We start from the raw sequence: 144,179 nt of genomic DNA on the forward strand, positions 1-144,179 counted from the left end.
CCAAAGAGTCAAGCTTCCCCTTTCTACACAGTTTTATCTACCAAACTCAGACATAGAAATGAACATGGGTTCAGAGATAAGAAGGCATTCTTGACCATTCTTGGCATAAGCCTCAATACACAGGAGCGCTAAGAGCCTTCATGATATCTCAGAATAATCTTGATAGAGCTCTGGGAAGTTAGGCACTTTGTTTCAGAACACAAACTTGACAGTTGTTTCTTGACCTTCTGGCTAAGAATAAGTGTTTTGTATTTTGGTTGGTTAATGGATTTTTCAGACTGCACCTTGTCAAATTAATTAAAGAAGCTAGCTGTAGTTTTTTGTGTACATGACATCGAGAGAAATGAAAAGAGTAAATAACATGAAAAGGTCAATATTCCTGTTTGCAAGAGCAGAAGCACAGTTACACATCCATCTGTAAGCCACATAAAATGTGTGCAGTATGATTAAAAGGATGACAGCCAAAATACCTCTACCTTCCTGGTCTTAGTCTACTCAAAAAACAATTGCTTCTTTAGCTCTTTGCTCAATCTAGCAGAAAAAATAAACATGCATTATAAAAAATGATATCAGTAGTCTTCTATGCTTAAATATGAATAAACTAAGTAGTATTATATCTATGTACACACATATACACATGTAAACAGACACACAAACACCACAGACACATAGACACACACACACACACACACACACACACACACAAGCCCTGTCTTGGAGTGGGGGCTATTGGGGTTCAGGAATCACCACTCAAACCAAACACATATGAACTCAGTCAAGCAAGAAAAGTTTATTGAATGCACACCAAAAAACTGGACGTCCAGGCCTGGGAGCCTAATTACAGACCTAGTCATCCCTCAGAGTAAACATTTTATAGGAAAAACCAGGTTCAAAAGTTCAAAGTGCAAGGAGAGGAGCAGTTGGCTTACAAGGCAAAGTATCATCCTGTAACCTTGAAGCTAATTGGTCTTCAGTAAGGTGTGGGGGTGGAGTGGATGGGTGGGGAACCGGAATTTCAGAACGTTGAGATAACAGAGCATGAGTAGTGTAATCATAATGTTTTGGCTTTTTATTAGTGTTCTTTAGTGTCAGCCACAAAAAATGCAGTGAGCTTATATGTAGGTGCAGGAAGGGTTGCCCAGTGGCCGTCTCTGACTCAAGCTGTTTTAAACATAACAGTTTATATTAACATTTGATTCGATGAGTCCTATGTAAAGCTTCGTGGAATTTCTTAAGATGAGCAAACCTCATACAAAACACTCAGAATATAGAGAACAAAACAGGGTATGTGGTCTGCATGTTCTTGAGCCCCGTCACTTTTCTGTGTCAGTGACTGACAGGCATGTTACAGCAATGATACGAGCATGGAACAAAATGGCTACAGCTATTCTGGGGTTAGGAGGTCCAGACTATGACAGGGATGGGATGGGCAAAGATTTCCTACCCTAAATCTGGATCATTTGAGACCAGAAGACCCATCCTAAATCTGGGTCATGTGCTCTGGTGATTCTTTGGCTGTTTTGGAGAACAGTCATGGTAGATCCCTTTCTATGAATGCCCCATAGCTTCAGTAATAGTGTCAAGTCTTGGGGCCTCCCCTTGAGCTGAATCCCACTTCGGGTCTGTCACTGGACCTTCTTTTCCTTAGGCTCTTCTCCATTTCCATCCCTGTATTTCTTTCTGACAGGAAGAATTATGGTTCAGAGCTTGACTGTGAGATAGCAACCCCATCCCTCACATGATGCCCTGCCTTTCTGCTGGAGGTGGATTCAATAAGTTCCCTCTCCCCACTGTAGGGCCTTTCATCTAGCCCTCCAGCCTTGATTCCTGAGAGTCTCTCACTTCCCAGGTCTCTGGTACATTCCAGAGGGTCCTCCCAAACTCCTTCCTCTTGAGGTCCCCTGTTTCCATTCTTTTGCTGGCCCTCAGGGCTTCAGTGCTTTTTCTCCACCCAGTACCAGATCATGTTCCCCTCTCCCCGCCACACCCCCATCCGTCCTCTGTCCCTCCCTCTCTCCCTCCCTCCCCCTTGTGGTTGCTTTCTTCTCCCTCCCAATTGGGACCGAGGAGTCCTCACTTGGGCCCTTCAGCTTGTTGACCTTTTGGAGTTCTGTGGACCGTATCTTGGGTATTCTGTTTTTTGTTTGTTTGTTTGCTTGCTTGCTTGCTTGCTTGCTTGTTATTTTGGCTAATATCCACTTATTAGTGAAAATATGCCATGCATGTCCTTTTCAGTCTGAGTTACCTCACTCTGGATGACATTTTCTAGTTCCATCCATTTGCCTGCAAAACTCATGATGTCCTCATTCTCAATAGCTGAGTACTATTCCATTGTGTAAATGAACCACATTTTCTGTATCCATCCTTCTGTTGTGGGACATCTGGGTTTCCAGCTTCTGACTCACAAATAAGGGTGCTATAAACATAGTGGAACATGTGCCCTGTGGCATGGTGGAGCATCTTTGGGGTATATTCCCAAGAGTAGTATTTCTGTGCCTTTAGGTAGGTCTATTTCCAATTTTCTAAGGAAACTCCAAATTGATTTCCAGAGTGATTGTACCAGTTTGCACTCCTACTAACAATGGAGGAGTGTTCCTCTTTCTCTACATCCTCGCCAGCATCTGTTGTCACCTGAGGTTTTGATCTTAGCCATTCTGACTGGTATAAAGTGGAATCTCAGGGTCATTTTGATTTTCATTTCTCTGATCACTAAGGACTTTGGACATTTCTTTATGTGCTTCTCAGCCATTTGATATTCCTCTGTTGTGAATTCTCAGTTTAGTTCTAGACCCCGTTTTTTAATTGGGTTGTTTGGTTTTTTGGTGGTAAGCAATAGTGATAAAAACTGCATGGTGTTGGTACAGAGACAGACAGGTTGATCAATGGAATAGAACTGTGAATAAAAGCACACACTTACAAACACTTGATCTTTAACAAAGAAGCCAAAAGTATACAATGGAAAAAGGAAAGCATCTTCAATAAATGGTGCTGGTCTAACTGGATGTTTGTATGTAGAAAAGTAAAAATAGACCCATATTTATCACCATGCACAAAGCTCTTGTGTTCTTGAGTTCTTTGTATATTTTGGATATTAGCCCTCTATCAGATATGGGGTTAGTGAAGATTTTTTCCCAATCTTTAGGTGGCTGATTTATATTATGGACAGTGTCCTTTGCCTTACAGAAGCTTTCAGTTTCATGAGGTCCCATTTATCCATTCTTGATCTTAGAACGTAAGCCATTGGAGTTTTGTTTAGGAAATTTCTGCTTGTACCAATAAGTTCAAGGCTCATTCCCACTTTCTTTTCTATTAGATTCAGTGTATCTGGTTTGATGTTGAGGTCCTTGATGCACTTGGACTTGAGCTTTGTGCATGGTGATAAATATGGGTCTATTTTTACTTTTCTACATACAAACATCCAGTTAGACCAGCACCATTTATTGAAGATGCTTTCCTTTTTCCATTGTATACTTTTGGCTTCTTTGTTAAAGATCAAGTGTTTGTAAGTGTGTGCTTTTATTCACAGTTCTATTCCATTGATCAACCTGTCTGTCTCTGTACCAACACCATTCAGTTTTTATCACTATTGCTCTGTAGTAGAGCTTGAGGTCAGGGATGGTGATTCCCCCAGCTGCTCTTTTATTGTTAAGAATTGTTTTCACAATTCTGGGTTTTTTTCCTTTCCAGATGAATTTGAGAATTTCTCTTTTCATGTCTTGAAGAATTGTGTTGGGATTTTGATGAGGATTGCATTGAATCTGTAGGTCGTCTTGGTAGGATGGCTTTTACTATGTTAATTCTGTCAATCCATGAGCATGTGAGATCTCCCCATTTTCTGAGATCTTCTTCGATTTCTTTCTTGAGAGACGTGAAGTTATTATCATAAAGATCTTTCACTTGTTTGGTTAGAGTTGCTCCAAGATATTTTATATCATCTGTGGCTATTGTGAAGTGAATTGTTTCCCTAATTTGTTTCTCAGCCTGTCTATCATTTGGAAGACTACTGATTTATTTGAGTTAATTTTATATCCTGTCACTTTGCTGAAGTTATTTATCAGCTGGAGAGGTTCTCTGGTAGAATTTTTGGGGTCATTTATGTATACTATTATATCATCTGTGATACCTTTAATTCTTCTTTGGCAATTTGTATCCCCTTGATCTCTTTTTGTTGTCTCATTTTTCTAGCAAACACTTTGAGTACTATATTGAATAGATATGGGGAGAGTGGGCATCCTTGTCTTGTCCCAGATTATAGTGGGATTGCTTCAAGTATCTCTCCATTTAATTTGATATTAGCTGTTGGTTTACAGTAAATTGCTTTTATTATGTTTAGGTATGGGCCTTGAATTCCTGATCTCTCCAATACTTTTAACATGAGTGGGTGTTGTATTTTGTCAAATGCTTTTTCTGCATCTAAGGAGATGATCATGTGATTTTTTTTTCTTTGTGTTTGTTTACATGGTGGATTACATTAATGGATTTTCTTTCAATTATTTTTCTAAGATTGACTTTAAATGTGTGCGTGTGTGTGTGTGTGTGTGTGTGTGTGTGTGTGTGTTTGTCTCTTTGTCTGTCAGTGCATATGTGCATTTAAATGCAAGTACTTGATATAGCCAGAGATATAAGCCCCCAGTTCTGAGGTAACAATCTGTTGTGAGCCATCCAGAGTGCTCACAGAAGCAATCATACTCTTAATGCTGAGATGTTTCTCCAGCATAATTTTGATAATTTAATTTAAAAATAATTAAAGAATCTTCTCTCTTCATCTTCTCCCACCAACGTCTACCATCTCTCTCCATATCCTTCTCCAATTTATAGTCTTTTTCATATATATCTATATGTTTGTGTATATGTATATACACATAAACACATGTTGGGGTTGAGAAATCACCTCACAAACCACAGGAACAATGGTCTCTGTCAGATAGGGATAGTTTATTGAGCATCCAGGACTGAGCAACCAGGGCCATGGTCCAGATTCGGGAACTGAACCATGATCCCAAGGTCAGGTCCTACAGGGCTTCTTAATCCTGAGATCTACAAACATCTGTGCCAAGTTGATTGACCAATAAAAAGTTAAGAATAGGGGGATTTCCTTAGGAACGTGTCTTTGTGGTACACTTACCCTGCTCCCTTTTGTTGCAGTATTCAACTGTGACAGGGGGCTTGCCTTATCTAACATTCATGTCTTAACTTGTTTACCAGGATGGGACATGTCTAACATTTATGTCTTAACTTGCCGAACAGGATGTCAATTTCCCACATATATGTTTGATTGTTTTTGTTTCTTCCAAGAGGAATCTCAATTCCCATGAAATCTTGGGAACTTAAACGTTATTTGACCATTACTCAAAATATAAGTCTTATTCCAAATAGTGTTTTTATATTGGCGCAGGTGTCTTTCTTATGTTGGGATGCATCCCAATGGCAGCTTATAAAGGCAAATAATACCTTAAAAGTTTGTACACCAGTGCTGGACATGATGCTAGGTTGTTGGTTCAGGTCCAAGCCTATTGAGGGTAACTGTACAAAACAGTTCTACTGATTTCTATTGAGACTGGTTTCCAAGGGCACAAATCATAACAAAATGTGTAATCAACTCAGCATTAGAAAACTTCCTAGTAACAGCAAAAACATATGAGAAAATGTCCTTATAAGGGCAGGCTAGCCAGGTAACAGTTACCTAGGCCTTAACACTTTACCTAAGCCTTAATATTTTACCTAGGCCTTAATATACGTGTGTGTGTGTGTGTGTGTGTGTGTGTGTGTGTGTGTGTGTGTGTGTGTGTTCATTTGTATGTATGTACATCACATATCTGTAAAAAGTCCTGCACTCATTGATAAGTGGCTATTATCCCAAATGCTTGAATTACCCTAGATGCCTAGAACAAATGAAACGCAAGATGGATGATCACAATGTGAATGCTTCACTCCTTCTTTAAAAGGGGAATAAGAATACCCTTGGCAGGGAAGGGAGAGGCAAAGATTAAAACAGAGACTGAAGGAACACCCATTCAGAGCCTGCCCCACATGTGGCCCATACATATACAGCCACCCAGTTAGACAAGATGGATGAAGCAAAGAAGTGCAGACCGACAGGAGCCGGATGTAGATCGCTCCTGAGAGACACAGCCAGAATACAGCAAATACAGAGGCGAATGCCAGCAGCAAACCACTGAACTGAGAATAGGACCCCCGTTGAAGGAATCAGAGAAAGAACTGGAAGAGCTTGAAGGGGCTCGAGACCCCATATGTACAACAATGCCAAGCAACCAGAGCTTCCAGGGACTAAGCCACTACCTAAAGACTATACATGGACTGACCCTGGACTCTGACCTCATAGGTAGCAATGAATATCCTAGTAAGAGCACCAGTGGAAGGGGAAGCCCTGGGTCCTGCTAAGACTGAACCCCCAGTGAACTAGACTGTTGGGGGGAGGGCGGCAATGGGGGGAGGGTTGGGAAGGGAACACCCATAAGGAAAGGGAAGGGGGAGGGGGGAGGGGGATGTTTGCCCAGAAACCGGGAAAGGGAATAACACTCGAAATGAATATAAGAAATACTCAAGTTAATTTAAAAAAAAAAAAAAAAGCAAAACCAACAACTGAAAAAAAAACGTCCTTTGGTGTTGCTTATATGTATATGTCTTTATGCTTGATCACTTGGCAGTAGTTAACCACTGAAGGGGCTCATCCCTGGGGAAGACTAACTTTCCCTCTCTAGCAGTTGTAAATTGTTTGTAATTCCTTACCTCAGAGTAGAGCCCTATGAGATTTCCCAACTCCACATTGGTATGCCACCAGGTATTGCCATTTCCAGGTGTTGGTCAAGCATCCACTGTGGAATTTTCATGGGTACAGCTTCCCTGCCATACATAGAAAACTCTATTTCACTGCAGGCTTCTCATCTTCTGCCTCTTACAACACTTCTGCACTCTATTTTCCAATGTTCCCCTAGCCTCATATAGTAGAGTTAGTGTTATAAACATAGTAATTGTGGCTAGGTCCTACACGGTCAGTTTTTCTCTGTTTGTTTTGACCAGTTGTGTTTTCGGTAATGTTCTCCTGTTGTAAAATAAATGCTTCTTTGATTAGGGATAAGATCTATACTTAACCTCTGGGTATAAAGATTATAATGTACTTAGGCATTCCAATGGTTAAGGAAAGTATCAGGAAGTAAATTCCATACTTTACTAGCCACATATAGCTAGCTAAGTTTACAGTACCAAGTATCATTTGTCTCCTGTCAACCAAACCTTAAGTCCAATTACATGGTTACTGCCAAGATGTAGGTGACACTATTGTACCTTTAGGAACATCTTGCCATGCTGATGGTTGCTGAGGTTCATAGGCATCAAAGCTGGTAGAACTATTTAATGGCTTCCTCCTTTGGCAACTTGTATAGCACCTCCCAGTACTATTTAAAGCTGGTTCTCATGAAGAAGACTTTGGATCAGACTCAGCTGAAATGTTCCACATCCCATGTCTGCACTACATCGGAACTTACCTTCACATTCTGGGAGCCAACCGAGGGCAAAAGAAATAACCTATATTGTCGTGGAAGTCTTTGAACTACCTGGACCAACAACTCAAAAGGAGGTTTCTCAGGCCTAAAGTTGCTATTTTTTTAGATAGTCTACAATTCTTAGGGTAAGCATTATCATCCGAATTAATATACTAAATATATGTGTGTGTGCACATATAACATATATATATAACCATATATATTATAACATCTATAAAACCATAATGTGATATAACATATAACATGATATGTGTGTGTGTATATATATATATATATCATACATATGGTATAATATATATACATATGTGTGTATATATTTAACTTTAGATAAATATAAAATAATGGTTCCTTTTGTCTTTCACAAAGTACTATTAGAAGTACTATGAGAAGGGAGAAATAAATAGTTCCTTTAAACAGAGGTAAATACTAGCAATAAAGATAACAATAATGAAAAAGAAAGGTTGAACAAAGGCATGTAGACATCCATTACATGATCCCTTGGTAATGTGTTTGTTTAGCGAATGTGCCAAAAGCAAGAAATAGGAGCCAGATTTTCTAATTTGTAGATTACGAAAAGAAATGTCAGAGTCTGTGCCTCTCCCAGCTTTTTTATGAAATTATAAAACTTTTAAAGATGTAATCCATGTAAGTGATCCAAGAAGTCTCGTTAAAATTGACAAAAAGGATTAATTATTTTCTTAAGTATTAATGCTACTATTTCTTAAGCAACTGAGAGTATGGTAATATTTATATTAGTTAAAAAGTCATCTACATAAATGGATAAAGAAAAGATGCTATGTGTACATGATAGAATTTTATTTAGATGAAAGAAAGAAAAGAAGGAAGGGAAGGAAGAAAGGAAAGAAAGAAAGAAAGAAAGAAAGAAAGAGAAAGAAAGAAAGAGAGAAAGAAAGGAAGAAAGAGAGAAAGAAAGAGAGAAAGAAAAAAAGAGGGGGTACAAAATACTAATCTTTGCTGGAAACTCAATAGAACTGGAAACATTTGAAGTATTTGTTTTATTCTTAGTTGAGATATGTGTGTTTGTCTATGTGTGCACCACATGTGTGTGGGTGCCCATAGAGGTCAGAAGAGGGCATCCTTGGATTCCCTGGAGTTGTGGTAGGCATGACTAAGTACATCCTGAGAAAGAAACTTGAATTATTGAAAAAACAAGAAAAATCCTTAAGCTGTGGGTCCTTTTTTCAGCTGTGCAATGGAGAATTTAAATGAAATGAGTAAGAGAGAGAATAATAAATTTTACATGTTTTCTCTTGTTTGTGGGTCATATAATTCATTATACACAAAAGACACACACACACACACACACACACACACACACACACACAATTTGCCCTGAATCCAAAAGAGAGACTAAAAGAAGTAGGCTAGTGAGGCAATCAAAAGAGGAAAGCATGTTTAGAAAGCATATGGTCAAGGTATGCTTTAAAAATGTCTATAAATAGCCCAGCAGTAAGAATGATGCCAAAACCCAATACTCCTCCTGGATAGCTGGCTTCCTGTCTCACCTTCTGACCTATCTGAAGCACTTGGCTCTTGTAATTTCCTCTGCCATGAGGACTTCCGCCGGAATTAGAAGATGCGTTCAATGTAAGCCTAGCTTCCCAAATGGAAGGAAGAGAAGTGGAAGGACCAGGAGACAAGATGAAGTGCTATGACTGATGATGGGATTCCGGTGCCACCGAAAAGCCTCCAGGGACACAGGCACAAGGCCACTCTTCTGCCTGCCAGGCCACAGACATGCAAAAGGAGCCATTAGTAGTCTGGACTACTAATGAATGCATAAAGCAACTGTCTCATCAAATTAATATGAAAACAGCATAGAAGATCTCATGTGTTTGCAATAGTACCACAGAGAGGGGGAAAGCATGCCTTAGTGAACCGTGGTGTGTTTAAAGAAGCAAAGGCCAAGGAAGGTTTGAAAACAAAATGGAAGGAGATAACATGACATTTTGAAACACTATCCTGGCCACAATGGTTGGGAAATGTAGAACAAGGCCAAAGTTGAGCAGGCAGTGGACTGCTGATGTCCTCATCTAGGATTTGATGTAAGGCTGAGGCAGCTTCTCTGAAGACCAGTGGTTCCAGCACCATTGTGACAACTGCCATGAGACAGACCTCTCTTTTCAGAACTTCAATTCTTTTTTACCTGTTAATTGTTGAAAGAGGTTGACAGCACTTGACTTTATTTGACCCTGACCATATTCCCATTTCTTTCAGATTTTTTAATGAAGTAAAAAGCAAAAACAAACAAACAAAAAGAATGTTTGTTTCTTAAGAAGAATGTTAAGAGAAATATCAGTGAATTGGGGACCAAGACTTGGGGGAGCCTCACATGGTCCTGCATTGAAAATTAAAACCCAGAAAAGTGAAGGTACACGTATAAATAGGTAATAGGTCAGCTGCCCTCTCAAAAAGTCCTCAAGAGTCGACAAGCACTAGATAGCCCTGGAAGGGGAGAGAAGACAAAGCCTCTTTACAAGTAGGATTTCAGGACTGTAGACATTAGGCTCAACTGTTACATTTATAAGCTTCCTCTGTAAACCTTCAAGGCAGATATTTTCTTAGTACAGTGCTGAACCTCACAGACACCCTGTTATCCGTGCCCCTTTTCTGCCACTTGCGGAGTCCCAGGGCAGCTCCTGGAGCATCAGTAGTAAATCAATAGCCATCCCAGCTCCAAAGGAGATGCTTAGACAAATCACGGAATCAAGGTCAAACGTAGGAACACAGACCTGGTTCCCTGACAAGCACGTAGATCCTTCTGTGGCTACAGCAAGAGCTGGTTACCCAATGGCCTGGCAAGAATGAATTGACTAACAACCCAGACTATTCCATCAGCTATCATTTTTCACGTTCCTCTTTTTGTTTTCCCCCCTCTCCCCTCTCCCCTTTCCCTGTCTCCATGAGGATGCTCCTACTCCCACCTACCCACTCCAATGCTCTAACATTACCCTACATTGGGGAAATGAGTCTCTTCACAGGACCAAGGGCTTTTCCTCCTATTGATGCTGGACTTGAATGCCATAGTTCAGATGGCTTGTGGTTTAGACCCATCGACCCAAGCAACCTCGGTTTTTACACCCATCAGTTTGTTCTGGACCTTTAGAATGTATTGTAATCTATCTGGTAACACTCTCAACAAAGGAGAGTTATTTAAAACATGTAATCACCCTTCAGAGGAGTTGAAAGTTGGGACACTTCACATCTGGTACATTCCAGTGACACACCTTTGTCCTTCAAAACCAGACATTTCTGGCTCCTCAGCCTACTGACAGAGCCACCCCCATTCTTGGGGGTATTACTGCCTTCTGGGCCTTGTAGTCCTCATTCTTGGCAGCACTAGTGCTTTGTGGGACTTGTAGTCTACCACTCCATTCAGTAACTCCGTTTTGTTCACCACTAGTCCAGGAAATGTGACATCGAGTACTGATTGGCCTAAGGCCACTGAAAATTCTCCCTCATCTGACTCATCTTCCTTGTAAATCTGTCATGGGGCAGACCTGCAACCCCTTGTAGATATGGAGTATCACAACTTGAAGAAGAGAGCCTTGCATGGGTTTCTTTTGTACTTCCCTTATGAAAGTGAAAATCGGGGAGGGAGGCAGTCTTGAGATGTATTTTAATCTTGTTTCCTGCTCCCTGACTGCCATATCTTTGCAAACCAAATTCACACAGGAAAGGTCTGTAAAGATTTTTTTTTTTTAGATATTGTTTTGTAACTAACATCACACAGCATTTGGACTTATGCTTTCAGAGAAACAGCTGGACTCAGCTACAAATTCTAGCTTGATCTGACTGGCAAGCACTGTTTCACATTGCCACGAAGCATCTCCTGCCATGTTCCCCTCTCTCTCTCTCTCTCTCTCTCTCTCTCTCTCTCTCTCTCTCTCTCTCTCTGCATGTTGCCATTAAAATTAAGAAATTAATTCCTATCATTCAGAACTTTTGACCTGTAACATTTTTATTAAATTATCAAGCCTGGTTGTTAACTTCAAAAATATTTTGAGGGCCCTATGCTCTAAATACAGATATTTTGAAAGACTGAAGTTGTCGAATATTAAACACAGATTGCAGAAATGGTCACTGTTGTTGTCACCAGGGCATCTCTCAATAAGACTACGAAGCCCACTAGGTTGGTAAAAAGCAAAGTTGAACCACTCTGGAGAAGGTTAGGGAACCAGTGTCTGCCTTATTTCATGCAAGCAGCCATTTATAGAGGGGAAACCTATCAGTGATGATTGGTTCGGACGCTCCCTCAGATTGGACAGTGAGCTCTCTCACCATCAGGGTTTCTGTGCAGAAGAAGCACAAGTAAAGAGCCAGGAAGAGTACAGACAGGCCAGTTACAGATTACTCATGCCACCTCTGAATTCAGTGTTCTGACATCTAGGAATTCTCAAGATCATGGTGCACCATGTTTCTAATTTAGAAGCACAGTATGCCAGATAGGCCGACAGCCAGTCATGCTCGCATTTTATCCTTCAGTTAACAGACCTTGGAATACTCAGTAACTAGAAAAGCATTCAGTTAAGATAAGTATTTTCTGTTCCTCTTGAAATACACTTTTTACACTTTTTAAATGTGAGCCGAAATGCACCTAGCCAAGTCTTAAAACAGAAGTGTTTCTAAATAAATACAACATTGTGCTTTACTTTGAAATAATTTCTTTCAAAAATAAACATTTAGTCCATCAGAGTCGAGAATATTCATATCCATTACAAAAAAGGATATGATAGGAACCAAATGTACAAACCATGTTATTGTCTTATAGTATAATTGAAATACATTTTATAAAGTGAATACCAAGAATAAAGTATCACAGATAAAAACACATAGGCCATAGTTGTAAAAAGTTATATTCTGAGAAAATATTCTGCTAGGTGGAGAGGTAAAACCCATTTCTGCTTTCAAAATGATACAAATTTCATAATTCTGCAATTATGAAATTACAGAACAAAAACAGGTCTGCACAAACCTGTAGTCATATGTTAGGTAAAGCCTCTGTGTCTGGCTTGAGTAAATGTTTCAGTGAAGCCTTGCTATATTTGGGTGACTCGGGAGAGGATGAGAAATCGTTTTTACATTGTTTAAACCTTGCAGAAATGTCTCCCGGAAAAGTCTACACTTGCTACTACACGAGAGCTTGCAATGGGACAAACGTCGATTGTTGGGGGGAGGGCGGCAATGGGGGAGGGTGGGGAGGGGAACACCCATAAAGAAGGGGATGGGGAGGGATTAGGGGGATGTTGGCCCATAAACCGGGAAAGGGAATAACACTCGAAATGTAAATAAGAAATACTCAAGTTAAAAAAAAAAAAAAAAAAGAAACAGGGCAGAGAGACCTGGGAAGGTTTTTCATGTTTAAGAGTGATCTAAGGTTCATTCAGAACAAAAACAGCAGGTCAGGAGCTCAGCCCCTAAAATCTAGAGCCAACATGACTATGGCACAATGAGCTAGCAGGAAAGAGAACTCTGCGTGGCATCTTCAGTGCCGAGAGAAATCAAGAATGAAGTTGGGATCGTAGTTTCTGTGAAAATTGCACATGGAAAACCTATTTAGGCTGTTGTGAAGGAGAACAGGTGGAGATATATACCTGGGAGGGAGATGTCTAGGAAGAAACAAAACAGGAAAACCCAACGCTCTGATTGATGGGACCTGAGGGTGTGTGTGCGTGGTGTATATGTATGTGGTGTGTAGATGTGTATGCTATATATGTCCTGTGGGTATGTGTATTTATGGGTGTACGTGTATGCTATCTGTGCATTGCTATGCATGCATGTGTGTGTGGTATGTTATACAAGTGGTGTGTACATGTGTGGTGTGTGTGCTGTGTGTGTGTTATATACATGTGTTTGTGCTATACCTATGGGGTGTGTGCGTGTGTGTGTGTGTGTGTGATATGTGTGATATGTATGTGTGTGTATCTATTCATTCACTGCTGAAACCTAATTTTAATGAAACCACTAACCTTTCCTCTTAAAAGCACAGCTATTAAAGAATCACTATTTACACAGGGGTGTTTCAAATAATAACAAGTCAGTGTTTTGGTATATGCACACAAATAATGCCAAGCGAACACCATGAGTTTTTAATGATAATGGAAGTAAAACAATATTCAGCCAAATGCTTTTAAATTAAAATTTAATAAAGAAAAGATTAAAAGATGAAAAAAAAAGATACTCCTGTCACACTTCCAGTTCTTACTTTTGATTGTGGTTGGCCACAGGAGAACTGAAATTTGTGTGGGGTGTCTACCCTTTTGGGCAGCAAGGGCAAGAGAACTTGGTAGATGGAAACTTTCCAGCCCCAATTAATTTTATGTAATGATTGAATAAAAGTAACTGGAATGAGCTAGTTGGGGCTAGGACCAATGTCAACCAATATAAACTCCTTTGAAAGGCACATCACTTACTGTTTTAGGTCTAGTCACAGCCTTCAGAGAAAGCCAACATGTAAATCTCTGTTGAGCAGGGTAATTCAATCACCCAAACAGCAAATGGGGGTTGAAGCTGGGGCTGAGGAAGTATGTAAAAGTCACCACCCAGTTGCTGGGGCAAAGGCTCAGTCAGAAAAGAGCTCGTTATGAAAGCAAGTAGACTTCGATTCAGATCATTGGTAGCCACATAAAAAGCCAGATGCCTGAGTACATACCTGTCATCCCAGTGTCAGACTGACTTACAAAATAAAGAGGAGAACACTTTAGGACCAGACCTTGGGCCCCTATGTAATTTGCACGCGCACACACACACACACACACACACACACACACACACACACATTAATATACAATCATTATGTGTACTGGCTGGTTTTGTGCATCTACTTGACACAAACTAGAGTTATCACAGAGAAAGCAGCCTCCCTTGAGGAAATGCCTCCATGAGATCCAGTTGTAAGGCATTTTCTCAATTAGTAATCAAGGGTGGGATGGCCCATCGTGGGTGATGCTATCCCTGGGCTGGTAGTCCTGGGTTCTATAAGAGAGCAAGGTGAACAAGCCAGGGGAAGCAAGTCAGTAAGCAGCATCCCTCCATGGCCTCTGCATCAGCTCCTGCTTCCTGACCTGCTTGAGTTCCAGTCCTGACTTCCTTTTGTGATGAACAGCAATGTGGAAGTGTAAGCTGAATAAACCCTTTCCTCCCCAACTTGCTTCTTGGTTGTGGTTTTTTGTGCAGGAATAGAAACTCTGACTGAAACAAATTGGTAAGACAATAGTGGGGTATTCCTGTGACAACCTGACCATGTTTTGGGGAAGACTGTGGAAGGACTTTGGAACTTTGGCTAGGAGAGCCATTAGATGTTAAGAGCTCTGTTTAATGATCTGCAGGAGCTTGGAAGATAATGTTGAAAACAATGCAGAAGATGGAGGCCTGGATTGTGAAACTTCAGAGGGAAGAATAAAGACTCTATCAGGGCCATTGCTGTTTCAGTTGTGAAGATTCTGTGGTTTTGGTTAGCTGGGGCTGACGAATCAGCTGTGATTAAGAAGATACCAGAACTAACCTTTGCATTGCTGGGACTATTGATGCTGGTCAGCTGGAGCTAAGAAATTAGTGATAATTAAGAAGAGAACAGCATCATGGAGGTGAAATCTTCTGGGAAGTGTTTTCTGACTAAGACACTATGTATGATTCAGATACTGGTTGCAATATTTCACACATTTCTACATAATTGCAAAAACATAACCAGAATTTGCAGATCTATTGTCTAAAAATGGAGGGACACCGTGACCTCCAAGTCAAAGAATCAAAATCATAATATTAAAGTTTCAAATTTAATTTCAATACTCAAACAACATCTGTCTTTTTGAATACATGCAGCCTGACTTGCTTTACCATGACAGAGTTTCCATTTCAAAGCTTCTCTCATTTTCATTCATTCTCACATTAGCATTTCCATTCTTTTCATGTCCATAAAATACACCAAGAAGCTAATTGTGGAAAATACCATGTTCTATAATGTGTGTACACATTCAGTTTCTGCTCTCACCCACCTGAACTAGCCTGAGCTAGATCTAGGCAGGCTCCTATACAGAACTGGGTTTATTGTCTTTCTTTTGTGTTTTTGATTTGTCCCCACCCAACACAGGACACTGTGTTACATATAGTTCATTTCCATAAGGAATTGTTGTTTTTATGTTTTTGTTTTTTTGGTTTTGGGTTTTTTTTTTTTTTTGCTTCTTTATTTTTATTTTGGTTTTGTTTCGTTATTTGTTGTTGTAAAACAAATGAAAAATTAAGTAAATATTTAGTGAAGTTCTCTATAAAATATCTAGCATTTTAAAAGAAGGTGTGTCAATCTTTGTAAAAGGAAAAAAAAGCTTTTTTTCTTAAGTAAAAGTTAAAAGTAAAAAGCTAAAGTTTAAAAACAAAAAAAAAAAAACCCAAACAACAAGAAAAAACAAGAAAAACAAAAACAAAAAAAAAAAAAAAAGAAGCAAAGTTTAGAACAGAGACTGAAAGGACGCCCGCCCATTCAGAGCCTGCTCCACAAGTGGCCCATACATTTACAGCCACCAAACTAGATAAGATGGATGAAGCAAAGAAGTGCAGGCCGACAGGAACTGGATGTAGATCGCTCCTGAGAGACACAGCCAGAATACAGCAAATACAGAGGCGAATGCCAGCAGCAAACCACTGAACTGAGAATAGGACCCCCGTTGAAGGAATCAGAGAAAGAACTGGAAGAGCTTGAAGGGGCTCGAGACCCCATATGTACAACAATGCCAAGCAACCAGAGCTTCCAGGAACTAAGCCACTACCTAAAGACTATACATGGACTGACCCTGGACTCTGACCTCATAGATAGCAATGAATAGCCTAGTAAGAGCACCAGTGGAAGGGGAAGCCCTTGGTCCTGCCAAGACTGATCCCCCAGTGAATGTGATTGTTGGGGGGAGGGCGGTAATGGGGGGAGGATGGTGAGGGGAACACCCAAATAGAAGGGGAGGGGAAGGAGTTAGGGGGATGTTGGCCCGGTAACCGGGAAAGGGAATAATATTTGAAATGTAAATAAGAAATACCCAATTTAATAAAGATAAAACAACAACAACAACAAAAAGAACCCTTTTACTTAACTAAAAGTTCCAGGGAACATTTGGAAACCAAAGATTTGCTGAGAGGAACGGAGGAAAAAGTCTATGACTAAGAGGTATCTGTGGTACTGTGTACGTCAGTGGCCCTGTTTCCTGTGGGTGACATAATCTACACTTATAAACTATAATCTTGCCCTAAAGCTGAGGACATCTGGGAAGGAATAACTAATAGGAATAAAGAGTCTGTGTTCTCTGAAGAATCAGTATCAGAGGAACAGAGGAGATTAGCTTGTCCATCCAGGAAGCCTGTTTATTTTGTTTTGTTTTGTTTTGTTTTGTTTTTTTATTGAACCAGAGGTGTGGGTCAGGGGAAGCAGAAGTGGGAGAAGAAGGGGAGGAGTGGAGGAAAGAGGGAGGAGAAGGAGAAACTGCAGTTAAGATCTAGAAGAACTTTTTAAAAAAATCAGTAACAATTTCCATCACCAGCGAAGCAAATGCAAGCTTTGTTCTGAGTCATTTGGATGTCTCAGTGCAGTGACCTATAAATCTGACTGACACAGTGGTTGTAAACTCCTCTTAGGACTCCCCTGAAGATTCAGTAAGCCCCAAATAGTTCTGTGCTTAGAGTACATAAAAGAATGTAATGAAATCTGTGAAGACGCCAGCCTCTCCTTTCCTTACCCTTCTGCAGTGGGCAAGCAGTGATAGGAAAACAGGCAGCATTTCCTCTATAAGAGAAAGCATGGTGATGATTAGAATTCTCTTCCCTCTTAAGAATAAAATAGTTTAACTCTCAACTTAGAAGCTTACAGGGAATATTCTAATCCTGGGAAGAAGTCAAGCTGGACATGCTTCCAGGTAACAAGCAGGGACCGTGACCTCAGAATGAGAAAGCATGGCAGAATGCTAGCAGCTCCTGTGGAATGTTGTGTCACTCTTGGTGGGGAGGAGCAGTGCTTATCTGCTTCCTGTGTGGAAAGGTTGGAATTACTCACACACCTATCGTCATGTCATTAGTTTGAGGCCTATGTGTGCCTGATGGAATTTATGATCCTTGCTCTACAACACTAAAGTGCTGAGAGCTGAGTGCTAAAGATGAGGGTTCAAAGGTCACTGAGATCTGGGAACTGAGAGCTGGGGGCTGGGAGCTAAGGGCTGGGGCCTGGAGACTGGGAGCTAGGGGCTGGGGAGCAGCCACAGGAAGACTCAGGCTCTCTCAAACACAGCTTATTTCATAAGGGTGTCTTATGAAATACCTGGATAGTAGAGATTAAACTGAGGCAGGGAGTAACTAGGATACATTGTGAAAGCCGTAACAGCCCCAACCTGCCTGAAATGTTCTAAACATTTGGAGCAGAAAGGCAGCATCTGCAGTAAACGAACGATGTTATTGCTTAGGAAAATCTACCAAGAGTGGTTTAGGGAAAACTATGTGCTTTATTTTCTGTTGTATACACTTACCTTAGTAAGGTGGAGAAGGTGGCTGGAGAGATGGCTCAGTGGTTAAGAGCACTGGCTGCTAGTCCAGAGGACCTCGGTTCAATTCCTAGCCCCCACTTGGCAGATCACAGCTGCCTGTAACTCCAGTTCTAGAGCTTCAGACGCCCTCACACAGACACACACACGGGCAAACATCAATGCACGTGAAATACAGGTAAATAACATTTGGGAAAGAAGGAAAAAAAATCTGTGGAGAATTTGCTGAATGGCACAGACACGCCAGCATTCTACTATGAAGAGAAGAAGGCCAGTGTCACTGGTGACGTTTAGATCCTCAAGCCCACTTATGTTACTCTAAGTGTAATGTCTCAGAGTAATCAGTTTTCAGTACATGGAATTAAGGGGACTATTTACGGTGAATTAAAAACAAATCACTCTGGATAACTAAACCATAAAATGATGTACAGAAGGTAGGTTTCCAGTTTGGGGATGGAGGCTAATGAGAGGGAGGGGAGTAGAGGAATGCAGTCTGAGCCCTCTTGGTTTGCTCCTGGGAACAAATACGGTGCTAAGAAGATAGGTGGAAAAGAAGAAATCAGGATTTCATAAAAAGTGTTTGAGAATGTGGTAGATTTCCTGAAAAATGAAAGTACTCCTGTAAATTATTCTGATCTTCTTTCATATTTTTGATTTATCAACTCGAGGTAAGCCATGTATTAGAAATAATTACATGAAGAGGAAAATGTGAGCATAAACTCGGAAAGTAAAATGTAAAGGCAGAAGATAGAGAGGGCAAATAAGAGAGCTGAGTGGTGGTGCGTTGGCCTTCAATCCCAGCACTTGGGAGGCAGATGCAGGCAGCTCTCCGGGTCTGTGCTCAGCAGGGTCTGCAAAGCCTCTGAGACGTAGTACTGAGTAACTCACCATTTCTAGTTCTTTCTGAACTCTAGCTGGCTGATTCAACTTGGCTGCTCTGGCTCAAACGCCTCCCCCAGCTGACTTGAACAGCTAGCTTTTCTCTTGGCGTCTGAATTGCTCTGCTTGGCCTTAAACTAACTCTAGCAGTCTTTTCTAATCTCCTGGCACATTGCCATTCTCTTGTTAATTCTGTCTTTATCTGTGTCTAGCTTGTCTCTTCAACTTGTCTCTGTACAACTATCCTGGTAAAACTGCCTCCTTCTCCCTCTCTGTGCTGCTCTATGCTCCCTCTTAACTCTACTGCACCGTTCTCCACAAACACTACTGTATTCCTACACTGTACCCTCTTCTTCCCGTATTGTCTTTCTCTCCGTTAAGTAGCTTCCCTTTCTTCTCATGAGAGTAGAGCATATCCCATTCTGTCAAATCTTTCTCTGATTCATCACTTTTTTTCTGTCACTCAACTAGACATCGCTTTTAAACTAACTTTACTTTGACTGTTTGAGATTAAAGGTGTGTGGTAAGAGCTGAAACACACTCTAACTAGAAGCAGGTCGAAACATCCTGTAACAAATTGATACCAGCATAGTGGGGTATTGCTGTCACAGACCTAGCAATGCATTTTGGGAGGATTATGGGTGGACTTTGGAACTTTGATTAGAGAAGCCATTGAGGGTTATGAACTCTGTGGGATGTTCTGCGAGAAGTTGGAAGATTAGAATGTAGAGAGCAATGCTGAGTATGGAGGCCTGGCTTGTGAAATTGCAGAGGGAAGTTTAAAGATGCTATTAGGGCTGTTTACTATTTCATTTAAGATTCTGTGGCTCTGGCTAGCAGGGGCTAATGTATCAGTTGTGATTAACAAGAATACCAGAAGCCCTAACCCAAAACCTTTGTGTCACTGGGACAATTGGTACTGATTAGCTGGAACTAAGAAATTAGTGGAGATTAAGAAAAAGAAGGAGAGAGGTTTAGGGAAGGGGAAGACCCTTATAAAAGAAGGGGGAATGGGGATAGAATAGTGTACTCATTATGGACAGGAAACCAGGAAAGGGAATAACATTTGAAATGTAAATAAAAAATATCAAATAAAAAGTGCTGCCCTATTCAAAGTGAGAGAGAGAAGAAGAAGAAGAAGAAGAAGAAGAAGAAGAAGAAGAAGAAGAAGAAGAAGAAGAAGAAGAAGAAGAAGAAGAAGAAGAAGAAGAAGAGGAAGAGGAAGAAGAGGAAGAGGAAGAAGAGGAAGAAGAGGAAGAGGAAGAAGAGGAAGAGGAAGAAGAGGAAGAAGAGGAAGAGGAAGAGGAAGAAGGAGGAGGAGGAGAGAGGGAGGAAGAAGGGAGAAGGAGAACATCACTTAGGTGAAATCTGAAATCTTCTGGAAAGTGTTTCCTGAGAACACAGAGAAGTTGTGTTCCAAAGGCAGCCATGGCTGTACCTCATGTTGGCAGCTGGACTAATTAAAATATGAGCCATTTTACAAAAGGCAGTGGTACTGGCTTTGAAAGGGTGAAGGAGTCGTGGAGAGCATCTGAAGTTTGACATTGCAAGAGAGGACTATGACATTGTGTCATTGGTAAACATACAGCCTCAGTGGCAGTTGAAGGCCCAGGGCTGAAGGGTTCATGCAGCAAAGTTGAGAAAGAGAACCTATGAGAGGCTATTGGTGAAAGTGAAGCCCAGTTGCAGCAAGGGACAAGCAGTTTTGAAGATGCCAGTTCCATGGAAGGACCACCAAGAACAGCAGCAGCAAATACAGCCAGCCAGAGTCTAGAAGATAAGCCGTGTGTGCTAGAGAGGGCAGATCTGGAGAAGTAACCCAAGCCCTTTGGAAGAGCCCAGAAGATAATGTGTGGATCCCAGACATTGGATGTTGAACTATGTATACTCTTGCCGTTTAGTTTTGTTTGACTTAGATTGTGACTGTGCCCTGGTTCTTCCCTAAAGAAGAAGGTATTTAAGTTAACTTTGATTTTTACAGGAGCCCACAGCTGAAGGACCTTGAACTTCTAAAAGAGATTTGGGATTTCGAACTTTGAAAGGAGACTGATATTTTAAAGAGACTGAGATTTTAATGTGTTTTAACTTGTAAAGACTGTGGGACTTTTAAGGTTATTTACATTTTTAATGTGAAGTCTTGGGGATGAATATGAAAGTAAGGGTTGAGGCTTAATATTGATGTGCTCATATGTCAAGTTCACAAGGGGTCACTTGTACTGCCTGGATTTGTATGGCAATTTGATACCAGTTACAGTCATCAGAGAGGAGCTTCATTTGAGGAAATGGCACCATGAGATGGAGCTGTAAGGCATTTTCTCAATTAGTGATCAATGGGGGATGGTCAAGCCCACTGCCGTTGGTGTCATCCCTGGCCTGATGGTCCTGGGTTCTATAAGGAAGTAGGCTGAGCCAGCCAGGGGAAGCAATCCAGTGAGCAGCGCCCTCCATGGCCTCTGCATCAGCTCCTCTAGGTTCCAGCCCTGCTTGAGTTCCTGTCCTGACTTCCTCCAATGACAGACTATGATCTGGAAGTGTAAGCTCAATAAAACCTTTCTCCCCCAACTTCCTTTTGGGTCAGGGTGTTTTTGTCATAGCAATAGAAACCCTAAGACACTGTTTGAGAAGTTTCTTTATGAAAATAACGTGTTTCCATCAAATCCATGCCCACTCTACTCCCTTAAACTTTCCCCATACTCCCTTACCACTTTCTTCTCCCAACTTTATATGCTTGGCTTTTTTTCCAGCTACTGAGCTCACTCTGTGTTGTCAGTATATACATGGTTATAGACCATCCTGTGGGCCATAAGGAAATGACCAAGGGTTGCATCCCTGAAGAAAATCCACTCTTACTTCTCCAATAGTCATCAGCTACCTCTAGTTCCTCTGCTAGAGATATGTAGCTATGTGATCACTCCCTGATCCATGCCGGAATGTTGCCTGACTTGATACCGTCCAGGTCTTGTGTATGCAATGAAACTCTCTGTCCATTCATGTGTGCTACACTGCTGTGGAACCCAGAAAACACTGCTTCACAGCCGTTCTCCACTATTTCTTGCCCTTACAATCTTCCTGCCCCATCTTCTCTGATGATCTTTGAGGTATTATACAGATTGTACAACCCAGTCTCTTTCTTTCTTCCCTTGGACTAGATATGAATCTCTGCGTTGGGTGTCATTGTGATGGTTTGTATATGCTTAGCTGAAGGAGTCACAAGATTAGAAGGTGTGGCCCTGTTGAAGTAAGGTGTGCCACTATGAGTGTAGGTTATAAGATTCTTATTCTTGCCTAAAAGTCAGCATTCTGCTAGCAGCCTTCAGATGAAGATGTAGAACTCTCAGCTCTGTCTGCACCATGCCTGTCTAGATGCTGCCATGCTCCCACCTTGATGATAATTGACTGAAACTCTGAATCTGTAAGGCAGCTCCAATTAAATGTTGTCCTTTGTAAGACTTCCCTTGGTCATGGCATCTATTCACAGCAGTAAAACCCTAAGACAGTCATCTACTCTGAAATAAAGCTTCTCTGAGGAGGGTTGAGATATGCCCTAATCTGTAGGTGTGAAGATAAGTAAGGAGTAATTTCATCTATGTCAATTTAGCAAAGTAATGGTCGTAGGTTCTCCCTTGGGTCAAGACTAGCCAGTCATGAGTTCTTAGCCCATTTAACAGTGCCAAGCATGAGTTCTGTTTTATGGAACAGGCTTTAAATTTAATCAGAAAGTAGCTGCTTATTCCTGTAATGTTCCTGTCATTATTGAACCAATGGACACATATTACCAGGATAGTTATTGTAGCTCACAGAAATCACAGCTGTATGAGAATGTTGGTGATTTTTTATCAGAGAAAAGTAGTCTTTTATTCCTGAGATAACAACAAGCATTTTGAAATTTCAGTGACAAAATATCCCACTTAAAAGTTACCACAAACACTCTAAAATTATATATATACGTATATACATATATATATTTTAAATGTACAAGAGGTAAGCCTTAAAAATATGAAAAAGATCATTTAAAAATGTGTGGCTACATGTAGACTGTGCAAGGTATTTTGAACTTTGTATTCTAATTATAATATTCATCTTGATGAATTATATGGGAAAGACGTAACTTAAAACAAAAGTGAGGGGTATTAAGAAGGCTTAGGAATACAAGGCACATAATGCTTTGAAGAATACTCAAGTTCAATTTCTAGAACCCCAATGAGGAAGCTCACAACCACCTGTATCTTTAGCTCCAGAGAATCTGACGACCTCTTTTGGCTTCCACAGACAACCCCACTCACGCGCACGTATCCCTGACAGACATACACACATATACATACTTAAAAATAAAAGGTGAATACTGTAAAAGTGAATACTATAAAGTTAAATAATTAAAATACAGACGTATGAAGCTTACACTTGTGTTATTACCTTAAGCCAATGAAGAATAATTAGTAAGAACCATTAGACCTGTAACTGAATATAGAAACAAAGAATTAGGACCCTCCTGTATATACAAGTAAAATATTCTACAAAATGAAAAATAAACTGTGAAGACACAAAGTTAGAAAAAATGGAAAGGAATATATACATTCTTGGGTTTATCGAAACTATTAGAAAAAAACAGAAAAGATAGATATGTGTGTGTTTATGGAAACTATCATTGAAAAACTTGGGAAACACTGGCCATAGATCAACAGCCTAAAAGTTTATGCTTTTTTATATTTGTAGGATAATAAAGCCTTAAAATAAAATTAGAAGATGCCAAAGAAATTATTATTGCTTTTTTTAAAACTGTGTTTAAGAAATCACGAAATGTTTCAGTGTGATCAGAATAAATAGTGGCTGCTCTGTGAATAAATGGACCTTAGATGTCAACAAATGTTACAGTCATAATGATTAAAAATTTTACCTTCTTAGTTAACAGACTACTTCTACTGTGATAGAGGTGCCTGCTGATGCACAGTTGGGAGGGGAGGAACATACAAGGTTTTGATAATAACCTCTATGCAACCCCAACTCCCATATCCAACCCAATATGAAGCAAGATCCTAGACAGGAAGCCACCAAAGAGAACTCTTAAAATGGAACTCAGATGCTGAAGAGTAGTTCTTCACAGATGTGAAGAACACAGTTGCTTCTCGCGTAGGTGTGGGAGGGGAAGAAACAATTATATTTAAGGAGCAGGTCCCTGAGAGTTTGACCATACTCTCACCAGTGAGTATACAGATGACACCAAGTGTCTTTCCCTCTCCCTCTCCTTCTCCCTCCCCCCCCCTCTTTTTTTTTAACATTTTTAGGGACTGCATCACAAGGCTGAGGGGCAGACATGGAATGAGTGGGAAGTTAGTGTGATCCAGATGTATGAGGGGAAACTTCCAAAGAATCAATTAACAGTTTTAGGTAGTGAAAGAAAAGAAGTTTACTTTCTCATGAAGAAATAAAAACATGTTAAAATGTTGCCTTTAACATGGCTTAGCAGTAGAAGCCTTACATGTTATGCTTCTTCAAGTGCCTTAGCTGTCTGATTTTAATAAAGTGTATTAAAATCAGTTTATGAAAGTCTATGAAAAGCTGGATGGTTTGAACATTTAACTCAACTGTGTTTATGCCATGCCATACCTCTAAGTATAGTTTCAAAAGCTCTGATATTAAAGAGAAACAGACAAAAAAAAACTTTTCTGCAGTTTTTGAAAGTAAGAGTTGAAAATGGGAACATGCAAGTGTGTGTGTGTAAGTGAAACCAACCTAAAGAAGTAGATTTAAAAAGCTGTGGTCCCTGCCACTAGCCTGGGCCCTGCTCTAGAGCCTCTGCCCGCCTTGAATTACCAGCACAGGGCCTTCACAAAGCCTAACAACCTTTATCCATTTGTGCCCAGCACAGTTCTGTGATACAACAGAAAAGCCGTAATCAGTGTTTGGTTAGTGAAAGTCGATCTTAACTTCCTCAGAACACATATGCCAACAGTCTCTTTATCTTAGCCCCAATAAAAGTAAATGAAAACCTCTCACACATACATTGATCTGAATGACTCACCGGTGAGCATTATGGATAAAATTGCCCTGTGATTCTGGACATCAGGAAGTAAATACTGGGAGGAGAAATGAATATGACCAAAATACATGATCTGCATGCACAAAATGCTCAATAATAAAAGAAATATTATGGGGCTGGAGAGATGGCTCAGTGGTTAAGAGCACTGACTTCTCTCCCAGAGGTCCTGAGTTCAATTCCCAGCAACTACATGGTGGCTCACAACCATCTGTAATGGGATCTGATGCCCTCTTCTGGTGTGTCTGAAAACAGCTACAGTGTACTCTTACGCATAAAATAAATAAATCTTAAAAAAAAGAAATATTCCATTTTGAAAGTCAAAAAATAGCAAATTAGAAAGAAAGGAAGGAAGGAAGGATGGATGGAAAGAAGGAAGGAAGGAAGGAAGAAGAAAGAAAGAAAGAAAGAAAGAAAGAAAGAAAGAAAGAAAGAAAGAAAGAAATGTTCCACACAAAAGATGATTCTCTTGGGCTACAATGAGTCTCAAGTCACCCACAGCCCACCCATATGCCTGACCTAACATCCTATAACTCCCAAAATCTTAAACTGTATTACTAGGAGACCACTAGCTTTTACTGATACATCTAAAAAGTTTCCTCTGAAACTAGTAGAAACTTCCCCCACTTTTCCATAAGCCCTAACCTGTGGCTTCTACCAACATATTCAGTGAACACTGACTCTTTACTCTCCTGGATCTGTAACTAATAAAACATCTGACAAGACACGGGTGAAGATATAAAAAATAAAAATGTCTGCATGGCTTTAAAATATGTGTAATTTCTGAACAGATTTTCAGGTCTTTCTTTGTATACTTTTTCTACAATTAAGTTAGCTCTTAATGTGTTTGTTAGATTTCCTAGGCAGTTTTTACGAGAAATTTCTAACCACATTCACAGGGGAACATGATATTTGGGGAAACTTAATCTGTGTACCCGGAGAGTAAATAGAAGGGAACTCTGTATTGTGTCAACACAAGCATGTGGGGACTCAAGTTGACGGAGCGCATGTTACTGACGGGATCACGGTTCCTCTTTAAAACTGAATGCAGTTATGTTAGCAGAGCAGGAAGCAAGATATTATCACTTTAAGAGCACTGGCCCTGAGAAGAGTAAAAAAAAGCTTCACCTCCTTCAGCTGGGTTCACATCTTCAACTCTGTGCAAAATGTACATCTGCCCTAAAATTGGAATAAAACACTCACCTAAAGCACATAGAATTCTATTGCGTGGCATGAACTTTTAGAGCAAGGAATCTCTCATAAATACTGCCTAAGGATCGAACAAACATGGAAAGAGGTAACGTAATGTAGGAAAAAAATAGAAACCAGAAGAGACGCAAAACTTCATTTCTAAAGTAAGGCAAACACATTTTATTTCCATATGTTCATCCTGCCTTGCGTCCCGGCATTAACCTCTCGAGTCTCTCTGTCCACACAGGACTGTAGCAACACAAGAAAGTGTCTAATTACACTCTAGCAGTAACCCTTAGCACCTGGGCTCCCACTGTGGTTGAGGAAGATATTCACATTTAATGCTCTAGGTGTTTACATTTAACAGATTCTTTAGGTCCCACTCACCTAACTTTTAAACCGAATTTATAATGATCGAATTAAAACATGAGGTGGACAACGTGATGAGTCAGTGCTCAGGGCCGTCCCGAGGGAGCAGCTGCTGAGATGATGATGCTATCAGTGCTCTGAAGGAGACAGAAGCTTAGGCAACGGACACATGGCTAACAGTGTTCAGATTAAACTCTTAAAATGAATGCACTCAAGCTGGCCTATTTCTTATAATGTTTTAGAAACTTCAGAAGTAAATACACAATAGATCAATTTTTATTTAATAAAGTAGCACCAGTTTATGATATTCTAAACACTTTTCACTAATAACAAAACAAATGAACAAATGAGCTGTGGCCTTAGCTCAGTGGAGGAGAGCCTTCCTAACATTCACAGGTACTGTGAAAGAATGCATGTGAGAGAGAAATGCTAGGCCCTGGAGATTTTCAACATTCAAATAATATCCTAGATATTCTCAAAGAAGATTTGACTCCAATACCACAGTGTCTACATTTTAGAATTAAAAACACAAATAGCTCACATATTACTCAATGTAAAATGGGATTGGATAATATTATGAATATGAATCTTACATTTAAAGTAATCTTAAGTATACAACATTTTGATCTAATAGAGAATGAAGTATGTATTTATTTATGTGGAAGCACTAAACTATGTTAATTTATTATTTTATTGAGATGACTCTTTTCTACCAAGTGAGTAGCAAGGCGTCATTCAGTGAGTTATTTTATCAAAAAGAATTGAATTGAACCATTACTTAGGAGGACACGTCCTAGCTTTGCCAGCTCTAGTAAGGATATTAACATGACTATAGTCACTGAGGCATCCTTTTCTGCTCAGCAATTAATATTTCCAGAGACAAAAGCAGACAAAATCTCCAGTATATTCTAGTTTTATGTAAACTCTTCCAATCTGACATCACACTGGAGCCTCCGTTCCAGATTTCTCTGTGGTTTGATTAATTCTGAATTCTGGTGCTGTATATTATACCTGACAGATATGGGGTCCCTAATGTTCTTACAGGTTACCCTTATGCTCCTCCATCAATGTCTTTGCTTGGAATTTCTAAGATGGACGTGTTTTCCCTAGCTCAATTCTGATGTGTTCAAGCCATGGACACTGGAGGAGTTGAGGAGTCATTTAACTGGGCTGCTCAGTTCCAAGTCCAGGAAGTGAGGAATGAAACTGGGTTTAGGCCATCTTAATTCAACCTATTATCAATTTGCTGAGCTGTTTAAGGAGGGATAATTGTACCCAGCTCAAGATTTTTACCAAAGTGGGGCAAAAGTGAACGTTAGTCTGAACAGAACACACAGACACACAGACACACAGACACACAGACACACAGACACACACACACACACACACACACACACACACACACACACACACACCAGTCACTATCCAGGTTAACTGTGGTTTCTACCCCTCCACCCCTGGGTTCTCAGGCTTTTGGACTCCTCCTAGAGCCCATGATGTTGACTCAGTGGATTCTTCAGGCTTAAGTCTTTTTTTTGTTGTTGTTATTTTATTTATTTACATTTCAAATGATATCCTCCTGCCCAGTTTCCCCTCTACAAGTCCTCTATCCTCTGCTCCCTTCCCCCTGCCTCTATGAGGGTACTCCCCCACCTGCTCACCCACTCCTACCTCAGAGGACTAGTGTTCCTCTATTCTGGGTCATCAAATCTCCACAGGACCAAGGGGCTCCCTTCCCAGTGATGCCAAATAGGGCAGTCCTCTGCTACATACCCAACTGGAGCCTTGTGCACCCCTTGTATACTCTTGGTTGGTGGTTTAGTCCCTGGGAGCATTGGGGGTCTGACTGGTTGATATTGTTGGTTTTCCTATGGGATTGCAAACCCCTTCAGCTTCTATACTCTTTGCCCTAACTTCTCCATTGGGGTTTGGCTGTGTACATCCACATCTGTATTCCTTCAGCTCTGACAGAGCCTCTCAGGGGACAGCTATACCGGGTTCCTCTTAGTAAGCACTTCTTGGCATCAGCAATAGTGTCTGGGTTTGGTGTCTGCAGACAGGATGGATCCCCAGATGAACCAGTCTCTGGATGGCCTTTCCTTCAGTTGCTGCTCCACTCTTTGTCCCTGCATTTCCTTTTGACAGGAGGAATTCTGGATTAATATTTTTTCAAGGGTTAAGTCTTTGAATAGAAGTAACCCATTGGTTTTCCAGTGGGGCTTCCCGACTACAGTGAGCAGAGTATGAAACATCTTAATGTCACATAATCACAGGTGACAATCACTTGGATTGGCTCCTCCCTGTAGAAAAGCATACATATACCCTGGTGAGTAGGACTTTCTAGAGAATCCTGATACACACATCTGACATCTAAACATTACATTCTGCAGCTAAAAGACCTCAAATTGCCCAACCTATTATCAGTTTGCTGAACTGTTTAAGGAGGGAGAATTACCCAGCTCAAGATTTTTACCAAAGTAATAAAAGTGTCTAAAGTATGGGTTTGAGAGAGATGGCTAAGAGATTAGGAGCAGGTACTACCCTTGTAGATGACCTAAGCGTGGTGCCCGGCACCCACACCAAGCAGTTTACAATCATGTCATTCCAGTTCCATGGGAGCCATCCGCTACTTACCCTGTCTCTGTCTCTCTGTCTCTTTCTGTCTCTCTTTCTGTCTTTGTCTCTCTCTCTCTTTCTCTTACACACACACAAACAAATCATACATAAAATTAATAAATATTTTTAAAATGTTTAGTTTCACGGACATATTGAAGTGTTCTTCCTTTTAGAAGGTTTGAAATATAATTCTGGTTAATAGCCTGGAAAACATTTATTATTGCCTTTAAGTAAACTTGATTAACAGCAACAGTGTTTGCATTAATTGTCTACAATTCACCTTTTCCTCTTTTATTCTCTAAATGAGTAAGATACAGAGTCCATCTCAGCATCTCATATTTAAAATCCTCTGGCAGCTGTTAAATCACTAACAGAAGGTTGAGGAAAATACCACGCTTGTTCATTTTTAGAACTTCTGACCTTCCTCCAAAGCCTATGATAATTATATTTTATAGCCACTTGGCCATTGTTCTTTTGTAAACAAGTGGGAGACTTCAGGCCTTAAATTCATTGCGTTTGGTGTTACTGATTTGTGTTTTGAGTGAACACAAAGTAAACACTTAAACAAGCTCTGCTCTCAGGCAATGTGTGATAAAATCACAACAGGCACAGAAATGTAACCCCTGCATCTCCTACAGCAAGCAAACACGTGAAGCAAAGCACCACTGATGACCAGAAGGAATGCTCTGCATGGAGGAAATAGAAAAGGGAAAAGGAGCGCTGAGCCCCTGAGGTAGAAACCCCGTGGAGCGGTTCTACCTTCTTTCACACTCTGTGACAGTCAGTCAACAAGGGATTGATTATGGCTCTAGAATTGCATAGTGTGACTTCTGATTCTTCCTCTTCCCCCTCTGCAACTAGAGAAGGTAGAGGACAAAATAAACTAGACATTGTGGTCAACACTGGGCTATGTGTGAGCTCTTTCATTGCTATTAGGTGTCGCTTGGGTAACTAGGTACTATGATTACCTTAGGAGTAAGGCTGGGTCACCTCAGTCAGACTCATTCTTTTTGATTCTCTCAAATGTGCAGCGTCACCGTCATCGGAGAGCCCTTTCTCATTAAGAGTATCATAAAAACAAGCTTTTCTCCTTTCCACACCCCTCTTTGTTACACCTTTCCTCTTACAGGAAGAAGTAAAGGATCCATAGTCTTTAAACTTGAGTGTGTCCCTTGTGTCAACACCTGACCTGACCAGGGGACCTGCTCTATCAGTTCAGAGTATTGATTAGTCTCTTTGATGGGTTCAGTGTCTATGTCAAATTTTGGGCCCTCAGGACTCACTCATGCTTAAAAAACAAGAATCCCCCCCTTCTCTCTCCCTCCCTCCCTCCATCCCTACCCCTCTCTCTAATTAATTTATTTAATTTACATCCTGTTAGAAGCCTTCCCTCTGTCCTCCTGCTCCCCTCCCCTCCCCACCTCCTCCAATCCTCTTTTTCTCCTCAGAAAATGGAGTGGATATTAATCCGCCTTTGTATATCAAGATGCACTAGAACTAGGCACCTTTTCTATTGTGGTTCGTCGAAGCAGTCCAGTTAGGGGACAGGAATCCAAAGGCAGGTAACAGAGTCAAACACAGCCCTTCCTCCTGCTCTTAGGAAGTCCACATGAAGGTGCACAATTATTACCCGTGTGCAAGGGGCCTAGGTCTGTCCCATGTGTGCTCTCTGTTTGGTGGTCCACTTTCTCCAAGTTGGTTGATACTCTAGGTTTTTTTTGTGGTGTCCTTCACTTCTTTGGCTCCTTCAATCCTTCCTCCTCCTCTTCCACAGGACTCCCTAAGCTCTGCCTATGCTTGGATGTGGTCGCTGCATCTGTTTACATCAGGTGCTAGGTGAAGCCTCTCAGATGACAGTTATGCTAGGCACCTGACTTCAAGTTGCTGCAGGGTTCTCTTCCCCCACACCAACCCTCTCTGTGTGTTTGTGTGTGTGTGTGTGTGTGTGTGTGTGTGTGTGTGTGTGTGTGTGTGTGTGTGTAGCCCTGGCTGTCCTGAACTCAGTCTGTTGAACAAGCTGGCATTGAGCTCCGAGATTAGACTGTTTCTATTTCCCAAATGCTGGAATTAATGGCGAATGCCACCACTACTCTGCTCAAACAGGCTCTCTATAACATTTAGATTAATTAATCAATCTGTTAAATGGATTCAGTTTCTCCACCAAGTGCTAGCTCCTCACTCAAAAAAAAAAAAAAAAAGTGGCCAGGACTATATCTTAATAAAGTTGTCTTCACTTTGACATCTTACAAGATTGCAAACTAGGTCAATCTAGCTCTTCTTCAGATCTCCTTTATAATGTTTTCTGAATTTGAGCATGGTCCATTTTTCAAGGTAGGAACATCCTGTGACAATTCTCTTTCCTCTCTAAAACTATTTAGTTACTAAAGACTGCTTATTCCTCTTCATCAGGGTATATTAATTATACAAGGTGACTTTTCATTCTGACATTTTCATACATCACATAATGTGCTTTGATTATATTCGCTCTTGCCCACTCCTCTTTTTTTATTACTAAATACTGACTCAGTATCTCAATATCACATCAAACGGTTTACGATGTCAATAAAATAATCTCCCCTGTACTTGTTTCTCTTGTCCTACAAATCTTACCTCGTCTTTACAAACAAGAACCTAATAGTGTCTTTCCTGTACTTATAATTAGATAACACCCTCTTCTACCTTCCACAATAAAATGGAATGTCTTCATTACAAGCCCTTGGACTCAATAGCCCCATTTCAACCTCTCCAGGTTAGATTATATAATGCTAGCGGCTGAACACAGTTTCCCTATACTTGGTTATCAAGATGAACTTTCTCTGATTGAAGAACAGATCTTAGCACTTAGAAGAGAATTTGAGACAGTATTTTAGAACTGAGAGATCATTCTGCTTTAATCTAACGTGAGGTCTTACCATCTACAATAAAGTACTGGAAGGACAGTGGGACAATGAAAGCACATCTAATCTTTAGATTCCTGTCTTAGAAGTAACAGCCTTGTTTCTTCGATGACACTGGTACTATTTCAATCACACCTGGAAACAAGGAAATACATTCTAGGGCAAACAACCACTGCTCAGTTTCAATTATTTCCATTGGAAAAAGGAACACAAGTTTTGGTTTTAAAAGTAACTTTTAGTCTCCTGTAATTATCGCTTTGGAGGCCCTTTGCCTCAGTCAGCTAGCCTAGGCCTAGGCCTGGAATTTTCTAGCCTCTGTACAGTCTTATTTAAGTCTAGACTATTTTCAGCCTCTGGGACTTACTGCTGAATTCGCCCTTCTGGTTCTTTCTTAACTAACTCTGGCTGTCTGGTTCAACTCAGCTGCTCTAGCTCAAACTTCTCTCCAAGTTGACTGAATCAATCTGGCTTCTCTCAGTGTCTGACTGAGTTGCTCTTCTTCACCTCCTACTGACTCTGGCAATCTGTTCTAATCTCCTGGCTCCTTCTCATTTTCTGACTTGGTCTGTCTCTGCCTGTGTCTGGATGATTCCATCCGTAACTTGTCTCTGTAACTCTCCTGGTAACACTGCCTCCCTCTCTGTCTCTTCACGGCCCCTCAAGAACCTTCCCCTTTCTTTATCTTGTCATGAGAGTTGGGTATATCCTATTTTGTCAGATCTTTCTCTGATTCATCACTTTGTCTGCCACTCAATTAGACATCATGTTCAAACTTGGGCGGTTTGTTCTATAAATTAATTTTACCTTTATTGCTTGGGATTAAAGGTGTGTACTAAGGGTGTTTCTGGATGCTAGCCAGAGAGATTAAAGGTGTGTGTTGCAGCTGAGCCACAGGACAACTAGAATCAGGTTTTTTGGTGAACACAATCTCAGGGTTCACTGTGTGATCAACCATCCTGCAATATTTGGTCTCTGTTGCAAACGTAGGAGTCTCTGTGGTTCCATCCATACCTTTCTGCTGAAACTATGCATGTTTGTATCCTTGAAGTACCTGACCACCTCTCTTTACATTAGTTCTGCCTTCTACTCATGGCTGCTTCCTACTTTTTCCTTTAAAACTTAGTGGAACCATGTGTCATAGAAAGCTATCATCACTGTTCTTTCTTTCCGAATAACTTCTTTGTGTAATCTATACGATTTTGTAGCCATAAATTCTGGATAACCTTGATGAGCTTCTTCTATACACTATTATTTTAAAATGTCAACTTTCCACTTCGTCAAGGGACCTGAAAAGCTTTGGATTAAATATATGACATATTTGGAGTTATTTATTTATTTTTCTTATAAACGTAAGGAAATAGTTCTTTTAAGTAAAAAGATCTAGATTTGCTTAAAGACTTGGTTGCTCATTTATTTAAGAGGAGCTCTTGTTTTAATTTTAGTGGAAACTCCCTAATGATAGTACTTTTTTTTTCCTCAATAGGAAATTCCATTCTTTCTCTTTCTGGGAAGGCTCCACCCTGCATTTCCAATCCTGTCGGGAAAGTTGTGTGTCTTTTTAACCTAATCCAGACTACAGGAGGTGAATAGAAGTGATAGGTGTTATCAGCTCATTCCCTGGCTCCTGGGACCACCCTTCGTGGCTAAGCCCTTTCTCTTCCTTTGCTTATGGACCATATGTTAAAGCCTCGAACTACCTGGAAAGACGTATACTAAAGATTACACAGCCTGGGGCTTAGTATACTTCTAGGAAGCACACACACACACACACACACACACACACACACACACACATACACACCCACACAGACACACACACACACACAGAGAGACACAGACACACACACACACACACACACCACACCACAAACACACACACACACCATACCACACCACACATATCACACACCATACACACCACACCACACACACACACACACACACCATAACACCACACCACACATCACACACACCACACCACACACACACACACACCACACCACACACACCATACCCCACACACACACACACACACCACACCATACCACACACACACACACACACACACACACACCCCACATCACACAGCCACCAAACAGGAACATGTCCATTCAGTTGTTACCTGTTTAATACTTTAGGACATTAAAGTTTGGAAGGTGGGAAGACGCAAACATTACCTAAAATAACTCGACCTCCTGTTAGTAATAAGGAATCAGCATAGTCATTCAACATTTAAATCGTTTGCTAAGGATAGTTTTTCTAAGTAGAAAACTTAGAAAAAAGTTTCTAAGAAGAGTGGGCCTGAGGTACGAAGACATTAGGCAGGGAAGCAAACACAAAGTGAGCCACCAGCTGTCAGCGGCTGCCCATGAAGCTCCACCTCATGGATTCCCCTGTGGCCAAGAGTCTCGGAGCTGCTGGTAACAACGGTTAGCCTAGGAGACACAACAGAGGGGAAAGCAGTAGGAAGACTCTTACTTAGACAGACTGCCCTAATGCTGAAAAGCTCTTCAAGGTATTACCTATAAATAAACGTCAACTGCTTACGTTAAAACAAACAAAAGGACTAGCGAATAGCTATAACTATACTATAACATTCAAATGAAATGAGCCCATTTATGCAAAGAGAGGGTAGTGAAGATCCTTGTTTGGTCTGAGTAGAAAATCGGGTTAAGAGTGACGATAAATACGAGTTCCTACCAGCAAGCCAGTTGAGGTTACAAACCACCTTGAGCTATGTTGAGTTCAGGGTTCATTTCTCAGCATCAGAGTGCCACGCTCTCAGACTCCTTTTGTAGAGGTTCACTTTTCCATGGAAGAACAATATACTGAGTGCACACAGGTACTTATGTGTGTCCAGAAATACATACACAATAAAAGTAGTGAGCTCTTCCCAAGACGCTCCCCAGATTTTTAGTTGAATATACTTAGAAATGCACCAATCACTGGGAAAGAAGAGTGAGTTCACTAATCAAAATTCACCTGTAACCCTTTCATCATCCTTTCATAACCTCCCCTCCCCCAAGAATATCAAATGATTCATAAAATGCAGGCAGGAAAAAATACCTTCCGTGTCATAGGGAAATTTCTTAGAAATGTCCACACCTGGCATAGTAAGTCAGAAACTTTGAAGGTATGACCTTCAAATGCAGTTTTAGCTGGGTGTTTCTTCTCCGGCTGTAATTTGAGAAGCACCATTTTACTACACAAAGCAGATGCTGATTTTTGGTGATCGAGCAGTAGTTCAAACCAAACCTGAATGTTTTCTAGTTAAGGGTGGTACTTTCCCACAATCTGTAGTAAAAAGAAAGTAAAGACTGCTAACAGCAAAAGACTTCAGACGGTTATATAAAAGCCGTGAGACTTTTAAAAAGAGGAGTAAAATGCTGCTAGGAAAAGAATTCAACAAACTTGAAAGTGCAAACAGGGCGGATGGAACAGATGTGGTAATTGATGTTACCACTTAGGAAAGTGTGAAAAGCAGTTAAGTAATTTTGAGGAAACTGAACCCAAATAGGTTGAGTAGTTGAGATGGGGCAATGTAAAGAAAGTTCCCAGTAGAGGCCACTCCCCAGGTGATGAGTAGCCTTCCCTTCCAAGGCCATCAAAATCCCACTTCCTTTTGCGTAGCCCATGGGCGGGGCAGGCAAGGTGGACTGTCGCCTGGCCCCTTGGGCGCAGTTGGAGGATTCTGGAGTGCTGGCTCGCGTCATCCAGAGTGAGTCCCTCTGAGAGGCTTTAGGGAGAGCTGTGCGACAGCTGCACCACTAGCAAGGGGTTGGGACTCACGACTGCCAGGAGCCAGCTGTCCACCTTGCAGACCTCAGAGCAGAAGGAGCCTCAGGTGAGTCCACATTCCATGCTGTCCCGGACTGAGCTCGCGATCTGTGCGCGCACCGGAGCTGGGCACGGTGATGGGGCGTGGGGCTGGCAGGGGTTTACTGGGGGGCGGGAGGAGCAAGCAGGAGCAAGGACTGGGGGCGGTTTGCTCATACGGCAGAGGTTATGGTCTGGAGCCTAGGAGAAATGGCCGAAAGACTTGGGCTCAGTGACCCCGGAAGTGGGAAGGGAACTCAGCCAGAAGCCCTGCTGTCCTGCCCGCTGCTCGGAATCCACACTCTTGTCACCTCTTTGCTAGTTCCTACCGGATCGTTTTCAGTTTAGCACACTGCTTCACACACTAGAGCGGCTCTGTGATAGCGCTCTTTTCAAATGCGCAGAGCCCAAGCTGGAGTCCCATTGCAGGAAAAGGAAAGGGAAAAAAAGAAGAGAAATTGTTCAAAGAGCCTGCTAGCTCTTTAACAAGGGTGTTCTTTGGGATTGTGGCTAGAACTCAAACTATGCATAGCATTCTAAATATAAAAGTAGGGAATGTACGGGGTTAAAGGTCAGGGTGGGTAGGACCAGGAGGCGCAGATTCAGTCTTCCGTTACATACCTTGCATTCTGACAGGGTTTCTTCAGGTGCATTCATCGCTTTCCTGAAATTGTTAACAGTAAAAGACTTAAAGATTGTAGCCACTTTAAAAAAAAAAATCCCTTGGGAGGAAGAGGCATACATATTTCTGAGTTCGAGGCTAACCTTGTCTGTAGACCAAGTTCCAGGACTGCCATGGCTACGCAAGAGAAACCCTGTCTGGAGAAAAACAAAACAGAGGAAAACCAACCAAAACAACAACAAAAAGAGTCGTTACTTTTGCATCAGTTAATATAAACTGAATAAAGAACCAAGTGGAAAACTAGCGTTTATTCGATTAAATACTTGACACAGCTCCCACGCCTACAACTCTCCCCGCTGGTTCCTGTGTGGCTTGATTTCTGTAATCTTATTCCTGGAAGTTGGGTATGGCCACCTCCCCTGTTCCAAGACAAACAATTACACTTTCTTCCGGCTTACCAGTTGGAACTAAGTAGTAGGTGCCAGTGAAGCTTAACAAAAAGCACCAGGCACTTGAGGGTGGGAGAGTGTGGTTCCTTGAGTTTTGCTAACAACAGAGCTTTCTACCTGGATTCTTACAAAAATTGTGCCCCTTTGAATAATGAACAAACATAAAGAAATAGACTGTTGCTAAACCAAAGAGAGTCCCTGCTTCTGGACAGAGCAACGTGACCTCTCCTTTCTCTGCTGTGTAACTCAGAGTTTGTTCATTCCCCCTGCATGAGGTGAGGTTTTAGCTTCAGGGCCTCGACCTGAGCAACATCACCTGTGTGTAGCGCTCGCTGAACACTGTCGTGTAGACTTAGAGAATTTTGCTGTCTCTGTACACATTGTAAACAGTGTATACACTGTGTAGAGAGTGTAGATAGAATAAACTCTGGTATCCATGAATACCCCCTTGGAAACACAGGTGAATATTTCCTCAGGAAATATTTATACAAGCATATATGCCTGTGTGTGCACAACATACTATTGTAGTAGAACAGTATGAAATAAATAGAGCTTGTTGAAACTATGTATTTAGTTAAGTGTTTTAACAAGTCTTTGTATTTTTCAAATTAAAATTTTGGGTGGGGGGAACTTACCTAGTCACTAAAAGATTGACACCAAAAGTAAACTGGAACCCTAGGCTTTGCTATCTTACAAAAAACGAGTGCCCTTTTAAAATACTTGCTAACAAATTTCACTTGGTAGAAGGTTGGGAGCCTTTTTCTTTCTTTCTTTCTTTTTTTTTTCATTAAACCAGAGATAATGATAGGAAGATATGGAAATGAGCTGCTTTAATTCATCTAGTTAGTGAACTGAGCAGCAGTAAACAACCTTGGCTCAGTGAACTCAGGGGCTTCATTTATAAGTAAGCCAAAAAAAAACTCACCTCAAATTAATGTAAAATTTTTTGGCTTCCCAGAAGGTATTTTGCAATCATGTAGGAACCCCAGTAAGAATAACTGGATTTTGAGATGTGTTTTTGCTTCTTTAAATTTACATCTTATTTTTGTAGAACACTTGACGACTGTGTGTTCAGTGGATTCTAGTTGGCATATAATCTATTTTCATTCAAAGCTTGCCCATGTCTCCTTCAGAGTTTAAGCTTGTTTGCTTTTTGTGACCATGAAATAGTGAGGTGGATTTTGAGAAGGAAGCATTCTCTTTCAAAGGATATTGCATTTGTAAGCAATGTACTTCTGGTATAAGTGCACAATCAGGGGTTCTGTTTCCCCAAACGCTCACCAATGCCTTGAAGCATTGTGGAAATGCATTGAACCATTTGGGGAAATATATTTTCATACTCATCTGCCTCGGTTTGACAATCGCTGAAGCCACAATTTGACAGATGGAATGTTTCCTTCTAAGTATTTACTAAACCTTTCCAAAACTACAAAACCTACCTAAAAAAGTGGAGCTAAAATGTACCTAAAAATTATTTGATTTGTGACCCAAACACAACTAAAAGAACCTGGAAAGTATTTGATATGTGACTTCACTGTCACAATTTTGCTTTACCACCTTTTCTATCACAGCTTTTTTTTTTCTTTCCCCTTTACCCACCACGAAGTCTCTCACTCAACTGGTCAGCTCTTCGGGATTCTAATGATGGTTTAAAAGCAGTAGAGTGTTGCTGGGTTGCACAGAGCCATGTGTTGACATTTGGGCTGTGAAGAGAAACGTGAGTTTAACTTGTCCACTGGGTGGTTTACAGGCAGGCGTGTGTTCTCATGTATGCACTAACAGGTAAATTCTGGTTAAATAGCCTCAAGCTACTTATTTTCTGAATTGTGGAGACATGATGTGAATCCCTCGTACTATCTCCCAGTCTCAGATGGGAATGTTTTACAATTCGGAGAAAACTCAGAAAAGAACTGAGGAGATGGCTCAGTAGATAAAGAACGTGTTATGCAAGCATGGAGGTTGGAGGTGGGAATTACCAGAATCTACATAGAAGCCAGACAGTTGCGGCCACTGCCTGAAATCCCAGCTGACAGGAAACAGAGGCTGTGACCAGAGTAATAGTCAAGCTCACTAGATAGATGAGCTAGAACTGGCTAGAACTGGCCAGCGTCAGTAAAGACGGTGAAGTGAAATTGAGGAAGATGCCGGGTGTCCGCTGCGGCTCTCTAAACCTCAGTCCATATCAGCACACACGCAAACACATATAGACAAATGCTTGCATGCCTCATACACACTTAAAAGCAAGCACTTCTTAATTAAAAATTTTAATTAAAAAAACTAGAAATGAAATGGAAACTTGAGGTTGTAATAATAAAAAAACCCAGAAATTACATAATTGTATTATATAGACTTTCATTAATATGTATAGGGTGCCACAATTTTCCATAAATGTGTCACATAATATAGTAACCAAGAAGATAATAGTAATCAGGAGGTATTTCTTGAAGTTTCTCATTTGTTCTGGGTAATTGCATATCATTGGTGCAGTTTATATATTTATTAGAGACATCACAAATATCATTTTCTTTTTCATAGAAACCTCCTGAAACAAAAAAAAAATTAAGAGCAGAAAACGTTATTTAAAAATCATCAGGATAAAATGTGGGTGACATGCTGCAACTGGGGACACAGTTTCAAGTTATTTTTAAAGCTGGGTGACATTTGGGCTGACAAGGCTCCAGTAAGGTTAAAGAAGGCAGAGGGGTCATTTCTACAGCTAAGGAGAGCAGTCTGGGTAGGCAGCTGTGCGTTTAATGCCTTCATTCATTACACATATGGGTCTCTATTCTAAGTGGCACATGCAAAGGCTTAGTGGCCACCTAACATTCTGCTCTAGATTCCACACACAGCATTTTAAATCCTGGGCTGTTCTAAACCCTCCCCTGGGAATGAGATCCCACATTTTATTCCACAGCAGTTTTTCTAATGGGCGCTTCTCCTCACAAACATAGATCAAGCCTCAAAATTATGAATTAGAGTATTAAGAAAACATCCAGGATTGACAAATGAGCACAGTTTGGGGATTTCTGTGCAAGGAGGAAATTGTCCTTTAGCCCCAAGACAAACAAACCCAGTGGCTTCTCAGTGGGTTATGTTATACAGACAGAATCTTATTACACCACCACATTCTTAAGGTCCACCTGACATGGCTTTGGAATTCCCCTCTTTCCACATCCTAAGAAGAAATATTTGTCAACAAAGATTTTCACAGTCAAGCTGTCTAGATAGACTAGCAGGAATTGGCAAACTGTAGGTTCAGTGGGAGTCCTGCCCCAACACATAAGGTAAATTACAACTGAGGAAGATACCAGGGTCAATTTCGGCTCTCTAAACTGTAGCCCAGGTCTACACATGCAAACATACACTATCTGCATTAAACATATGTACACATTTTACTTTTCACTCTGTGTGGTATGCATACATGTGTACAGGTATGTTTACATGTAGGTATTATATGTTTGCTTGTGTCCCACCATGAGAAGAAAAGGTGTTTTTAATTAAAGTATTTTCAAAGATTGAACTGTTGAGCTGGTTCATCTTGAACATTGGATGAGTTAGGGAGAGGGAACTGCTCGCATTTTATAATTGGAATTCAATAACTATGACAGGATTTTTTTTTTCAAGTTAAGAGCTTTGTTTACCAAATGTAAGAAATATGAAGTTGTTTGACTGGATGGAAGATGAAAATAACAGAAAGCTGCAACCCTTTAAAGTTCTTGTTGAGTTGAGGCCATAGATCTCTGTAAGCTAAGTGCGTTAAACAGCGGCATAAGAAATAAGGAGCATGGGAGTGGTGAGATGGCTCAGTGGTCCTTGCAGATCTTGCAGAGGACCAACCTCTGGGTCCCAGCACCCACACGATAGGATGCTGCTGTTGTAAAAATATAAAAAGAGAACAGTCTTTTTATCCGCTCTAGGTCCAGAACTGTAGTGCCCCAAGATATCTGCTAGATATCTTCCCAGAAGCACACATTCCAATTCCGTGGCGGCCCAGACTAGCCGCCCCACACTCCCTTACACTTAAATCTGCACACGAAAGAGCACACGACACAATAACCTCTGATCCAGTTGATAAGATATAATTGCCCACCTAAACTGCAAAGCCCAGTACACATCCATCCCTTAAGAACATTCACAACAACCTGTACATGGAACCTTAATGCCAGCCTCCATATTGTCCCACCACAGCTTCTCTCCTTCCTCTCCTCTTCGGTTCCCATCTCCTCCTCCTCTTTCAAACTTTTCTCCCGCCCATCCGTCCTTCTCGTCCAATGACAGGCCTCATTCTATCTTGTACCTGTGACATCATCCCACAGGATACCTTCCAACCCTTGGTACGTTCAGTGCCAGAGCCTCCAGAGCCCTCTACTGGCCTCCTCATGCAGTAGGCTCACACTGCATGTACATACATGCATACATACATGCAAGTAAAGCCACTCAAACACATACAAAAAAATAAATGATTCTTAAAAGTAGAAATGGTGCGGGTAAAAATTTGGTCATTTAACACAAATATTAAAGATGGGATGCCACCTCTCGCTAGACCAAGATTTGTTTACCTTTCAATTTGATACATCTGTTAAGGTACTGTTAGCATGCTTAATGAAAACTGATATTCTTTTCAGTGCATAAGCTTTTATAATAGAAATTTGATGTTGAGAAAATATGTGTGAACTTTTTATGTGTGTGTATATATGTGTGTATCATATATATATATATATATATAATGAATTCTGAAGGATTAATATAGCCCTATACAACCTTTAAGTCTACTGTGATTACATATGCCTATTAATTCATTATTATCCCTATGGGTTAGTTGGCGCAAAACATAAATATTTATATTTTTGGTCAGTTAATGCATACTCATGTACTTATTGTTTGAAGTAAATACAGAAATTTAAATGAACAACACAAGTTTTTTTAGATTTATTCTAGAGTACAGTAAACCTATTGGAGCTGTAATAAACCGCTGTTGAACTTCTTGCTTATAAAGTACATATAAATGGGATTATACTACTTAGAAATCTTAGGTATTTCATTAAGATATGAAATTTTAAACTTAATTGTCTGTGCTAAAGAAAAAAATTATGAAATGGTACAGAAGGTGGCAATTGTTTCTTGAGAACACTGGAATTAATTATCTATGTAGACACATTGATGAATGTTTTGTCACTCGGAAGTGCACAGTAGAAGGAGTAAAAGGACAGCCAGCAACACCGGAATGTGCCAGAGAAGATGTGGGGTCAACTACATTCATGAGAGTCCAGGATAAAAGTTTTGAGTAACAGAATTTCTGCCTCATATGCTTCGGTTGTAGTCAGTAGACATGGAATGAGTTGCCATTTACAGTTCAGAATATGGTACCTGGATAGAGCAGAGAAAGCAAAAATGGGGTTCAACTATGGGGAATGGAGCAGTATTGAGTAAAAATTTTGCACGCTGCTGCAGAAATAGTCAGGCACAGAATCACTTGGATTGTCAGATAGCTGGTCTCTTAGAACCATAAGTAGATTCACTTTGTGAAGAGCAACTTTTAATCTACAGAGCAGAATACCAGACTTTCTCAAATTTGTGGCTTGGGTTAGGCAGGACAGTCCACACAGACCCTAGATTCCAGACTCCAGTCCAATACCCTGGAAATTTACTTCTCCTCTGTTGCTGGACCATTCCTACAGCCAAACTCAGAGGCTCATACATGGGCTCCATGCTTCTTTTAGAAGTGCATGTTCTGAAGACTAATTTCTGCCTCTGGTTGTGTGGAGGGTCTTTCACAGTGGTCCTCCTTGGATCCTCTTTCCAAAGACTCTTAGGAATGTGACTACCAATTAGGGCCACTAAAAAGACTCCCACAGTCCTACTGAGCACAGGAGTATAGAGACGAGGTTCAAACCCAACCATTTGAGTAAGCAGATCAGCCTAGACTACAGGAATCAGGAGGATGAGCCAGCCGGGCGCCTGAATAGTTTGTGGATACATTGAACAGTCACATCTCTCCTGTAAATTGGTAGATGATGAGCTAACACCAGATATCCTTTCTTTTCCAGAACAGTTTAAATCATGGAGAAGCACGGTAAGTAGTTTACGACAAATATTTACTTTTCTTCTTTATCATATCATCCGTTAAGGCATTCCTTGATTGTAATGCTTCCTTCAGTTACTGAGATTGATTTCTGACTCATTGTTATGCTATTGTCCTCAGTTTCCTACTTAGTATTCCAACGTGGAGAAGGTAGATACAAATGCCCACGGTGCCGTTTAGTTAATAACAGGAAAGCCACAGAGGGAGAAATATATGTTAGGTTTACAGATAAGTACATTGTGTGGAGCATACTAGATCGTATCCAAAGAACTTTCCTGGGCTTTTGGGCACCTTTTAAATGTATCGATTATTCTAGTCATACTAATTAAAGAAAAACATTTTCAATATCAGTTCTTTCTGAAAAAAAAAATGTTCAGATGGCTTGCTTTGATGACGCGTTTTACAACATCTCAGGAAAGTTCTAAAATAGCATTTATCACGTCTACAGTAAAAGAGTTTGCCTTACTGTGTTTTAGATACTGAGAGGAAAATTATTACAAATCTTTGGAAATAATATTAGTCAAATAATTTTCTCTGTAATGTTTTTTCTTTCTCTTTCATCTATGTGGAGATGATAAAAATATATATATCTCACCAGAATCGACATATTCTACAACCTTCAGGCCAGACCATTCTTTTCTTAATGACTTATGCAGCAACCTAAGTTTTCATAAAACAAATAAAGCCATTGAAATGAAATTTTGTGAAGACTTGAGCTATTTTACATGCTAGCAATTTGTTCAGGTTAGAGAAATTCATTTGACTACTGCGGCAAAATCACTTTTTTGCTCATTATATTCATATAGTTACATATACCTGTGTATACATAAAAGCAAAATAAAATATCTTCGAGTGATAGTTTAATGATAGGGCAGTGCTTTTTCTAAGCTACGCATGCTAAATTTCAAAAACATAAAATACATAAATTCAACTGTATGACTCAATTTTCACAGTATGTTTAAAGGTCCCCTTCATATTAGCTTTCTCTACAAGCTGAACTCATGTGTTGAGCCTACTTTGCCTGTCTCAGTTCAACATCACACGTTTTCTCGTTACTGTGCCTTCCTCTTCCTGAAACACTCTCATCAAATACCTTTTCCTGAATTACAGGCAAGCAAACCGAGTCTCCCTACCCGGGACCATATTTGCCAGCTATCCAAGGTAAAATATGTGCTGCAGAAGAAAAATAACACTTATCAACTGACAATTGGAAGGGAGAGAAAGAAAGGGAGTGGGGGCACACGTGCCTTTATTTTAGTAATTCTTCTTCAAGAAATTGCATTAAAGGAATATTGTCAGCTTCACTTATGTTAAATATTTAAAAATGCCTGAACCTTTAATCCCGGTGCTAGCTCCTGCACAAGTAGGGACACATGGCACTGTGGGGTATTTTTATCTGAGAGGCTCCACGTTGCTTCCAAGTACTCTGTGACCCAGGTGGTCCGTGGGCTGTTCCAGCATGGCACCTTGCTTCTCTGGTCCCTGGAGTTCATTCTGGTACATGTGAGGCCATGTGGAACTAACCATAGTTTATCTCTGGTTAGTATCTTTCCCAGTGGCTCTCTGCTAGCCCCAACCTCTCTGGTTCCAGCTACCAGAGCTCTAGAAAAGAGCTATAGAATCAGGGCTCTAGAAGTCCAGCATGGGCTGGCCTATCACGGCTCCCTATCAATGGACTCTGCTCACACTCCCAACAACTGCCCCCTGGTAATTGAAGTATAAATTCCCAACTAGCCTGTGAAATCAGGACTAAATAAACTATAACTTATCAATCAGATTTATATATTAAATTCTCAGTCCAATACATCCACACAATAAACTCACGACAAATTGATAAAGACAAAAACCACCCACCTAGATAAGATAATTTGACCTATAGAAATCCATCCCTTAAGAAATATTCATAACAACCTGTATCTGTAGAGATACGTGGTGAGAGTCATTTACATCTGCCTCCATGTTGTCTCTCCCTTCTCTTCTTCTCCCTCTCCTTTTAAAACCTCTCTTCTCGCCTCCCTTCTTATCCAATGACAGGCCTTGTGTCTGCCTTCACCTGCATAAAGGCATCAACCCACATTCACTCTTTTTGGTTTTCTTTTGTTCCATGTTTTCCATAGGAGTATTTTTTTAATGTATTTATTTTCATTTTATACGTGTTAGTGTCTTGCTTGTATGTCTGTGTGAAAGTGCCAGATCTTGGAGTTACAGACAGTTGTGAGCTGCCATGCGGGTGCTGGGAATTGAACCTGGAAGGGCAGTTGGTACTCTTAACCACTGAGCCATCTCCCCAGCTCTCATAGAAGTACTTTTTATAGAGGGCAGAAGAAGTTGTAAAGAACTATAAAATGAACAGTATGTTTATTTCAAGCAACAATGTTTCACTTAAAATACACAACCAAGAGTTCATTTTGTCAACTGCTCATGGGCTGTGAAGACTGAGATCAAGTATTGAGAATTTGAAGTTTTCATGGGTGTTTGTGAGTCCTGGGGGACTGGGAATTAATTGTAAAGTAACAGACAAATGAAAAGACTGCTTAGCACAGGAAGTGACCTAGGGTTCTTGTTTCCACTTTGTGGCATATGTGATAGTCTTATTCTTAGCCAAGCCTAGAGATGTGGGTCTATAAGCCCAGAACCATAGTAAACTGAAACAAGAAGGTGGTAAGTTCAAGGCCAAGCAAACATTTAGCAAAAGCCTGACTCAACATAAGAAACACAGACAAAGCTTGGATGAAGCAAATTTGTACAATGCTTGCCCTGCGCGGGTGAGAACACAAATTCCCTCCTCATAGCTCAAAAAAGGAAAAAAAAAATCAAAAACCTTTTATGCTGTAATTATGACGATTCTTGTTTTCTGTGTCTCAGAAAAATACTCATCATATCATTATATACCGGGGACACAGATTTTGTCTTATTTCGAACCAATGCATAAAATAATCGAAAGATTCTTCAGGAGGCAAATGCAATTGTCAGCATTGCCTTAAATGCCCATGTAGATAGTTTACCCAGATTTCCCAGTAGCAGGCTATCCACATCTTCAGAAAGCAGGCTGGGGATTAGCATCAACGCGTCCTGATTAGGTAGAAGGGCAGTATGCATTCTGTTCTGTTTGCTGAGCAAACAGATTGTCTTAGAAACTGCTGTGTGGATCCCAGATCTAATCCAGATGTTTATGATAAGAATATGTTCTGGCTGAGCCCCAAGACTCTAACTTGTAGGTGTCAGCCATCTTCACTTCAGAGTAACTTCCAGGGACTTAGGTAGCAACAGGAAGTAAGCCACATGAAGTAGCCAACTTCTTTGCTGCCATCTTGCTCCGTCACATCAGTGCAAATGGTTGTAAATGCACCAAAACCTGACTGTAGCCCCTTGAGTCAGTTCTCCTGCTTCAGCCCCTGAGTTCTGAGAGCCTTCTTTTATTTATCCTCAATAGCCCTTTGCTAGGACAGAAACTATGAAGACAATTAAAGATCTTTCTGAGCTGTAGTAATTTTTCTAAACCTTGTTGAGGCTGAGAGGCATGAATTTTGTCAGAAGTCTTCTATTTATCAATTGAGGGTTCTAAGTATTAACCTTTGCACGTCTCAATGTGGAATCATCGATGCCCATAGTGCATGATCAATACATTGAATATATATTCCATTTCTATATTGTAACTACTCTGTCGATACAGTGAGTGAGGATCACTGTAATCATTCCTTTGTAGAGAATATGAAACAGGTATTAATTCCCTCCTGTTTTCAAGAAGTTAAGTGTTTAACAGTTTCCACAGGGCTGGAGAGTTGGCTTAGTGGTTAAGAGCACTGGCTGCCCTTGCAGAGGACTGGGGTATGACTCATAGCATCCACATTGTGGCTCACACTGGTCTCTAAGGCCAACTCAGGGGATCCAATGCCCTCTTCTGAGTGTCAGAGGCACCATGCATGTACATGGTAAGCATGTATATATGTCTGTAGTAAAAAAAACCCATATACATAAAATGATATCAATGATATAAAATGAAGGAGCCAGAGAATGTGGTTCAGAGCATGGCCCGGTTCAGTCCAGGGTAGACACGATAGAAAATAGAATTTAATAAATGATGACTTGGGATTATCAGCAGGAAATTGATTAACCACATGGAGGCCCAGCTATTTCACTCTTTAAGACATTTTAAAATATAAGAATGTGTGTGTGTGTGTGTGTGTGTGTGTGTGTGTGTGTGTGTGTGTGTGTGTGTGTGTGTTTTCAGGAACCCAAAACTTTGGGGCAGGAAGCAAGAACTTGTGACTGGGGCTTATTTAATAATTTTAATACCAAAAAAGACTACAAAATGATAATGAAAAAATTTGCTTCATAATTTTTACATTCTTTGGTTAATCAACTGTATTTTCTAGGAGCTTCTATGGAGCTAAATTGTAAAATTTCAATCTCTAACCTTAAGAAAATGCAGGTGATTATCCGTTACTTTTGTAATGGACAAAACTGCATAGGAATATACGAGATTAAAACTCTTGGCAAACAAGTGTACTAGAAAGAATAATTTGTCTTTAATTATATACCAGGATTTCTCAGCAGTGGCCTGATAATATTTACATTAAACAATTCTTTCCTGGAACCTATTGTCCTTTCTGGGTAATGTGTAATTACACCCCTTCACCCAAGGGACCACAGCACCTCCTCAGCTCAAGCAGATAAACAACAGTCCATATATTCCCAGTTCTCCCTCGGGGAGACAGAAAAAGCGATCTCTGTCCCCGGTCTTTCTGAAATTCTAGAATTGTGGTCTCTATTTGGGGTGCTTTGCTCAGAGCCTTCCTTTTGAGTGTTCTAGCAGCAAACATCAGGGGGTTTATGTCTTTCCTCTAGGACAGAGCTTGTTTTTGTCCCCACTCTCAGTTATTAGAGCTTACTTTCTGGCATATAAGAAGCTACAGCATCGTACAGATCTTGTATCTGTAGGATTTCTGGGATGAGAACTCAGTGTGTAGATCGTTGAGATACAGCGAACGAACTGCCACTGTCACTTATTTCATTTGCTTTTATTCCAGGACCACCAGAACATGCTGCTTACCCCATTCCTCAGGCTGACTACCAAGGGTCCCAGGGTCCCTATCCAGGACCGCAGGGTCCATATCCAGGGCCCCAGGGTCCCTATGCAGGGCCTCAAGGTCCCTATCCAGGGCCCCAGGGTCCCTATGCAGGGCCCCAAGGTCCCTATCCAGGGCCCCAACCTGGCTACCCAGTTCCACCAGGCAGTTATGCAGGTGGTGACCCAAGTGGCTTTCCTGTCCAACATCAGCCGGCGTATAATCACCCAGGTGGACCTGGGGGCACCCCATGGATGCAAGCACCACCTCCACCCCTGGACTGTCCGCCTGGGCTGGAATACTTAACGCAGGCAAGTATCAATGCCCGAACCACTCATGGGCAGAAAACGAAAACCAATAAACGAAAAACAAATGGGTGTTTCAAGTTTTTAGGGTGGAGTATCAGACCAAAAGTCCCAAAAAACTGAAATGAAATAACATTTCTATCAGAAGATAACTCTTGAGTCCTCTAGGTTAGGTTCACCTTTTAAGAAAAATATTAATGTGCAAAGTAATCATGGTTTTCCTAATTTTGAATCGACCTAGGCAGTAATAGTTGTTAACAGTATTTTCAATTCCGGTCCTTGATTGGTTCTTGTATTACCTCACTTAAGCACTATAGAAAATTCTCTGACATGCAGTGCAGGTATTATAAAATGTGTTTCTCAGAAGAAACAACTACTTTACAAAAAAGAATAATATGTATTTTTTCACAGTAGTGGGCCTGGCTTTCTAATCTGGCCTTTGGTACTAAACTCAGTGTTTTGCATATTGACCCCAATTCACGCCCTCAAAATATATCTTCTCTTTTTAGCACCAATAAAGCTCATATTTATGCTGTTGCTTTTATTGTTCGAATGATGCAGTTTTCTAAAATCCTACGAATAGAGGAAAAAGGCCAAGAATATACCGCACTATGTGGTAATGAGTGGCAGACTTTAACATTTATGAAGGGCATTAGGGGAACCAGGGACAGGAAATATATTCAATTTATGAACTCATAAACAAATAGGCTGCGATAACCACCCAGTGGTCAATCAGTCCAGCATCCTGGTGGATACTCTGCGGGAACTTAATTTTCCACATGGCACTCAAAAGTGTAGGGCAGGAAAAGTTTATGAGCAACTCTTTGATCATGAAATAACTTCAAAATAGGTTTTAATAAAATTAGCATCCTTTACATACCAGAAAAGGCTGTATCCGTATTACAATTCGTATCAGTCCCTCGTGATGTCTTTCAATCTTGCAGGACAAAAGCTTTAATGAATCAATTGAAGTATCGTGAATTCCTTGGGAAGCTTTTCTTCTAAGAGAGAATGTTGCTTTATACACAGATGAACTTGTTACACATTGATCTTATTTGACCAAAATGTTATCTTGGAGGAGATACTTTCCACAAATGCTTTGCAATTTTTTTTAAAAAAAAATATTATCTTTTAAATGAAAAACACATCAAATGTGAAAGGTTGGTAACGGATTTCCTCTTTTTGTCTGTAACAGATAGATCAGATTCTGGTTCATCAGCAGATTGAACTTCTGGAAGGTGTGTACGCATCGTGTTGACGGTATTTGTAGAAGCAGAAACAATTCATTCAGATAAAGGCCTGTCAGCTGCCCTTCCTACAGCGGTCTGTGAAAGGTTCAGCCAGGTCACAGATGTCTCTACTGCAGTGGCTCCCAACCTTCCTAAGCTGCCAGTCCTTTACTATAACTCCTCTTAGATTTATAGGCTTTAAGATACTGTAGCACTTGTGTTGGGGATTTAGCTCAGTGGTAGATCGCTTGGCAAGTGCAAGGCCCTGGGTTCCATCCTCAGCTCCTGGGGGGGAAAAAAAAGAAAAAAAAAGATACTGTAGCATTACATATAAATCATGAAATATGAGTAGTTCTAAAGTGCACTATTTTTAAACATTTAGTATTCTTTTAAAACAAGATGTCCTTAATTTACTTTTATTTTACAAAAATAATTTTTAATTTACTTTTTTATAGTATGTGTAGCACAAAGATAATGAAATTATTCAGGTTTTGCATTTTGGATGTCTATCAGTTCTTAGGGAGTTTCCCGTATTCAAATCTCAATATACAGGAAAGATAGACATCTAAAATTATTTTGGTGGTTTCAGATTTTATTTACTAATTTATTAGCAATCACAAGGAAACTTTGAGACCAAAACTGTTTTTAATTTTCATGAATAAAGGTCAAATTTCTGAGGTTAAGATATTAAAACAGCAATGGATTAAAAAATCAGCTGAGCGACAGCCAAGTGCTGAAAGGAGGGAAGTTCCCAGGAAAGCAGAGCTCAGACGGTCTCAGCCCCACCAGAGGCTTCACTGCAGAGAACATCTGCAGACGACCAGAAGGCCTGGCCTGCAGATGGCATGGGGCACTTTGAACTTCTGCAAATTTTAAATAATTCCTCATAATTTCATGCAGTCCTCTGATGAACCATAACTCTTGTGTCAGAGGGCTATGGACTAGATCTCCCATAGGGACTTCGTTCCTTCTTACCTGAATGTTCTTCCGCCTTTCCCACTGCCATTTCCCGAGTCCATATCATCTCTCCACTGCCCGTCTCCCCTTTCTACTGTTCCTCGTAGGCTCGGGCACACCATCCCCCTGCTACCTTAGGAGAGAATCACTATTCCTCACAAAGCAGTGAGGGTGATTTTTTTCCTGTATGTTTTCAGTCTTAACAGGCTTTGAAACAAATAACAAATATGAAATCAAGAACAGCCTTGGGCAGAGGGTTTACTTTGCGGTGGAAGATACGGACTGCTGCACTCGAAACTGCTGTGGGGCGTCTAGACCGTTCACCTTGAGGATCCTGGATAACATGGGCCGAGAAGTCATGACTCTGGAGAGACCCCTGAGATGCAGTAGCTGCTGCTTCCCCTGCTGCCTCCAGGAGGTCAGTGTGAAGTTCCCATAACAGCCAGGGGTTTCAATTATGGATTCAACCCGGACGACATGGCCACGGTTACATTAAATATCCACTCTTGCTCTTGTAGATAGAAATCCAGGCTCCTCCTGGGGTGCCAGTAGGTTATGTAATTCAGACCTGGCACCCATGTCTGCCAAAGTTCACTCTCCAAAATGAGAAGAGGCAGGACGTTCTAAAGGTCGTTGGTCCGTGTGTTGTGTGTAGCTGCTGTTCAGACATTGACTTTGAGGTAAGAAATATAATGACTACGACAGGATGCATTTTCCTGACATGAAAGGAATATATCCCAATAGGGTATTATTATTGCATTACCTAAAAAGTGTGAATGGATGTGTTCATCTGATTAATGATTACTCTGATTTAAGGTCAGTGTAGATAAAAAGCAGGGTTTGTAATGTGGGAAAAGGAGAAGGAAAGAATATTTTTAAAATTTCAGCTTAAAGTCTGTTTGGGTAAGGAGACAGCTCAGTTTACAAAGTGCTCACTGTACAGGTAAACTACATTTGAAACCCCAGCATCCATGAAAAAGCCTGGCACAGAAGCAAATGCCCATCTGTCTTCTAGTACTGGGGAAATGTGGAAAAAAGACTGCCAGGGAAAAAAAATGGGTCAGCAAGTGAGAGATCCTGTTTCAAAAATAAGACCTCAGCAGTAAAACAAAACAAAACAAAACAAAAAAAGCAAAACACTAAAGACTTTCAGTCCACACTAAGGCATGCTGAGATGCTCATCCATAAACACCTACACACCTACGATGCACACACAAGCAGAGTAACTTCTGGGTGTTTACCCTTTGTGTTGGGCGTTTTTAATTGACGAGTTACCAAACCACTGAAGTGGGCTTCCTTGGCTTGCTCTTGTTTTTTTCTCTTGTTCTGCATTACCAGCTCCCACTATGTTGAGGAAAGTATGCACTTTCAGTTTCTAGAGTGTTGACTAAAACCCCAGTGTATACTTTCACTAGAAGAGGTGGAACACAGACATTTATTTATATGACATCTTATTTATATGAATCCAAATGCAGACAGATTATTATATTTCATTAATGACAGTTTCACTGTGATTAGTTTGAAAGTCTCATCTTTTCCAGGATTTACTTTTCACAGCTTTCATTACCCATAGTAAACAATGGCTTGAAAATACGTAATAGAAGGTTCCAGACATAATACTTCATGGGATGTAAATTACGTCTCATTTCCAGTAGTATGGGCTAACCTCATCCTGCGTGGGTGTGAGTCATCTTCTTGCACACCCTTCACAATGTCTATCACGGGTGCCCTGTTATTAGGGGTCAGTCACGGAAGTGTGACCTTGTGCTCTCTCACTGCAGTGATCCAGCAGGGATCACGTACCCTAAAACAGTCACATGACCTGGGCAGCCTTTTTCTCAGTTCATCTCAGGACCGGTCACTGTTCAAACTCATTTCATAATGGGAAGGATCAGTAGACACTAAGATCTTTTGAAAGGTCTACCCATTCCTGAAACTTTCCTCATAGATTATCATACTTTTCTACCAATGTCTTTTAAAAAACATTTTAGTTTTCCTGATTTATAAAACAAGTGCCACATCAGGAATGTAACAGTGGTAAACCACTTGGCAATTTGCTCAGTACTGTTTGCATCTCCTGTCCTCTATAAGTCTTGACTCAAGTGGCCCTTGATGACCAACTGTAAAAGCTTAAATGACAGCTACTGCACCTAAGACATTCAGATATTTCAAGAGAGGATATGTTTTAGAGCACTTATCTTAACATCTGAAACAACTGTAAAGGTTCATGCCTTCAAACAAACAGCAACGTGTTCCCATTATGATCATTAGGTCAGTCAAGTTTTGGGGCATTGATGAAGCTCGTATAGATGGCTCTAACTTGGACCATGCAGTGACCTCCCATCCTAGGACTGGGACCACAGCATCTTGTTGTGTGATACTGCTCACTGGATGCATATACAGGCTAAGCCAGTTGGCCATGGTAAATACCCAAGTTCTCAGTCACACCCTAGACACCCAACCTAACCTGACCCTAAAGGAACAGAAAGCGTGCTGTGCCTAGCCTGGGTGTGGAATGCAAGGACTGCTCTATGAGCAGTAACCTAAGACTTTGTTTATGGTAGTGGTAGACCTCAGCACGTTGAAGTGCCATCCTCCTCCAGCCACATCAGTCGTGACTACCTCAAATGTCCCTTGTCTCCTTGGTGGATCCTGCCTGAGGCAAGGGCTTTGAAGGAGGCTATTCCCACCTTTGGTGACCTTTGCAGGTTTGGAGAGGATACACCTTCTCCTTGAACACAAGCCTATGTGTTCCTACCTTGGGGAACATCCACGTGCCCTCTACGGAGTGTCTAGCTTGGACCCATTCTGTTCTACTGTTCTACTACCTGGTTTTTCCTCTCACAGAGCCCCCTAAATCAGAATCTTTTCACATTGGCTTCACATGCCTCTCTTCTTGTATTCTTTATACCCTACTAATGTTATTCCTTAGTTTCCCATCCCTACCTCCTTTCTTCCCTGGCACCCTCCTCTGAAGCTTCCTGTTGTACTGGTCCACTAACTAGCTAGTCTCTAGGTCTTTCTGGGCTTTTGCATTTCAGGAAACCCCATGGGTGGCAGTGAGCCTCTGCTAAGCTTCTTGAAGAGTATTTGAACAGTAGTTGCATTTATCATTTTCCCAATGGTTCAAGACAATGTATCAGTAAAACATTTAATTTTTCTTCTATTAAATTTGTGTTGCATTGAGAGTCAGAATTTATATTATCTGTCTTAACAGGAGCCAGAGAACTTGAGTTTTGTTTGCACAGAATGAATAGCTCAATCTGCTGATGCTTACCACTTTATATAATTTAAGGCAAATATTTGTTTTCTCAAATTGTGACTCTGAAAGCTATGTTTGCCATTTAGATTTTGGAAATGTTTATGACTTTACTTTTGCTACGCAGCTCAAATCTCTAGATGAGGAATCCGTTGTTGGCAAAATTTCCAAGCAGTGGTCTGGTTTTGTGAGAGAGGCCTTCACGGATGCAGATAACTTCGGGATCCAGTTCCCGCTGGACCTGGATGTGAAGATGAAAGCTGTGATGCTTGGCGCTTGTTTCCTCATAGTGAGTCTGTCCGTCCCTGCTAATGTTCCAATCAGTGTCTTCATAGAGTCACTCTGAACCCATTCCCCAAATTGTGTGTTCCAAGATGATGCCCTGTGAAAGGAACAGCAATTTATATTAGTATGTACCATTCAACCAGATCTGAAATTCCATTTAACATGACACTCAGGACACAGTCTAGTACACTTGATTGCCAACACTGTGTATGCCCACAAGCCAAAAGAGGTTTTGTGACTTGGAGTGTTTCTAAGTCAGGAAATTGTTGTTCTGGCAGAAGTTGGCAGCTTTTTAGGCCACAGACCAGGTCATTAGAACTTTAGTTAACTTACTCATTTAAAATTAGGCAGAATTGTTGGAAGTCCAAGTTTACAAAGATAAATCCTGGTGACTCTGTGATAATTGGGTTGAAAGTTGGTAGCACTGGGATTGTTCAAATGATTAGCAAATGGGATAGAAGGGAAAGAGGAAAAACAGAGATCAAAGAAATACAATGTGTAAGTAAATTGCTGACCTGTTCAGAAGAGAATTGCTGACCCAGGTCCCTCTAGGTATAAATTATTTTGCAACTTACTTTCAATAAGTGTTCAACCTCTCCTCTAACTACCTTGCCCAGCTCTGGTGGTGGAAGAGAAAAGTTACTAGGAATTGGGGGAAGCAGACTTGTTCAGCAATAGTTCTTTGGGGTGGAGCTCAATTTTCTTTGGCAGCAGTTCAGTCTGTAGAAAACACCAAATACAACTCAGCAACTGCAGACCAGTGCTCTAGGCAGGCAAACACCAGGCACAAATCAGCAGCCGTAGTTCAATCCTAATGAAACTGCCCCAAGGTGATGCTGCAGAAATCTCAGGGCTGTTCTTGGGCAAGATTCTTATGATGGTGGCATTACCACAAGTTGAGCTCAACAAGGCTATATATAGCAAACTAATACATGCTGCAAGGATAGCGAGGTGGAACAAACCAAGCCAATGCTCAGTGCCTGTTTCCCACTGTCTGTGGGATTATATTTACACCCCTTTATTAAAGGTCCTTTCAAGTGCTTGCTATATCAAAACATCCTTTTACCTGTGTCTGCTTCAGCAAAACATCCTTTCACCTGTGTGCCCCAGCAAAATATCTTTTGACATAACTGACTTTCAAAACAGACCCGAAGTCAGCTTCCCTGTCAAGGTTGCCAACTGAGAAGGCTCCACCAGCCCCAAGTCGAAAGCTGAATCTGGAACTCCTGTAACTAGAAACATTAAATTACTAGAAAAAGGGCTAGCAAAAGTTCAGGAAGCAAGATTTCAAGGGACATGAGAAAAAAGGAGTATCCAGAGAATTTGTCAGGGGTTAATCTGACTGGTGCAGAACAGAAGGAAGGGATTTAATTGGTTGCTCTTAAAATGCAAAGAGAAAAGCAGAGCTTACATAGCTATGGCTTCCCGTTGTTCTTGGGGCACTTAGTTTTTATAAGTTCCCTTTGTATCTGGGATTTGCTCTCTGTTTTGTGGTCGAAAACTCTTTTCTTTCTTTCTTTTATTCAGGATTTCATGTTTTTTGAAAGAACTGGAAATGAGGAACAAAGGTCAGGAGTATGGTAGTAGTTTCCCAAGATTCCTCGGCTGTAAGGACTGCATGCCGATAGACGCTGAGAGGAGATCAAGGAATCAAAGGAACGCACCATGGCTTCTTTTCCTTTACTGAAATAACTTTATATCAATTAACCTGTGATGGCTGTAGGCCCTTTTGTACAATTGTGCTCTCAAATTAGAGTTTATTTTCTGTAACTCTGTCATGTATTTGTTTTTATACATTCTTAAGGTTGTCACTGTGAATTTGTGAAAAAAATATATGAATTTATCAACATAGAAATGATCTTGTCTATGAAAAGAGGCTTTGACTTAGTCTTTCATTCATTTTCATTTTTATGAAAACTTAAATATATTGTAATTTAATATAAAGCTACATATTAAATGTAATTTAATTTACATGAGAGAGTTGATGTTATTTTACAGATGCTACCCATTTAAAACCTTTAAAAAAGTCCCTGTCTCCTTTACCTTAGGATTAACTATTACTCAGTATAGTCGTTAATAAGAAACAGTAAATGTATTTCTTTTTTTCCCTTTTTTATTGGATTTTTTTCATCTACATTTCTAATGTTATCCCCTTTCCCAGTTTCCTGTCTATAAACCCCCTATCCCATCTCCCCTCCCACTTCTTCTGTGAGGGTGTTCCCCCCACCCATCCACCCATCCTTTCCTGCCTCCCCATCCTGACATTCCCCTGCACTGTGGGGTCTGGCCTTGGCAGGACCAAGGGCTTCTCCTCCCATTGGTGCCCAACAAGGCCATCCTTTGCTACACATGCAGCTGGAGCCATGGGTCTGTCCATGTGAATTCTTTGGATGATGGTTTAGTCCCTGGGAGCTCTGGTTGGTTGGTATTGTTGTTCTTATGGGGTTGCAAACCCCTTCAGCTTCTTCAATCCTTTCTCTAACTCCTCTAATGCAGATCCAGTTCTCAGTTCAATGGTTGGCTGTGAGCATCTGCCTCTGTAAGTAAATTCTGTATGTATTTTTTTCTCTCTTTAGAAAAATCAACGTAGTTAGGTAAACCTACTTCTAGACTCTACCAATATTTATAACATAATAATGTATTATAATATAATCTGATATATTATAATACAATAATACTATATACACATATTTTCATATGTGTATTTCATATAAACACATACAATTATTCCATCATGAAATGTTTAGCTTCTATATTCTAAACTTCTAGAATAATTGGTCAGGCATTTTGTCAGTGATTGTTATCAGAAATTTTATAGGGTAGTTCTTTTGAAGGATTTTCAGTTTTTTCATAACTTAGTCTGGAGACATACCTGGCAAATCAGGAAATTCACTATGGCTGAGAATTGTTTAAAGTGATGGTTCTTTCAAGACAACTGCTAGATCAGATAAGTTTTAGTTTATGGAGGTTGATCTGTTAAAGGTGCCTTTTGTGCAACAATAAAGAGGCTATGGTAAAAGGGTGTGGGGTTCAGTCCTTGAGAGGCTAATCCCTTGCCTCTTGAGAAACCAAAATTTATTTTGCAGAATCTCTCTTTTCTTAGACCAGTTGCCCCCGAGTAATCCAGAACACCAACATAGGATCACTAGTGGATAAACAAAAATCTAAAGTTAGTATTCCTAAGATTGCTGTGAAATCCAGAGTCTTCAAAAGGGTCTGCTTTTTACTTGACAGGAAAAGGATCACTTCCCTCATTCACCAACTTTGGTCATCTAGTTCCTGATTAACCCAAAGAAACCATGGAATGATCAAAGTCCCCTTCAGCTCCTAGCTGTCAGGACTACTTTGTCCCTGAGCCCTGCTCTAACTCTCAGACTGTGCTGACTCACAAGCCTTGTCCTCAAAATTCCTAAGGTTCATTCTCCCGTTTGCTGTTCCATTTTTTTCTAGATACAAACCTGGCAGTTTGATTCCCCATTAAACCCCTCTACCTGCAAAGTGTGCTCTTGCCTGCAGTTTTCTCCATCTCTGGGGGTTGAAGGTAGAACCCAGGGCCTTCTGGAGAGATGGGTAAATTCAGCTGCATCCTTGGCTACGCTTTCATTTTTAAATGGACTATAGTCTTGTTAAGTCCAAATGTACTACACTGAGATCACCACTCACAGACGCAATTGGCAGGACTGTTGATATTTCTAGAGAACAAGAAGCCTGCATGCAGAGGTCAGCCACTTAAAAAAAAAAAGTTGACCCCAGACAGACATGCAGGCCTTTTTCTAGGAGAATTTTAGCTAGGGTTTGGTCATCTAAAGCTTCATTGGTGGGTGCTGGGGATGTTAAATGGATTGTTTTTTGCTTGACTTGTGTCCAGGTGGTCAGTGGATTGCATTCCTGTGTCCTGAATGTAAAACCACAAGATGAGATGGCCAAGTCGTATAAGGCTGATGGCACAGATATTTCCCCATGCCTGTGGCTCTCTCCAGGATGTTCTTTGGATGGGGTATTTATGGCCTTGTTACTTTTGAAGTCAGGCCTGGTTCTAAAATGGAGTGTATGCGGACCTGCCAGTTCAGAACACACACTCTCCTTCCTTACATACTAACGCCTGTACCCTGTACCATTGTTACAGACTACTGTTTTCATTCAGGGGTGTTGATGGGGTCCATTTTCTATGCCAGCTCGAATTACCCAAGATGCAATGCCCAAACCACATGAAACTCAAGAAGGATAACTAAAATGTGCATGTTTCACTCCTTCTAAAAGGGGGAATAAAAATACCCATAGGAGGGGATAGGGAGGCAAAGTTTAGAACAGAGACTAAAGGAACGGCCATTCAGAGCCTGTCCCACATGTGGCCCATAGATATACAGCTACCAAAACTAGATAAGATGGATGAAGATAAGAAGTACATACTGACAGGAACCAGATATAGATCTCTCCTGAGAGACACAGCCAGAACATGTCAAATACATAGGCAAATGCTAGCAGCAAACCACTAAACTGAGAATTGGACCCCCGTTGGAGGAATTAGAGAAAGAACTGAAAGAGCTGAAGGGGCTTGCAACCCCATATGAACAACAATGCCAACCAACCAGAGCTTCCAGGGACTAAGCCACTACCCAAAGACCATACATGGACTGACCCTGGGCTCCAACCTCATAGGTAGCAATGAATATCCTAGTAAGAGCACCAGTGGAAGGGGAAGCCCTTGGTCCTGCCAAGGTTGGAGCCCCAGTGTAGGAGATTGTATGTGTGTGTGTGTGTGTGTGTGTGTGTGGCGGGAGGAGGCAGTAAGGGGGAATGGATGGGGAGGGGAACATCCATATAGAAGGGGAGGGGGAGGGGTTAGGGGCCTGATGGACAGGAAACTAGGAAAGGGAATAACATTTGAAATGTAAATAAGAAATACCCAATTTAAAAAAAAATGGAAAGAAAGAAAGAAAGAAAGAAAGAAAGAAAGAAAGAAAGAACGAACTAAATGGCAGGAAAAAAATTTCAAGAATGACAGGTAGAAAAAGGAAAAAAAAAATCAAGCACAAGCAAGCAGCCATTTGAAGAGAGGCTTTTATTGGGTACATGGGAAATAGGTTTGGACCAGACTCAAAGAGGAAAGAAAAGACCCTCTAAAAGCAGGAGGGGAAGAGGACCCTCAAGCTGAAATCCACTCTTCTCTCAAGAGCTTGTTTGTGTTGTTTGTTTTCCCCTGAAGAGTCTTCCTTCCCTAATTTAAGGTTTATCGGTTTGAAGAAAGACGGGATGGTTGATTGGCTCACAACTGCTGTGTGAACATGGCTTGACCTGACCTAGTAAACTTATTGAGCAAGGGTGAGAGTTCTGGGGGGGGGGGGGGGGGGCTAAGGATAGGAGAAACCCTCCTTGAGGCCCTTGTTTTAGGCTAATGGGTTTTTACCTCTGATCAAGGGTGAGGGAGAAGCTATTAATTATGTAGCCATGGCTCACCCTGCCCTGAGTCCCCTTTGTCTGCCTGAGGAACTCTAACTAGGAGTCCCTCTCTAGAATTTTTATCTGTTGAGAATTTTTAAAAAAAAAATCTGTAATCATTTTGTGGGGAGCAGTGAAGGGAGACAGGAGAAACAGCTCAGCTTTGTGTGAAAGAAAAATGAGCTCAGGAAAGGAAGGCCTCTGATGACTAACAATTATAAAGTTTAGACTCACTGTGGTTGAGAGATCAAAAAAGCATTGTAAAGGGGAGAGCCCAGAGTGTACCACACAGACAGACAGAGCTGGACCAGGTGAGGAGAGAGGAAGGGGAGGGAAAAGCAGTAGAAGGGAGAAAAAAAGAGGACCTGCCAACTAAGGATGAGGAAGCCTGGGATGAGAGACGAGCCAAGAGGATAAAGGATACACCAAAAAAAAAAAAAAGGCAAAACAAAATGTCCAGGTAACCTAAATGACTGGATTATATAGGGAAGAGCAGCCCAGTCCATAGGCTGGAGAATTTAGGGTGCCAGACCAGATATGGCAGCCACAGCCACACCCTTTAATAAGTAGGGATTGAAGTAGAGAGAGCCTCTGGCAAAGAGCATTCACTTTCATATGTTTATGGAACCTCAGCCCTTTGTCCCAGGTTTGAGACCCAACATGAGACTATTTCCAGCTTTTGTAATCAAGCTTGCATACTCCAGTTCAATGACTAGGACATCTTCATATATGTTAAAATTAGACTCTGCCTCCAGGTAGACAAAATACATGTAATCGCATGAGCTTGGCTTGATAGGACTAGATGGTGCATCTGGGGAGCCCCGCTCCGTTGCGGTTCTGATGCCATGAGTATCTGGTGGCAGTATTTAATAAAGCCTCTTATTACAACTTATCCGTGGACGTGGTGAATCCCTGAGTGACCCCAGATCCAGAACAGCCACGGGCAGACTCCACTTCAGAGAGGCCTACTCACCGGAATGTGAACAGTTGTCCCATGATTATGACAAAAAGCACCGTAAGGAAAATAATGTTAGTAGTCACGCCGGTTCCTGCTGGTACTCTGTATGAGACGTTAGGCAATCGAGGTCTATCGGAATATATACTCTGATTCTCCCAACCCCAAACAAAACAAAACAACGAAACAAAACAAACAGCAAATCCAAAATAGAGAAGGAAGGAAAAACATCCCCAAGTCTCCTTTGGAATCAGTGTCGTCAGTATCTGAGGAATGCGGTGGAGGGCGGAGAAAAGGAAATGCCAGTAAGTGTTCCCTTGGTGTTCTAGAACTCTGCACAGACCAGATAGATCCTTTCTACTGATAGCCTCTGCCAGGAGCAGGTAAATACTCCAAAAGGACGACTGGGTTTCAACTTGGTTACAGGAGCGTATCTTTCAAGTCAGGAAGAGGAAACCACTAAACTCAGGAAACAAAACCTAAAAGTTTCCTTGGTGACTGCCGCAGTCAAGGTGCTTTTCTCCCTGACTTAAGCAGACGGTAGCACCAGTGCCTTTCTTAGGAGTCTGAAGAGCTGAGTTGCAGCTGGTGCCAGGATTCTAGGAACTCAACTCACTTGGAGCCGCTTAAGGTAAGCCTGCTGTCCTAGTCCCTCTCAAGAGGATCCTTGGCCTTGGCGGGACCCAGAACATTCGCGATCCCTGGGAAGAGGATTGTGAGGATGGAGATTTGAGCTGGAAGTTAGGAAAGGTGACCTAGGCGCCTGGCAAGTGGATATGGACACAGGGACAAGGGAAGGACTTCTGCCTGGAGAGGTAATATGCAATTCTGTCAGGTTTGTCTGTGGGCAGGTAGGAGTTAAGGGTTACTTTTGCGCATATGTTAACAAGGAGCCAGTTATTCCTTCTATTCTATTCTTGCCACGGTTGCGAACAAGATTTCCTGTTTTGTTAGGGGAAGGGTCAGTGGAGAAGAGAAGCACCTACTGTCTACTTTTGTAAAGCAAGCAAACGAACAAAAACCCGTTAACTTTAGAGCCAAAAGAGTCAAAAATAACCCCTTACACCCCCACTCCCCACGCTTGAGTCATCAGACCTAGGCAACTGGCAGCTGGAGCCAGTCCCTGGGAAGTCTTACACAAATGTTAAAGATTAATTTATAATGGTCCGGATAGTTTACCAGCAAGGGCCACTCTCAAAAAGGAAAGGTATTGCTATAAACTATAATATTAACAAGAAAGTGGAGTGCCCACATACCTGTCCACAAAGCACGAGAGTTAAGGCCAGTAATTGTTCTTACCGGTTTTAGACACACATTCTCTTTTTAAGAGGGTCATTGGAGAATCTGCTTGTTTCTTTCTTGCAGCATATTTTATTAACCCTTTACAAATATCATTTCTGGTCTGGTGACTGCTTTTACCTTATGCCTCTGCTCATTATTTCCCTGACCAGAGCCTATACCATTTGTACAGGGTGTTTTCAGCCAGGAGCTATGCCATTTGTGATACCGAATGAGAAGATAGAAGATGTTCATATGTCATAAATAATACCTGGGAAGTAGTAAACGTCTCTCCTCTACTTATTTTTCTCCTACCTAACATCCTGTACCACATCCTGTCTGAAAAGATCACGAGGCCCCAGTTCAATTTATTAACAGCGTTTCACAGCTCAGTGCAATCCCTAATCAAGGTCAGCGTGGAGGGGGGTTAAAGAAATAGATCACAAGGCCTTTAGCTAGTGAAGGATAAATATTAACTGGAACCCAAGCTAGGCTTGGCGTCTTAGAGTACTAGATGCACGGCGAAGACAGAGCAGACGGTGTTTGCTCACTAGCTGCCGACTCAGGCTGCCCGAGTGTGACCCTCTATCTGTGGCTTTCTATCTGCAGACCCTGAACCAGTTTCTTTACGTACACTGCCTCAGCTCCTTTACAAACTGTGTAACAAATTCTAGTTACCAATGCAAGCTGACGACTTGTGCAGGACTTAAAGGGTTAAACTGATTTTACATCAACTAGTATAAGCTGTTACAGTAGGTGCTGCTACCTTAAGGGACTGAGTGACAGTTGACTTTTATTATGTCAAATATTTAAATACTTGAAGAAGAAATGTTGGTGTAAATAGGTGTGTGTGTGTGTGTCCATTCTCTACAACTTATAATTAATATCACTCAGTTTGAATGTTAGTTCATTAAAACTAACAGTTCTCTACAACTTATAATTAATATCACTCACTTTGAATGTTAGTTCATTAAAACTAACAGTTTTTATTATTTATTTATTTGTATTTAATTATTTAATATTTGTTTACTATTCTGAATTTTGTCTTATTAAATGCTTAAACTATTTCTTACCTTAGGAGAAATGACATGGCCAGGAGAGTAGATTGAAATAAAAGACTTTTCTGTCTTTCATAAGAAAGATACTTTCATGGAAGTGGATAAGAAATTTCCCTAAGGAATGCTAAGGCACTGAGGCAGGAGTGGGTGGGTAGATGAGTGAGGGAGCACCCTCAGGGAGGCAGGGGGAGGCCATAGGGGGTGTGTGGAGGGGAAACTGGGAAGGGGGATAACCTTTGAAATGGAAATAAATAAAAGGATATTAATCATCTGATTTATGTGATTAGTGAGCTGCATGTTATTAAATATTTACTTTTACCTCATGGGTTTAGTTTCAGTTATGTGGAGGAAAGAAGACAATACAGAACGGTGAGGGAGCTCAGGCTTGTCCAGAAACAGTTTGTAGGAATAATGGAGCAACCAAGAAGAAAGGACTGGGTCGGTTCTAGTCTCTTTCGATGACTTGAGCTTTCTTGGTTTTTTTGTTTGTTTGTTTGTTTGTTTGTTTGTTTGTTTGTTCTGTGGAACTTAACAGGCCCATTCGTCCTAGATTCTATAGAATATACATTCAAAATTTATGAATAAAATTCTCTAAGTTTCTCTCTCTGTAATTGTTTCTAAGCATGTTTAGTTTATTGTTCTTCCGTAAGCTCAGATATTGGTAGGAAGTCTTTCTTTCAAAGATCATCACATTTCCATTTGCCAGATTTCTCCCTTCTAACACTTTTGACTTGCACTGTGTCCCTAAGAACTCACTGGCATCTTCTTTTCTAGCTCACATTTGTGCAAATACAACTCATCTGGCTTGAGAGAACCAGCCATCCAAGCCACAGTTCAACAACTGCAGTGCATGTCCTTTTCAGACGTTAACTTTCCAAGTGCATAAAACATATGTACAAACATTGCCAGAAATACACGGAAATTATTGGGTTTGCAACTTATTTACATTAATTTTGGGTCACTCTCTGAACTACTCTTTACTTCTCTTTTCCTCAGCACAGTGACTCAGTTTCACTTATTGGTAGGGCATTAGAGACTTAGAATTCTGGTGATGATCTCTAAGACATGAAAACTGGTTCCTCTTGTGTGTTGAATAGACTTACAATGGAACTTTGTTCTTAGACACTTAACTAGTAGTTTCTCGATAGTATACCAGATCTACTTTTTTTTAAAAACTTATTTGATTGGCATAATAGTTTTATGATATTCCAAAAATACTTTCTGAATGCTATAAGAGAATTTTCTGAATCCTGGGGCCTGGGTTAAAAAGTTTTACTGTAGCATAAGTTGTGGACAATTCCCACAGCATTCTGCTTGCTTGGAGGGGTAGAAGTTATCAAGGAGCTGAGCACATGAGTGTGACCTTATGATTTTTAATAGTATGAGGCATCAGCTTCCCCCAAACATTCATCATAGTTTGCAAAATGTGTGTGATCATCACATTGTGCCTGAAATTCCATTCTTGGGCAATGATTATTCACATGGCAGAGAACATAAGATAATGTTCCAGAAAGTTCAGGAATACACCATGAAGAGTTCTTTTCCACCTAAAGTCTTTTTGTAATTCTTCCATAAAAATTATTTCACATTCATGATATATAAGCTATTAACCAATTAATTAGGCTAGACTATGTCCAGCTGTTTTCAAAACGAGTCACAGGCCTGAGAATAGCTCCATTAGTATTGAGAAAGCCAAAGATCATTATGATGGCACACAAGGAATAATATAGCGCCATACAAAGGAAGTATTGATTGAGTAGCTGGCTTTGCTCTGGTTGCTTATTTTAATTGGCACGTGTACAGGTACATTTACAGACGCACCTCACCCTTTGAACCACAGCTCACGGTGTACCATTTTTAATGCTTGTGATGCTGTATTCCTGCTGCACTTGAAGTCTACGATACAGTAAATACACTCAGGCTCTTTCTCCGCAGCCCGTTGGTGATAGGTGCCCCTCCTCATTCTCTTATGTTAAGAGTAATGTGACAGTGTCAGAAGAAAGGAACAGGAACGTGGAGCAATAAACATGTTTTAGAATCTGTTCTATGCAATGAATGGGTGGCTCCCATTTGGAAATGCAAACCTTGTTTATTCCTATTTGGTGCACATAAGGCAGAGACCACCAACGTTTAAGACCCACCTGACACACTGGATGCATTTCCATCCTTCCAGCGAGCTCTCAGTTTCTTTTCTTTTTTTTTTTTTTCTTTTTCTTTTTTTCGGAGCTGGGGACTGAACCCAGGGCCTTGTGCTTGCTAGGCAAGCGCTCTACCACTGAGCTAAATCCCCAACCCGAGCTCTCAGTTTCTAATTTGCATTAGACCTCTCAGTTTAACATGGCTAAACCATAAGATGAGATTTTCTCAAAAAAACTAGACAAGAAATATTACTGTTTACATGTATGGATCGAACAGTTGTAACTGTTAACTCAACTGAAAATAAAAGATTAAAATTTAAAAATTTGAATATAAAATAAGGAAAACTTGCCTACACCCTTTCTTATAGAAGTTGCTGATGATTTACCATGAGGCATACTTTTCTGACAAGGAGGCAAGGTGAAAAAACAGTCAGTAATCTTTGAAATTGCTGTTAACGTTTGTTGGAAGTATGCAGACCCTTCATTGCCCAAGCATTATCAATAAAGACAGATGTCTTATAAAAAATTGGGGAAGATTAAAATTTTACACACAGGTTAAATATGTCACATTCATAAGAGACCCTACTCATTTCTACCTCTGATTCACTGGACCATTTCCCCAAAGTCTTTTGGAAAATCACTAATCATCATGGGCCAGCCACCAATTTCAGTTCTTTCTGAAAACTATATCCAGAATGAGAGTCAAGCCCAGAGGTTTAGCTGCATAGATGAAACTGTATCAGATAACTGATGACCATTAGCCCACGAGTCTGTGGGACTCCAGGGCACTTTGTTTGAGTCAGTCAGTGTGTGATGTGCTCACAGAAGGTCTTCTCTTCTAGGACTCTCAAAATAAATCATGGATAAACACTGTAATTACTTTTACTTTTCTCCCTGTTAATTCTATTTACTTATTTTCTGTCAAAAATGTTCCTTTTTTGTTTTATTTTTTAGTTTTGTTTTTGATTTTAGTTTTGGTCTTTGTTTTGATTTTTGTTTTTTTTTTGACCATGGTTGCTCTGTGTAGCCCTACCTGTCCTGGAATTCACTCTATAGACCTGGCTAGAATCCAATTCTAAAATTCCCCTGCTGCTGCTTTTGCAAATGCTGGGATTAAGCCATGTGCCATCGCCATCTTGGGCTTGTATTTTTTTTTTCTGCCATAGAAGCCAATGCCTATTTCAACATTTCAACAACAGAGAAAATGTATGCGACAATATCCAATGCCATGAATTTTTCCCTTATAGCCTTTGGAAAAACTAAATTTGTTTTCATAAATTTGTTTAGCTGTTGATAAATATCTTGTATATGAAGAATGTATTTCAGATGGACAGTTTTCTACTTCTGTGTACATTTTATATACGCAAAGCTTACTGTAGTCACACAAATTAAAAATTATAACTATAATCAATCTGTCCATTCTAACAAGAGCTCAGATGCGTGCCTTTATATATTTCCAACACAAACCTAAGTGCACATCAATCATAATGCTTTGCGCTTTTGCTCTCAATAAATTTTTAAGCAAAATGTGTATCTATTAAGTATTTAACAAAATATTTTGCCATGTTAGAGTTTTAAGTCTCTCATTTAAGGAGAAAAAAATGCTTTTCTGAAATGATCTTGCCCCCCACCCCTGGTCAATGTAGAAATAGCAATAAAATGATGTGTCTCTCATCAAGTCAACATGGTTGAGTATATTAGACCATTTCCAGGACCATATACCGCTTACATTTCCTCCAAGTTGATCTTCAATGAGGTCAGCATTGACTTACTTTCACAAAAGGCTTTAAAATGTAAATTTATGTAGATTACACTTTACAAGCTTCAGAATAGTTCATTTTAGTTTAGAAAGATCAATACAGCTATGCTATGGGCATATTTAATTCTTTTGTTTTGCAGATGTATAGTTGTATATGTGTATATTTGTGTGTGTGTGTGTGTGTGTGTGTGTGTGTTTGTATGAGATCCTGACATTGAGTCCATCTCATCCTGGTTATATGTGTGCAGTTTCTATTTTTCAAAAAGTGAGGATGGTTACATCACACCCAAGTGTGTCATGTCTGTTCAGCATAGATCTTTACATCAGAGCTGCAGTGTGTTTCCTTTTTAGATTTATCTGAGACCCTGGGTGTCAGGGCTGCATGCAGGCCTTTAACAGATAGAACTAAGCATCCAGGCCACTCATCTACAGCAGAGAAGTGGGAGAGAATGGCTTTAATGGGAATGAGGTGGTGGTCTGTCAGAGGTCTTCAATACCTGATAACTTAGGGTAGGTGACAGGAATTTGCTCAAGGGATTCTTTGTTTTCTAGATTTATGGTTGTTATAACTCTATTCTGCTGAGTTGTTATGAAACAATCAAATAAGGAGAATGACTTCAGTCTAGCCTTTCTCATAGACATGCATAAACAAATGAGTTGAGCGATCTTTAAAAGTCCACAAAAGCTTGACATGCTAAAAATACAAGTTAAAAAGCTTGAATAGTTCTTTCCTTTTTTTTTTAATTGTTTTTTCCTGTTCCTTGTTTTGCCTGTGTGTGTGTTGCTGCAAGGGTGTCTGATCATGTAGAACTGGATTTACAGACAGTTGTGAGCTTTAAGGCTATGTTTCTATAACTAAATATAACATCTACTATATCATAATTTTTGTAATGGCAGAGACATTGTCACTCAGAGTATAACCTAGAGTAGCACAGAAAGAAAGATGCTCATGTCATATTTATTGACTACTTGAGATGGGTCAATGACTCCCTCGAGATGACACATGACTATAAAGAAGCAACAGGTTGAAACGTGTGCATATATCAAGATGATTCAAGCTATAATAGAAGATAACATTCAGATTATGACTGAAGAGTATAGCTTTTAGAAATAAGTTAATTACAACTTAGAAACTTTATACAAGTCAGTGTCAATAGGGCAGGTCCAGAGTAAGCATAAAAGTGGCAATTTCTTACTTATGAGAATGTATGTCTGTGTGACTGTCTGTGCTTTTACACATGTGTTCAGATACCTCTAGAAGCCAAGTGTCAGATCCACTGGAGCTGGAGTTACAGACGGATGTGAGCCGTACAACGTGAATGTTCCTAGCAAAACTCCAGCCCCTGAACAAGCAGCATGTGCTGTTAACTGTTGAGGCATCAAGACCCTAAAAGTAATTCTCAAGGCAATGATTACAGACACTTAATTCATAGTTTAATAAACCACTGACTCCAATTGGTATTCTTCATATGAAATTCTCAAAGAATTAATGAAAACAGCTTATTTAAAACACACACACACACACACACACACACACACACACACACACACACACACACATTTCTACCAGTACCACATACAGGTAGTTTTATTACTTTCTACGTTGTTTATCCATATGTGCTTTTACAGCGATCTTTGTTCTAATGTCATAAATAGAACCATGGGTCAGACAATCCAGAAGCAGACTTGAAATTTTGGGAATTCATCCCCAGTAACTGAGCTACCAGAAGCTACGTAGAAAAGAAATTGTTGCAAACAGGATTGTGTTTCGTGTTGGCTCTTTTCCAGGCCCCACCTTAATGTGTGGAGTTCACTCTGCATGTTTCAAGCATATTCTCTTGGCACTGTGCACTGTTTTTTGCTCATTTAAGCTAATATATATGTTGCCCTCCCTGAATTACAGGCATGCAAATGGAGACTCCTCGCTCAGGAATGTATTTGCCAGCTGGTTATGCCCCTCAGTATCCACCAGCAGCTTTCCAAGGTAAAAGAGTTGTTGAAGAGGAAAAATAACACTGATCAATTGATGTTCCCAAGAGAGAAAAAGAAAGATGAAGTGGCCATGCCTTCATTTTTATTAATTTTTTTTCTTAAAATTGTATCACAGAAACACATAGTGACCTGGGTTTCATTTTGTTTTAGACTATGCATTTTCCCCATGAATCCATTTTGATTTAAAAGAGGAACCTAAACGATGTGACAGATTAATAGAATCAACGAGTCTATATTTACTCATGAAATATAAGATTGAAAATAAACTAAACCTTGAGAGATAGTACGTAAAATCTTTTGTTGGCAGTTCCCCTGTGCTGAAAATTGCTTCACGTGATAGTATTTCAAAAGATCGAACTGTGGGAAGTTTTGCACCATAAAGTCTTTGGAATTAATTGTACCCAGCGAAAAATAATAACTTCTTAAAACTGGAAGCTGCCTACTACAGAAGTGTCACTAGCTCATAGTAACCCCCACTTTCATTGTGTAATGAGTATGAAAGCTTTACCCTCTGTAGATGTAGCTGTTTTCTGGTGAAAAAAAGGAAGTTAGTCACATATTACACATACCAGAATGTTCATTTATCTTCCCCAACACTGAACTATCTCAGAAATCTAGGCAAATGATATTGTCAGCATTGCGGGACCTTTGTAAATGCCAGTGTTGATGGTGTGCCAGATTTACCAGGCAAGCTGTGTAGATCCTCAGTGAGCACCCTGGGGATGATTAGCAAAGATGTTCTGGTTGTGAGGAAGGGTATGAGCATTTTGTTTCCTGAGTAAACAGATTGGCTCAGGAGTTGAATGGCCTGTGTAATTGTCTTAGAGAACTCCCTGTGGGTCCGGGATCTTTGTCCAGATGTTTGTAATTAAAGGACTAGGAGCTGGCAAAGCTCCAGAGCTCCGAGGCAGTCGTTCTCATCTGTAGCTGTCATTAATTTTCATTTAAAAATACTAATACAGAGACTCATCCTAAGGAAATTAAAGCACACCTTTAAACAATGGCCGCCGATCTCCAAATCGCAAGGTGATTCTATTGTGAGGCCTGGGTTGAGAATGTCTGCTCTGAGTTCTTATAGATAAAGGGCTTGGAGAATTTCCAGCATGTTCATCATTCAGCCCAGGCCCACATAAAACAGTTTAATTAACCTTATAGCTAATTTGAACTAGGCATACACGATAAGTTCACTTAGTGTCTGGCTTGGAATTTATTAGAAAGACTAGCTTGGTATGGTTTCTAAATTCCATGACTATGTATGGGAGATGTCTTCAGATAACAATGATGTGAAAACGATGATGATTTAAAATTTAAAGATTCCTAGGCTACAGGCATTGCTTTAAGCCATGAATTAACACAGTTAGGTTGGTTTATCTGAGGATTCTCTTAAGTTCTAAGAAACAGGATTTTGTGCCCATTGTCTGCTGATTCAACCAAAATGCAATCAACCAAATACAAACAAAACAATATTTGTATTGAACTTGTAGGTACAAATTCCTTGTCACTATTCCCTATGCAATAAGATGTGGTAGTTTTTATGACATTTTATAGAATTAGTATTTTAGGCAATGCAGTAGTGATTTTTTTGTCTATGAGAGATATACACAAATCATATGGAAATATGATACATTGGATTTCCATCCAAATGGCTTCTCTACAACCTTCATCCTGTAGGGATTTAGGAACCATTGGATTATTATTGTCTTCCCTACACACTGGAAAGTTAGGTACAGAGAGTTTGGATGAGGCTTTCAGTTCTGCATCTTGTACTCACAGCAACCTGGTGGTGTCATGGACCTTTCTCTCCTTAGACTCCTCTGTATCTGCCAGTGTATACCACAGTAACACTCTAAAGTCCTCTGTAAGGAACCAGGTGAACTACTTCCTGTTGCCTTACTCAGTCATTCTTGATGTCACCTAGTTCAAGATGTTCCCCTCCTTAACAATAAGGCCAGAATCATGCACAGTCACGGTTTAGACATTCTCTTTCCATATGGAACATTTCTCGCCAGACTATCTCGTAAAGCGCTTCCATTCTCCTGCCTTACATAGCAGCATAAATACGATCTATGTAAAGTAACTACCTCATACACTGTCATCTCTCCTAAAACATTTCCTGTCACATAAATATGAAATCTTTTCTGCCTGTAAGTGTATTAGAAGTTAGCTGAAAGTCTCTCAGGTCTACAGCAGCACCTGCCATTTATCTGTCCTATAGAAAGCTTACTTGATAGGTAAGTTACCAATCGCAAGTGTTAAAGTTATACTAAAAAGCATTATTGTGTCACTGCCGAATGCTTATATGTCTTATTTTTAGAACTGTATTCATTTTAGTTATTCAAATTCCTTAGGCCTTGACCATGGGGAAGTGAAAATTAACACTACATCAAAATTCCATGTCACCTGATTCTAAATGGTTCACTTGAAGAAAACAGCAATAAATGATGAGTTAGGGAGTGGGGTCTTATGTCCTTCTGGTACATTAATACAGTGAGTAAGAAAATTAGTATTGTAGGCCTTTCCAAAAATTAAACCATGGAATCATCACATGATCCCCTCCTAAAGGATTCTAAGTCAGCATACCACAAATATTTATCCATAGTGATTACCATACTATTTGTAATGACCAAAATAAAGAGTCAGCCTAGATGCTTATCAGTAGATGAATAAAGTCACACATATACATATACATACATACACATATACATAGACACATGCATACATACATACACACACACACCCTCTCTGTCTCTCTCTAACACGCGCGCACGCACACACACACATACACATTTTATTCAGAAAAAAGAGTGAAATTGTGTCATTTGTAGAGGATGGATAAAATTAGACAGTATCATGTTTAAAAATCCAAGCCAGGCTGAATGTAGTGGTACACATCTTTAATCCTAGTACTTTGGGAGGCAGAGAACGATGGATCTCTGTGAGTCTGCTGACAACTTGGCCTACATAGCAAGCTAAAGGCCAGTCAGCCAGGGAGGTATAGTAAGACATCTAAAAAACAACAACCACAAACACACCAACAACCAACCAAACAAACTAAAACAATATAAACAACCAAACAAATAAAACAGAGAGAGAGAGTCAGAGAGAGTGTATGTGTCAGTGTATGTCTGAGTAAGCAAGAGTCAGACAGAAGATACAAGCCAGAGTCCCAAAGACAAACATCCTTGTTATGTAACAATAATAATAATTAATAATAATAATAATAATAATAATTGTGTATATGTGTGTATAATCTAGATTTAAGAAACATGTCTATATAAAGTGAAAAAGTAGGCCCAGCTATTCTGGGTACTATTCAAAACCAGTGAGAAGATAGAGGGTGGTAGACAAGAGGATCCCAGTAGATGAACTGAGAGGAAAGGACTTGATGTGCAAGTATGTCAGTGTCACAATGCAATGTGTCACTTTGTCTGCTATTCTAAAATTTTAAGTTGTTGTGACCATTGCTTTATTGGTCTAAACTATATGTATGTATGTATATAATATATATTATATATATGTGTGTGTGTGTGTAAATCATATATATGGTATGTGTGTGGTGTGTGTGGTAGGTAGGTAGATATGCATAAAACTAGAAACTATAAAGAGAAAGCAAATGCAGTTAATTTCAGAGCTGAGATAAAAAAGTTTTCTAAAACCCAATAATCACATAGAAAATCACTATGATCCAGAGTCACTCCTTAGTGACAGAGAGAAGCACTGGGTGTAAGACAAAAACTGAAGGCTCTCAGCTGGCTTCTCAAGATAAAGACGTCTAAGGAAGATTATGATAATCCTAGATGCCACCAAACAGTGTCTCCTACACATGTAGACCTAAGAATGATTTGCCCTCTTCTTGAAACTATTTGGGAAGACTTAGACGAGTATCTATTTACTGAAATTGGTGATCCTGACAATCTTTTCAACTGGTGGGTATACAGAGCTGCTATTAAACCTTAAGGATCCAGAACATGTCCCGGAAAACAGGTGTCATTCAACCCCAAACATTAGCTTGCTACTTTCATGAAGCCTTGGAATACAGGTGACCACAGTTCGGTTCATTCCTCTACATTAGTTATTTGCCCAGATTGACAGATTGCCTAGAGTTTTTGTTGTTGTTTTGTTTTATTAATTCCTGTTTACTTATGCATATTCCTTTTAATTGAAAGAAACTAAAATTTCAAAAGACATGATATACATATGTGAAAAAGCCATAGAAAAGTTCATCATTTTACTGAGCATTTTCCCACGTACTCTACAGAAGGAATTTCTAGGTCTTTGCTCATAAAAATCTAAACAAGCACTGGAGAAATGTCTCAGTCGTTAAGACCACTGGCTGCTCTTCCAGATGACCTGGGATCCATTCCCAGAACCCACATGGGGCTCAGAACTCTCTTTAACTTCAATTCCAGGGGATCTGACACTGTCACACACACATACATGCAGTCAAATCACCAATGCACATGAAATAAAAATAAACAAACCTTTAAAAGGATAAACAATTCCATGGGATGCTAGATATTTACATTTTATAATTTAACACCATATGTTCTTTGGGGAAAAAGCATTTTGATTTTAAAAAGGGTGATGTAAAAATCTGTAAGAGGAAAAAAATTGTAGCTGAGAGGCAGAATAGAGGGAGAAGTTAAATAAGTTTATACCTTACAGTGAGCATATGTGACAAAGAAGCTTCACATGATTGGCTACTGCACTGGTCGGTAGGAGTAGAGCATGTTACAATAGAGCACTCAGATTCAACATTTAGAACAGGCATCTTAGGAATACTTAAGTGTAGCAATAGTGGCAGAATTCTTGTATATGTTATGGAACATTACATACGTGTATATATGTTTCTTGAATTTAGATTCTACAAAAGAGAAAGAATAAATGTATTTGCCTTTGTGCATCTGGCTTGTGTCTCATGTGGTGGTATCTAGTTTCATACATATTCTTATAAATGATTTCATGCTAATTTATGGCTGAATAAACCTCTATTGTTTATATTTATAAGACACAAATATGTCTATATCTATATCCATATTAATTATAAGTATATCTAAATTCATATATATATATATATATGGTATGTGTGTGTGTGTGTGTGTGTGTGTGTGTGTGTGTGTGTGTGTGCGTAAAGTTTTCTTCATTTATCTGTTGGTTGGTAGTTGTCTAGGCTGATTCCACACCTTGGCTATTGTCAATAATATAACAATCAACATGGGTGTTTATTTTTCATTCCTTCTAATTAGAAGCAGGTATAAACCACAGGTACTGCATTAAAAAGTCTTTTTTTTAAAATTTATTTAATACTTAATAATAATTCTTTGGTTTCCGGGCAAACATCCACCTCCCCCCTCCCCTTCCTTATGGGTGTTCCCCTCCCAACCTCCCCCCATTGCCGCCCTCCCACCAACAGTCTAGTTCACTGGGGGTTCAGTCTTAGCAGGACCCAGGGCTTCCCCTTCCACTGGTGCTCTTACTAGGATATTCATTGCTATCTATGAGGTCAGAGTCCAGGGTCAGTCCATGTATAGTCTTTAGGTAGTGGCTTAGTCCCTGGAAGCTCTGGTTGCTTGACATTGTTGTACATATGGGGTCTCGAGCCCCTTCAAGCTCTTCCAGTTCTTTCTCTGATTCCTTCAATAGGGGACCTATTCTCAGTTCAGTGGTTTGCTGCTGGCATTCGCCTCTGTATTTGCTGTATTCTGGCTGTGTCTCTCAGGAGCGATCTACATCCGGCTCCTGTCGGTCTGCACTTCTTTGCTTCATCCATCTTGTCTAATTGGGTGGCTGTATATGTATGGGCCACATGTGGGGCAGGCTCTGAATGGGTGTTCCTTCAGTCTCTGTTTTAATCTTTGCCTCTCTCTTCCCTGCCAAGGGTATTCTTGTTCCCCTTTTAGAGAAGGAGTGAAGCATTCACATTTTGATCATCCGTATTGAGTTTCATTTGTTCTAGGCATCTAGGGTAATTCAAGCATTTGGGCTAATAGCCACTTATCAGTGAGTGCATACCATGTATGTCTTTCTGTGATTGGGTTAGCTCACTCAGGATGATTATTTTCCAATTCCAACCATTTGCCTACGAATTTCATAAAGTCGTTGTTTTTGATAGCTGAGTAATATTCCATTGTGTAGATGTACCACATTTTCTGTATCCATTCCTCTGTTGAAGGGCATCTGGGTTCTTTCCAGCTTCTGGCTATTATAAATAAGGCTGCGATGAACATAGTGGAGCACCTGTCCTTTTTATATGTTGGGGCATCTTTTGGGTATATGCCCAAGAGAGGTATAGGTGGATCCTCAGGCAGTTCAATGTCAAATTTTCTGAGGAACCTCCAGATTGATTTCCAGAATGGTTGTACCAGTCTGCAATCCCACCAACAATGGAGGAGTGTTCCTCTTTCTCCGCATCCTCGCCAGCATCTGCTGTCACCTGAGTTTTTGAACTTAGCCATTCTCACTGGTGTGAGGTGAAATCTCAGGGTTGTTTTGATTTGCATTTCCCTTATGACTAAAGATGTTGAACATTTCTTTAGGTGTTTCTCAGCCATTCGGCATTCCTCAGCTGTGAATTCTTTGTTTAGCTCTGAACCCCATTTTTTAATAAGGTTATTTGTCTCCCTGCGGTCTAACTTCTTGAGTTCTTTGTATATTTTGGATATAAGGCCTCTATCTGTTGTAGGATTGGTAAAGATCTTTTCCCAATCTGTTGGTTGCCGATTTGTCCTAACCACAGTGTCCTTTGCCTTACAGAAGCTTTGCAGTTTTATGAGATCCCATTTGTCGATTCTTGATCTTAGAGCATAAGCCATTGGTGTTTTGTTCAGGAAATTTTTTCCAGTGCCCATGTGTTCCAGAAGCTTCCCTAGTTTTTCTTCTGTTAGTTTGAGTGTATCAGGTTTGATGTGGAGGTCCTTGATCCACTTGGACTTAAGCTTTGTACAGGGCGATAAGCATGGATCAATCTGCATTCTTCTACATGTTGACCTCCAGTTGAACCAGCACCATTTGCTGAAAATGCTATCTTTTTTCCATTTGATGTTTTTGGCTCCTTTGTCAAAAATCAAGTGACCATAGGTGTGTGGGTTCATTTCTGGGTCTTCAATTCTATTCCATTGGTCTATCTGTCTGTCTCTGTACCAATACCATGCAGTTTTTATCACTATTGCTCTGTAATACTGCTTGAGTTCAGGGATAGTGATTCCCCCTGAAGTCCTTTTATTCTTGAGGATAGTTTTAGCTATCCTGGGTTTTTTTGTTATTCCAGATGAATTTGCAAATTGTTCTGTCTAACTCTTTGAAGAATTGGATTGGTATTTTGATGGGGATTGCATTTAGTGTGTAGATCGCTTTTGGTAAAATGGCCATTTTTACTATATTAATCCTGCCAATCCATGAGCATGGGAGATCTTTCCATCTTCTGAGGTCTTCTTCAATTTCTTTCTTCAGTGTCTTGAAGTTCTTATTGTACAGATCTTTTACTTGCTTGGTTAAAGTCACACCGAGGTACTTTATATTATTTGGGTCTATTATGAAGGGTGTCGTTTCCATAATTTCTTTCTCGGCTTGTTTCTCTTTTGTGTAGAGGAAGGCTACTGATTTATTTGAGTTAATTTTATACCCAGCCACTTTGCTGATGTTGTTTATCAGCTTTAGTAGTTCTCTGGTGGAACTTTTGGGATCACTTAAATAAACTATCATATCATCTGCAAATAGTGATATTTTGACATCTTTTCCGATCTGTATCCCCTTGACCTCCTTTTGTTGTCTGATTGCTCTGGCTAGAACTTCAAGAACTATATTGAATAAGTAGGGAGAGAGTGGGCAGGCTTGTCTAGTCCCTGATTTTAGTGGGATTGCTTCAAGTTTCTCTCCATTTAGTTTAATGTTAGCAACTGGTTTGCTGTATATGGCTTTTACTATGTTTAGGTATGGGCCTTGAATTCCTATTCTTTCCAGGACTTTTATCATGAAGGGGTGTTGAATTTTGTCAAATGCTTTCTCAGCATCTAATGAAATGATCATGTGGTTTTGTTCTTTCAGTTTGTTTATATAATGGATCACGTTGATGGTTTTCCGTATATTAAACCATCCCTGCATGCCTGGGATGAAGCCTACTTGATCATGGTGGATGATTGTTTTGATGTGCTCTTGGATTCAGTTTGCCAGAATTTTATTGAGTATTTTTGCGTTGATATTCATAAGGGAAATTGGTCTGAAGTTCTCTTTCTTTGTTGTGTCTTTGTGTGGTTTAGGTATAAGAGTAATTGTGGCTTCATAGAAGGAATTCGGGAGTGATCCATCTGTTTCAATTTTGTGGAATAGTTTGGATAATATTGGTATGAGGTCTTCTATGAAGGTCTGATAGAATTCTGCACTAAACCCGTCTGGACCTGGGCTCTTTTTGGTTGGGAGACCTTTAATGACTGCTTCTATTTCCTTAGGAGTTATGGGGTTGTTTAACTGGTTTATCTGTTCCTGATTTAACTTCGTTACCTGGTATTTGTCTAGGAAATTGTCTGTAGATTTCCTGTAGATTTTCAAGTTTTGTTGAATATAGGCTTTTATAGTAAGATCTGATGATTTTTTGAATTTCCTCTGAATCTGTAGTTATGTCTCCCTTTTCATTTCTGATTTTGTTAATTTGGACACACTCTCTGGGTCCTCTCGTTAGTCTGGCTAAGGGTTTATCTATCTTGTTGATTTTCTCAAAGAACCAACTTTTGGCTCTGTTGATTCTTTCTATGGTCCTTTTTGTTTCTACTTGGTTGATTTCAGCTCTGAGTTTGATTATTTCCTGCCTTCTACTCCTCCTAGGTGTATTTGCTTCTTTTTGCTCTAGAGCTTTTAGGTGTGCTGTCAAGCTGCTGACATATGCTCTTTCCTGTTTCTTTCTGCAGGCACACAGCACTATGAGTTTTCCTCTTAGCACAGCTTTCATTGTGTCCCATAAGTTTGGGTATGTTGTACCTTCATTTTCATTAAATTCTAGAAAGTTTTTAATTTCTTTCTTTATTTCTTCCTTGACTAGGTTATCATTGAGTAGAGCATTGTTCAATTTCCACGTATATGTGGGCATTCTTCCCTTATTGTTATTGAAGACCAGTTTTAGGCCGTGGTGGTCCGATAGCACGCATGGGATTATTTCTATCTTTCTGTACCTGTTGAGGCCCGTTTTTTGACCAATTATATGGTCAATTTTGGAGAAAGTACCATGAGGAGCTGAGAAGAAGATATATCCTTTTGCTTTAGGATAGAATGTTCTATAAATATCCGTTAAGTCCATTTGGCTCATGACTTCTCTTAGTCTGTCTACGTCTCTGTTTAATGTCTGTTTCCATGATCTGTCCATTGATGAGAGTGGGGTGTTGAAATCTCCCACTATTATTGTGTGAGGTGCACTGTGTGTTTTGAGCTTTAGTAAGGTTTCTTTTACGTATGTAGGTGCCCTTGTATTTGGGGCATAGATATTTAGGATTGATAGTTCATCTTGTTGGATTTTTCCTTTGATGAATATGAAGTGTCCTTCCTTATCTTTTTTGATGACTTTTAATTGAAAATTGATTTTATTTGATATTAAAATGGCTACTCCAGCTTGCTTCTTCTGACCATTTGCTTGGAAAGTTGTTTTCCAGCCTTTCATTCTGAGGTAGTGTCTGTCTTTGTCTCTGAGGTGTGTTTCCTGTAGGCAGCAGAATGCAGGGTCCTCATTGCGTATCCAGTTTGTTAATCTATGTCTTTTTATTGTGGAGTTGAGGCCATTGATGTTGAGAGATATTAAGGAATAGTGATTATTGCTTCCTGTTATATTCATATTTGGATGTGAGGTTATGTTTGTGTGCTTTTCTTCTCTTTGTTTTGTTGCCAAGACACTTAGTTTCTTGCTTCTTCTAGGGTATAGCTTGCCTCCTTATGTTGGGCTTTACCCTTTATTATCCTTTGTAGTGCTGGATTTGTAGAAAGATATTGTGTAAATTTGGTTTTGTCATGGAATATCTTGGTTTCTCCATCTATGTTAATTGAGAGTTTTGCAGGATACAGTAAACTGGGCTGGCATTTGTGTTCTCTTAGGGTCTGTATCACATCTGTCCAGGATCTTCTGGCCTTCATAATTTCTGGCAAAAAGTCTGGTGTGATTCTGATAGGTCTGCCTTTATATGTTACTTAACCTTTTCCCTTACTGCTTTTAATATTCTTTCTTTATTTTGTGCGTTTGGTGTTTTGACTATTATGTGACGGGAGGTGTTTCTTTTCTGGTCCAATCTATTTGGAGTTCTGTAGGCTTCTTGTATGCCTATGGGTATCTCTTTTTTTAGGTTAGGGAAGTTTTCTTCTATGATTTTTTTGAAGATATTTACTGGTCCTTTGAGCTGGGAGTCTTCACTCTCTTCTATACCTATTATCCTTAGGTTTGATCTTCTCATTGAGTCCTGGATTTCCTGTATGTTTTGGACCAGTAGCTTTTTCCGCTTTACATTATCTTTGACAGTTGAGTCAATGATTTCTATGGAATCTTCTGCTCCTGAGATTCTCTCTTCCATCTCTTGTATTCTGTTGGTGATACTTGTATCTACAGCTCCTTGTCTCTTCTTTTGGTTTTCTATATCCAAGGTTGTTTCCATGTATTCTTTCTTGATTGCTTCTATTTCCATTTTTAATTCCCTCAACTGTTATATTGTGTTTTCCTGGAATTCTTTCAGGGATTTTTGTGTCTCCTCTCTATGGGCTTCTACTTGTTTATTTATGTTTTCCTGGAATTCTTTCAGGCATTTTTGCGATTCCTCTCTGTAGGCTTCTACTTGTTCTCTAAGGGAGTTCTTCACGTCTTTCTTGAAGTCCTCCAGCATCATGATCAAATATGATTTTGAAACTAGATCTTGCTTTTCTGGTGTGTTTGGATATTCCATGTTTATTTTGGTGGGAGAATTGGGCTCCGATGATACCATGTAGTCTTGGTTTCTGTTGCTTGGGTTCCTGCACTTGCCTCTCGCCATCAGATTATCTCTAGTGTTATTTTGTTCTGCTATTTCTGACAGTGGCTAGACTGTCCTATAAGCCTGTGTGTCAGGAGTGCTGTAGACCTGTTTTCCTGTTCTTTCAGCCAGTTATGGGGACAGAATGTTCTGCTTTTGGGCGTGTAGTTTTTCCTCTCTACAGGTCTTCAGCTGTTCCTGTGGGCCTGTGTCTTGAGTTCACCAGGCAGGTCACTTGCAGCAGAAAAGTTGGTCTTACCTGTGGTCCCAAGGCTCAAGTTTGCTCTCGGGGTGCTGCCCTTGAGCTCTCTGCGGCGGCAGCAACCAGGAAGATATGCGCCGCCCTTTCCGGGAGCTTCCGTGCACTAGGGTTCCAGATGGCGTTTGGTGTTTTCCTCTGGCGTCCGAGATGTGTGTGCAGAGTGCGGTCTCTTCTGGTTTCCCAGGCGTGTCTGTCTCTCTGAAGGTTTAGCTCTCCCTCCCACAGGATTTGGGTGCAGAGAACTGTTTATCTGGTCTGTTTCCTTCAGGTTCTGGTGGTGTCTCAGGCGCAGGGGTCCTGCCGCTCCTGGGCCCTCCCCTACGGGAACCCAGAGGCCTTATACAGTTTCCTCTTGGGCCAGGGATGTGGGCAGGGGTGGGCAGTGTTGGTGGTCTCCTCCGCTCTGCAGCCTCGGGAGTGCCCACCTGACCAGGTGGTGAGGTCTTTCTCCCACGGGGTTTGGGAGCAGAGACGCATTAAAAAGTCTTAAACCTCAGAGACATGGAACTTCTGGGTGGAGAGGTCACTTGGCAGGTGTCTTGGATAATTCCACATGACCTGCTGATACCTTCACTTTATGAAGTTGAAATCAATTGTCTAGCTCCTGTTTCAGGACCTCCAGAACATACTGGACACCCTGCACTCCAGACTAACTACCAAGGTCCCCAGTCTGGTTATCCAGGGCCTCAGACTGGCTACACAGTCTCAACTACTGGACATGAAAGTTATGCTGCAGCGCGGCTTCCTACTCAAAATAATCAGACTATAGTGCTTATAAACACCCAGTGGATGCCAGCACCGCCACCTCTTCTGAACTGCCCACCTGGACTGGAATACTTAAATCAGGTCAGTCTGTATACTCAGAACTCGCAAAGAAAGAAAAGACTGTATTTCTACTTCTAATGAACAACAAATGATTCATTCAGCAAAGCATGACATCTTCCTCTGTGCCTGCCAGGTACTTATAATTCCCCCCCTAGATGAGGTTCACTTTTTAAGCAGAATATCAATGTGTGAGATCATTGTGTTTTCTGTTCCTGTAAATTTAGCCTGTGATGGCAGGCAATGGCCAGGATAAATTAAACATTATTCTAGTCATCCTCCATGGGCAAGATAATAATTATCACTATTCTTTTGGGGAGTAGAAGCTACTGTCAAATGAAAAACTGCTTTGTTCAGGCTCAAAAATCATGGAAGAGTCATTGTGATTTCCTTTTCAAATGTGGACTTTAGTACTGAGCACAAACACTTTTTACCCCAAAGCCCTGGTGTAAAGAATAATTTATCAGTTATTATCTTTAAGTGGTAGCTAACAAAGAGTAAGTGTTTCATACATGTAGGTTTATACACTATAAAACTGTTATTATTCATTAGAAAGTTTAGTATTATAAATGCCTCCAGTGAGGAAAGTATGAGGTCTGTTGAGCTTATAGTTCAGTGATAATTAATTTCAACAGCATGAAGTTCAATAAGAGCTCATAGTAACTCAGGGTGAAGTACATAAATCAGTGAAGTAAAGAGGGACGTGGGGTACCCCCAATCCGGGAACACACGCAGATGACCCTGTGGTAGCTAAGTTGTCTCCAGTCCATCTGGCACATATGGCAATAGCATGTCCCATGAGCACTCAAACAGCAGACTCAGAAATTTCAGTCATTGTAAATTCCCATCCCTAGAGAGGACATCTTTCTTGGCTGGCAATACCCCTATCAGCCGAAGCTCGGGGTCAACTGCACGAGAAGGAGACAGAAAGAAGGGAGACGCCTGAGAATAAGTAGGGGAGTTGTGGTATGTAGGCTTCTGGGTGTGGTGTAATTGGGAACTCGAAGATGCACCCAGATCTGATTACCTACAAATGCCTGAAGAAGGAGAAGCTGGGCAAACCCCTCCACTGAAGCTGGAACAGCTCCCGAGACCTCATCCCTAACTTTTGATACCTGCCAAAGGAAGGAGACTGTTTCTTCTTTAAGAGTATGGTCACGGATAGACTTCCCAGGCTCCTGTGGATAACCCAACGCCTATGTACACACGGGATGTACTAATTGGACTTTGTGGAATATTTAAACATAAGAAAAAAAGAGAAGATTTTGATCTTTAAAAATACCCTGGAATATGCATAATTGAATCTGGGCAAAAATAAAATATTAAGGGAAGTTATCACTTACAATAAATGATAGCATCCTATAAATTGTTTTTAAATATATACCTACCTTTTTGACCAATCCTGTCTTCTAAAAAGACCACTGTTTTGTAATTTTATGGGAATTCCATTATAAATCAACTTTGTATGAGCTAAAATTTTTCGTTTTGACATGAACAATTTAGACACACCTGTGCTGGGTCTGGAGAAGTGGATCAGGAATTAAGAGCAGTTCCTAGTCTTGCAGAGGACCCAGACTTGGTTGCACATACACACACACACACGCACACATACACACATACACACACATACACACACACACACACACACACACACACACACACACACACACGGCTACTTACAACCATCTTTTTTGACATTTCTGGTGAACCTGCGTCCCACTTCCTGTATCTCCAAGTATTAGTTACAAGTGGCACACTTACATTCATGTAGGCAAATCATTCATATACATAAAAATAAATGTATTTTAAAATAAATGATCACCATTAAAATATTAAAATGTAGTGCTGCACAAAAGTAATGTAAATTGTGAAATATTAATAATATTAAGGATTGATAGCCCATTCCATGTATCTTTTTTTTTTTTTACAGATAGATCAGATTCTGATTCATCAGCAAGTCGAACTTCTAGAAGGTGTGTATCCATCGTGATAACGGTATTTGTAGAACTAGAAGCAGTTCATCCTGTCAGATGCCTCTTCTACAGTGGTCTTCTGAGGAAGGTTCAGCTAGGAGGTCACAGATATCTCTGTTCACAAGAAAAGGAATTGTGGACATATTCTCCTGTCCACTTTGGAGAAGTAGGAGTCAAAACTTCCTGGGCTGGAAGTGTGTACCCATGAGATCTCACTGTGTTTAGAAAGGAAATAGCCAACTCTTTCTCTCTCTTACTCTGCATGCACTAAAGTAACCTAGCCCTTCCCTTGACTTCTACCCCTTAGTGACTCTCTATCAGTGTGTGACCTGCTTGAGACTTGCCAGAACCTCGAGTAGTGGTTCAGCTCCCATAGTGAATGTGTGTGTGTGTGTGTGTGTGTGTGTGTGTGTGTGTGTGTGTGTGTGTGCATATTCCTCAAACTATTGATTGTGTGTGTGAAGTATATATATATATATATATATTTCAAACTATTGGTTAAATCTTTCACAGACTATAAACCGAACAATCACTCTGTAAGCACCAAAGGAATGCTCTGCTACATAAGTCGGCTTGACATTTATCCTCATATCTAGCTTTACCTGTTCTCTCAGCACTGGATGACCATAGAAATTAAAGCCCCTGTGACAGAGTCCATGGTGGAGAAGATTCAGCTTGCTTCCTTAGGAAGTCTTGTCCCTTCTGCCCTGAATATTTTTTCTCCTTTCCCATTGCCATTTCCTGAGTCCAGATCATCTCTGCACTGCCCGTCTCCCTTTCTACTGTACCTTGTAGGCTCGGGCACACCATCCCCCTGCTACCTTAGGAGAGAATCACTATTCCTCAAAAAGCAATGAGGGTGATTTTTCCTATATGTTTTCAGTCTTAACAGGCTTTGAAACAAATAATAAATTTGAAATAAAGAACAGCCTTGGGCAGATGGTTTATGTTGCGGTGGAAGATACGGACTGCTGCACTCGAAATTGCTGTGAAGCATCTAGACCGTTCACCTTGAGGATCCTGGATCATCTGGGTCAAGAAGTCATGACTCTGGAGAGACCCCTGAGATGCAGTAGCTGCTGCTTCCCCTGCTGCCTCCAGGAGGTCGGTGTGAAGTTCCCATAGTAGCTTGAGAAAAAGTTTAACAAGAATTTTCAATTATGGATTAAACCTGGATGGGATGGCTATGGTTACATTAAATGTGTACTCTTTGCTTTTGTAGATAGAAATCCAGGCTCCTCCTGGAGTGCCAATAGGTTACGTGACTCAGAATTGGCACCCATGTCTGCCAAAGCTTACTCTTCAGAATGACAAGAAGGAGGATGTTCTAAAAGTTGTTGGTCCATGTGTTGCATGCACCTGCTGTTCAGACATTGACTTTGAGGTAGGAAATATAATGTCCATAGGATGTGTTTTCCTGACATGAAAAGAATATATTCCTATAGGATAGTAGTATTGCATTCCCTAAATAGTGTGACTTGATATGCACACAGCTCACAAATGATCATTTAATTATTCAGAGCAAAGGTTATTACTCAGATTACAGGTTATAGAGTATCCTCAGAGACATGCCAAAAGAGGTCAATTCAAATAAATAAATGAATAAAAAGGAAAAGAAAAAATTTCCAGCATTTAAGAATTTTAGAGATTTTGCTTGTGAATTGGCTGAATGTCTCTACTGTTTGCTATTCAAATATAAGAACCTGGATCTGGATCGCAGCATCCTTATGAAAACCCAAGTGTTTAGGTTTGTACCTTTAATCCCAATTTGGGGGAATGGGGGAATGAGGCTACCTAGGGCTGTTGGCCAACCTGTCTAATTCAATAAGAAATAGTCAGGCTCAGGCAGGAGAGACCTGGTATCAAATAACAAGATAGAAAGTGCTAGAAGACACCTAACTTTATCCTTTGGCCTCCATACCCACATAAGTATACACACATACACACATACACACATACACACATACACACATACACACATACACACATACACACATACACACATACACACATACACACATGCACACATACACACATACACACATACACACAGAGAGGAGAGAGCGAGAGAGCACTCTGTTAACATGGCATTATCGATTTTATATCTAAAAGTAACCAAGACTCTTAGACCCTTATACTCCTAGGCCCTTATTCTTTGTGTTCTTAATCTGCATTAAAGATACACATTTTATTATTCAGAATTCCTATCAAAACCCCACTGGTGTAGTGATAGTTTCAATGTGGTAAATATAGAAGACACATCTTCTCTCTTCTCCAGTATTCCATTTTCCAATTTCCATTACCCAGAGTGAACTGTGGTTTGAATATCTGGAATAGAAGATCCCTGAAATAAACAGGGCTTAAGTTATAAATTACACACTAGTCCCATTGGTGAGACTTAACCTCAGGCTGTCCTGTTCCACCTGCCTGAGTCTGAGTCATCTTCCCAAATACCCTCCACAGTGTCTATCACAGAAGCCCATTATTAGGGTTCAGTCACAGAAGTGTGACCTTGTGCTCTCTCACTTCAGTGATCAGTCTTTACACCATAGCCCAAAGCAGTCACATGACCTGGGCAGCCTTTATCTCAGTTCATCTCACTACCTAGCACTGTTCAACTCACTTGATCGAGAGAGAAAGAGAGAGAGAGAGAGAGAGAGAGAGAGAGAGAGAGAGAGAGAGGAGAGAGAGAGAGAGAGAGAGAAGGATTAAACTCTTGAGAGAGACACCCATTTTTGTAACTTTCATCATAAAGTATTAGCAAAGTTTTTCTAAATAATTCAGTTCTCCAGATTTATAAAATAATCTCTGTAACAGAAATACATTAATAGGACATGATTTTACATACATGGATCTCAGTAATGTCTGCATTTGTAGGTCTCCTCCAGGGTCTTGGCCCATGTGACCCTTGCATAAGACATACATATATACATCTCTGTATATACATTCAGAGTTCTGCTTCTCTCAGCCGTGATAAATCCTTGCAGTAATTTAAGCATTGGAATTTAAATATGTCTGACATTATAAGATTTCTACAACAAATGGCCTGGCCAGCTTTGCTGCTCTATTTTTATTGGCAAGTATTTAAAGGATGGGGGATGTTTTAAATTTATAACTCATGTCTTACTTTTCTTGGAAAATCATAACAATGAGAAACTCAACTCAACTTCCACACAGAGAAAATACTCCCAAGGATGAAAAGAGCTATCCCTTTGTGGGAAACTCATCCCCAGGGTTCTGGAGGTTTCTGTTTTCCAGTTTTAGTTTGTTTTTACTGACTCCCCCTCATCCTTTCATATTGACTCGGTTCCTCTGTGAATCTGGGTGTGTGAAGGTGGATTTTCCCTTCTTCCAGAATCCATGGTCTTATGGGATGAGCTGAAATTTTAAGAAAATACAAGTAACAGAGAAATGTATATATGGTATACTGATAAAAATACATATGAATATTTGTATTGATAATTCTTTATACAGCAAACTCTGCTTCTATGAGTCATGAGGTAGTTTTAGTTAGTTTCAAGATATAATCTATTGCTCTCTTAAAATCAAGGAACAGCATTAAGTTAAATTTTGTTGGCATGTGCTTAATTTAATAAAAAAAACTTGAAGTTTTGTGATATTCTTAGTGATTTTAAGTTTAATTGTACCGTCTGTCTGCATGAATGCCTTCAAATACCCAATGCCTTAAATGGGATACAACCTTTATTGTATGTTTAGAATGATTACATCTAGGTTTTGTCTTTGACAGACCTTAGAAACTCCCACTTGTTCCATTTCTTATTGAAGCTGTGATGGTAATGTTCATATCTTGGAAACGGGAAATCGTACTAGAAGCCACTAACAATAACAGGAGAACTCTGAGTTATGCTGGACCACTCATTTGGAGATGAACTTTCCTTGTTCAGATGTCCTGTTTAAAAATCTGCCTGGGCTCTGAATAGGAGCTTTTATAGCCAAAGGTGCTTACTACCAAGCCGGAGCTTCAGAGTTCTACCCATAGGACAAGCATGATAGATGAAGAAAAATGACATCCCCAAGTTATGTTCAGACTTGTGCACCTACACCAAGGTGTAAAAGTTTGCACACACACACACATACACACACACACTCACACAAACACATACACACACATACACACATGCAAACACATACACACACATATACACACACTCATACAAACACATACACACACATACACACACAAACACATACACACATATACATACACACACAAACACATACACACACAAACACATACACACATACACACTCACACAAACACACACATACACACACAAACACATACAAACACATACACACACATACACACACACACATACACACACACACACACACACACACACACACACACACACACCATACCCTTAAAAAATTCTCAAGTTTAGGCAGAAATCCTTCTGTTCTAGTTACTTTGAAGTGTAGTTTACAATTTACATTTCTGAACTTTACCAATAAAATTACACGTACATCCGAAATAAAATTTGGTTGGTTTAGCTTTAAGTTTTTGCTTTGTAAAAGCTGGTAAATTTTCTTATGTTCATCTGGGGTATTGGGTTTATGATGCTGGAAAATTGCTAATTTGCTTCCATCATATAATTTATACTTCAAAAAATGTATAATGATCTATGACTGGTCACAAATATTTAAATGACAGCTATTGCATCTAAAATGCAGAGTGATAGAGCAGCTTATCGCAATGTCTGTCATATCTGATAGAACTGTAAGGGTTTGTGACTTCAAACAGACAGCACTGTTTTCATATATGGCCATTAGATCAGCCACGTTTTTGGGCATTGATGAGGCTCATGTAGATGTCTCTATCTTGTATCGTGCAGTGACCTCCCATCTGCTCAAGAAAAGTGTGTTTTAGGACGGCAGCCACAGCATGTTGTGTGATACTGTTCACTGGATGCACATGCAGTCCAAGCCAGTTGGCCAGTTGAATACTCAAGTCCTCTGCCACAACCTATCATCAAATTAGACACAGGACCAACCCCAATTCTAAAGGAACAGGGAAGTCCTATGCCTAGCCTGGGTGTAGAATACAAGCTCTACTCTATGAGCAATAGCCCGTGACTTTTCATCCATGTTGGAGTTAGACACATTGAGCTCAACACATTGAGGTGCCATCATTCTCCAGCCACATCAGCTGTAAATAACTTTAATGGCCCTCGTTTACTTGGTGGATCCTGTCCAGGCCAAGGGCTTTAAAAGAGGCTGTTCCTATCTTAGGTAACTTTTGCAGGTTGGGACAGGATACTCTTTCTCCTCATTTGGCACACAACCTATATGTTCATTCCTTTGTGAGTATCCATGTCCCCTCTGTGGAGTAGATTTAGTTTGGGCTCAGTGTGATCTACTATGTTTTAGGGACCTGGTCTTTCCTCCCACAGAGCCCCCAAATCAGAATCTTTTCATATTGGAAGTCCTGATATCACATGCCTTTCTTCTTGCATTCTTTATACCCTACTAATTCTCCACGCCTAACTCATAGCTTCCCTAGCTGTCTCCCATGGAGTGTCTGTTGGAGTCTTCCAGTCACCACATGGTCCTTTGGACTTTCTGGACTTTTGCATTGGACTTCCTGCACCCTGACTACCCCATGCCATGGATGACAAAGAGCTTCTTCAAACTGTCAGCCTATGTGAAAGCTATAGTTCACAAAGCAGATAACCTAATAGGGGTTCTGTCTATTGTCTTCCCAATAACCTCTAAAAATTTAATAAGAGAAATATTTTTTGAAGATAATTTTAATAAAATCTCCCTCTGATTTTATTATAACTGTGAAAGTAGATCTGACACGTGTATTCTACAAATCTGTATGATTTTATTTTTCATATGCAGATCAAATCTCTTGATGAGGTGTCTAGAATTGGCAAGATCACCAAGCAGTGGTCTGGTTGTGTGAAGGAGGCCTTCACGGATGCAGATAACTTCGGGATCCAGTTCCCGCTAGACCTGGATGTGAAGATGAAAGCTGTGATGCTTGGCGCTTGTTTCCTCATAGTGAGTCTGTCCCTGAGCCTCTTCCTTACAAGAATTCCATAATGATTAGGCAAATATGCATCCCAACACGACACGGTGACACTAATGGGTTTTACATAGGTTTCCACTTTATCACAGCTCTTTAACGGCATTTAGTCCTGACGTTCAGATACCACTGACTTCCTTACTCTAATGAGTCAGTACCCTGTTAGGAGACAAAACACAGAGTTTACTTTTCAAAGATTTTTGCCTTTAAGGTTTTTCTTTTCAAAATCAAACATAAAACTAGAGATTTGAGGAAAGCGTTGAATCTGTGTTTATGTGGAAACATGTGGATGAAATGCAGATGTTATTCAGTTATTAAAGTTATCCTCTAATGCATAACTATAAATTACAATAAAGTTATACATCCAGTCGTACCTCTCTTTTCCAACCTCTAGTGTACGTATAGATTCAAGAGAGACATTAATATAAACATTTGTATGCCCAGGTATCTGAGCAGTTCAAATCAATCAAAAACTCATGGTTGATATGTTTGGAGTACCCTAGCAGTTTCCAATATGCAGCCAATGTTCTGGAAGAAAACAGTTGTCTTCAGCCTTAGCTATACAATGGAAACACATAGGACACTATAAATGCTCCCTGACCAGATTTCATCCAAATTAAACTCTTTGAAGGTTTGTCCAAGCTTTTGGTCTGTGTATAGTTCTCAGCTAGATCCACTGAAAATTTGAAACATGAGGTATCTTAAACATTGATTTGGAGACACAATGAAAATTATACAAGCTTGTGCGGCCCTAAAGGGTATATGCTTTCAACCAAACAAATAGAAAGTAGGATAACAAGAAAAGAAAACAGGAGATTTTAAAGGATGTAACATAATTCAGATGGCGGTCATGTCTAGACATTAATTCAAGGAAGACTATATTAGAAGTAATTTATGAGACGTTCAAGTAAATATCAACAACGACTGGCTATTTGATAGTACAGAGAGGATTTATTGTGGTATTTAGCCACAATTTGCCATTTCTGTGTCCCTTCAATATGACTCAGTTTGATAAAAGATTTTGCTTTGAGATAATGTAGGGGGGAAAGTAAGGCTATATGGAGAGTTAAGTGGCAGACACAGATTACTCAAAGTAACCATTTTTGAAGCCAAATGATCAGGTTCTAAGACTTTGTTCATTACTGATTTTTATTTGAGTTATGATTGATTTATTTTTGTAAAAGTATTAAATAAAGCCAATATTTTACGGAGAGAAATGGGAGGGTGTTGAGTACTTTTTTTTTTAAACTTGAAAAGCAAATTTTGATTTAATTTTGGAGAAACATTTTGAATGAGAGTCAGGGCATGTGAAAAATACTCTGTTTAGAAAAAGAATATAATTTACAGAGTTTGGGCATTAAGTGCCCTTAGCTTTCTATATCTGAGAATATCTGAGAATAGGTTCTTCTTTGTATCTGAAAGAATTATTTCTATGTTTTTCTTTCTATCTAGGATTACATGTTTTTTGAAGGCTGTGAGTAGGAACAAAAATCAGATCTGTGGTGGGGACCAATAGGAGACGACGGAGAAGATCTGAAGTCTACACAACGAACCTATATAAATTTGGAAACCTGGGGGTTTTTGTTGCTGTTGTTGTTGTTTTGTTGTTGTTGTTGTTGTTTCTTCATTAAAATCTCTCAGAATCAAGCTGTTATACATGAGGCATAGAATGTGTAATTTTGCTTCCTAAATGGTAGTTTATCTCCTACATAATTGGAATAGATGTGAATAATTATCTTAATACACTTCTAAAATATTCATTAAATTCAAGATAAAAATAAGAAAAGTATGTTTAAAAATGAAACATTTTCTCTGATTTATTTTCCATCTTCTATTCAGTTTAAACCTTGTTAGTGTTGATTTTATTATAAAATTATACTTGACTGTATTAAAACTAGCTAGTTTATTTCTTAGAGAAAAACCTGCTATTTTATTGAAATTATTGAAGTTTGCAATAAAACCTACTTATAACATCAGGGTGTTTTTATTCCCACAACTATGGAGAAAGAAAAAAAAAACAAAATTTATACCAAGATTTAGGGCTGTTAGTATAATAACTTTATCATGGTTATCATGTGCTTCCTAAGTCTTTGGAACTGGATTGTGGGGAAAAGGTGAAAAGGTTAGGAATGTTAAGCTAGAAAAACTCTAAAAGCTGTTACTGGAGCACCAGCAGGCTGGCCACTAGCAGACAGACTGGCCTGTTCTCAGCCCGGCAGACTGGCTAACCTTATCTCGTCCAGACAGACTCTCTGACACAGAGCTCTAAAATCTCCCCACCTGATTTGCTAAATTCCCATGGTGGGTCACTGCCACGCCAGCCCCACGCTTTGAAATTCTCAAGGCTAGTTGAGGTGCACATCTTGCAAACCCACACTTTGTCTTCATACCTTTCTCTCTGGAAGCCAGTTGAGTTGCAGCATGAAGGAAAATACCACACGAACTTAGTTTAGAATCAACAGGTAACACAATCGCTGGGCAAAGCAACTAAGCATCCTAATCTGTAAGCTATTCTAAGAGAAAATACTCTGATACAATCCTCAGTTCCACCGCCAGAACTGAGGGCCTCTGCTACCACATTTTGTCCTTCATCATCTCTCCCATCCAAAAGACCTATCTTTTCTCCTGCTTCCCCTCTTCCCCTCTCTGACCTAGAAGTCTGCCTACTCATGCAGTGATTGGCTCCTTGTAATCTTTATTCATTAGGGAGAGGATCTGCTACAAATGGCCTACTCTGCACAGGGACAATGGTAAAGGTGACCCAAGGACCAGGCCCCAAAATCTCTGTCTTAGGGTTTTACTGCTGTCAATAGATACTATGACCAAGGGAACTCTTACAAAGGACAACATTTAATTGAGGCTATCTTACAGGTTCAGAGGTTCAGTCCATTTTCATCAAGGCAGGAGAAAGTCAGCATCTGTCCAGGCAGGCACCAGGCAGGCAGAGCTGAGAGCTCAATATCTTCATCTGAAGACTGCTAGTGGAAGACTGGCTTCCAGGCAGTTAGAACGAGAGTCTTACAACCCACACTCACAGTGACACGCTTACTCCAATAGGGCCACACCTTCTAATCCTGCCATTCCCTGGGCTGAGCATATACAAATCATCACAGGCTCCAACTTGTAAAAATGAAAATGTAGAAAAGAAGAGAGTCTAAAAGGAGAATGTAGGGGTTGGGAATTTAGCTCAGTGGTAGAACGCTTGCCTAGCAAGCACAAGGCCCTGGGTTCAGTCGTTAGCTCCGAGAGGGAGGGAGAGGGAGAGGGAGAGGGAGAGGGAGAGGGAGAGGGAGAGAGGGAGATGGAGAGAGAGAGAGAATGTGGCTTGGGGGATTATTTTTTCTAATGTCAAAACACAGAAGTTGATAGAGTTGTAGCCTCCAGGGAAGGGGCGGTCAGATCATGTCCAAGTCCAACATGTGGCAGAACTTGGCAGCGTCATCCATGTGATAATAGTGTTGAAGGCATGGAAGATTTAGCATCGAGAGCATAATGGAAAACAGCTCCAGCTAACCAACGTGGAACAGAGCCAGAGTGTCTAGAAAGAGGGCTTGGCGGGCTATTACATGAAGCTAAAAATGTCAAGATTAAGTTACGAGTGGAAAACCTAGGCTAGTGAAGATTCCAGGAAAATGGGATATGTACAAGAGCTGCAGGCATAGAATGAAGCCATTCCCTGCTAGATGTGTGGCAGGCAGCAGAGCTGGACAAGTGAGTCATCTAACCTCTACGGAGTTCAACTTACTCTACCATAAGCTCCAGGTGCCAGACATAAACATCTTGGAGAAGGTAGTTTGTACTGCTGGATTTTGCTGTGACTGTTCCTAGCTAGGACCTGGCTCTTTCGATTTGGAACCAAAATGTGTATACTCTGAAACTGTATGCTGAAAATTTGTAACTTTGCTTTTAATGTTACAGGAGACTAAAATTAAGAGGGTCTAGACTTTTGAAGTACTAGAACTCCTAATGACTATAGAGACTTTCAGTATAAGATTCAATGCATAAGACATTATAACATGGTTATAAATTCATAGAGAAAAGAGGCTGTGGGTTATGGGTTAAATGTTATTTGTTTGAATGTCAAGTTGACAAGGGGTAGAATTTCAATGGTTACTGTTAATTGTCAATGTCAGAGAATGTGAGGTGGGCCTTTAAGCATGGATACAGGGGATTTCCTTGACTATGTTAACTGATGTCCATAGAATATTGACCAAGGGTGGGAACATGCCTTATGACTTCTTCATGAATCCTAGACTATGTAAAAATGGGGAAAATGAGGTAAGCATTAGGGCCCATTCATCGCTCTGCTTCTTGTCACATATTTAAGTTCATTTTCAGCCTACTTTCCATGTTTATACAATTTTAAATGACCCTGTATGTGCCAAAATATAGTACAAAAATTTACCCAAGTTGAAAGCCAAGATCCAGAAACTAATGCTTAATTCTGTTTCTCTGTTAATGAAGATGTGATTTTACTTGTGAATTCTGAGTTTATATTGTTAAGAGACTGAAGTTTTACTATCTGGTAGGGCTAGAGAACACAGTGAGACCCCATTTCATTCTGTTCTGGTGCATGTACATGTTTGAGAATTAGTTCTAGGAAATATTTCAACATTAGTTACACATTGGCAGTGAAACAAATCATACAGGAATAATGCAGAGAATTTTCTTCTTACATGAACTTTAAGTTGGATCCCAGTTGATTTCATATCCTTTCTAGTCCCTACTCTTACAAGAGAATATATTAGACTATGTAATTTATGAATTCCAGGTATCTATTTATCACCTTGAAGAATGAAGTTCCACTGTGATGGTCACAGCTCATTTGACGTGCTGAAACTCCCATCTTGGTGGCCCTATCATCACCTTATTGGTATATTACTCCATGCTGAATATCACAGTAGGGCAAAAGTGGCCTGACTAGTCCCTGGAATGCTTTTATAGAGATGACTAATCCCATCCACAGTAGTGGTGCCCTCAGCCCTTAACCATGCCCTAAACAGTCCTCCTCTTCATCCTTTAAACTTCAACACATAAATTTATTCAGGATGTATGTAATCTACAACAGGTTGCCACTACACCCAAAAACCCACATGTAAAGTACATATTGCATCTTTACAATTATTAAATTCTCAGACCATTCCTCAACACCAACTTTAAAGTCTTTTCGCGTCTCCCACCTAAGTGTCATCTACAGCAGATGACGGTAATACTTTAGATGTGACTCTTCCACGGGCAAATTCTTAGATGGGAACGCAAGAGGTCAAACAAGTTCTATACTTCTAAAGAAAGAAAATAAAACTTATGAGCTAACATGGTTCTCAGTAAGTCCAGACATAGAATTTTAAGATTTGATAATAAACATTTTATCTGTTCCAATTACACACCATTGGAAGAGGAAAGCATTTCCCATGGATTTACTGGTAACATCTCAGGCTGCAGTTTTTATATGATTTTCAATTACATCTTATACTCGTCATCCCTTCCAGTTGGGCTTGCAAGTTCTGTACTTCTGGGCTTCTGGGAGCATTCTAGCTCTTGGGACCTTGTTTCCTCATTATAGCTTCAAGGGACAGTATTCCAGTGACAGCTTGCTACAAGGGTCTACATCTACAGGCCATTGCTCTAGTCTGCCCATGTTTCATTTGGAGTCCAGATGAAGGTAGCCATAACTCCATAGTTGTCCACTAGACACAACAGCAGAAACAGTACCATATGAACATCCCTCATAGCTTTCTATGGAGTGGCATCTCTGGACATGCAGCCCCATTTGAGCCACATGTCAGACATTCAAAGAGCAGTGCACCAGAATATAGGAGTCAAGATCTGCAGCAGCACTGGGTGTGTAACCCCAAGTTTCCATAGGCCCCTTAGGCCCCTCTTGACAACGTTCTGCTCTCAAGGCACACTAAGTCTCTAATGGACATGGGAGCATTGGAAGTCTATGAACTGAGACTTCTATTGGCTTGACAAATAGCATGTGGCTTCATCAGCACGTATTACACACTCTCTATGCCACACTCTCTGTGTTTTCTCCAGCCACATGTGTTAGATTTGTTTACAAGCTTATAAATGTCCAGCCCTTCACATTATGCATGCCTTTTGATTATACCGCCTACCTTTAATGTTTTTCTCTATTTGCATCCTTTTGCTATAATCCATCAGCAAAAGCCATGCTACCCCGTCATTGCTTTGCTGAGATGTTTTTCTTCTATTAAATAGTTTAGTGTTTTACTCTATGGGTCTGCCCTTTATGAAGTCATCAGGCAAAAACATTTCAGTCAGTGTTTGTTAGTTTGTGAGAAGTCGTACTTTAATCTCGGTGCCAATACCTATTTCTCACTTTTGTTTAAGCTATTGTGTCCTTCATATACTTTTCCTTTACTGTTCAATTTTCTAACATCATAGTGATTATATCCATTAAGAGAAGTCCAAAATACAGTGTTTCTCTTCTCTTAATCCTTACCAGATCTCTGTGCAGGCTCAATTTACCCACCATTGCAAAGTGACCCTATGGTTTTTAAGCGTTGATTACCACTGTTTCCAGTGCAATTGTGAGAGGCAGATTTTATTGTGGACTTGACTGAACCTAGAACCACCTGGAATTGAGATTCTCAATAAAGATTTCTACATTTCATTGGTCTGTCCATATGTCTGTGAAGGGCATTGGATTTTATTGTTATTAATACCGTGTTTTTATTCTGTACAACATATTTTGGTCATATTCTTTCCCCTTCTTCATTTCCTCCCAGATCCTCCTCACCCTCCTACACACCCAACTTTATGTTCTTTCTCTCAAAGGAACACACACACACACACACACACACACACACACACACACACACACTTTTTTGTTTTGTTTTATAGAAGAATTGTCTTACGTTATGGGAAGACCTAGCCCCCTCTGGGTGGGGATGGTACCACTGGGTAGGGGCTGGTGAACTGTGTGAGTAAGAAATTAGACTTGAGCACAAGCAAGCAACCAGGTAAGCTTGCACGCATTTACTTTTTTTCTGATCCTGACTGTGGATGTGACCAGCAGCTTTAAACTCCTGCCACTGGGACTTCCCCATAAGGATGGTCTGTATCTTGGAAGCATGAGCTGAAAAAACAAACAAACAAACAAACAAAAAATCAAAAACAAAGAAACAGAAAAACCTCTTTCTCTCCTAAGTTGCTAGGATACCAACAATTGTTTCTGGTCCAGTAGTGATGCTGCAGCCACAGCCTACAGATGAAAGCTCCTTCTGTGAGAGCCCCCTGTTGTCTTCCTAGAGGAATCTAGGTGATATGTATTCACATGACAGAAAAACTAATAACAGAAATATTGTATCTCACATGGCAGAATAGGTTATCACTAACTCCCATTCTGTATGGCAAAGCCTTCAAGACAATTACTTTCTAAATGTCCTCTCTCTGTCTCTGTCTCTGTCTCTGTCTCTGTCTCTCTGTCTCTCTCTTTCTCTGTCTCCCTGTCTCTGTCTCTCTCTGTTTCTGTCTCCTTCTCTTTCTCTGTCTTTATGTCTCTCCTTCTCTTTCTCTGTCTCTCTGTCTCTCTCTGTCTCTGTCTCTGTCTCTCTCTGTCACACACACACACACACACACACACACACACACACACACACACAGACCACTTCTTTTCCTATTTTTGAGCTTATGACTCCGCCATTTCCCTTTTTTCCTTTCTTTCCTCTAAACCTTCCCATATACCCCTCCCTGCTCTTCTTCAAATTCATGACTTCTTTCCTTAGCTATTATTGCTTACATATAGGTATCCATATATATATATATATATATATATATATATATATATATATATATATATATATATATGGCAACTATTTGTCACTAGACAACCAATTCATGTGCTCTTCCCTGGGGAAGACCACCTCTCGCTTTCCTCGGTTGCCTGTACTTCTAACATAACGTTGAGGCCTCCATGGGATTTTTCTTGCCCACACTGACATGCCCATTGCTGCCATCCCTGTTCAGCCCACATTCGGGCAGCTATATTGCTGAGAATTATGGGTATAGTTTCACAAGTTACTAGACGACACAATAACAGCAAAGTCTCTGGCCCACTGGTTCTTACAATCTTACAATCACCCCTACTTCTGCAATAATCCTTGAATGTTTTTGAGATGTATCCCTTAGGACTGGGCTCCACGGCACACTAATTGGCCTCTCTTAAAAATGGCATTGGGTCCTAGATTAAAAATATTTATCTTGTGGGACACAGATACCTCTCCAAAACAAGAGCAAACAAAAACCCAAACAAAGCATATATGTCTATTTCTATTTTAAGTAATTTCCTCTATTTTCCATTTTCATTTGCTTTGGTGATCAGTTTTGTTGTTTGTGAAGAAAATAGATCTGCTCAATTTATATGAACACGTTTGTGGTGTCCTTTCATTAGAACTTACATAACAGATAAAACGTAACAGCTAATTGACTTGTGAGGCGAGATCACTAATGAAAAGTCCCATGAAAAGATCCTCCATCTGGCCAGTGTTTGCAACCCTGGACATGACTTGTGGGACTGATACAGATTGTTTCCCTGGAGGCATTAACAGATATTCAGTCATGGGAGAAGTTCATTATTGAATCAGAATTTTTTTTTATTAGAGATAACTTAAGCTAAGGAAGTTTTCCATAGAAGAGGAAGTGCAGGCAACATTTTAAGAATTCACCCCTGCCCCTTAATAGCCCACGGCTTTCCGATACTTTGGTGTCAAGTTTTGTGCCACCTGACATGTTAATGGAAATTTCACTTCTATTAACTTTTCTGACATTTCCAGTGACACATAGCATGCTTTCACTTCTTATTTTGGATATTTGAGGTTATGAACTTGAATGTCTATGTAGACATTCAGATACTTCTATGTTAGCAATCTTTTTACGTATTAAGTAATTTTTTTCTGTTAGTTTGCTTTATCCTTGCTGATTTGTTGAATTTTTTTCTGATTATCAGACTGTTCATAAGTTATACATACTGCTATTCTTTTCTTAGCTATGAATATTATCTTATCTGACTTGTGATGGGCCTTTAGTACAGAAATATCATCCTAATTACTAAATTTTTACTGAATGTTTTGCAGTTTGTTTTCTGCTTTTGCTTTAAAGGTTTCTTTATGTAGGTCCTGAGTTTGCTTTTCACATGATGTGAGTAGACATTGATTTTATTTTATATGATGGCTGATTTTCTCAACCTTAATAGAAGTTCATTTTTGTCATTGATCTGTAATACTGCTTCTGGCAATATCTGAATGCTCATAGTATGTCCATGGTGGAATGGAAGTTAGTACTTTTCTAGGTTCACTCTCTGTTTTTTTGTTTGTTTGTTTGTTTAGTTGCTTTTGTTTTGACGTATAGATCTATAAATAAGTGCTGAGTATTTTCTATGAGATTTTATTCCATGTCAGTTCCCACCCTATGGTGTGTACAGCAGGCAAAAGGGAGGAACCAAACAAAGTCATTCAATATCCTGCGTGGAAGAGCTTGTTTTTAGGTGTGTACCAAATTAGCTACTTAGAGTCATCAGTCATTATTATTACGATAACTTACCTATGCCATTCTTAATCTTACATGCAGTGTTAAGCGAAGAGAAAAGTAATGTGTAGATGAAATTAGGAAAGTGATGTGTCTGTGCTTTGTAGACTTGGAGAAGGGCTGCTCTGTATGACTTGAAAGGAAATTCTATGTTACAACCCTTATTTACTGTAAGTAGAACCTAAAACGTTATGTATTAAAACAATTTATGAGTCCAGTACTTGTAGTATTAATATAGGTTATCAGTTTTATAACAGATAAATTAAAATAAGGTTTAATTGATGAAGATTATTAATGTTAATTATATATATGCACATATACACTGTAAACATCTCAGTACAGTTATACAACTGATGACGTTTGCTCTGAGTTAACCTTTACCCTACGTGATCTTGGTAGTGATGTGAGGCTCAGCCGCTCTGCTCCCAGAGAAACCACCCTGAGGGAGAGAGTTCAGCAGAAGAGGCAGCACCATGGATCTCATGGATCTCAGCAACAAAGCTAATCTCGCTCGGAACGAGAATAAATGATTGGCTGTCTGTGTTCCAGTTCATCCTAAAGTGTGCTACCAGGGGAGGAAAAAAAGAAGGAAGAAAGGGCTTGAGGACTGTTAATCTATCTCCCCAGATTGCTGGCTCAAGAGCTTAAGTTTTCATTCCTGTTACAGCTCACTGGTGTTTGTGACTACAAGCCTCACAAACTGCACTGTTCTGTTACAGTTCCTTCCCTTACACAAAACTGAGAATGGTGGAAGTTTATTTCCTGGTGACATCTGTAAACTGGCCTGCAATGACCAGACCTCAAATTTCCTTTATTCTTAGCAGTGTACCTATTCTGTACACTATTCTGAGGCTAACTGTGCTTTGGCTAGATGAGAAGCAGATAAGCAGAGCATTTAAAAATACAAACAAGAGCAAAACATTTTCCCTGGGAGACTTCACGAACTGAGGTCTCAGGCTAATGCTCCAGCCATGACTCCTATTGACAGTTAACGCCCTGGGACCTGAATTCAAAAGCTGTGGTGGCCATTTTGAGAGGCCCAAAAGGAAACCAAGGGAGCAGATTCTGAGGCAATCACTCTAGGGTCTTTATTCAAGCTTGAGCTTGGGCCACGTCATTGTCACTGATGCAGAGAGAACAGGAGGGTGAAGCCGGGAGCCCAGTTTCAGGAAAGCATTTACAGAGGCAAGCAAACAAGCAAGAGTGTTTCCAGTTTGGCACACATCTAGCTGGGAGCTATTATGGAATTTGTTGCCCTTTAAAGTGATTGGCTGGTGCTGGGAGCCAAATCATAAACTTTCATAAATAAACATCTTTAGGTACAACTGTAACTTCTGCTTTCTTCCTGATCAATGTTTGTTAGGAAATGACCTGGAGACCAATGCTAGGTACAAGCCTGGTGTTTAATGAGTTTAACCTTAAGTCCAAATCTCTAAGATGGAGCTTGAACCCATGATAGAGTTGGTCTGGTCTCTCAAGACAACTTGTCCCAAGTCCTGTTTGATTCTTTATCACAGTTATTCAGGCCACTGTACATGTTGATTTCTTTGGAAAGACAATGGAATTTCCACAGAAAAAGTCCTCCCATGGAGAGAGCCAACAAAAGTAAGCATGAGGCCAACAGAATAATACAGCAAAACGATTATCATGTTATACATGGCTGTAAGAACATTTCGTTGCCTTTTTTTTTTGTTTTGTTTTGGTTTTTTGTTTTTGTTTTTGTTTTTGTTTTTGTTTTTTTTACCATTTTGGGCTTTTCTCAGCTTATAAGCATTGTTAATTTTTTTTTCTTTTGGCTGGTGTCCTGAACCTGCTAATTAGGGCTCCTGGCTCTGCTACCACATGGGCAGCCAGGTGAGTTAAACGTCCAGTGCTGCAGGAGTATCATTCTCCAGGTCAGGAAGGCAGGCGCCACCGACAGCTGATGCTGGTGTGTCCCAGACTAAGGCAAGCCCCCTCCCGAGCAAACTGCCTAACAGGTTGTCACTGCTATCTACCAGCCAAGGTGTAAGGTCCATGCTCTCCAATGCCAAGAACAGTATAGTGTCTCGGGAGTCTGAAAGGTTGAAGGGAGTGGAAGAAGTCTTAGCAGGCAAGATATGCTTCATTCACCAACACACAAACCACTAGACAAGTAGACAATGGCAGGCACACAGGCTCACACCAGTGGACACACCTACATATGCAGGTCAGCACACAGGTAGCAGGTAGGCACACATAGACCTTCACCTATGGGCTGGCAAAAGCCCAAATCACACACCTCTGACCTTAAAGCCATATTCACACAAAAGTAGTATTTTTTTTTCTCTCTATGAATTGTCATTTAACAGATTACATCACCCTTTACTGTTAGGTCTCCAGATCGTCAGGATAGCCTCTGTGGTAGTTCAAGTGAGAATACATCCTGTAGACTCACTATATGTGGATACGTGGTTCTAGGAGGTTAGAACTATTAGAAAAGGATTAGGAGTATGGACTAGCTGCAAAAGGTGTGTCACTGAGGTGGTGGTGATGGTGGCTTTGAAGTTTCTAAAGAACTGTGTTATTCCCAATGATGCATTCTCTCTCTCTCTCTCTCTCTCTCTCTCTCTCTCTCTCTCTCTCTCTCTCTCTCTCTCTCTCTCGTTTCTCTCACTCTCTTTCTCCTCCACTTTGCTTCCTACTTGTAGATCAAGATGCAAGCTCTTTGCTGTTTCTTCACTCTGCTGCCACAAACTACTATTTAGAAGTTGTAAGCCTCATTAAGCACTCATTAGGTGACTCATGGCCCCTGGATATTCAGTATTAACCATGTTGTCAGATATCCATACCACTGTCGGATATCTAATCATAAACTGACCCTTAACAATTCTTTTGCTCCTTGTACAGGGATGCTGTCATGCCTAAGAAATACTTCCTGTAAACAGATGACTTATGAACAAAATTGAAGATCTTAGGACAATTTCATAAGTGTCGTTATTTCTTCCAGTTTAAGAGTAAAGAGCTTTTCTCTGGGCTAAACCTATTCTTCCAAATCTCAAGGCTAACCTTATCCTTCCTCTGACTATCAATGTCACAGGTAGACAAATTCTTACATCCAACTTTAAACTCTTCTGTACGTTATACCTTAAAACTGTTATTTCACATATTTAACTTCACTACACCTAATTCATCCTTTGAATAAGTACCTCTGAATGATAAGTAACCGACTCTCTGCTGAATCCTGCCAATCTATCTTCCTGATGGACATTCCACAAACAATTGTTTAATTGAGGTTAAACTTAAAGGTATTCATAGCAACCCTAACAGTAGATACACATGAGGGAGAAAATTGCTCACTTCCTGATAACCAGAAAGCAGAGAGGAGCAAGGGAAAGTTGACTGTTGTAGGGGTTTCCCCAATGACTTCCTTCTTCCAACCCTGACCAACCTCCTACCTTGTCTGCCATCAAATTATGAATCCAACAATGATGAAGTTCTCATCATTCAATTACTTCTCAATGAATAGATTCATCATCTAAGAAAAAGATTCTTCAAAACATGAGCATTTTGGGTGAACATTTAATATTCAAACTTTAATAACTAGGATGTTTAACATTCATATCACAGTTAATATAAATTTCCATGATTTATTTTGTATATGTAGGATTTTTAATTTGTTCAAACTACTTGTTGATCCTTTCTTCTACTAATCTTTATATGCCCACTGTTCATTCCTTAGAACTTCTTCCTTGATACCACAAGGATGCCTACCTTCCTCACCTCATCCTTTTAAAATAAAAACTTTAAATCAACAAATAAGCAAATGTTTTCACCATTCCAGATGTTTGTTTTGTGTATTTGGAAAGATTATTTGAGAGTAGTGTAGCCTCCTTTTAAGGAGAATTTAAAGAATATTAAGCCATAATTTTGAATCTCAGTATTATTGGCAGAGGAGCAAAAGTTTTTAGATCCCAAGTAGAAGACAGATGGAAAGGGTGAAGAGTTAGAATCATGTCCAACTACAAGGGAACAACATCTTCAAGACACAGCAGGGAAATTGCAGACATTAACTCACAGCAGTTGTGACAGTACACACAAGATCAGTGTAAGCACAAACCAGGCCAAATCCTACCATGGAGAGAAGAGTAGAAAAGATCAATTCTACCTCATAGTCATGGAGCTATTGGAAATGACCATCTCCTGGAGAGAAAAAGGTAGCTGTTTCTGAGAGTGTAGACCCTGGTAAGTCAACCTTGCTCTCGTGGAAAACAACACATCCAAGAATATTTGGTTAAAAGACTTTCTGTTATAGAACAAATAAATAAATAAATTGATTGATTGATTAATACAAACAAACAAGCAAACAAAACCCCACAAATTGGGTGGATAGGACAAAAGGGATTGAATCTGTGCATAATTGCAGAAGGAGGGGATGGATATGATCTAAACACACTGTATGAAACTCAGAAAGAACTAATAAGAATGATAACAATAAAAGAAAATATTACCTCACAAATTTTCTCTGTTTGCAGAGAAAATTGGTAGTATGTTCCTTCAGAGATTAAATCTTTAGAAGAATAATGATCTGTTCAGTCTCGAATGGATACACCTAATCTAGAATGTTCTTTGTTCAAGAAGTATTTGCTTCCCCTGTGCATATACAGCACTCTTCTCTCCTATGGGTTTTCAGCACTCTCACTATTATGGTAGAAATTTCTCAGTTTCAGTTTTTGGTATGTTGTATAAAATATAAGAATAATTAATATTTTGTATAATTTTATTCTGTTTTGTTCTCTAACTTTAGTTTTTCTATTTTTTGTGGTGAAATTTTGTCTTAAATTGTGAACTAATACTTTTGAATTCGGTTTGATCTTTATTTATTTAAACATAAATTCTTTATTCAGAATCCAAAATTCTTAACCTGAGAAAAATATACTACCATATAACATCGCAACTAGAAAGGAACTTTGATTCATAGATGATAAAATTGAGGGTTCACTATTACTAAAAGACGTCATATTAAACTTCATTGTATGCTATTTCTTCTAAATAATTCTAGACTTTTTTATTTTGTGTGACTTCATGATTCTTTAAAACTAGAAAATGTGTCCTATTTCCACTTACTCTCAGAAAAGGAAATTAAGGAAAATTCTAAGTGAAGAGGCAAATGTCCAGAGATATACTTTGGAGTGGCACAGTGCATCCATAATCGTTTTAATTATTTATTTCTGTCAGTTATTTGCAACCTGTAGTCCATGTTATTAGGAACCAAGAGAGTACAACTCTACAGTGTTAATTTGTTGCATTCATGATCACAGAAGAAGAGTTCAATATGTTGATCTGGTTAGGAGGTTTATAAGACTGCTAATATGACATATGTAGTCAGCCTTTTCTTCTCTAAGGACAAGTCATACCTGAGGGACGTGAATCCTTTGGGACAGGTTGAGCTCATCTTTCACAATGAGAGCTCACTGTGACCTATCTTCTTTCTATTAATGCCAATTGCTTTGTTTTCACCTGAGTCTGCATGCTATGGGAATTCTGCTCCACCCACGTGAAATGCCCCACAAGCACATCACTGTCCTTGTGGGCAATATGGGGGTTATCCTTCATGCTTCATTCACTGCATAGGTATTCTGACCCCTTTTTTCTGGTGCAGAGTAGATGACAACCCATGAGTATCACAATGTCTGTAGGTGAGGTTGGCAAAGGAGAATTCTCTATATGGAGAATATCTCACTCCATTATCTCAACACTGTTTTCTGGGATGCTCCAATCCCTAGTTGCAACGTTATTCCATCTTTCTTACATTTGATTATTTTTCCTTTTTTTTTTAAAGATATGAGTTTTCCATCCATTTCTACAACTCACTCTCTGCTTTCCATAATGTCCTGTCCTGTTTACACTCAGCTCTGTCTTTATCATACGTGATTGAGAAGGATACTTTTCAATAATAACTCCCAATATATAACAGCCAAAGCAGAAGACAACAAAGGCATGCCCTTTACGCCTAATCTTCCAACCTGCCAGTTTGCAGCCTTCACAGAGTCAGCCTGACTCTGCCCTGCTCAGTCCTCTCAAATCACGTCATGGGCTATGAATATTATTTTTGTGGTGACTGTCACACACACACACACACACACACACACACACACACACACACACACACACACACACACACACACACACACCAGTAATGCCCATAGCAATCGCAAACCTTATGGAGATATGACAAAATGTTCAATTATTTGAAAGTAAATGATTCTAAGAACATGAAAAATTATCAACTGTTCATCTCTATGTAAGTCCAAGTATCCATAGAACTAGTGAGCTTCTAGGTTCTGAATGGAATGTTAATTGTTGTAGCTGCTTATGTCTCTGCTTCCTGGACTCTTCCTAATAGGATTGTGAAAATACTTGAGTATAAGACGGATGAAGGTCCAGTCTTCTCTCACTGACCTCTAAGGTAGCCATTTCATATGTATCTTTCAGAGACTGTTGTCCTTTCGAATTTTGATGATCATAATGAATATAACTACATTTTGGCCTAGGATCTCACTCATATCTCCATGTTTAACTCATATCAGGTCTACTGGGTAATCAAGGTCATTATGACAAGTCTATACCTGGGTGGGTTATAAGAGTAGAAAATTATTCACAGCCTGGAGCCTGAGATTTGATATTTGATGAGACCTGGGTCCCTCATAATCTCTGACTTCTTCTAGAACCTCATATGACTTAAGGAGAAAGTTCTCTCATAGATCTGTTTTATAAAACGGTTAATCCTATTCATAAGCTTTCTTTCCTTAGAATTATTTCTTCATGAATCAAGTTTTGTTTCTTAGTATTTGGCAGACAAATATTCAGGCCATTGAACTAAGAAACTATTCTTGAGACAAAAGGCTTCAAACTTGAGTTGATGTTTCATTGATGTTGGTGGGCTATCTTTAAAGGTGCAATGAGGGACTCATATCTTGGTATTAACCAATAGCCATCTGATTGATTTCAAGACCCACTCTAAATAAAGGAATTCATGCCTGGTACTCAGAACCTAAGTAACACCCCAGGGCTAATGATTAACTGGATCTTAGAGAAGAACAAACTACTGCCACCTTTCTAAACAGGCATGGTTCTTAGAAGGATTCTAAATACTCATTCTTATATCCACAGATAAACATAGCTTCCATCCCTCTCCAGCAGAGAGTTGGTGCAAGAAAGGATCTCTTCAACAGACAGACCATTACAGAAAATAACAACTGATAAGATGCAGGAAATAACTGACTGTGGTTGTCTATCTCCAATGGATACATCTTACAGCACAGCTCTTGTATCTAAAGGCTCAGTCACAGTAAAAGCAAAATCAGAGCTGTAATAAATAAACCTGCCATTGGTAAAGGCTCTTGTCCAGACTGTAGAACTCTAGCAGACCTTTAATGGATAACATAAACAAGTACTTCTCAAATTATTCTGTCAGATAGAAAAAAAGGCGGGACACTTCCAAATTAGGTCCACAAAAAAAGTTTCCTGACAGGAAAAGACTATTACATTGACAAGAAAAGCAGATAAATAGATAAGAACAAAAGAGAACCATAGACAAATTTTTAAATTCCCTGACTGCTTGAAATGAGATTTTTCAAGTCTTCTAATGTCTTTTATTAGTCTACAGTTCTTGAGGGAAGCATTATCACCCAAGTAACATTATTTCATTTAAAATATGCATATATATAATTTCAGGTAAATATGAAAGATCGGGATTCCTTACCCTTTTAAGTGTTTGCATACCACTACTTTCTCCCCCTGCTCCAGTACTGTCTTTCTGTTTCTCACAATTAAAACCCTAGCCCATTTTTTCCATTTTTTCCTCATATCATCTCTTTACTCCTATGACCATCACTAGTGCTTCCCACGATGATTCTTTTTATTTTTGTTTTATTCTGTGGTTGTTCCAGATTATATAAGCACATCTGAAGCTTTGAAGATAGGAAACAAAAACGAGGCAATACATGTGGCATTTGCTTCTCTGGGTCTAGATTACCCCATTCAGTGGATTTTCTATTTATATTCATATACCAGGGAATTTCATTTTTCTTTTAATTTATTTATTATTATTTTTACATTTTTTCCTTGTTTTGGATTTTTATTTGCATTTCAAATGTTATCCCCTTTCCCAGTTTAGCCTCCAGAAACCCTCTATATCCCCCTGCTTCTAGGAGGGTGCGCCTCCAACCACCCATCCACCCACCCATTCTCTCCCACCTCCCCACTCTTACATTCCCGACAAGGCCATCCTCTGCTACATATGTGGCTGGAGTCATAGGTCCACCCCTGTGTACTCTTGGGGTGGCAGTTTAGTCCCTTGGAGCTCTGAGGGGGGGTCTGGTTGGTTGATATTGTTGTTCTGCTTATGAGTTGCAAACCCCTTCACCTCTTTCAGTACTTTCTCTAACTCCTCCACTGGGGAACCCGTTCTAAGTCAAAAGTTGGCTGTGAGCATCAGCCTCTGTATTTGTCAGGTTCTGACAGATTTCCTCAGGAGACAGCTATGTCAGGCTCCTGTCAGCAAGTACTTCTTGGCGTCTGCAATATTGTGTGTGTTTCGTGGCTGTATATGGATGGGATGGATCCCCAGATGGCATAGTCTCTGCATGGCCTTTCCTGCATTCTCTGCTCCATACTTTATTTACATATTTCCCCCTGTGAGTATTTCTGTTCACCATTTTAAGAAGGACTGAAGCATCCACAGTTTGGTCTTCATTCTTCTTGAGCTTCATGTGGTCTGTGAATTGTATCTTGGGTATTCTGAGCTTTTGGGCTAATATCTACTTATCAGTGAGTGCATATCATGTGTGTTCTTTTGTGATTGTATTACCTCACTCAGAATAATATTTTCTAGTTCCATCCATTTGCCGAGGAATTTCATGAAGTCGTTTTTTTAATAGCTGAGTAGCATTCCATTGTGTAGATGTACCATATTTTCTGTATCCATTCCTCCGTTGAAGGACATCTGGGTTCTCTCCAGCTTCTGGGCTATTATAAATAAGGCTACTATGAACACAGTAGAGCATGTGTCCTTGTAATATGTTGGAGCATCTTTTGGGTATATGCCCAGGACTGGTATAGCTGGGTCTTTAGGTAGTACTATGTCCAATTTTCTGAGGAACCGCCAGACCGATTTCCACGTGGTTGTACCAGTTTGCAGTCTCACCAACAATGGAGGAACATTCTTCTTTCTCCGCATCATCACCAGTATCTGCTGTCTCCTGAGTTTTTGATCTTAGCCATTCTGACTGGTTTGAGATGGAATCTCAGGGTTGTTTTGATTTTTATTTCCTTGATGACTAAGTATGTTGAACATTTCTTTAGGTGCTCCTTAGCCATTCAATATTCCTCAGCTGAGAATTCTTTGTTTAGCTCTGTACCCCATTTTTAAATTGGGTTATTTGGCTCTCTAGAGTCTTCGTGAGTTCTTTGTATATATTGGATATTAGCCCTCTATCAGATGTAGGATTGCTAAAGATCTTTTCCCAATCTGTTGGTTGTATTTTGTCCTAATGACAGTGTCCTTTGCCTTACAGAAGCTTGGCAATTTTATGAAGTCCCATTTGTTGATTCTTGATATTAGAGTATAAGCCATTGGTGTTCTGTTCAGGAAATTTTCCCCTGTGCCCATGTGTTTGAGGCTCTTCCCCACTTTCTCTTCTATTAGTTTTTGTGTGTCTGGTTTTATGTGGAGGTCCTTGATCCACTTGTACTTGAGCTTTGTACAAGGTGATAAGAATGGATGGATTTGCATTCTTCGATATGCTGACCTCCAGTTGAACCAGTGCCATTTGTTGAAAATGTTGTCTCTTTTCAACTGGATAGTTTTAGTTCCTTTGTCAAAGATCAAGTGATCATAAGTACATGGGTTCATTTCTGGGTCTTCAATTCTATTCCCTTGATCTACTTGCCTCTCTCTGTATCAATACCATACAGTTTTTTTGTTTTGTTTTGTTTTATCACTTTTGCTCTGTAAAACAGCTGGAGGTTAGGGATGGTGATTCCCCCAGAATGCTTTTATTGTTGAGAATAGTTTTCAATATTTTTTTGGTTATTCAAAATAAATTTGCAAATTGTTCTCTTTACCTCTGTGAAGAATTGAGTTGGAATTTTGATGGGGATTTCATTAATCTGTAGATTGCTTTCAGTGAGATGGCCATTTTTAACATATTAATCCTTCCAATCTATAAGCATGGGAGTTCTTTTCATCTTTTGAGATCTTTGATTTCATTCTTCAGAGACTTGAAGTTCTTGTGATACAGGTCTTTCACTTGCTTGGTTAGAGTCACACCAAGGTATTTTATATTATTTGCGACTATTTTGAAGGGTGTCATTTCCCTACTTTCTTTCTCGGTCTGTTTATTCTTTGAGTAGAGGGAGGCTACTGATTAGTTTGAGTTAATCTAACCACTTTGCTGAAGCTAACAGGTTTAGGAGTTCTCTGGTGGAATTTTGGGGATCACTTAAGTATACTATCATATCTTCAGCAAATAGTGATATTTTGACTTCTCCCCTTCCAATTTGTATCCCTTTGACTTCCTTTTGTTGTCTAATTGTTCTGGCTAGGACTTTGAGTACTATATTGAATAAGTAGGGAGAGAGTGGACAGCCTTGTCTAGTCCCTGATTTTAGTGGAATTGCTTTAAGTTTCTCTCCAGTTAGTTTGATGTTGCAATTGGTTTGATGTATATTGCCTTTACAATGTTTAGATATGGGCCTTGAATTCCTGATCTTTCCAAGACTTTTAACATGAAGGGGTGTTGAATTTTGTCAAATGCTTCTCGGTATCTAATAAAATGATCATGTGATTTTTATCTTTGAGTTTGTTCATATAGTGGATTACGTTGATGGTTTTCTGTATATTAAACCATCCCTGCATCCATGGGATGAAGCCTACTTTGTCATGATGGATGGCAGTTTTGATATGCTCTTGTATTCGGTTTGTGACAGTATTATGGAGTATTTTGGCATTGATAATCACAAGGGAAATTTGTCTGAAGTTCTTTTTCCTTGTTGTGTTTTTGTGTGGTTTACTGCAATTGTGGCTTCATAGAATGAATTGGGTAGTGTTCCTTCTGTTTCTATTTTGTGGAATAGTTTGGAGAGTTTTGGTATTAGATCTTCTATCAGTATCTGATAGAATTCTGTACTAAACCTATCTTGTCCTGGGCACTTTTTGGTTGGGAAACTTTTAATGACTGCTTCTATTTCTTTAGGAGGTATGTGACTGTTTAGATGATTTATCTGATACTGATTTAGCTTCGATACCTGATATCTGTCTAGAAAATTGTCCATTTCCTCCAGATTTTCCACTTTTGTTGAATGTAAGCTTTTATAGTAGGATCTGATGATTTTTTTTTAATTTCTTTGGTTTCTGTTGTTGTGTCTCCCTTTTCATTTCTGATTTTGTTAATTTGAATACTGTCTCTGTGGCCTCTGGTTAGTCTGGCTAAGGGTTATCTATTTTGTTGACTTTCTCAAAGAACCAGCTCCTAGTTGTGTTGATTCTTTGTGTAGTTCTTTTTGTTTCTGTTTGGTTCATTTCAGCCCTGAGTTGATTGTTTCCTGTGGTGTACTCCTCTTTGGTGTATTTGATTTGTTGTTGCTGTTGTTGTTGCTGTTGTTGTTGTTGTTGTTGTTGTTGTTGCTGTTGTTGTTGTTGTTGTTGTTGTTGTTGTTGTTGTTGTTCTAGAGCTTTTAGGTGTACTGTTAAGCTGCTGGTGCTGCTCTTCCTAGTTTCCTTCTGGAACCACTCAGAGCTATGTGTTTTTCTCTTAACACTGCTTTCATTGAGTCCCATAAGGTTAGGTATGTTGTGCTTTCCTTTTCATTAAATTCTCAAAAGTCTTCAATTTCTTTATTTCTTCCTTGACCAAGTTGTTGTTGAGTAGAGCGTTGTTCACCTTCCATGTGTATGTGCACTGTCATTCTTGTTGTTACTAAAGATCAGCCTTAGTACACAGTGATCTAATAGGACGCAAGGAATCATTTCAATCTTCTTGTATCTGTAGAGGCCTGTTTTGTGACAGAATAGATGGTTAATTTTGGAGAAGGTACCAAGAGTTGCTGAGAAAAAAGTATGTTCTTTTGTTTTAGGATAAAATGTTCTATAGATATCTGTTAAATCCAATTGGTTCATAACTTCTGTTAGTTTCACTGTGTCTCTGTTTAGTTTCTGTTTCCATGATCTGTCCATTGATGAGAGTGGGGTGTTGAAGTCTCCTACTATTATTGTGTGAGGTGCAATGTGTCCTTTAAGCTTTAGTAAAGTTTTGCTTTTGTTTTTTTTATTTTTTAAATGTGGGTGCCCTTGCATTTGGAGCATAGATGTTCAGGACTGAAAGTGCATCTTGTTGGATTTTTTGTTTGAGAAGTATTGTGTCTTTCCTTGTCTTTTTTGATAACTTTTTGTTAAATGTCAATTTTATTTGATATTAGAATGGCTATTCCAGCTTGTTGGAGCTCTCTCTCTCTCTCTCTCTCTCTCTCTCTCTCTCTCTCTCTCTCTCTCTCTCCCTCTCTTCCTCCCTCCCTCTCTCAGGATCACCTTAATGGGGAAACTTTTTGTGTGTGATACTAAATGAATCTTGGGATATTTAGTATTTCTGTGAAAAATGTGGGAATTTTGAATGTGATTGCATTAAATCTAAATTGCTTTTGGTAGAACTGTCATGTTTTTATATAGTACTAATTCATGGAATTTTGAGGTCTTTCCATTTTCTACTGCCATTTCTACTTCACTTCCACAGTTAGGCTTATTCCTAGATATTTATCTTCCTTTAGGCTATTGTCAATGGGAATCCATCTGGCACAACCATATCCACTGGAAATGTCAAGAGTCGTGTAGCCAGCTCAGCTGCTTGACAAAGTTCCAGCAAAGCTAATCAGATTGTCGTGTTTGCTGTCCTTCATTTTCTGACATTTGTGTTTTGGTCTTTGTGTGTTGCATTTTGGAGACTTTCTTAATTATAATTGATTTTATGTCCCGAGAAGAATTATGAATGTGTCTTTTTAGGAAAATTCTAAAGTGAAGATTATCAGGCCACTATTTTGAAGTCTTCCTGTGCCCTGGAGATCACTAAGCAGAGGTAAGCACTTAGATAGATGGGGCCATTACTCAGGGAATCTTCTTGAAGTATCAGTCCCTGAGTTAATGCAAGCAGTATTTGATTCAGGGTAAACAGAGACAACTGATAAATTGTGCCTGGCCAAGAGAATAGGTTACAGATTCAAGGTCTCTTTTTATTATAGACTTAGAGTGCTCTGAAAATGTTGTTTAAAGATAGGAGGTCATACAGTGTACACTCTGGAGGAATAAAACTCAATAAATACAATAATAGATTTGACTAAAATAAACTTTTCCTATTTTTTAGTGTAGATGATAAAACATATAGTAAAAGAAGTTGGGTATTAGTATTTGCTATTCGTAAGAAGACTGGTTCAAATATTTTCTGTTTGTTTGGACTGCTTTCAGACTATAAACACTGCCAGCCTAAAAGCAAGCTATCATATAATAAAAAGGTTTGCTTTGAAGGAGACATTCTTTTTTATTGCTTATTTTATTTACATTTCAAATGTTGTCTCCTTTCCTAGTTTCCCCATCCTAACCTTCTCCCCCTGCCTCTATAAGGGTGCTTCACCCACCCAACTACTCCCATCTCATTGCCCTAGCATCCCACTAGGCTTGGGCACCGAGCATCCACAGGATCAAGGGGCTCCGCTCCCATTGATGCCAGACAAGGCTATTGTCTGCTATATATGCAGCTAAAGCTATGAGTTCCTCGATGTGTATTCTTTGGTTGGTGGTTTAGTCCCTGGGAGCTCTGGGGGTGGGAGTCCAGTTAGTTGATATTCAGCTCCTTCAGTTCTTCCCCTAATTTTTTCATTGGGGTCTCCGTTCTCAGTCCAATGGTTGAACATCCACATCTGTATTGGTCAGATGCTGGCAGAGCTTCTCTGATGACAGCTATACCAGGTCCTGTCAGCAAGCACTTCTTGGCATCAGCAATAGTGTCTGGGTTTGGTGTCTGCTAATGGGATATATCCCTAGGTGGGGCAGTCTCTGGATGGCCTTTCCTTCAGTCTCTGCTCCACTCTTTGTCCATCCATTTCCTTTAGACAGGAATAATTCTGGGTTAAAATTTGGAGGAGGAGACATTCTTTAGATTCCTTAAATTGAAGGAACAGAGCTAATAATAATAAAGTCTGTTCTGTTTGTATTTTCTAATTGTGACTGAACATGTAACCATGAACATGTAATAAGAAGTCAAATACATAATCTGTTCCACTTGGATAATTATTTGTTTTTCTTCTGTGAAACTTGTATAAATAAAGAAGCACCTGGTTGATAGTCATCAAAGCAGCAGAAATGGCCTCATTGCTAATAGTCAGAGACACAGAGGTGGCCTGATTGGTAACAAGTCAGAGCTGCTAAATTCCCTTAACCATTGCCTGATTCACTCTTTCCCCTTGCCTTATTTCCTCTTGGTACCTTGTAAGGAATGACCTAAGACTCGGGGGACAAGGCTCCTTCCCCCAGAAGGCCCTGTCATACATATATGAACTCCTTCTTGGCACATTTGTATTGGGTGTATAAAAAGCCTCCTGTCAATTTTGTATCCTGCTAAAACCATTGAACATTTCTAAAAGTTTTCCTATAGCCTTCTTTGGATCTCTTATGTATAGTAGCATATATTCTGCAAACCAGGCTAATTTGATTTCTTCTTTCTCCTATTTGCATTCCTTTACTTTCATTTTCTTGCCTTACTCCTCCACCTGGTTCTTTGATCACTCTATTGAGAAGAGTAGGGATAGTTGACAGCCCTGCCATGCTCTGAGTTTTAAAGGAATTGTTTCAGGATTTTCTCCATTTAGGATGGTGTTAACTGGGGTTTTTTCGTATGTAGCCTCCCATATGTTGAAGTATGTTCCCTTACATCCTATTTTCTCTAGGAAAGTGTTCTACTTTCATACTCACCATGAAGGCATGTTAGACTTTGCCACTTTCCGCATTGATTGTGATGATCATGTGATCATTGCCCGTGATTCCCTTTATTTATTACAATGTTTACATGTGTTTAATTGTCCCTACATATTTGGGATAAGCTAACTTGATCACAGTGGATGTTCATTTAGGCATACACCTATATTCATTTGGCAAATATTTCACTGTGGATTTTTATGTCTATGTTAATCAGAGACTTTGGTAAGTAGTTGTTATTACTACTATTACTATTATTATCATCACTATTATCACTCCTGTCTTGTCTTTATCTGGTTTTGTATTAGAGTAATGCGTGTTGGTTTCAGAAGAGGCTTAGATGTTCTCCATTTGTTTCATTTCTTTGTTCTTTCTTTCTTCCTTTTTTAAGTTTACGTACTGTTACCTGCAGATCTTCTGTGAAAGTCTGGTAGTTTTCTGCTATGAATCTGTCTCAGCCTGAACTTTATATAGAGGACTTTTTATTACTATTTCATTCTCATTTTTTCTGGGTTTGTTTAGGTAGTTAATCTCGTCTTCATTTAACTTTGGTGGTTTCAATGAATCTAGATATCCTCCCATTTATTTTAGATTTTCTCATTTAATGGAGTCTTAAAACTATTCCCTTCTATTATTCTGGATTCCTTGAGTATTTGTTGCGATGGTTCCTGTTTATTTCTGATTCTGTCAGTTTAGTCATCTCTTTCTCTTTTGTTTGTTAAGCCAAACGTCTGTGAATATTGTTTTACTTTCCGAAGAACTAGCTCTTAGATTCAATGCTTTTATGTAATAGTTTATTTCTGTTTCATTATTTCCTGCTCCAATTTTAGTCTTTTTTTTCTTTCCATCAACTGGGATTGGGTTTAATTTTCTTTCAAATTCTTGTGTTGTATCTCAAGTCATTTATTTGTATTCCTTTTGCTTTTTAAATATAAGTTCTTAAAGCTATCAATTTCCCTTGTATGACTACCATTAGTGTTTCCCAGACATTTTATTGTGTTGCCTCTTCAGTTTCATTTAATTCTAGGAGTTTTTAAATTTCTTGACTGATTTTTATCTTTTACCCATTTGTCATTTCCTAATGAATTGTTCAATCTCCACGAATAAGTGCACTTTTTAGAGATTTATTAGCTGTTTATTTAAAGTTTTATTGAATTACAGTCAGATAGGATCCATAGACTTAGATCAACCTTTCTGAATTTATTAAGTTTTGTTTTGTGCCCCAGAATGAAACCTGTTTTAGAGAAACTTTCTATGGAATGATGAATACAAAGTGCTTCTCTTGGTGCTTGGGAGAAATATTCGGGGGCTGCGTTAGGCCCATTTGATCATGACATCATTTAATTTTAATATTTCTCTATTAGTTTTTTGTTCAGATGACCTACCTACTTGAATAATTGAGGTATTAAAATCATCTACTATTATTGGGTTAGTGTTAATCTATCTTTATTTCCAGGATTAAATTTTAAAAGAAATGTTATGTGTCAGAATTTCATTTATATGATTGTAATATCATCTTGGTTGGTTTTTCCCTTAATTAAGATGAGGTGTCTTTTATCATCTCTTGTAGTTAGTTTTAGTTAAATTTATGTCATTAAATATTAGGACATCAATCCTAATTGCTACATGGTCTATTTGCTTTTTCTACATTTTTTCACCCCTTTACTTTAGGGTGGTTCCTGTCTAAACTTAAGATGAGTTCCTTGTACATAACAGGAAGGTGTTTATTTCTTAGCACGTTCAACCAGCTTGTGCCGTCTGATTGAACTTAAAGTTATTGGAATGTGAATTTTGATTCCAGTCTTTTTTGTTTTGTTTTATTTATTTGTTTTGATTTTTTTATTTTGTTGTTTTGGTCTTCATCATACTATGCTTTTCAGTAATTATAACTTTGTTTAACTTCTTTTTTTAAAAGATTTATTTATGTTATTTATTTATTTTATGTATATGGGTGCTTTGTTTTCATGTACATTTGCACACCAGAAAAGGGCTCTGGATCTGATGTGAATACATGGATCTCATGTGAATACATGTATAGACAGTTATGAGGCACCATATGGGAGCTGGGGGATGTGAACTCAGGATCTATAGAAGAGCAGTCATTGCTCTTAACCTTTGAGCCGTCCCCTCAGTGCTAATTTATTTTCTCCCTATAGTTTCTTTGATATGCTTATTCCCGTCTTCAGCTAGAAGCACTGCTTCTAAGACTTTCTGTGGCACTAACTTTGTGAACATGTATTTTTTCAGTCTGTTTGTATCATGAAAAGCTTTTCTTTTTCCTTCAATGGTGATAGTTTTGCCGTGTATGGTAATCTAGGTTTGTCATCCTCGATCTTTCTGAATTTAGTGTCATTGCTCCAGGCTCATGGCTTTCAAGTTTTCTATTGAGAAATCATCTACTATTCTCGAGGCCTTTAAATCTGAATGTAACTCATGCTTTCTTTTTTCTCTTACTGCTTTCAACTCATTATTTGTGCTTTTTAGTGTTTTAACTATGATACACCATGGGGATTTTCTCTTATGATCTCGTCTACCTGGTGTTCTGTGTGCATCTTGTAGCAGACTAGGTAGACCTTTCCTTAGTTTTGAAAAATTGTCTTCTATAATATTTTTGAAGATGTGGTCTGCTTATTGCCTTGGAATTCTTTTTAATCTCTGCCTATAATTTGAATGTGTGTACATGATACACATGTTACCTGTTTTCACACAGCTCCTATATGGTTCTTTTCTTGTGACTTAAATGTTTTCTTTGTTCATATCCTATCACTCCTGCAATTTGTGTTTGAGTTTTTGTATTGTACTTTTACTTGATCCATACATACTACCCATAATCCTTTGCCCCGCATTTTCTAATTGTGTTATTGAGGTTTTTTTTCAATTCCATCTTCATTTCTGCTTGAGTTTGCTTCAATATTTATATCTCTTTACCGAGTTTGCTTCTTAAATCCTGCATCGTCTTTGTCATTTCCTTCAACCTTACAGTCATGATTTCTTGGCATGATGGTCATACTCTGTATCACTAAGGCAAGTCAGGGCAAGAAATGTTTCAGAAGCCACAGAGAAATGCCACTTACTGGCTTGGTTGGTTTGCTTTCTTGCAAAACTTACCTACCCAGGGGTGACACAATCAGTATTGGGCTGGGCCCTCTCACACCAACCACTAATCCGGGAAAAAGAAATCCCATAAGATTGGCCTCAGGCAATCTGGGTGGATGCATTTCCTTATTAAGATTTCCTTTCTCTAGATATGTCTATGTCCCTGTGATGTTGAAAAAACCCAGCCAGTACCTGCTTCAGTGCCCTAGGACAAACACGTATAAAGAATAGCACAGAGAACATGCAAGAGGATACCAGGAATTCAGGAAGCACTAGAATGGATGGAGCATACCATGTGGAGGAAATTAAAGTACAAATGTCAGGAAAACACAAGCTATTTTGAATTTATTCTTTTTATATTTGTTTCATTTTTAAGAGTCGGAGCTTTAGGGAATAATTAAGTTGGAAAAGAATTGTGAACATAAAACTGTGAAAGTAAAAGGTAAAGAGACAAAAATGGAGCTCGAGCCATGCAGATGCAGCTCATCTTCCAAAAGCACCAGAAAATTCCAAGTTCAGGTCCATTCGGAGCTCATTAGAAATGGCTGCAAACACCATCTATATTTGTTTGGGTGGTAATTACCTTTTTGTTCATAATTACATGATCCAAGCTATATAGAAACTACAGCATTGTTGTTGCCAGAATCATGGAGAGACTGACAAACTTACAGGTAAGCAAGTTTCCCCAGAACATCGAGCTTGAGGTCTTCAGGACCAAGGTTTACAAATGCTTTAATGGCACGAATGATGTAAGGATGAGGGGATGCAGAGTCAATCTTCCTTCCATTACGTGACACCAAGAATGATGGAACCCATGTTAGTATTTTATCAGCCCTTTCCCAGTTTCTAACGTAGCTGTTTTAAAGCAAAACACAAAAACACTTGATAACAAAATTAGTGTTCTAGCTTTCTTAATTCTTTCACCACAAACCATGTATTATCTGTCATTTTCCAGGAATAATTATATTCTTTCTAAAAATAGCATTAGAAACAATGAATTATTTAATGCCCTTTAAATTTATCTTTTAACTAAGGTCACTCTAAGGGGTAGAGAAAGAAAGTATTATAAGAGAGAAATAGCTTCATATTAAAATAAGTTCAAAGAATTCTTGAGTTGAAAAGGAAAATTCCACTGTTTACTCCTGATTTCCTTAGTGCACAATAGTTCCTGCTAAAGTTAAAATTTATTACAAGAGGATAAAACGGAAGATCCTGTATTTGGAAATAGTGCAAATTTTCTACTCATAAGCATACCAAGAAGAAGCATGTTTTTATTTCAGAAGGTTATAATCCGCTAACTTTCTGTCTTTGTGCTATATAATATTTCTAAGAAAGCAACTTTACATCCCAATAAAGATCATAGGAAAATATAGTACATACTTACATCAGAGAATCACCCCTCTTAAACTTAAGACTAAAACATAAAGCATATTCAAAAGATAATACTACTCTATCAAGTTCTAAACAATAAACAGAATAGGAATAACAAATTAAAAAGGCATATTTGAGAGGAGGCACAAGATTGTCATGGTTTTTGATTACTGCTTTACTTTTAGAAAAGAATAAATATTTATAATACAATAAGATTTACAGTATACTTTGAACTATTCCTTTAAAATAATATATTGAAATTTCAACATCAATTATTCATTTAAAATTCAACTACTACTAAAAATGCTATAGGATAAATATCAAGAGAAATATTCAAGAGCTCCACATAAAAAGCATGATTGATAACCCTGTGGAGATTTATGGTGACTGAACAGATGTCCCAAATTTATTTCCTCCCCCTACAAAAATCTCTAAAGTAATATGCATAATGTTTTGAGACAAGTGGCCCTGGAACAACACTGGAAATCAGCAAGTGAATCGCTACAATGCTCTCAGATGTTGTAACCTATAACAAAGCAGAAAGTTGTGAGACAGAGAAGACCCCATGGCCAAAGAAGTTAAAGATCTCCTTTTCAGAATTATGAATAAAATTCTATCAACATTGTGTTACAGGCCTACCTGGGTACTGTAACTACTCCCATCACAGAAGTAGTCACGATGTGAGCTACACATTACCTTTATCCACAGTACAGTTGCCTGAGTCGTTCATATCTCCAGTGGTGTATGGTCATCAAGAAAGGAAATCTGTCTGACTGCACTCCAGTTTTCAGAGTTTTTGGAGACTATAAAAATAGGATGCCATGCGAGCACTATGTAACTGATACTGCAAAGCACATCTTCAAGAGAAAGTCGTTGCTAGGAATACTACCCTACAAAAGTGGTGAAGATTCTCAGTCCACTAAAACATATATATGAGTCACATTTCAGGACTGAGGAAATGTGGAAAAGCAATAGATGTAATGCTTCCCCCCAAACACAGGAACTCTCCAGCAACATTCCCAAAACTCAACATAGGCAAAGGACCTGCTAAAAGATTTCAAAGAACTATTATGAAGTCTGCTTAGGTCTGACACAACTCACGTAGCAGGTCCATGCAGATGACCAAAATCAATAGGATTTAGCAGGTGGACTGAGCCACTGCTGACGGATGAGAGCTGCAGAGAGGACTTGGGAGCTGGGCTGTGACTCTCTGTCCTTTCCCCCCAACACCCCACCTCCCAAAGCCAGAATGTTACCGAGCTTTTACCCTCGATAACTCCATGTCTGTGTCAAGTCACAGTTACATTTTTCCATCAATCAGGGTTTAGGGATAGGGGTCTTCATTTGGACAGTAAATAAAATTAGGAAGGCAGTTCATGCCAGACTGGAATGAGAAATTGATCAGAGATAAAAATTATGACCAAGAAAAAAATTGGTGTCATTAAACAGATCTCACCAAGGAGAAAAATGGCTGAAGTTAAATTTTATTATAATACTCTAAACAGATGGTGGTGTTTTGAATAAGAATGTACCCCACAGGTTAACATGTTGGGATACATAGTCTACTGTTGGTGGGGAGGGAGAATCTATAGAGACCATATCCAGAGGTTAGTCCCCAGTTGGGGGATGGGACCACCCACTCATCTCCAATTTTAATCCAGAGTTGCTCCTGTCTAAAGGAAATACGGGGACAAAGAGTGGAGTACAGACTGAAAAAAAAACAGACATCCAGGGACTGCCCCACCTGAGGATCCATCCTATATACAGACAACAAACCCAGACACTATTATTTTGCCAAGAAATGCTTGCTGACAGAAGCCTGGTATGGCTGTCCCCTGAGAGACTCTGCCAGAATCTGACAAATACAGATGTGGATGCTTGCAGCCAACCATTGAACTAAGCATGGGAGACCCCAATGGAGGAGTTAGGGAAAGGACTGAAGGAGCTGAACCAATTTGCAACCCATAAAAAGAACAACAATATCAACCAACCAGACACCCCAGAGCTCCCAGGGACTAAACCACCAACCAAAGAGTACGCATTGAGGGACCCATGGCTCCAGCTGCATATGTAGCAGAGAATGGCCTTATCTGGCATCAATAGGAGGAAAGGCCCTGGGTCTTGTGAAGGCTCAATGCCATAGTGCAGGGGAGGGTCAGGATGATGAGGTGGGAGTGGGTGGGTAGGTGAGGGAGCACCCTCATAGAAGCAGGGGGAGGGGTGGGATAGGAGATTTGCAGAGGAAAAACCGGAAAGGGGATAACATTTAAAATGTAAATAAATAAAATATCCAATTAAAAAATTTAGATGTCACTGAATCCAAGCATTAAGATTAAAAAGGCCACATGACAATCCCAATTCACCCCTTCTGCTTGCTGCTTGTGCTTTAAGATGTGCACTCTGATTGCCAAGCCAATCAACATGCCCATCTACAATGCTTCCCACTGGGTTGATGGTGGACTCTTCTCTCTGGGCCTGTAAGCCGAAAACAAGGCTTTCTCCTATAAGTTACATTGGTCATATCTTTTACAACCACATGGAAGCAATTGTTACTGAGAACAAAAGGAAGAAGAGGAAGGAAAATGAAAGTAGAAAAGGGGAAGAATTGAAGAGATCTTCCCAAGCCTTTGGCATATCATGAAATAAAATGTCTGAAGCTTTAGAATGCTGAAGGAAAAGATTTGGAGACAAAAGATAGCAAAAACCTATTCAATGAAATAACAGAACCATTTTTATTTGGGGAGAAAGTTATGGACATCCTTAACCAAGAAGCCCATGGGACCACAAAAAGGCATGAATGAAAAAGATCTCCATCACACCATGTGCCAGTCAAATTTTTCAAAAGAACAAGATAAACATCTCTCAAAGAGAGAAATCATTGCACACACAAGGATGTCCTCCATCCATTAACACCAGAAAGATCACAAAAAGCCTAGGAAATTTAAAGATGTTTTATAAATCCTGAAGGGAAGTAACTGCCCCGTGAGAGTACTATGGCGAGCAAGAGTATCCTTCAGCAAGAACTGATCAATAAAGTCCTTTCAAAGCACAGACTGAGAACCCATGATCAGTAAACTCAGAAAAAAAATATTTGGTGGAGTCCTAGATGCACAAGCAGAAGAAAGTTAAATAATGTCCCAAAAGCACGTAAAAACTAACACCAGGAGTTGCACAAGATACAAATACAAAGGATCAAATGTCATCAACGCAATCATAAAGCCATGCATGGTAAATGTAAAACCAGAAGAAAGGAGTATTTCTGCAATTGGAAGAAAATTATGGAAACGTATGTGTTTACATATGAATAATACATTGAATGTAAACAGATTAAACTCTGAAGTAAAAAGGATCCAGGCTTGATTGAAAGCTTAAAAAAAAAAAACCTAACAATACAATAAAATCGCACACCGAGTCAGGAAACCCACATACAGAAAGCAACGATGAGGAATGTATTCTTAGAGAGGGTAACCCTGAAGACACTAGAAAGAGCTACATTTATGCTTGCTTGGCATCTAGGTAGGCTTTAAGATCAATGTCAAAAGAAAAAGGAAAAAAAGCAAAGACCATTAAATAATGTTCAGCGGATCAGTTCAGAAAGATATAATGACATATATCTATGTCTATGTAATGTGGAAGTGACCAACTTTCCAAAAAGACCCATTAAACCTAAAGGGAGAAATATGCTCCAGCGTAATATTACTGAGGGAGTTCAACATCTTACTTTGATCAATGTACAGCTTAGAACATTTCAGCAAAGAAATTCCTAAACTGTACTGTGATTGGGTAAGACAGTTATCTATCACACCAGCATCTGGAGATCACACGGCTGTCATTAGCACATGTAACTTTATCCAGACTAGATCGTATATTAGGTCATAAGCAGATTTTTAAGACATTCACCAAATTTTCTAACACATTCAGAACATTTTCTGATCACAAGGCATAAAGCTAGAAGTGAAAAATAAAACAAAAAGTTTGAAATGACACAAACACATGGGGAATGAACACTGCATTTTGAAAAATACGATTGGTCACCAAAATATGAAGATTTAATGTTTAAAAGTTCTCAAAATAAATGAAAACACATTTCAAAACTTACAGGATGCAGCAAGTTCCTACTGAAGGGTGTGTATTAGGAATAAATTTCCTGTATCGAAGTAGAAAGATTCCAGATAAAGAGCGGTTTGAATGCATTGCAAGGACCAAGATAACAAAGAATAAATCAAATCCCAAATTAGTAACAGGAAAGAAATAATGGATAAAGCAAAAATATGAGAAGTAGGCACTAAAAATAAAATATGAATTTACAAGTTAGGCTTTTGTGAAAACAAAATTGGCAAACCTTTAGCCAGACCCATCAATAGAAAAGGAGAGAACAAACTGGACACCACTGGCTCCAACCCTAACCAGAGCCTTTTCCAACTGAAAGCCACTTGGAAATGAAAATCTAGTTTTCTCTAAGGCAGTTTCACAGGGGAAACAAACTATTCTTAAAGGTAGGCTACATGCCCAGCAGTTGATGGCCAACAGGAAATGAACTCAATGGGATCTTATCTTGTCCCACACTACTGTGTCAGGACTTGAAAAGATGTTATCTTAGCTTCTTATATTTTATTTTATTATACATACACTTATATGTATATATTTTTCTCCTTTTACCTTAAAAGTTCTTTGCCCACATGTTCTTATACATAGTTTAATGTTCTTTTGGGATTCCTGAGCATATGAACAAGTGTGTCTCTGAGTCTATAATTGCTGCTTCTGCCTTTTCTTGGGCTCTTTTCCTTCTCTATGTTTTTTGTTCTATTCCCATGTATTATTTTTTTGTTTTATATTATTTTATTTTCCTGTTATCCCCTAGAAGCCTGTTTGATTACTAATGACAGACAGAAGTGGGGTGCATCCAAATGAAGGGGCATAGGCAGGGGGGACCTGGGAGGAGTAGGAGAAATCATAAGTGGAAAAAGAATCTCAAATAAATAAAGTTAGGTATGACATCGTAGACACAGAAACTATTACCACAGAAATAAAAGTGATCGATTATTAGGTGTTGCTACAAATAACTGTGTGCTGACAAACGGACAAAGCTCATATCTGACCTATACACACCAAATGAGGACAAAACCATTTTAATAAAGGTAGAGCAAATTGCACAGTGAATCAGTTCCTTGGCAAAGACGAACAACAGGTAGCCAGTGTAAACATTGGATTCTCATTCAGGCCAGTGTGTCCTTTCAAACACAACGCTTCCCAGCTTTTATTTCTCAGCATTAGACAAAAAGTCCATTAAGTTGTTTCCTGGAGCATTTCATAGTCCTTGATTATGAAGGAAACCTGAAAATTCTTTTCCCACTGAAAGCCAACTTTGATGTGCTTCCCAGAAAAAAAAATATGTCTGGTGATTGGTTATTTACATCTATTTCCTGGGTTTAAATGAAATAAACCACAAAGAAATATGAATTACTTAATGCTGAGTAATATGTTTATATCCTCATATGATTGTGAATAATAGTGTATAGGTCCTGAAATGATTAACACGGCTGTACCTTAATTAGGATTTGTGTAAATTTGTACTCTAAGCTGTTAAGGAGTTCATTTAGCTGAAAGGGGCAATTTGAAAATATCTAAGCTTGACTTCTATGACTTGATTAAAGTCATTTCATTTTACAATTACTGAATTCTAAACCGCACACCAACTAAAAACAAAGATAAACTAATAAATAAGAGAAAGGGAAGAGTGCTCACATGGGTCCTTCACTGTGGGTAAAGGTAATGAATTCTTTGATGCCAGAAAACCAGAAGGTGTCTAAACAGGCAGTGTCTAAACAGAAGCCTATTACCAGGAAAACCAAGCGGATTTCACATATAAATAATTTAGATGATAATAAGCGGAACTATATAAGCACTTCAAAATTTATTATATTTTTAGCCCAAAGAAAGATTGTAGGTGTCATTCAAATTGACCCAGGGCAAACTTTCCAGAGCACATGGTGTATCTTTCTAAAGATATAAGCGTGCTCTCTAAAATGCCACATAATTGAATTTTTTCCAGAAGAAAAAACTGATATAATGTAGAGCAAATACGTTACTTCAAAACATGCATGGGTGAAAAATGGTAAGGAAAAAAGGACAAAACTACAAGCACATTTTCCTGTAATCAGTTCAGTGATGAGGGCCACCAAGTCCTTCTGACAGACCAGGAACACACTAAGCACACTATCTAAACTGTACTATCTTTATACTTTGTTATCGGTGCTGAAGACATGATATTATACTGAAAGAAACCGAGGCAGAATGGGAGAACCAGTCACTGTAAACCAGCACAAAATAATTTAGCTCGGACTGAGACATCTGGTGGTCAGGAATTGTAGCACCAAGAAGGTCACCAGGAACGTGACCGCCAAGAGACCAATCAGGAGCCATCTAATGCAATCACGCAAGGTCCTTTTTTTTGTAATTTATTTTTTAAAAATTTTTATTAGATATATTTCTTTACTTACATTTCAAATATTATTCCCTTTCTGGGTTTCCTGTCCATAAGACCCATTCCCTCCCCTCACCCTCCCTCATATGGGTATTCCCACTATACATCCCTCTTATTGCCCCCCCATATTCCCCTGCACTGGGGGTCCAACCTTGGCAGGACCCAGGGCTTCCCCTTCCACAGGTGCTCTAACAAGGCTATTCTCTGCTACCTATGCAGTTGGAACCCTGGGTCAGTCCATGTATAGTCTTTGGGTAGTGGTTTAGTCCCTGGAAGCTCTGGTTGGTTGGCATTGTTGTTTTTATCAGGTTGCAAGATCCTTCAATTCTTTCAATACTTCCTTTAATTCCCCTCAAGGGAGCTCTATTCTCAGTTCGGTGGTTTGCTGCTAGCATTGACCTCTGTATTGGACATGCTCTGGATGTGTCTCTCAGGAGAGATCTATATCTGGTCCCTTTCAGCATGCATCTTTTAGCTTCATCAATCTTATCTAGTTTTGGTGGCTGTATATATATGGGACACATGTGGGGCAGGCTCTGAATGGCCATTCCTTCAGTCCCTGCTCTAAACTTTGCTTCCATATCCCCTCCTATGGATATTTTTTCCCCTACAAGGGTCTTTACCAGCTCCTGCTTGGGCTAACTCACTGTCATTCCCCCAAGACAATACCAGTAGAGAAGCCCTGAGCTGTCAGCAGACAAGGTTTTATAGAAAATGGCAAGTGAGGGTGAGCGTTCCTAGCCTGGAAAGCATCTAATTCGGGGCGGGGCTCCTGTGGCTGGGACTGGGAGCAGAGTCAGAAAAGTCATTTCTGGTTTTCTCCTGATTGGTGGTTGTCAGGAAGTGAAGCGCCAGGGGCGGGCTTGTAACCTGGTGGTACATATTTGTTGGGGAAATAACCTGGAAACTGGTGCTACATACAGATCTTGTAGGGGGTTAACCTGGAAACTGGTGCTGGGTACCAGCCTGTTGGTTTAATTGGGTTCAAATTTAGGTCAGGTTCTCTAAGATGATTTCTGAACTCCAATAATTTGGTCTCTCAGAATCATATTTACATTTATAGGAACTGTAAGTTCTATGGCATTTGAAATACTACAGTGTGTGTGTGTGTGTGTGTGTGTGTGTGTGTGTGTGTACAGTGTGTGTGTGTACAGTGTGCATGTGCCCACATTGGTCTAGATTCAAATACATGAGTGAAGGTGGCTACAAAAGCCAAAAGTCATTAGACTTGGCATCACAAAACCTACAAGCTGAACCAACTCACCAGCCCAACCACATATCTCTAGCTACACATTTCCTGTCGCTCTTTTCATCTAAAGGACTCTGATTAATTTAATGGATCTATTCCGAGAAATAGCATCACCTAGTTGTAAAAATGATCAACAGTGTTCTGGTTGAATTCATTAAACATGACCAATCGCTTCCCCATTAAAAAGAACAAAGAGAAAAGCACTCATACTTTACTAAAAATAAAACATTAAAAAGAACATGGACAAAGCTGTGTTAAGAAATGTATGCCATAAAAATAATAATTACTCTAAGATATACACACGATTTTACATCACAATTTGACTAGCATATGCCCTTTTCCAGCAGTCAAGTGAAATTCTAGGAGAGAGAACCATCAAATCCCCTATACATTTAACATCTATGGACATCTTTCTTGAAATCATTCCATCAGAAATCACAAGTCTCCTTTGACACTGGACCATTTAATTGCTGTGTCCTTTATCACAGTGAGGAATAAGGAACTGTGCGGGTGGCAGACAAAGGTGGCTATGTAACTTATAGGAGATGCGATTTTTTTTTATTTTTTTTTATTTTTTTTTTATTATTAACTTGAGTATTTCTTATATACATTTCGAGTGTTATTCCCTTTCCCAGTTTCCGGGCAAATTTAAAACACAGGGAAAACCATGGAAATCTGAGAATAAAATGAGATTTTAACCAGAGATTCCGGTAGATATCCCTCTTCAGTTGAAACAGTAAGAACTTGAGCAAAACTAATAAGGGCTTATATCCTTTTCCCTCCTCCGAATCCCAAAACTAACAATTGTCTAGGACTATGACCAGAAACATCTTTGATAGAATACCATTACTAAATGAAACTTAGGGAAAAAGATGTTTATTCTGACTTAGAGTTCCAAAGATGGACACAGGTTCATCATAGAAGAACATGAGCAAGAGACCAATTTGGTAGTGAGGGAGCCAAATGATCACATTTCATCAATACGAGAGAGAGAGAGAGAGAGAGAGAGAGAGAGAGAGAGAGAGAGAGAGAGAGAGAGAGAGTAAAGAATGATGCTAATAAACTTTTGGGAAAGTGAGTAAGTTGAGAGGTTTATATTTTAGTCACTATGAGAGCATGTGTCATCTTTGTTCACCTGGTTAAAAGGTTCTTCTGTGTGGTGGTCTGAATAAAAATGACCCTTGTTGGTCCATAGGGAGTGGCACTATTAGGAGGTAGGTCCTCGTTGAGTTGCATGTGGTTTTTTGGAGGTAGGGTGTCACTAGGGGGTGGGGTGGGCTTTGAGGTTCCAGATGCTCAAGCCATGTGTGGCTTTCCTGCTGCTTTGAAGATCCAGGGGTAGAACTCTGGGCTGCCTCCTCATCACCATGCCTGCTTGCATATCACCATGCTTCTCACAGTGATAGTAGTGGAATAAAACCTCTGAACTGTAAGCCAGCCATCATCTGAAGAAATTCTTTTTTTTTTTTTTTTTTGGTTCTTTTTTCCGGAGCTGGGGACCGAACCCAGGGCCTTGCGCTTCCTAGGCAAGCGCTCTGCCACTGAGCTAAATCCCCAGCCCGCCAGCCATCATCTGAAATTCACATATGCCCCTTTGTACTTGCACACGTTCACACATGCTCATGCTGTGCACATGCATGCACACTCTACACTGAAAAATAAGCAAATGTAATCTTAGAAGATACATAAAGTTATGAATTGTTCTTAGACAAAGTCTGAGAGTGAAACTCAATTCTAAAGTATAAATCAAAACCATCATATTTTATAATTCCATCTGAGTATCAGGGGAACCAGTGGAAGAGTCCAGTTTGGATCTAAAGGCTTGAAATGCGGGAACGTGAGAGCAGTGTTCTAGTCCAAGAAAAGCAGCAGCGATTTCTCTTCTCCACTATTAGGTTCTCAAAAGAGTAGAAAAAGCCTACCCACATAAGGTAGGGGAACTTAGTTACTCATTCCACAGATTCAAATACTAATCTCAGTTCAAAATACATATCCAGACTTAAGTTTGGTTTGAGCATGTGATGTCCACTTTTAAGTGGACATATAAAATTAACTGCCATGGATGTACTCACTGTCAACTAGGAAGTCATATAACTCCTAGTAACTATACTTAATAAAAACAAACAAAAAACCCAAGGTTTTCACCTTGACACAAACTAGAATAATCTGAGAACGTAATCTTAATTAAAGAATTGTCTCTATTAGATTTGCCTGTGGATATGTGTGCAGCATCAATTGACCACTGGATTGATTGATCAATTGATTTATTGATTGATGATCGATTGATTGGTTGGTGGTAGATGGGAAGGAGGATACAAACCACTGGGGTTGGCACCACACATACGTGCCTGGAATGTATAAGAAAGGTAGTAGAAAAGCCAGGTAAAGCAAACCAATAAGCAGATTTCCTCCACATTTCCTGCCTCTACAAGAATTCTTCCTCTGACTTCTTTCAGTGATGGTCTATGATCAGGATGGGTAGAACAAATGAACAAATCCTTTCTTCCATGAGTTTTTCTTTATCATGTTCTTTATCAAGACAGCAGAATGTAAACTATGATGGAAATTGTTACTAAAGCTTAGCATTTTGCTGTGATGTTCTTGACCGGACTTTTCTGCCTTGGAATGTTTGATGGAAGGAAATGGAGAATTCTGGAGTTTTGGGCTGGAAAAGTCACTGAGAGTTCAGAGCTTGATGAACTATTGTTGAAGTTGGAAGACAATGCTGAGATCTCTAGGGATGATATTGGCCTAAATTATGGCATTTCAGAGGAAAACTTACGAGAGCTGTTATTGTAATAACTTAATAAGAATCTGTGGTTTCCGGTAAGCTAATGTCATTGACTATGATTAACCAATGACCAGCACAGTTGAAGTGAAACCTTTGCTTTACAGAGACAATTGCTGTTGCTTCTCTGGAGCTAAAGGATTACCTGTGACTAAAGTCCAGTATCATTGAAGTGGAATCTGGGAATTATTTCCTCAGGATGGGTTAGTACACAGAATCTGTGGTCCACCGAGGGGCCCAAGAATACATCTTAAACTTGAATTGAATCTGACATTGCATACATCTTCCTCATGGCTCTGGGTTTGAAGGCATGAAGGGATCATTAAGAAAAGCTGAGGCTTGGCATCATTAGAGGCGGAGAGGTCATTGGTGAAAATGCATTCTTAGCTGTAGTGAGGACGCTACCACATGGGAGACTGTAGAACTTGGACCTAAGAAGTGAGGCTTCTGTAGAGTGGTGTAAACTACAGACGTAAGAACGGGCATGGCGGAAGTACCCACGCAATTTAGAGCCCATAGATCTCAAGTGAGTCCCAAAGGACTGTGTTTTATACTGTGATATTAACATGAGATCTTGAGAGGAAACAAGGTTGAACAATGTTGCATTTGTGTGTCAGGTTTACAAGGGGTTAAGCACGCTGGTAAGACTTTGTCAACTTGACATAATAGTTACACTTGCAGAGAAAAGCCCTATTGAGAAACTGCTCGTGTCAAATTGATATGTGAGCTTTTCTGAGAGGGCATTTATAAATTACTAATTGATTCAGGGGTGCTAAACCAATATGCTTGGCGTCATCCACTGATAAGCATGCCTAATCTATATGAGAAAGATAGCTGAGCAAGGCAGAAAAAAAAAACAAAAATCAATAAGCAACTTTCTTTGATGATTCTTGCTTGAGATTTTGCTTTATCTCCCATCAATAATGTACTATGATCATAGTATATGATGCACATAGATTCCTTCTTCCCCAAGTTACTTTTCATCATGTTACTCATTGCAGCAACAACACAGAGACAACTAGAACAGTGATAATAGCATCCGAGTACAGCTGGAAGTGTGCTGAACCCTCCCTCCACGTGTTTAAAGTCCTTCTGTGGTTCTTACTCTACTCGACAGGCAATAACCTAAGTATTATGACCTCCAATAAAAATGCTTCAACACAGTGATGTACAATACATACACTATCATTTACAAACTAAGAGGTTAAGAGAAAACTAGAAAGCATATAAACGCATACTTCTAAGAAAAGAAGGCAGAAGTAATTATAGCATTGCAATATTCTATCATGTGGTCATTACTGGTATCTGAATCTTTGTCTACTCTATATGCCCACTTCCTCTGAGAAGCAGTCTAAAGGTCAGTTGGCACCAGAGCTTATATCCTTTTCATAAAAGTTTCCTTTCGCTAACAAAGTCATTGTACATAGTGACAGCACTCATAAAGACCATTTTTTCATATATAACATATCATGTGTAGCCACATGAATTTTAATTATGTGTCATAATTATGTAAACTATAAGAAAATTGTGTGTGTGTGTGTGTGTGTGTGTGTGTGTGTGTGTGTGTGTTGTTAGCATTTCCTGGAGGCTATGCCAAAAGTAACCTAGCAACAGCCAGGTATGAGACTCTCTCTCTCCTCCTCTCTCTGTCGCTACCATGTCCTCTGTGTCCCAAATAAATGCCCTTTTATATTAAGCCTGTCACATGGCTTGATTATTCAGTGGGACCCCTTGGCAGGGCATGCCTCCATTTTATAAAACACAGTGTGTTGTGGGGGGGAGTGGAGGGATGGGTGGGCGGTGGCGATGGTGGTAGTGTTTCTACAAATACCACTGCCAGCAGAGTAATGGTCAGTGTTAGGCAAAGAGAAAATTCAGTTCAATACAACTCAGTAGCCAGTGCTGATTGAAACTCCTAGTGTCTGTTACAGTTTATTTTAGGCATAATGAAGCCTAAATTAGGACAGTTTTGGGAAAAAAAAGTTTCCTGGTGCTGAATAACTCAATCCTATAAGTTCAACAAAGCTTAAGATATGATACAATGAAATTCTTAAGAGTACAGATGACCTTCTTTGTAAAGGATGGGTTCTGTTTACCGAGAATGCTCAAGATTAGGGTCTAAGGAGAATGGCCGAGATAAACTAAGGTCTGTGGGAGTCAGGTAAAGCTTGGATCTACAGATAACACAGAAGTCAGCTGGACTATTGTGAAGTACATGTGACCTCACCCATAAACTGGGTTCTATTGACTGAGAAACAATTCTCAAGATAAAGGTCTATAGAGGAAGAGTCTGAAATAAACATAATAGTTCAGGAGGGTCAGGTGTGGTCTGGCACTGTAGATCACACAGGTGTTCAGGCTATTAACTATAACCATCCCCAGGTTTCTGGGAGGAAAATATGCTATATGTTTTTTTTTGTTTGTTTGTTAAACAGACAAGTCTGTGTGTTTAGCATTCCACGTTGATTACCTTTGAACATAAAGACCTCATCCCCTCTACAAAATGAGGACTGAAATTTATCCTGCAGTTGTTTTGGCAAAAGTACTCTTCCTCACTAACCTGTAGCTTACAGTTTAAGGGTCAAAAAGTAGGAAGAAAGCAATCAATCATGAACAAATGAGCCCTGTTCGGAATCCATTCCGTTTTCTTCTGGGGATTTCTATACAAAGGGGGGTGGCTCCTGAGCACAGAACAGGCAGAAATTATGAGTATTTGAGGCAGGGTCTATTCAACAGATCTGGATGAACAGCTGTGTCAGACCTCAGATTGCCTGCTCGGTTCAACAGACTAGATGCTCAAACTCCAGACACAATCAGTCCTAAGCCTGGAGCACATACTTGCTATTGTGCTAGATCATTCCAGGAGCCCAAACCTGAAGCTGCTCTTTGCTAATTTGTGGGTTCTTCTTTTTTCTACCCTTTATGCCCTGGTATCATCCTATATCAGTAGATAGAAGAGAACGAAGGACAGAGGGGAGAGAGATAGAGATCCCTGTATCTAATCCCTTTCCCTTTGTTTTTCCTTTGAGGATGGCTACCAACAAATCCCAAACAATCCCCCTGAATAACCAATAACCAACCATGCCTATCAAAGCTCTAACATTTTTATTCTCTCTGAAAAGTTCTCAGAATTCCAGCTGTCAGACAATTGCAGAAATTATCTGCATGTGGCAAGACTATGCCTTTGCTAGAGCACGAGGCAAGTCATAGCCACTTCGGACAGTCTGAAGCAGCCCCATATCCCCATATAGATTAAAATGAAAATATATTCTTATATTACTTGTATATTTTTAAAGAAACCAAAATTCCAGAATTCTCACAAATACCAGTGTTGAGAACTGAGCCAAACAACATTCTTTAGATGTGTGGATAGTGAAGGTTCTAGTTCTGTTTTGGCTTGGCTACCAGTTAGGGTTTTAGGTTGATGATGTTCTTGAATTTCTGCCCCATTGAATCTATTCCCCCAAAGGTTCTCAGAAAAAATGTGTTAGCATTGTGTGCTGCCCATCAGCTTTCAGAGTCTTTCCGATAAACAGCATGTGCATGATGATCAAGCCCCAAGCCTAGACTAGTTGGAAGAAGATGTGTTGTGGTTTGCCCTGGAGTTATCTGTATTTTGATGCTAATTCCACTGCCCCGAAGACAGCTGCCTAGTCCGGTACTAAGGAATCAGGTGACTTCACCAGAACCTTCTCCCCATTGAATTTGTAAAGTACAGGTGAGGGGCAGGTACAGGATAGAAGGAGGCCTGTCATTGGAGGAGAAGGAAGGATGGCGGGAGAGAAGTTTGAAGGAGGAGAAGGAGACTAGAAAGAAAGGAGGAGAGAGAGAGAAGGTGGCAGGACAATATGGTGGGCGACATTAAGATTCTAAGCTGTAACTTTACAGGTTGTTACAAATGTTCTTAAGGGATGAATGGTACCGGGCTTTGTATGTTTAGGTGGGCAATTATATCTTATCAATTGGATCTAAGATTATTGTGTTGTGTGTTCTTTTATGTGAGGGTTTGAGTGTAGGAAAGTGTGCGGCTGGGATGTGTTTACGCCAAGATATCTAGCAGATGTCTTGGGGCACCGCGGTGCAGGACCTAGCGAGGTAAAAGACAACAATACACTTTATATTTTTTATATTTTTACAACAACAAAGATGAGCCCAGCCTGTGATTGTGCAGTTCTAGCTCTGATGTCAGGTGTTCTCCACAACCTTCTTAGCTGTAGTTTACTACAGTGTTTTCCCTTGTTTTGATTTCTTTTCCTCCCAATAGTATCAAATCACTTATCCCTTCTTGTGTATGTATGTTACATATTTTTAAAGGGTATCATTTCGGTTTCTTTTCTTACACTGGGAATTTGAATGCTCCCTCATCGTTAATATATAAATGGTGTTGTGAACTCACCCTGTTTCCCAGGTCCATGCCTTGCCTGCCAAGCAAACTTAAAGTAAGAACTCCTTACACAGGGCTTCTGGAGGTAAACTGCATCCTGTTGCGTTCTGGAGTAAGCTTCCTGTTCTACTTTGCACAGGACTCTGGGAAGTGCCAAATTCACCTCCCACACCAGGAGTTTCACTCCCTTTAGCGTTCCTTTTCCACCACTTCTTCCTACACCATCTCGCAAAGTTCCTCTCTTCCTGGGACTTCCATCCCCATTTAAGCCATATCTGTCTAAAATAGGTTCCTTGTGTCTAAGAACTTTATTTTGGAAACATTCTCTTTTTCCTGGAAGTTAACTATGAGGTGCTTAAGCACAAATTATCTTCTTCATGGCTGTTGCTCTTCATTGTACAACATTAACAATCGCATTACAGATCATCTATAAATATTCATTTACTTAAAGGGAATTGACTATAAAACCTATGTTTATGAGGCATTGGTGTATTTTCTGTTTGCTAAGCCCTACTTTTAATGACATGTGGATTTCCTTCATCTGGGTTCTACTTAAACTCACTACCTATTCTGAATATTAGCTTCCATGTAAATATTATATTATTAAATATTATATAATGGAAACTGATCTTCTTCTAGGAACTATAAAATTAAGCTTATGAAGCTTTATTGCAGCCATACAGATTACTGCATATACTGTATATACACCTATAATACTTGAAATAGAGAATTCTTTGTTTTCAAGGAAGCCAGTCTGGGCACGTGGGATTGTGGTAGCATTCCTGGCTTCTTCCTGTCATAGTCCAATACCACCCATCTCATAAGTTGTAGAAAATAAATAAATGACTCCAGACCTTGACAAATACCCATACACTGAAACACAATCCCCTGTTCTGTATATAAGACAAGTTTTATGTTCAGGACTCCAAGTTATTCTTTTTGGCAGGATGCTTTGGTCTTAGAAATAGTAGTTCATATTCTTTGCTTTGGTTTTCTCATTAACAGTCGTTTCCATGAACTCATGCCAAAACCTTCATATAAATAACTTGAGTCATCCCTGATTTTGTCTCACATATTGAACGTAAGGAGTGTGAATGGTAGAGGTTTCACATATCTAAGTAACGACTCCACGCAAGTCCAATTTGAGGATTTTTACAGGGCTGTGGGTGAAAGGTTACATACAGGAGCATGGATGTCTCTTAGGCAGCTGCATCATGGAAAAGCTCATCAGTCCTGGTTGGTTTGTAACTCAAAAAAGGTTCATTCCTACTGCTCTCAGCACAACTTGGAGACAGCTCAAATGGCAGGAAAGTCTCGTCTCCAAAGCAGTTGATATCTGCTCCTATAATCTTCAGGAGGGGCCTTGCAAATCTCATACAGTCCAGCTTTCTCTGATAAGTGGAATTTGTTTATTTCAGGAGGCTTATGGGTTTCTCTTTTCCCTACAGATAGGAATATTTCAACTTGGGGAAAACTGTCACAGAGTCAAAGGAAAAATTGTCTGCCATCTTTGTTTACAGCCAGCACTCTCAAAAAGAGTAGATATTAAATCCCATGTACTTCATTGATATTGCTCTAAAAAATGTAACAATCACACAGTGAAGTTCATAGATGCAAGAATTGAAATGCCAATTTATAGAGTAATTCCAAAACATTGGCCATTCGATTTTACTGTACAGTAACAAATTATTTGGCTTACTCCTATTTTGGGAACTTCTGGACATTCTGACTCCTCAGGACCTCAGAGTGACTGCTCAGTCCTTCCACCCGCCTATGCAGATGCAAGCCCAGCCTTCTTTATTATCCAAAGTCAACTAGAATCTAACCAGCCAGGTGGCCCTACTGTGTGACCCCCATGGATCTCAGCACTACCTCCTATGAATCACCACCTGGATTGGAATATTTACTTCAGGTAAGTTCAAGCAAATAAAAAGTTCATAAACCATGCTTCCACTTTACTTATGGGAAGGTAATTGCAGTTCATTGGACAAGTTAGAGACAGACAGCAAAATTTTTTTTATAAAGGGTTTTTAGGTACCACAGGCTAGCCCGGAATTCCTCAGAATCTATCACTACAGTATACCAAGTGTTGAGATTATGACTTGATCCACAAAACATGGCTATGCATTCTAAAATTAATCACTCTGATTCTTATGTATTTGTTTTATCTTCAAAGTAAAGTTTGAATGTCTTAGGAATTGTACTTTCTACTACTATCGAAGTGATTTATGATAAAGGTCAAACACTGGTATATATTTTGCACAAGTTTCTAGAATTTGTTATAGGCACAATGTATAACATATTCTTCATTAATTTATTTGACAAGTACATATATGTCTATAAACAATTCTGGTCACATTATTAACCCACTCCTACCCCCACAAATATTTCCCACCACCCAAGGCCTTATCCCATTTTCCTGTCTTTGTGTGTGTAGGTAAGTTACTAGTGGCTAAATCACTAAAGACATTGACTTCCTTGCCCCCCCCCCCATCAGCTTAAGACCAATAATAGTCTTGTGGGGTGGGTGCTGAGCACTGTAAGACTCTGTTATCTGTGACTAAATATTTACAAGCTCAGGCTTGTGTAGGCCCTATGCATAGAAACACAGCTGCTATGAGTTCATACCTGTAAGAAAGAATTTTATAGGCCTCTTCTCATTTCCTGGCTCATTCTTTCTGCCCCATCTTCTGTTACGTTCCTGAGCCTTGGAGTGGGTGATATGGATGTTGCGTTTAAGACTAATCACACAACAAACACTTGTTCTCAGCATCTTGGCCAGTGATGGATCTCTGTATTAATTCAAGACTCACTGCACAGAGAAGTAAGCATATTTGATCAGGACTGACGGCAGCACTAGTCTATGGATATACGTATTTTCGAAGCAGTTTGATGATATGTCCATTTAGTAAAATGAAAGCATTTGATTCATCCCCAGTGCCTTTGACTTCCCCCACCATGGGGCTTTGAACAGCTGCCCCCAGTTCAAGGTGTGAAATTCATCCTGTTAGACATCAGATAAGAAATCAGTTCTTTATCTGAATAAGAATTGTGCCACAATTTCAGCAGTAGGGACATCTTGCCTGATAAGTTGGTATTGTATAGTATACATAGTATAGAAAGTCTGAAGTTCACAAACTTTGAAATCCAGCAGCAAGAAGAAAGCTTCCAGCTCAGTTGAAGTATAATTTCCTTGACTTCTGCAACCAAAGTGTGTAGGGGCTTCAGCAAGAGACTTATCATCTACTTTTGGTGGGCGATCAAGGGCAGTGGCCAAAACCAGGATAGTTTGAGGAGCATCTGGGACTTTCCTGGTCAGTAATTCCTAGATGTTCCACAGCAGTCATTTGGATTTTAATCTAATAGCACATGGCTTCTGGGATGAGCATTATCTACTCATGCTTGGCACTTCCGTTCTGACATTTAAGTTTTGACAAGCATTCTTCACATACTCTTAGTTTTTGTTAACCCTCTTCCACACCTCCCATTCTCCCCAATCACTCACCCCTGTTTAAAACTTGCAACTCCCAGTACTCCCTCAGTTTTCATACTGCATGTATGCTACTTTTCTCAGTTTGTCTAAGGCCTTTTCACCACCCACAGCCCTTCCATACCTCTTGTTCCTTTAGGGTTTCTACAGACATTACAGTTCAAATAAACACATCTAAAAATTCAAACCTATCTGCATATGGAAGAGAACATATGGTGTTTGATTTTCCAAGTTGGAGCTCACTATACTCGCTATATTTTCCAGTTCCATCAACTCACCTTCAAATTTTATTGTTTCAATTTTCTTTACAGATTAATAAAATGCCACTGTGTTTGTACTGCACTTTTGTTTTCCAGCCATGAGTTGATCGACATCTTAGGCTGATTCCATATTTTAGCTGTTTTGAATAGAGCACCAATGAACATATGTGTGCAGACACTTCTACAGTAAGATATAGAGAGTTCTTTGACTATGCATCCATTAAGTGACATAGCTGGGACATATGGAAGTTTTATGTTCAGTCTTTTGCAAAACTTGCAGGATGATATTCAGTGTGCCTGCATTAAATGACAATTCTGCTCAGAGTGTGTCTTAGGAATCATAAGACCTAATGTTCTACAAGTGCTAGAGAAAAATGTAATGAGTATACTTCCCCATCTGAACATGGGACTTTGTAAATAGGATTCCAGTAGCACAGAAAGTAAGACTGACAATCAACCAACAGTCTCTCATGAAACTGAATCTTCTTAACCCAAACAGTTAGATGATAGAAGAGGCAGCCCAGGGAAGAGAAGACAGTCTTTGCTACCTATACACCTTACAGATGATTAGTGTGTGGAGTAAAGAAAGAACCTAAAAACCCTAAACATCAAAAAAAAAAAAAAAACCAAAGTACTGAACAAAATGTGAGCCTAAGGAATTGAGCAGAGAGTTATCAAAGGGAAGAAATGCATGTGACTAGTAAAGACCTTTTAAAAAGTGTTTGCTATCCTTAGATATGAAATGTAGATTAAAGTATTTTTGATTTTCTATCACACCTTGAGTCATTATAAAGAAGACAATTGACAACAGAATCTGACATGGATGTAGAGAAAGAGGGGATGCTTACACACAATAGATGCTATAAGGGTTAGCTATTTCTGACAGAACCTTCAAGATGTCTAAGTACTATAATTATAACCATTTACACGACAGAAAACTACGGTCTGTAAAAGTTGCCATAGAGTGAAGAGCCTAAGACTCATGACATAAGTCATAAGACTTGACTTCTTAAACCTCATACCTGGATTCTGTATCCTGTGCTTCTTAATCACAATACTGAATATATGAATTGGTATTTTAAATAAGCATTTAGTCAATCTTAAACATCAGATTCAGTAAGTGGTACTAAAAAAATAAATTTATGTTGTGTGTAGCATGATCTACTATTTACTCATAATTAGTAAAAATAGTTTTATTCATACTGCTTTTATTATTAGACAAATACAGTGCTTCAAATGCCAACAATAAGAGAAAAAAAAGGCTTTTGTACTATTGCATGTAGTTTAACATAACACTATTAAGTTGATACATGTTTTGTTTCATAAATCAGATAGGCACAACAATGCTCTATTCTTCGGTGTTTCCCCCAAAAGGCCATTTGGAGTTCAGTAAATTAACTATCTTGTGAACATATGCTTGTTTATATTTCTGAAAAATACCTTGAAACATTTTTAGTAGTCAAGGTCATGCAGGGCATGGTGACCCATGCCTCTGTCGTCAGATCTATAAGGAGGCCAAATCAGGGAAATGGTAAGTGTAAAGCTCTCATGGGCTGTATAAGGAAGCTTTGTCTCAAAAACAATCAAACCAAAAACACTACCACAGCAAAGCCCAGAAATAGCTAGATGCATGGAAGTTCTCAGTTACCACAAACAGTGACATTAAAAACCATTTCCAGACACCCAGGAAAGCCTCGTTAAGTGAATAAAATGTTTTGACATTTCATAAAAATCATCTAGCAAGAATTTGCTATCTAATCTCTAGAGATATCTGAGGTTAAGCCAAACTTACCTTGTTTCCTCACATTAACAGTAAATTCATTCAGTAGATACATTTTTCTAAATAAAAAAGCCTGTTAAATATAGTTTCATTCGGCAAACGATTATGAGAATTTGATACTGATAAACATTGGTAACTAGTTATAAATGATATTAAATAATGGAAAATAGGAATCCCAGTTTGGTTGGGTGAAATACCTGAAATTCTTGATTTTCTTTTCACTGTGACAGATAGATCATATTCTGATTCACCAGCAGTTTGAGTTTGTGGAAGGTGTGTATTTGCCATTTTCATCGTATTTCTAGAAAGACGACAACAGTAAAGGCATGATGAACACCACAAGCACAGCGTTCTGGATGATGAGGGATGGAAACCTTGATCTCTTACAATGGCTTTCCTCAAGGTCTTTAAACAAGTAGTTTTATCTGGATATTTCATTTCTGCCACTTAGGGGTTGGTAAATGTTATGTTGGCCAGCTATCCACTAATTTGAAAGAGCACACCTAAAACTTACCTTTTCTCCTATCTCTGCAAAGCATTGCATGCTTCACCACACCCTACCAGGTTTCTTAGCTGCTTTCTGCCTTGCAAAGACCAGCGTGAGACTTGTACAGAACCTCAGGCAATGTGAGTGGTCCTTTGGAATTGGGATGGAGATTCTCTTTAAAAATCTCTGTTAATGCCCTCACCATGGAATCCAGGTTTTATAGTGCTCCTGGGCATGGCCCTGTTGTATTAGAGTTGCTGAGCAGAATATGGACCAGGTGCCTACAGAAGTGACCTCAGATCTGATATCTACAGTGCAAAAAGGAACTGAAGAAGCTCCCAGAACATCATGATACCTGCCACGGGAGGCAGACCATAGGAGGATGTATGAATCACAGTATCTGCTCTTGATCAGAACATGCTAAACACTTAATTGAAATCAAGAGTAGATCTTTTAAATTCATTCTCATCTGTTTAGAAAGTTCTTTTCCACTCAAAAAAATTAGAACATGCATTGTATGGTGTACTTCTGGACTTTTTCCCCCTTTTTATTGGTTATTTTATTTATTTACATTTCAAATGTTATACCTTTTCCAGGTTTCACCTCCACAAACCCCCATCCTATTCCCCACTCCCCTGCTTCTGAGGGAGCTCCCCCGCCCACCCACCCCTACCTCACTGCCCTAGCATGGGGCAACGGATCTCCACAGGATCAAGGGCCTACCCTCCTATTGATGCCAAATAAGGCCATCCTCTGCTACATATGCAGCTGGAGCTATGGGTCCCTCCATGTGTACTCTTTGGTTGGTGATTTAGTCCCTGGGAACTCTGGAGGGTCTGGTTGGTTGGTATTGTTGTTTTTCCTATGGGGTTGCAAACCTCTTCACTTCCTTCAGTCCTTCCCCTAACTCCTCCAGTGGGGTCCCTGTGCTCAGTCATAGATGGCTGAGAATATCTGCATCTATATTGGTCAGGGTCTAGCAGAGCCTCTCAGGGGACAGCCATACCAGACTCCTGTCAGCAAGCACTTCTTGGTATCAGCAATAGTGTCTGGGCTTGGTGGCTTCAGATGGGATGGATCTTTAGGTGAGATCTCTGGATGGCCTTACTTTCAGCCTCTGCTCCACTCTTTGACCCTGCATTTCTTTTAGACAGGAACAATTCGGGGTTAATATTTTAGAGATGGTTGGGTAGCCTCATCCCTCAACTGGGAACCATTCCTAACCGCTGGATATGGTCTCTACAGGTTCTATCAACCTTTGTTGGGGTATTTAAGGTAATGCTATCCCTGTTGGGTCCTGGGAGCCTCTTCCCAGATGCCAGAAAAGCACTTGGATTTATTAAAATGCATACTTTGATTTATTTCATTAAATTACTTTTAATGTATACATTACTAGCTATTGTAATATCTTAGGATTAAGTTTTCTAAAATAAGCTTTTTCCTGGAAATAAATCCCATCTCTTTGTAATATTTTATATTTTGAATGTTTACAAATATTCAACTCCACAGTACATATTTAAAGTACCAAAGTCATATTTTATATATTATATAGGCTTCCATTTTTAATTTTTAGGTATGTAAGTTTCATTCTACTTGTATAGTAAATACACTATGAAATTAACCCACATCCACTAGCTCTTCATTCTTTAATTTAAAAGAAGTTTTGAAATTTTGCTTATTTTCTTACATGGAAGGATTTCTAATATTATAAATAATATAAAAATATGAGTATTTATTCATTTTTGGCACCTGAGTTTATGACCAGCACTTTTTACCTTTATCTTATTGGAAAGTAAATAAATGCTACAGATATAACTCTATAGGTTTATTTATCTTTCGTTCATGTCCAGGACCCAAATCTCCAGTCTCGTGGATACTAGAGCAATTGTGCTACCACTGAACTATCTTTAGCCATGGTATAGATGCTTTCATTTTCTTAGTTTTAGTTCTCCAAAGAACTTGAAGGAAACTAGAGGGCTGTGCAAGCCTTGTTGATCTCACTTTATAGGTTAAAAAAATTACTAACATACATAATTGAGCTGCTATTTGATTATAGATTCTTTCTCAAAGAAATAATTTTTGAAGTAATTTTTAAAAGCTTCACAAAACTATTTGTGGCAGGTGTTGATATCATGCCAATCTTTAAGAGAGGAAAAATTGGTCCACAGTGCTACAACTTCTGAAGGACTTTTTTTTCTGTGGGCAAATGTGACTATGAATTGACTCTCGCTCTCTAAATGAGAAAAGATCCCCCACAATAGCTTTTGGTAAGATACTATCTGACAATCTGTATTTGTCCACCTCTTTCTGTTGTTAGACTAAAAGGAACACCAGTAAGGCAAGGTGTGTTTGCAAAGCCTATAGTATTGTGATATCGTGACAAGGCACTGTGACAAGGTGGTTGAAATTCTAGATGAGTTGTCATGTGCAAGTCTCACACTCACCTGTTGTCCAGGACCCACCTCCACCCCTCCAGGGTACCCAGGGATCAGTACAACACTGTGACTCACCTTTCATTTTAAATCTCTCCCATTTTTTATGTGTGCTTGGAGAGTAGTAAGTCTCCCCACTGCTCAAATATAGGGCAAAAGAAAAGACAGTTTAAAAATCAAAACCGGGAGACTGGAGAGATGGCTCAGCGGTTAAGAGCACTGACTGCTCTTCCAGAGGTCCTGAGTTCAATTCCCAGCAACCACATGGTGGCTCACAACCATTTGAAATGGGATCTGATGCCCCCTTCTGGTTTAAAGAGAGCAATAGTGTACTTACATACATAAAATAAAATAAATAAATCTTAAAAAATTTTTTTGACCTAACTGGTTTACTAGAGTAATTTACATAAATTTTAAAACATTGCCCCTCCTTTAGCCTCTCTATAACACATGGAAATTATGATAGAGGAGGGGCTATTTATGCACATGTCTAGCACTACTGTCTCCACCCCATGCAGCCGTCTCCTTCATCAATTAGACCAGAGAGGTATCACAAAATTTGCCTGTTTTGGTTTTCATATGTCCCAGCAGTACTCAATTTTTTTCTTAGTTTGCCAGCCTCTTCTTTTCTTTTGCCTTTCTTTCCCTCAGACTTGTTTATCTATATATACCTTCTTTTCTCATCTCCTTGTGATTCTTAGACTATGATCTAGATATTATACTATCTTAGGATATGTGGGGAATTTTAACGCACTGTTGATGATGAGCTCCTTTTTCTCTTTTAGCCATTTTAGGGTTTGAAACTGCTAACCAATATAAAATCAAGGACAAGCTGGGACAGAAGGTTTACTATGCCATCGAAGACTCTAATTTCTTAACACGTAATTGCTGTGGGGACAATAGACCTTTCTCCATGAGGATCATTGATAACTCAGGTCATGAAGTCATAACTCTACAAAGACCACTAAGATGTGATTCTTGTTTCTGCCCCTGCTGCCTCCAGAAGGTCTGTAAATACTTACAAATCCAGTTTGCATGTTTATCAAAATTGTTTACCAAGTTATTGATATTTTAAAAAGTGATCCATGAGCAATATTTTGGCCTTCATTCAACTACATAGGAAGGAACATAAAAGACTAAGCTTATGTTCTTGGGAAGTCTCTACTTTATGGATAAGCAAACAGCTCAAACAACAGCTTCTGATGTTCAAGGAAAGGCTTTTTGACCAAATCTCATGTCAGAAATTATATGCAAAAAAAATAAATAAAAATAAAAATCTTAATGAAACCCATTGATTTGTTCAACAAATGTATGCCATAAAATAAGTTTATGTTACGAAAGTTTAGTGGTTGATTATACAGATAAAGACAATTTTGATAATGACACTATGAAATTTAAGTACAAGGAGATTCTGTTTGTAAATATTGGAGTTGTTAAATGTAAACACAATCGTAAGTCATATTATACTTTTAATTACTGAATTTATAGTATTTGCCATAAGTGTTTAAAGGTCTCACTTAAAATAAATATAAAATATTTCTTATGTGTGTGTTATTCTTGGACTAGTTAAGGTTGCTTCTCAATAAAATAAAAAAAAAAAAAAAGAAATGATCAGGTATGGCCCAAATTAATGAAGTGACATGTTCAAGGATATCTTGGAATATCTAGAAACAGAATGCATTAACAGAAGAGTTAGGAAAAGAATATATGTATTCATCTCATAATTTATCTGATGATTTGTACAAGCCACTGAGGGTCAAGCAGAAAAACATCACCCATATTTTTTTTATTTCCTCTCTTTCAATGAACACAGTGAGTTGAGTTCTCTGTAATGAACATTTATCAGATGGAGCTGCTCTCAGCTGAAAGTCCAGCTGCCTGGTCCACATCACTTCGTAGCTGATTTATTGCAAATGTGTCTTTCAGAGCAGGCACCAGGCCATAGAGCCTTTATAGGGAAGGTAGCCTGTGCCTGGATTTCACTTGCCTAGGACCATGTCTTCCTGCGTAACCCAGTCATTCTACAAGTCATGTCCATAAAGCCTGTCTCAGAGATAACAACAACAAAAAAAAAAAACAAACAAACAGATATTTGGGATTTAAAACTGTACTCACTCTGCTTTGAGAGAGTAAGCTTATTTGTATAGAATTCCTTAGTTTTCCATGCCATGGCTAGGTTTAATGTTTTATGCATAGCAATATCTGAGAAACTGTGTTTGTTTGTTGCATGAAGAAGTACTACAATCAAATGGTAGTATAACATGAAGCGTGGCTGTCAGGAATGATCCCACGTGAGTCTCCTAGTAAATAAGTAGCAGGGCCATAAGTCTAGTGTCCAAAGTCCTTCTCCTTTACAATATTAGAATGAATAGTTGAAAATGTACCAGTGGTCAGAGTTCTATCCATAGAGATAAACTACTGTTTATAAACAAGTTTAAGAAAGGAAAGTTTGTTAATAATTTAGAGAGATATTAATGAAACACGCAAGCTATCAAGAGTTCAATCTGCCCCTTCTATGCATTAGCTGAGGAATGCTATGCATGGTAATTCACCTTTCTTTGGTATAGTTACCTGCTCCAAGGATTAAGAGAAGAAACAGCATTGATCTAAATAAAAGATGTTAGATTGGAGCACTGTCTGTGATTCTAAGTAAATGAAGCCACAAATAGATAATGCAACTATTTTTTTTATCTTTTTCATGTGTAGATGGAAGTCCAAGCTCCTCCTGGTGTGCCAATCGGTTACATTATTCAAACCTGGCACCCATGCCGGCCAAAGTTTACAGTTCAAAATGAGGAGAAACAGGACGTTCTAAAAATTATTGGTCCAATCATCACTTGCAGCTTTGGAGGAAATGTAGATTTTGAGGTAACAGATGTGATCATGTTGGATTTTTTTCCCTTATAAATAGAACATATTTTGCACACAAAGCTAAAATGGCATTAAATGGAGATTTCCGTACAGATTTTTTAAAAAAAAATAATACAGTCAGAGGAATATTTGCGGTCCAATAC

General features: G+C 39.5%; 3 protein-coding genes and 2 long non-coding RNA genes across 35 annotated transcripts in view; 3 read left to right on the forward strand and 2 right to left on the reverse strand.

The window, feature by feature from the left end:
• Positions 1-26,315: 26,315 nt before the first annotated feature.
• LOC120094226 (uncharacterized) lies at positions 26,316-39,333 on the reverse strand. 2 transcript variants are annotated; one of them, XR_015627379.1, is made up of 4 exons: positions 36,623-39,333; positions 36,479-36,521; positions 34,742-36,058; positions 26,316-28,828 (listed from the first exon to the last, which is right to left on the reverse strand). It is a non-coding gene; the product is annotated as an uncharacterized LOC120094226 (long non-coding RNA). The 2 variants fall into 2 exon arrangements; XR_015627380.1 differs by lacking the exons at positions 36,479-36,521; positions 36,623-39,333 and having other exon boundaries at positions 35,108-36,098.
• Positions 35,695-56,226, forward strand: Plscr1 (phospholipid scramblase 1). Of its 4 annotated transcripts, none has more exons than XM_087560195.1 (9): positions 35,695-35,885; positions 42,981-43,001; positions 44,121-44,171; positions 48,041-48,390; positions 49,580-49,622; positions 50,768-50,988; positions 51,089-51,250; positions 53,957-54,118; positions 55,642-56,085. In XM_087560195.1, the coding sequence occupies exons 2-9, from the start codon at positions 42,989-42,991 to the stop codon at positions 55,696-55,698; spliced, it is 1,059 nt and encodes a 352-aa protein (XP_087416321.1). In that variant the 5' UTR covers positions 35,695-35,885; positions 42,981-42,988; the 3' UTR covers positions 55,699-56,085.
• Positions 53,696-60,776, reverse strand: LOC102550510 (uncharacterized). The gene is given in 2 exon segments (NR_186860.1): positions 53,696-54,211; positions 60,527-60,776. It is a non-coding gene; the product is annotated as an uncharacterized LOC102550510 (long non-coding RNA).
• A 51-nt stretch (positions 60,777-60,827) lies between these two features.
• Positions 60,828-90,788, forward strand: Plscr2 (phospholipid scramblase 2). 16 transcript variants are annotated; one of them, NM_001014094.2, is given in 8 exon segments: positions 60,828-61,139; positions 68,645-68,725; positions 80,570-80,814; positions 82,721-82,763; positions 83,647-83,867; positions 83,986-84,147; positions 88,629-88,790; positions 90,268-90,788. In NM_001014094.2, coding segments are annotated over 7 exon segments (936 nt in total). In that variant the 5' UTR covers positions 60,828-61,139; positions 68,645-68,652; the 3' UTR covers positions 90,298-90,788.
• A 13,873-nt stretch (positions 90,789-104,661) lies between these two features.
• The window catches only part of Plscr1l1 (phospholipid scramblase 1 like 1), a 43,305-nt gene continuing 3,787 nt past the window's right edge, over positions 104,662-144,179 (forward strand). The window contains exons 1-6 of one of the 12 annotated variants that reach the window (XM_087560055.1): positions 104,681-104,791; positions 111,380-111,452; positions 134,454-134,628; positions 138,477-138,649; positions 141,951-142,171; positions 143,872-144,033. In XM_087560055.1, coding sequence (XP_087416181.1) covers positions 138,613-138,649; positions 141,951-142,171; positions 143,872-144,033 — 420 coding nt within the window. In that variant the 5' untranslated portion in view covers positions 104,681-104,791; positions 111,380-111,452; positions 134,454-134,628; positions 138,477-138,612. 12 annotated transcript variants of the gene reach the window in all.

This window comes from Rattus norvegicus, chromosome 8 (genome assembly GCF_021556685.1).
Source record: "Rattus norvegicus strain SHRSP/BbbUtx chromosome 8, alternate assembly SHRSP_T2T, whole genome shotgun sequence".
In the NCBI taxonomy this organism is placed as follows: Eukaryota; Metazoa; Chordata; class Mammalia; order Rodentia; family Muridae; genus Rattus; species Rattus norvegicus.

Bases quoted from the DNA above. Each gene is read 5' to 3' on its own strand.
- Plscr1 (XM_087560195.1), top strand. The intron at 48,391-49,579 runs GCAAGTATCAAT...TGTCTGTAACAG, and splicing joins GGCTGGAATACTTAACGCAG to ATAGATCAGATTCTGGTTCA. The intron at 51,251-53,956 runs GTAAGAAATATA...TTTGCTACGCAG, and splicing joins GTTCAGACATTGACTTTGAG to CTCAAATCTCTAGATGAGGA.
- Plscr2 (XM_087562263.1), top strand. From the start codon at position 68,647: ATGCAAATGGAGACTCCTCGCTCAGGAATGTATTTGCCAGCTGGTTAT. The intron at 68,726-80,569 runs GTAAAAGAGTTG...TCAATTGTCTAG, and splicing joins TCCACCAGCAGCTTTCCAAG to CTCCTGTTTCAGGACCTCCA. The intron at 82,764-83,646 runs GTGTGTATCCAT...ATATGTTTTCAG, and splicing joins GCAAGTCGAACTTCTAGAAG to TCTTAACAGGCTTTGAAACA.